The sequence below is a fragment of the Thamnophis sirtalis genome, unplaced genomic scaffold (genome assembly GCF_051295495.1).
Source record: "Thamnophis sirtalis isolate CommonGarterSnake01/CBP01778 unplaced genomic scaffold, rThaSir2_p1.2 scaffold_1, whole genome shotgun sequence".
Taxonomy (NCBI): domain Eukaryota; kingdom Metazoa; phylum Chordata; class Lepidosauria; order Squamata; family Natricidae; genus Thamnophis; species Thamnophis sirtalis.
In genome coordinates, this window is record NW_028261381.1 from 26,614,513 (window position 1) to 26,758,691 (window position 144,179).

Here is a 144,179-nt window from a genome sequence, read left to right on the forward strand (position 1 = left end):
CCTTGTCTTTCTTCTTTCCTTCCTTCCTTCCTGCCTTCCTTCCTTCCTTCCTTTCCTTCCTTGTCTTTCTTCTTTCCTTCCTTCCTTCCTGCCTTCCTTCCTTCCTTCCTTTCCTTCCTTGTCTTTCTTCTTTCCTTCCTTCCTTCCTTCCTTCCTTCCTTCCTTCCTTTCCTTCCTTGTCTTTCTTCTTTCCTTCCTTCCTTCCTTTCCTTCCTTGTCTTTCTTCTTTCCTTCCTTCCTTCCTTCCTTCCTTCCTTCCTTCCTTCCTGCCTTCCTACCTGCCTGCCTGCCTGCCTTCCTCCCCTCCCCTCTTCAAAATTTCCCCTTAAAAATGTTTTGCTTATTTTATAAAAAGCCAAACAGAGTTTTGTTACATCTAGTCATGTGTCATTTAATCCAACTGATGAACTGCAAACAGTGTGCAAACCTTCTCGGCTCATTGACTATTATGGTGCTTTGGGGCTCATTAACTGTAGCTAAAAGGAATGGAGGAGATGCTCTGTTTTCCATGTTCTTGAATTCTACAGAGGAGGAATTCTGCACTACAGGCTACTGTAGATGGGTGTTGGTGTGTGCTTGCACATGCATGGTGATGGGGCAGGGAAGGAAATAATGTGGTTTGTTGCCATCCCACTTTTTAAGAAAGAGGATACGGAGTGCCTGACAACTTGCTTTACGTGGTAAAAGCCTAAACACTGGTGGGTTTCAAACTTTTGGTGGGCGTGGCTAGATGGGGGGCATGTGTCTGAGTCAGCGTGGTCAACTTGACATCAATCACACACAGTCACATGACCCCCTCACCAAGCCATGCCCACCGAAACGTTGGTGAAAAGTTTTGATTCCGGGGGGGGGGGGGCTCCAACCTCACCAGAGCTAAGGGAGCGCCTGCAAACTACCCAGTAAGAAAAAAAGTTTTTGTCCTCCTTGGTTCCAAGGAACGCTCTGCAGGCTTCAGCAGGGCTGAGGGAAGGGGAAAATGTCTCAGTTTTTTTATGAAAAATGGGCAGAAAACGGTCTATTTTTCTCAAAAACAGAGACATTTTTCCCTTCCCTCAGTCCTGCTCCTCTCTGGGACCTCTCTGGGACTAGCATGCACACACTATTAAAAAGGGGGGAAATTTACATTTTTTTCAATGAAGATTGTTCTGCGCATGTGCAGAACAGAAAATAAAGATGGCGGCGCCCAGGATAGAACCGGTAGGTCACGTGTCCGGCCGAGTTACTATCTATTCAGCCGAACCGGTCTGAACTGGAAGGAACCCACCTCTGAGCCTAAACCCTAAGCAAAATCACCACTGAAATTTATTATATGATTGTTTCTGTTCTTTGAGAAGAAAATGAGACTTTAGATGATTATATGGACACCTTCTTAGGACTGAGACAGAGTGGCTGACTCAAAGCCACCCAGCTGTCTTCACGTCCAAGGAGATCTAGAAATCAGCTTGTCCCAATGGTGCTTTCTTTCGAAAGGCAACTGGACTTTGTTTTTTCTTGAAGACATTTTGCTTCTCATCCAAGAAGATTTTTCAGTTCTGACTCAAAGGCACCTTTGGGACAACCATGATCTGGATGACTGAGAATCTCCATAGACATTTAGAAATCAGGTTTCATTGTTCCTAGTCCAGTGCCTTGAATTATACACCAAACTGGTTCTCTCCCACTGGAAAAGTGAAGGAAGGGCTTAAGGTGTCCAAGAGGAAATACCTTCATGGCATGGGATATTCTCATGGTCAGCCCATGAACTATACATGGATGAAGAACTATTTATTTCCATTCAGACAGACAACCTTTCCACCGTTTTTACAACAAGAGTTCATTAGTAGAAAGGTAATAAATGTGTGCAGAATTGGAGATGATATAGATAAAAATTAGCTATAGGTATAGATAATAGGTAGATGATGATAGATAGATAGATAGATAGATAGATAGATAGATAGATAGATAGATAGATAGATAGATAGATAGATAGATAGATAGATAATAGATGGATGGATGGATGGATGGAGACAGACAGACAGACAGAGACAAAAACAGAAACAGAAAGGTGCATATTTATAGCCAACTATCTCTATATCTCCAGTTCTGTATCATTGTCTTTCTCTTTATACTGTGTATATTGTCTGTTCTGAGAGGCAAGAGATTTTGTACTTTTTTCCCCTGTCGATCAATCAGATACAATCATTCCTTTGTTATTGCTTTCAGAACCCAGCTGTAGTCAAGTTGCCATGGTCCAATGTTAGTTAAGGAACTTTGATATTTTATAAAAGTTTAGTATACAGAGTGATATGCATTTGGAGGATGATTTAAGTCATTAGTTAACAATTTCCTCCTCTGTGTGTGTGTGCCACAAATGTGTGGAGGGCCAGCTTTCCTCAATTTCCCTATTGTTGCAGCAGAAATTATGTATACTGTAATTTCTTATTGTAAAGCGGATCTTAGTTAACTTTGCCCAGCAAGATGCCTGATGAGTGAGGATTCCCTTGCTGTTCATCAAATCCAAATATGAGCCAAACAGGATCTGCTTGCTTTGTGTCCGTGATCTGCCTCCTAGAGACACTGAATTATTGAATCTGTTCAAGATGCAGGCATTTTCTTCAGAGGACAGACTGTGAGGCAAAAATACAGCTTGACCAGAGGTGGGATTCAGCAGGTTCTGACCAGTTTTAGAGAACCGGTAGTGGAAATTTTGAGTAGTTCAGGAAACCGGTAAAATACCACTTCTGACTGTCCCTGTCCCCATCTATTCTCTGCCTCCCGAGTCCCAGCTGATTGGGAGGAAATGGGGATTTTACAGTATCCTTCCCCTGCAATGCCTACCAAGCCACTCCCACTAAGCCATGCCCACCAAGCATGCCAGCCCCCCCAAGCCACACCCACATAGCCAGTAGTAACAAATTTTGAATCCCACCACTGAGCTAGGCTAGTGGTGGTGAATCTTTTCGTCAACTAGTGCCAAAAAAGGAGCGCGCACACACACTCCTCTGGGCCACAAGCAGCTGGCCCAGGAGGCATGTGTGTGCTGAAAAATGAAGTTCTGGTTTCTGGCATGCACAAGCGCCCCCCAGCAAGTCTTCCAGTTACTGCCACACATGCACACATGCTGTTCAGTTGGGCAGTGCACATGTTCACGCTGGAAAATGGAAGACCGGTTCTTCCAGTTTATGGCACTACTGCATGTACGAAGGCCAGCTGATAGTTGTCTGCACATGCATGCCAGAAACCCGGAAGAGGAATGGGCAATGCCACATTTGCCAGTTGGCATGGCTCCTTGTGCCACTTCAGGCAAGCGTGCCATAGGTTCACCATCACAGAGCTAGACTATCAGAAGTCTGCTTTCAACTGGGCTTTATCCAAATACTGGATAAAGACATCACTGTGTTTAAATGAAATACTGGAAAGTTGAATTTTTCCCTGAACTGAGACTGAAAGGTTCTTATGAGCAAGAAACAGAAATATAAAGAAACCAAAGAAATTTGTAGTGGGAAGTGCAAGTGTCAAATTCTGCAGATGGATTTGTTTTAGAATGAAAAAGGGCTTAGTTCTTTTCTTGGCTGGCTTTCCTGCCTTTCTGCGGCTACCGAGCACCAAACACCAAAATTCTTTACTAACAACTTTTAAGACTGAAGATGTTCAATTGTCTGTGTGCCTGCCCTTGAAACTCTTCCCACTACTTTTTCCATTCAAGCAAGCAATTCCCATACTGTGTAATCACCTGCAAATGGCGATATTGAGTCTGTGTGTGTGTGTGTGTGTGTGTGTTTGTGTGTGTTTGTGTGTGTGTGTCTCTGTCTCTCTGTCACTCTCTGCCTCTATCTCTGCCTCTGTGTGTGTGTGTGTGTGTGTGTGTGTGTGTGTGTGTGTGTGTGTGTGTGTGTGTGTCTGCACCCACTCACCCTCCTAGAGAATGAAATATTTTGAGGAATAGTAAAAAGCAGAATAGAATATTTCCCCTAAAGAAGAAATGGAAAAAAATCTTAAGGGAGCACCAGTCTCCTTGCCCCAAGCAGAAATTGAGGAGGCCAGCTTTTAGAAATGCAGATTTGGCAATCCATTCAGAAACATTGAAATTCCAGATAAGCAATTAGGTTGACAAGATTAACTCAGACAAACACCTAGGATTTGTATTTCCCCTTCTGCCTATAGAATATTAAAGGACATGTTCTTACATAGCAACAGGAAGCTCAAATACAAAGCCCAAAGGTATAAAAAAAAAACCATCCACTCTCAACTCCATTTTGTCAGCTGTCCCAGAACTGCATCTGTTCATCAATCAAGTTTCTTTCCAATCAGCCTCCATTTTGTTTCCAGCGCCTTTCTCCTGACTTGGATCTGGATGAGGATCAGAGGTGGGTTGCTCCTGGTTTGGCTCGGATCAGGAGAACTGGTAGTAGCGGTTGCGGGAGGCTCCGCCCACCCACCCGGATGCTTCTGCGCATACACAGAAGCATCGCGCGCACAAGCGAGCGCGCAAGTGCAAGCACGCACACACGCACAAGCGAACTGGTAGTAAAAAAATGGGAACCCACCACTGATGATGATAACTCTTCCAAAATTGTGTGTGTGTGTGTGTGTGTGTGTGTGTGTGTGTGTGTGTGTGTGTGCGTTTTAGTGACTGCCTGTTCCCAGACTGTAAGATTAAATTGGAGACAGAAAGGTCACTAATGGGAGTTATAATGCTGGATGTTGTGATCATCTGGAACTGCGGAGGAAATAAGCAAAATTTCTCCAGTCCATGCCTGAGGTGGGGAAGGAAGATTGGCAGGGTGAATGCAAAGTTAATACTAAACACGGGGTTTTTTTTGCAAAGGGTTTGCCTTCTAATCATCAGTATATGATATTTATGCACAAATTATGTATGGTTCAGTGGTTTAATTATAAAGCAATTATAAATCTGACATTCAGCCATGATTATTCATCAGGACGACACATTCACTATGACTCTAAGCCCTTACATGTGCAATAGATTTGACCATAGCACTTGACTTGATTTCCAAACAGCCTCTAAGATAGGTACAGTATTGCATATGAAGTTGTTCCAGCAAAATTCGCAATCCATATTTCGAACAACATGTGCAAATAAACTTGAATCTCTTTCTTATATTAAGGCTCAGTAGAAATCCTAACATATAGTGCTCTAATTGCCATGATCTATTCCTAGTTTTATAATAGGGATTTATACTCAATTATATTATAAAGATGTGATATTTGGACGTGACATTTATTTTAATTCATTCTCAAATTTTATATAACCTTAACGTCTGGAAAGAAAAATACATTGAATGAGCATTGATTAGACCTAAATCTAAATCACAATGTTAGATTTTAAAGGTAAAGGTTCCCCTCGCACATATGTGCTAGTCGTTCCCGACTCTAGGGGGCGGTGCTCATCTCCATTTCAAAACCGAAGAGCCAGCAGTGTCTGAAGACGTCTCTGTGGTTATGTGGCTGACATAATTAAATGCCAATGGTGGTTCCTATTTTTTCTACTTGCATTTTACACGCTTTCGAACTGCTAGGTTGGCAGAAGCTGGGACAAGTAATGGGAGCTCATTCTGTTATGCAGCTCTAGGGATTCGAACTGCCGACCTTTCTGATCAACAAGCTCAGCATCTTAGCCATTGAGCCACCGCACCCCTATGTTAGACTTAGGAACATTTATAATGTGGTGTTACATCCTGTAACATTAACAGGAAACTTACTTTTTAACCATGGTGGCACAGTGGTTCGAGTGCAGTACTGCAGGCTACTTCTGCTGACTGTCAGCTGCCTGCAATTTGGCAGTTCGAATCTCACCAGGTTCAAGGTTGACTCAGCCTTCCATCCTTCCGAGGTCAAGAAAAGGAAGACCAGATTGTTGGGGGGGCAATAGGCTGACTCTGTAAACTGCTTAGAGAGGGCTGTAAAGCACTGTGAAGTGGTATATAAGTCAAAGTGCTATTGCTTTTGCTATAATTTCTAACTTTTGATAAGAATTGTTCTAGTTTTCATTTTCATGTTAATATGTACAAATAAAGTATATGTCCTTTGTTTAAAGATTAGCTATTCAGTGTAATTTTTGGCAGGGGCAGTTCCCATATGCTCCATTCATTGGCTGCAATCTTATGCACACTTTTTCTTGCCTAAAACCTTTCTGAACGTAGGGTGACTTTCCAGCGTAGTTCAAGTACCCAATAATCAAGGTGTTGGGGTTTTTTTCCTCATAATTTCCTGGGGACAAATTAATTAGTGTTTTAACCCTCTGGTATTAATCAAAATAAGTAGGTAAATGGAGCTTCACTTGTCAAATCTATCTAAATTGTTCCCACAGCTGTTAGATTAATGATAGAAATAAGAGAAACAGAAAAGAGAAGGGAAATAGCTTTTCATTGGAAGGCCTCAAGGACGGTATTTCTCACCTGTTCGGTGGTTTTGTATTTGTTCGGGTTTTTTACACTGTAGCACAGCTTTTAAAAATGGATAAATGCTTGCTTGATATACTTTCTCCTCCTGGCTACATCTCTAGAGATGACATGAACATTTTATATGACATGCCGGAATTCTTTTATTAGTGGCCTAATAAAGGATTGGCATTCTTTGGGCCATTGCCAAAATCTATGCTCAGCAAGTTTGTAGACCCCCTTTGCCCTTGATTCTGCTTTCCTGGCTGTAGATTCTTTTTTTTCACCTGCCTGCCTGGCTGAGGAAGAAAGAAGAAAGAGGGAGAGACCTTATATTTTACATGCCTTGCTTAATCTCCAACTGAGAATCAGCATTGGCTGGGCTGGCAGGGAAAAGGCAGTCGGACCAATTTGTAGAGACTTGCTTGCCTGAAACATTTTTCTTAAGGACCTAACTTGCAACCGGTGTTGGTTTTCAAGATGCCGCTCAATATTGCTTGTACTTTCAAGGGTTGTTTTTTCAGTCGCAACAGCAGCCAGTGTGTTTCCCAATTTAACAAAGATTAGATTAAGAATAGATTAACAAAGTTGAGAGGGGCCTTGTAGGTCATCTAGTACAACCCCCTGCCCAAGCAGGAGACCCTATGCCATTTCTCACAAATGGCAGTCCAATCTCTTTTGAAAGCCTCCAATGAGGAAGCTCCACAACTTCCGAAGGCAAGCTTTTCCATTGGTTGATTATTCTCACTGTCAGAAAATTTCTCCTTATTTCTAGGTTGAATCTCTCCTTGATCAGTTTCCATCCATTATTCCTTGTCTGGCCTTCAGGTGCTTTGGAAAACAGCTTGATCCCTTCCTCTCTGTGGCAGCCCCTCAAATATTGGAACACTGCTATCATGTCTTCCTTGGTCCTTCTCTTCACTGGACTAGCCATGCCCAGTTCCTGCAACTGTTCATCGTTTTAGCCTCCAGTCTTCTTATCATCTTGGTTGCACTCTTCTTTGCACTCTTTCTAGAGTCTCAACATCTTTTTTATAGTGTGGTGACCAAGATTGGATGGAGTATTCTAGGTGTGGTCTTACTAGGGCTTTATAGAGTGGTATTAGTGCCTCACTTGATCTTGATTGCATCCCTCTATTTAGGATTGCATTGGCTTTTTTGGCTGCGGCTGCACACTGCTATTTAACTGGTTATCCACTAAGACTCCAAGATCCCTCTCACAGTTACTGCTATTAAGCCTGGTTTTACCCAGTCTATATGTGTACTTTTGGTTTTTCAACCAAGTGTAAGGCTTTACTTTTCTCTACATTGAATTTTATTTTGTTAGATAGATGCACAGGACCGTTTTCTCATTGTAAAGGATAATAAGCGAAGGGTTATTTGTTACCCAACCCTTTCATTCTGTGAAATATTTAATTCTCTCAGTCTAATTCCACATTTCAGACTGTGTTTTGATATTGTTCAATATTTACCATTGATATCTTTGTCCTGCCATGGAGTCTAAGCTGAATTTCAGCCAAGTTTAAAATCTAGGCTGCATCTCACCCTGACTCTGAAAAGTCTTTTCATTTCACTTTTCAGAAATGGACTACCGTGATCAGTCTTGGCTTTCTAAAATTGGAACTGTAACGCAAAGCCTTCTCTGACTCATTCTACGGGATATGATTGCATTTTTCCAGCATCTCAACCCTATGCTATTTTATACACACAATTTTCTTATGAATACATGCTTGATTTCGTTGTTCATTTTACACAGCATTATTTCAGTATCATATGTAGGGAAGGACACATTGTGGTCTCAAGTTTAGTTTTAAAACATTACTTTCATGGTATTTCTTTTCATATTTTTCCAAGTAACTTTTCTATCCAGTATGGGCTTCCATAAAGGAACATGATAATAACTGATCTCCATGTGCTCATAGCCACTTCTATGTCCCTGAAAAGAGGAATGAATGGATTCCTGTTAGTGTAAGCCCTTTTTTTTCCTTGGGACCTCACCATACAAGTTTTCCTACTTCTAACCCTAATGCTATTGCATACCAGCTATTTACTGCATTCCACAAATTTATCTGGATCTATCTATAATCTTTCCATGATTAATTAGAGCTTCTAATAATAATTGAAATGTGTTTCTGAAATTTCACTTCCTTTCAACAAATCATGTCAAACAAGATTAGGACATACCAGAATGAAAAAGCTTTTTAAAAAAGGAATGCAGAATATAAGAAAGGATTAGATTAGATTAGATTATTTAAATCCTAATTTTAAAAGCAGATTCAATTATATTTTCATCTATATAGATCAGCCTAATGTAAGTGGCAGAAGAATTACATACTTCTATTACAAAGAGATATGGAAAATGAGTAGCACTTAGTAACTCTCACCATACTAAACAGGTGCTCCAGTTCTAAGGTAGGCACCTTACACCAAGACATTAATCCCCAATTAGCATTCGGCATACCATGTATGCAAAACTGACACATTGCTTTGCTTAATAGAAGAGGACAAAAATGCATGCATTATTCATACTCATGGAGAGTAAACTAGAGCCTGTGCACTTGCTTATTTAACTTTCTTTTATCTTCTCATTTTCATTTATTAGGACAACTGTGTCAGGCAGTGTGCTAGGTAATATATTTCCAGAAATCCATTAAGCTGAACATGTATAATGGGCTTATCTTACCACTCTTCGTTTCTTTTGGCCAATGTTCCTCCCTTGTGCCTCTGCTGTGGTGGTGTGCGGTGCTTATTGCACGAAAGCTGGAAATGGGAAGACTTGCATCTCACCGATTCATTTACCTAAGCAAGAGCCGGCAGAAAGTCATACACTTAAGAGCAGCTAAAAGACACCAAATCTCCTACGGCTTTGACTTGCAAATCTATTATTTAAGAAGGCCTGGAGCAAAGAGGCATGCTGGTTGCCATACCTCTGCACGAATGTGCTCACCTTACACGTAACAGTGGTAAAAGCTGGAGGTAACAGCTTTTGTTTCAAAAGTCTGCAGGGGAGGGAACAAAGCACAGGTTTTAAGAGAGGCTGAGCATTTACACACACACACACACACACACACACCTCCATGCATATACTGTAGGTCACATATCAGGTTGCAAGATGGACCATGCCTTGGGATTCCTCTTCTCTTCCTGTACCTGGGGATGAGATAATTAAGAATTTCAACTGCGTTCCAACTCAGCACTATTTTGCCATTATTTGAAGTACCCACTGGTATACAGAAACCTGCCAGTAAAAGCCTACTATTGAAGATTAACTATAGTCGGTTTTTTTTTCCAGTGAGACTGGTCTATCAGACCAATCTGGTCTACTCAAATATGGGAGGGAGCATACTGCTTCCACTTTCGCCTTTCAGCCCCAATCCAGGAACCTTCACAGGCAGTCGCTTCCATGACAAACTCTTTTTGTGTTAGATTTAATTTACTGACAAAGAAATAAAGGGAGACTTGCAGGGGTGGGATCCTACCAGTTTAACAACCGGTTCACTGAAAGAGTGCTTGCTTCACATAATGGTCTTAGGGTCCTCCTGCAGCCAATGTTTTTGCACTGTCCCAGACAAAACCGATGCACACTTCGGAAATTCTCTTGGACTCACAGTTCCTGTTCAAATAGCAGGTGGATCGCCGTTGCTGGCAGGGTTTTTTGCATAGCTTTGTGTTGTTCATCAATTGTGCCCTTAGACACAATTGTACATAGTCACTCACACTTTAATCATTTGCCACATAGATTACTGTTGTGGCTCGGCAGGAGCCTTTGGAGCTGCTATCAGACTCTGACAGCAGGGGCCCTATGAGTCAGGCCTGGAGGAGGTGGAGGGCCCTGGACAGGGTTCTTACTCCGAGCAGGGCTCAGAGAGATTAGTTGGTCCCCAGGTAATGACTGAGCCTTGGATCAGTGAGAGAGGCTGACACAGAAACCTCCTGTGAGTTGTTTCGGGATGCACGCAGGAGAAGGGCTGACCAATATAAAGAACAATTGAGGACTCACAGGAGATGATAACGAGCAGCTGTTTCTCGTTAGGATGTCCTCCTGCGGATAAAAGACTGATGGTGCCACGCCCTGGTTGCAGAAGTCAACGTTCCGTTTCTGTTCTAGTCAACGTTCTCCATTCGTGTGCAACCATCGAGAAAAGCACTTGGATAAGTGACTTGATTTATATAATCCTGTTTTGTAGCAGTTTATGAGTTAGGATTTTTGCCAGAGCATTTATCTGTGTTTATTTTGGGCTCGCAGCCAGCAAGAGCCGGGACTGATAAAAACATTCCTTTGAACGTTCTGTTTGCTTTCGTTTCTGAACGGACAAGGTAGGGGTCAGAACAGATTACTACACTGTACTCTACATGGGGCTGCTCTTATAAACTATACAGAGCATACAGTTAATCAGAGGTGGATTGCAAATCCCAGCGCTACCAGTTCACTCATGCATGCGAGCTCACGCACATGATGCTTCTGCACATACACAGAAGCGTCCAGGCTTGTGGGCAGATCCTCCCGCTGCAGCACCTACCAGTTCGTCTGATCTGGGCCAAACCTGGAGCAACCCACCTCTGCGGTTAATCCAGAATGTGATAATATGAACGATTATGGGATACATCTATATTATGGTTTGAAAAGTTTGAAAGCTCGGTTCTTTTCCCAAGTTCTGAGGTCAAGAAAGTAATTTAATCCATGATGCTTATACAGTATACTATGTTTGAGAGAGCCAGCTTGTGTTTTTAGTACCATTATATGCATTTTTTCTACTGTATTTTAAAACCTGTGTTAGGCTGCCAGTGTTGCATTACTGATATGGGTGGCCACATCGATCGATAGAAATAAATAAATAAATGTGATTAAGTGCATTTGCCCTACTAAGAATTAATACAAGCCATCATGGAGATAAATAGTGATTTGGCCACATCTCTTTGGCTTGTTTTGCTACTAATAATTATGGAACTGTAAAATTTATTCACTTAAAATATTTATTGATCAACAAGCACTGCATCAAAAAAAAAACCTGAAACAGGTAAGTCACAAACTGTGAGCCTTTTTCCAGCTGTGACCCATCTCTGAAGTAGCAGCACGAACATCCCTTTTGCCTATCTCTGCTTTGCTTCTGCTGCCTCTGTTTTATGGCACCTGACTCTTCTCAAATTTTATGCACCTTGAGGCTGCTTTCAAACAGTATCGGAGATGAGGACAGGTTTAATGGGATTTTCTGAAGAAAGCTTTCCAAGGTTATAACTTTTTTGCTAATTATTGCCCCTGGGGATATATGAAATATATATTGAAAACCAAATTGAAGAGGAAATTATAGATATTTTCTATCCGCTACTAAGGTTGAATTTCTGTTGGGTAAACAACATCACTACATTAGTGAGAAGTGCTTCTATCCAGAATCCTGTTGAGGACAAGTGTTTTAGGGAACGCTATTCCCCCAAACAATAAGTCTTTTCAGACAGGAAAGTATATGATAAATGATCTTTAAGTTGCCTGGGAAAGCATTAGCAACTTGAACACACTCCATAAAAAAAGATGAGGATGCTTGGAAGCAAGCAACTACACCCAGGGAGAATTTTAAAAGAGGGTGTGGGGTCTAGAGGGAAATATTGCATTTTCATTCAAATGCTAGGCTTGTAAAGTGTCTCTCAAACGGTTACTCTCTTTTTCATTTTGTCTAGCACAATTCAGTGTTGCCCAGACCTGGAACTTTGGAGGATAAGCAAGGACAGCAGGCCATGCCAGGATCCTACGCTCCCAGATACAAGCCGAGATATGAGACCCACCACAGCAATGGTGTCCCTACCACTTTCTTTTTATTTATTAGATGTATATCCTGCCTTTTGCTTGGATGCTCAAAGAGGCAAGCATGGTGCCCTCTTTTTCTCTTTCTCACCAGAATCCTGTGCTTCGCGCTCAACCTTTGTGACTCTCATTATGCTGCAGCTCCCAAGCTCTTTTTTAGTGTTCACCAGCCTTTTCATGATGCCTTCATATTCTTTTCTCTGCCTAAGAGATGTGGTAGCGCAGTAATTAAAAGTGCAGTACTGCAGGCTACTTCTGCTGACTGGCGGCTGCCTGCAATTTGGCAGTTCAAGTCTCACCAGGCTCAAGGTTGACTCAGCCTTCCATCCTTCCAAGGTGGGAAAAATGAGGATTGCCCCAGATTGTTGGGGGCAAGATGCTGACTCTGTAAACCACTTAGAGAGGGCTGGGAAGCGGTATATAAGTCTAAGTGCTATTGCTATTGCTAATTGTTCTTCTGCACCCCTGTACTGACCACCAATTTTCTACTGTATTTTTTTCTTCCATTGCATACCACCGATCTTCATTGTGGTGTTCATCCCTGCTCCCTCTCTTTTGCTTCTTCTTGCTGTGCTGAAGAAGAGCCTGTTTATCAATGTTCCCTTTGTCATACACTTTAATCAAAAGTTTTTGAAGTAGCCACTTGTATCTCCCTGACCCATTTTTTTGCCACTGAAATGAGTCTCTGAGTGCCTTTGTGTTAATGAGGTAGCATTCCATCTAATGGTGTTTTGTAACAAATGAATACACTGCCATTCGTTGTCCCACACCCCCACACTCCATCTTAAAATGCTAAATGCAACTTTCGAAGCACAAACGGCTTAGTGCTATAAACAGTAGCACTTAAAATGCTTTAAAGGACCGGTCAATTTTTTTACAAGCTTGTGATTTCCATAAATTTTGTCTTTTCTTGCAAATGTGTCAGTAATTACAGTTTGAGAAACAGGTAGTAGTTTCTTTTCCTTGTGTTGGGTATGTTTTGATGAACAAACAGTAGACTGGAAAAGTTAAATGAATCTGTAAATATGTGATGGGAAATGTTTTATCTTCAATTCACAAAAATCTCCATTTAAAGATTCTATTTGTATTATTACTAGTAGTGAGTTGCTCTTGGGTTGGTTATAAATTTACTTGATAATTATGAAGGTTTGTAACTCTATTCAGAAAAGCGCCCCTAAACTCATAATAGGTTATGTACTTATGATTCTATGTGATCTCTGGGAATTATCATTATGTATCCTAAACCCTTTTCACAACCACTATCATAGTGAATAGCTGTTCATAAATTCAGTGCACTATAATTACAAATATGTACTGTAGGTAGGAGACAGAGTTTGTTTATTACATTTTTAAATTTGCACTTTCCCAGGTTCTCAGTTCTTTTCATGAAATTATATTGTGTAACCATCTAGGGTGATCCAGTGCCAGGAGGTGTTCTGTCAAGTTAATTCCTCAAGAACATTTTCTTCTGAGAGAAGGCATGTCTTGACTTTGTAATGACACGACATGCAATCTTGGGGCTCCAGGATTGCTGACGATATCTCTGTTTCTGGATGGTGCATTTGGACCTAAACTGTTCTGAAGGCACAGTGATAGAGAAGAGCATGTCCTGCTGATCTCAGAGGCATTGCAAAGCACCTGATTGAAAAGAGATTTGAAATTATAGATCAAAATACAAAAAGTATTGGGACAGCAATGAAGTTTGAGGATAGAGCTGAAAAAATAACAGAGACATATGAAAGTGATAAGAAAATTGTTGACATTGACAGCAAACTGGGAGTGGAGGGAAATGACAAGTGTGAAATGCGGAAAGGAGAAATTGATGAACCGGATCGTCATTTCAGATGTCAGAAAATAGATAAAGAAAGGAGAGAAAATTTGGCAGAAATAATGAGAGTAATCTCAGCAAAAGCACTAATGATAACAAAAGTGAAGCTGATAAACAGAGCAGATAAAGGGTTTTGAATTCTTATAATGAACAACAAGTTCTTAAGAGAAGTCCACATAAGACTTATCAAGAAAACATTTAGAATACAGACTTTACAAATGGCAAGAGATATTGGACTACACTATCTCTGGAAGGATACAGGATGATAAAATGAAATGTTACAATAAATTTTAGTTAAATGTAGTTAAATTTTGAGTGCTATGTACAATGTAATAATAACTATAGTCAAATAAATGATTAATAATGATAACAAAGCATTTATATATACTGTATTGATAATATGAAATTTTATACAATACTGTAAGTGAGGATATGGAAATGATGTTGAAAAGTCTTTTTATAAGAGTTAAACAATTTTATATAGAATAGAATATAAAGATGTAATATCATTGGATGATTTCAGGGTGATGTAATAAAAAGTCATTATATAAATCTACTTTAAATTTAATATGCTTTAAGTTGAAAGGATGTAATAATAGCTAGGCTTAATGGATGTTTAATAATTATATAAATTTGTATACAAGTATATTAGATTGAAGATACTAATAATGGGAAAAAACATGGAATTGGAAACTATCAGAGAATATTATCAATGCTAAAATGATTGAATGACTTAGAAGAGGAGGAAGCATAATAACAATGTATACAAAGATATCTTGATTGTCAATATGTGAATTTTGATAAAATTCAAGTGAGGACTTGACACAGAAAGACTTTGTAACCAATTGACACACTGTGTGTAATTGAAGAGGCTTTTATGTAATAAGTGTTGTGTGTTTGTGTTTGTCTGAAAATAAAAATTTTATTTTAAAAAAGAACATTTTCTTCTGATCATTTATCCATGCATTAATTTACTAAATTTATATCTTACAGTTCCTCAAACCAATGCAGCATCCCTCTGGCTTATCCTTCAAGAGCTGTATTCTGTCAAGGGGATTGCCATAATTATTGATTTAATAACTACATTTATACATTGCTAGTCATTAAGGAGTTCAAGGAGAAATTCATGGGATTGCTTCTCATTTCATTTTCCAAACAACTCTATGTGGTAAATTCTTGGAGAGAGAAAATGATTTTCCCAAAGTCACACTTGAATCTGGATTTTCCTGATTCCATTAGAACTTTGAATACTACACATATCATCTCTCATATGCTTCATGCTGGTATTGGACAAGTTGAAGAGTTCAGAGTTACTCCTTTCTTTTTTGGTAGATCTTTCTGTCTCTCACAACCTTCCTTCCTTCTTTCTAAATCCAAGTCATCTACAACATACAGTGTAAAGGCTTAACAGCCACTGTGTAGGCCAGATAGGCAGAAGACTAACAGAGTGCATCCATACACAACAACTAAAGAATTTTCATAAATTCCTTAATCTCATGGCACTTGGACAGACTCAACCTAGTTTCAGCTGGGAACAATGTGTCTCCTAAACCAAGCTAAATCCCAAAATGCTAGGGAATTCATGGAAGCTTGGTACTGTATTCAGGCAAAGTAGCCATCAATAGAAATAGAAATAATAGCAACAGCAATAGTACTTAGACTTAAGTACAGCTTCATAGTGCTTTCCCACAAAACTATCAAACTATCTAAAAAGGTCCATCATTGTTCTCATTTCCCATTACCTATTTTCTTATCTTACAATTATAATTTTGTTGCTTATCACTATTGTATGTACATTGAGAGCTTACACACCGGACACAAATTCCTTGTGTGTCTAATCACACTTGGCCAATAAAGAATTCTGTTCTATTCTATTCTATTCTATTCTATTCTATTCTATTCTATTCTATTCTACTCTACTCTACTCTACTCTACTCTACTCTACTCTACTCTACTCTACTCTACTCTACTCTTTACAACCCTCCTAAAGTGGTTTACAGCCTCTTGACTCCAACAATCTGTGTCCTCATTTTACTGACCTCAGAAAGATGGAAGGCCCAGTCAATGTTAAGCCGGTCAGAATCAAACTCCTGGCACTGAGCAAAGTGAGTCTGTAATACTGTGTTCTAACCACTGCACCACCATGGCTCTAGAAATTACATTTCTCCTTGCAGTCTCCTTTTGTTTACAAAGAGACTACAAGACAGCAATGATGGGAAACTGGGAAATGGCAAATTCACCATAAATGTTTCAACTGAAAAGAGAGCTCTTTGGAGGACCCAGGTCCATGTACTTTCCTTGTTAACTGTTTTGGGAAATTACCTATTAACTGCTTCAAAAAAATTGGATGCCTGCAAATTGACAAAGCCAGTGAGTGTTTTCAACCCTCAGTATAAAAATATGAACATTTATTTTTTTATAATTGTGAAGAATTCAAAATCAACTGCAAAAATCAACATGAGGTTTAGGTAACCAAACATTTTAAGGGCTCAGAAAACATTGGAATTTTAGACTTCATTATTAAAGAATAAATATATGCTTCCGGGGAAAAATTGTTTTTTTGTTAGGAGACATAATAAGACAAGTAGCTTAAAATAGCATTTAGAGATACCTTTGAGGAACTGTATTGAGACTTGTGTCATGAGTTTGATTCAATTATGTCACCCCTGTAGCATTTTATTAAGCAATAGTCTGTTCCCAGATCTCCCAAAGTTCTTTTCCCAGCGTGTAATAGCTTTCTACTGGATTCCCCTCTGTCCTGCCTTCTCTGATCTCCCTAATTTTGGCCCTTAATCCTGCAGTTGTCTATTTTTAGAAGTTTTTCCCCTCTCCTCCCCCCTTTCATAGGAGTCACAAAAAAAATTGCCACATGGCTTGGGGGTGGTGGTCATGTGATTGAGTGTGCATGAGTGATATCAAGTTGTCCATACCTGCCCAGTCACATGACTGCCAAGCCACACCCACAAATAGACCACACCCACAGAATAGGTTCTAAAACAATTTGAAACCCACCACTGCTTGCTCAACGTCAGAAGAGTATAAAACTGAATAAAATATCTCTAAGTGTAATGTTTATAGATAAACATAAATCAACCCTTAATTTCAGTGTTTTGTCTTCCGTACAAATGCTTTCTACTTAGCTTTTAATTTTGCTATTTTTATTGCTGTCAAAATGGTGATGCTATTCGAAAGCAAGAAAAACTTTCAAGGCTTGACAAATGAATGGCTCAGGGGGTTGAAAATAAAAATAATTGAATGTGAGGGAAAAACACGATTACATTTTTAAAATAAATGCATCATAAACATTTATATTTGATTTATGGATTGATTGATTGATGGGGCTCACTGATTGATTATATGCCATCAAGTTGGTGCGTGACCCGACAAAAGCGCGCCCACAACACCACATTGCTAAAACCACGATGTCATCACCGCGACAGAAGGGTGCTTTACAACAGCACGGCGACAGAAAGCCGATCTAAGTTAAGGTAAGGGTTAGGTTTAGGATTAGGGTTAGGTTTAGGGTTAGGTTTAGGGTTAGGTTTAGGGGGTTAGGGTTAGCTTTTGAATGCTAGTAAAAGCATTTTGCTGAGGGCTTCGGAAGGCGCGGATTCGCCCTCCGCGGTTATGTCGGCGCGCTAGGGTAACATTTTGCTTAGCGCTTCAGACGGTGCAGATTTGCCCTCCGCGGTTATGTCGGCATGGAAAAGGGCTTCGCGGTTTTGTGGTGAACCAAGTTGGTGACTCTTAGTGACCACATAGATCAATTTTCCACAGATAACTGGTCCCTAACCTGACCCTTCAGATCTTCCAACAGTGCACCCAACTGAATCCATGAATTTTGTCGCTGCTCATCCTCTTCTTCACTTTTCTTCCACTTTTCCTAATATTCCCCTGAATCTTGTATATGTTGTACTTAATCAAGATTCACCAGTGCATTTGCATTCAAAAGACAAAAGCCACTCTATTGAAGACAGCAAAGTTCACATTTTGGACAGAGAGGACCGTTGGTTTGAAAGAGGAATCAAAGAGGGAGGCCATCAATGTCCAAATTGAGCAGGCCTGTCTCAACAGAGAGGGAGGGATATAACATCCTCTATCTCCAGTCTACAACAAAGTCCTTTCAGCAGTTCCAAGAAGGCTCCACACTCATTTGCACCATTCAGGTGATCTGAGGACACAGATAAACCTCCAAGTAGCCTCAATGACTCTCGGAAAGAGTGCAAATGACCAGCTATCTGCAAGGGAAATAATTCCTTCCGTTCCCCACCATCCAGTCAGAGCCGAAGAAGCTTCTTGGATGAGAAGTAAAACGTCTTCAAAAAAAACCCCAAGAAAATCCAGTTGCTTCTCGAAAAAGCACCTTTGCGACAATGATAACCTGGAAGCCTGAGAATCTTCATAGACATCAACATGCGTCCTAACATGTTTCTTCAAAGTTCAACTTTTGCTTCTATAGAAAATCACAGGAAAACCCACTGTTTGCACAGTTCTGATCTTTGTGAGTATAAAACTTTCAAGCAAGTGAAGATTTTTTCCCCAAGATCTTCCTGGCTACTCTACTAAGTGCTGGTCTGCAGCTTATTTCTTGACTGTTGCTTTCTTTGCAATTATTGATAGCCAGTCCTAAAAAGTAAAAGCTATTTGCCATTTCGATATCTTTACTGTCAGATGTATGTGCCAGGGTAAAAAATCAATGTAATCAATGAAGGAATTACTTCCTGATAACTTTTATCAATACTTTACTAAAGCTCTTAATAAAAATAATTATAAAGTAGAAAAGATGCATTAACAAATATGAACTACTTCAAAGTTGTAAAGAATTAGGATGTCTTTACTAAAACTGAGAGTTGTATAATAAAACTGATTGGCAGATAATCCCAGGAACACAGGAAAAATGACAAATTGGAGCATAAGTATTGGTGATGTGTTGACATTCTAATTCTCAGTGATTAATAAGCATTAGCAAGGATCATATTCATACAGAAGTCAGAAAGTGGCGCAGTGGTTAGGGTGCAGTACTGCAGGCCACTTCAGCTGACTGTTATCTGCAGTTCAGCGGTTCAAATCTCACTGGCTCAGGGTTGACTCATCCTTCCATCCTTCCGAGGTGGGTGAAATGAGGACCCAGACTGTGGGGGCGATATGCTGACTCTGTAAACTGCTTAGAGAGGGCTGAAAGCCCTATGAAGTGGTATATAAGTCTAACTGCTATTGCTATTGCTATTTTTCTAAAAGAAAAAAGAAAGAAAAGAAAGTAACACAAGCCTATTAGCCTCTGTAGTTAAAAATTGAAAACCTGCCACTGCAGCACTGAACTCTTGAAGAAAAAAAAGATCTAGGAGGATTTCATGAAATTTTGCTAGCTAATCTCTGATGGAACACATTGTTAAATTATTAATCATAAAGAAGATGTCTTGCTGAAGAAGAATCAATGTGCAGCTTCTGCATATCTTATGAGCAAATTTCATTTCATAACTTTGGAATTTTCTTTTAGCAGTACCTGACTTAGAATGCTGAATTTTTTTAAAAAAAAGAATTGTCAAGGGATCCAAAGAGAACTCTAGAAAATCAGCAATGGGCTAGTAAAATGGCAAATGCCAAAGTAAGTATAAAGGCAAGCAAATTGGAATCTCAAAGCAGAAAGTAAGCTAAACTAATTTCACATATATATTGATGGAGTCTAAGATGACCAAGTTTGGCCATGAAGCTGAATTGAGATAATGACCCTCTCATGCGTTTACATGATACCCTTCCCCACTTTTCTTGTGAAGCTCCTACAGCCTCTGCTGACAAGGAAAAAAAGTGATTAAAAGAAAAGAAGTATTCATTTGTTTATTTCTAATAAATTCATACACTGCCCAACTCACTATCCAAAGCAACTTACAATATAATAATTTGTAACTTTAAGTAATCACACATAAAATATTCAATGGCAAAGAAGATTAAAAGATGTAGGGGTCTGAAACACAGATTGCATCTGAAAAGAAGCAGAAAAATATATAAGACAATATAAAAATGTGAGCCAATCACTAGATCTGCTACTAACAAAGAAGCAATTCCGTAGAGATACTAACTTGCATAAAATGTGTGACTGTACCTTTTTGAAGGTAATAATCATCAAAGACCAGGGACGTGCAATCAGGGGAGGCAGGGGAGGCAGAGCCTCACCACTGTCATCATGAAAAGAAAAAAAATGTAAAAGGAAAAAGGCTGAGCTAGTTTCTGCCAGAGTCACAGTGGATGACTGCTTAGTGCTTAACTGTTTAAAAAAGCTTCTAAAAAGTGCCCTCTACAGGAGGAGGCAGGAGAATGAAATGTCTCATCTAGTCTGACTTTATGATCACTCGAGCAGAGCTAAGCAAGGGTTAAAAGCCTAAAAATTCCTGACGTAATGAGGCACGTCGTTCTCCTGCCTCCTGTAGAGGGCGTTTTTTTAGAGGCTTTTTTAAACAGTTAAGCACTAAGCAGAGTCACCTGGCAGCAACTAGCTCAGCCTGATCTCAGCTCTTGCCTGTTTCCTTTTACATTTTTTTTCTTTTCATGATAGTAGGCAACAGCAGAGTTTAAATCCTCTCTGAAACAGCTGGAAAAGGTATGTGTGGGTCGGAGGGAGGGGGAGGAATTCAAAAAGTTTGATTGCATGCAGAGCCACATTGCCTTTTCAAATACACACACAAACATAGAGAGAGAGGGGGGAGGGAGGGAGGGAGGGAGAGAGGGAGAGGCTGCTCCGGCCCTCTGGAATGATCTCCCCATGGAGATCCAGACCCTCACTACCCTCCTGGCCTTCCGCAAATCAGTTAAGACCTGGTTGTTCTGGCAGGCCTGGGGCTGTTGAGCTATCCAGCCCCACTTGAGGTTATGGCTGTTGTAGTATTTTAAACTGTTGTTTTTTATTTTATTTTTTGTATCCCCTCCCTTTTTATTGTTAGCCGCCCTGAGTCCCTCGGGAATAGGGAGGCATACAAACTTAATAAATTGAATTGAATTGAATTGAGAGGGAGAGGGAGAGGGAGAGCTGGATAAAAGTATATAAGCCCAGCTTCACTGATTACAAGTTTGAAAAGGCAACGTGGCTCCACCTGCAATCAAAGGGTCAGATCGGAAGGCAGGAGGGGAATTGGGGGGGGGGGTGGGATTATGGCAGAGGAGCTGCTTTCAAGCCATTGGAAAATATATCCAATCCAACTTCTGTGTTTGTGTTTGTGTTTGTTTGAGATTGAGTGAGTGAGAGAGGGATCCAATTTCTCTGTGTGCGTGTGTCTGTTTGGGAGAGGGGGGAGGGAGGGAGAGAGGGAGGAAGGGGGGAGGGAGAAGAAAAAGAATGAAGGGAAACTTTTTCACAAAGGAGAAAAACAAATGGTGTCGCTTTAAATCAGAACTGAGCATGCCTGCTGTGGAATTCTGGGAGTTGAAGTCCACAAGTCTAAAAAAAATTGAAACCCCTGTGTCAGTGCCTCACCAGCCATAAACCTCACCGCACGTCACTGTCAAAGACAATACTTTAGATTTAAACAAATTTAAAATATGCAATATTTCTAGCTCTTTTACATATCAGCATTTTTTCCTGAACTAAATTTATCTTCATCTCAGTTCTTCCTTGATTTTCCTTCAGCTTCCTGAGCCTTCTAGGCAATTAATTCTGAGATAGCCAGATATACTTGTTTATTTATTAAACAAACATATACAGCCTGCCATCTATTTGAAAGAGCTCAAACATTCAAGAAATGTTTTTGCATTAAAACATGAAGATGGTTCTGTGTGTAGAACAAAACAGGAACTGTTAGAAATAATTGGAAAATTTTATTCAGAGCTCTACAAAAATCAAAATCACTCAAAAGTAACAATAGCCATAAAGGAGGAAATGCCAGATATATCCTAATGGAGGTAGTATCAAGTGCCATAAAATCAATGAAAAATTGCAAAGTTTCAGGAAATGACTGTGTCACAATTGAAATGCTAAAAGCTGGTGGACACAGTTTATACAAGATACTAGCAAAACTATACTCGAGATGCCTCAAAGAAGAAAAAATACCTGATGCATAGAAAAATACTCAAGTGATTCTAATACACAAGAAAGAGCCCAAGATGATATAAAGAACAATAAGCTGTATTTCTTTCAGTCATCTACAACGTTTTCACCAAGATAATAACAAAAAAAAATGAGAACATTAAATGATGCACAGCCAAAGGAGCAGGCAGGTTTCAGAAATGGCTACAGCACAATGGATCACATCCAGGTTATTCAGCAAATCATTAAAAGGCAGTAGTACATCATGTCTCTGGGCATGACTTTCATTGACTATGAAAAGGCATTTGACTCAGTATTTCAGCAAGCAATACTTAATACATTTCTCAACCAAAGTGTAGACACTGCTTACATAAACTCAATTCAGTGGTGGGTTGCAGACGGTACGCCTTGGTACAAGCGTATTGGTGCCTGCCAGGAGCACCGGGTACCATTCTAGTACGGTGCCCTGGAGGGCCCACCCACCCTCCTTACCTGCATTTGAGCTCTTTGGAGCTTCTGCACACATGCACGGAGCATACGACGCCTGCACGACACTCCACTGAGCAGCTGGAGAGTCACGGAGGCATCGCAGGAGGTAAGGACACATGCGCACACACCACGCGTTCATGTGGTGGACTCCAGACCCCGGTTGCAATGGGATCCGGAACCCACCACTGAATCAATACACGAAAAAACAATGGCAACAATTTGCTATAATGATCTAAAAGTGGAAATCAACGTAGAATGAGGTGTATGACCAGGCAATACAATAATCACCTATTCTTTTCTCTCCCTGCCTCAAAGAAGTATTTCGCAAACTAGAATGGGTAAAAAATGGAATAAAAATCAATGGCGCCTAAGGATTAGAGAAGACATGATAGCAGTATTCCAATATCTCAAGGGATGCCACAAAGAAGAGGGAGTCAAGCTATTCTCCAAAGGACCTGAGGGCAGGACAAGAAGCAATGGGTGGAAACTAATCAAGGAGAGAAGCAACTTAGAACTAAGGAGAAATTTCCTGACAGTTAGAACAATTAATCAGTGGAACAGCTTGCCTCCAGAAATTGTGGATGCCCCAACACTGGAAGTTTTCAAGAAGATGTTGGATAATCATTTGATTGAAGTGGTGTAGGGTTTCCTGCCTGAGCAGGGAGTTGGACTAGAAGACCTCCAAGGTCCCTTCCAACTCTGTTATTCTATTTTCTATTTACATCACTTACAATTTGCAGATGATGTCATCTTCTCACAAGACCCAGAAGAACTACAAAGACATATATAAGAGCTGCAGAAAGCAGGAGAACTGTTTGGGTTAAAAATAAAGCTGAAAAAGTACCAGATTATGTTTAAAAATAAACCTGCAATACTGCATTCTAACCAATGTGCCACCATGACTCCTATGGAATTATGGAGTTCCAAAATATTAAAACCAGTGTGTTCTTCAGGCTAATGAATTAAACCAGAGTTTTTCAAATTTGGCAACTTTAAGATGTTTGGACTTCAACTCCCAGAGTTCCTCTCCTCACATCTTAAAATTGCCAAGTTTGAAAAACACTGAGTTAAAATATGCCTGGAGAAATCCAGGTTCAAATGGGTTGCTGTAGGAAACATATTTATGACTTTTTAAAATATGTTATTTACAATATTTCCTTGTTTTTTTACATTCCATCTCATAGACATACCTGAATTTGCACAGAATACTGAATATTATTAACCTCATCAGAATGTAACCTTCATATAAATCAGCAGTCATAAAAGTTCCTCTTAATCTTCAAACGTAGCATTTGCCTTTCCATCATTTATTAAATATTCTTACTCTTTTTTTAAAACATACTTACAGATGGTTGTTCACCTGTGAGATGTAAGTCTTTGAAGGAATGCTTAATATAGCTGTGTTATTTCTTTCATTGCCAATTTACTTAAAGGTATTAGTATTTTATTTTGGAAGAGCATAAGGCTTTTAGCAATTAAGAATAAAAACAGTGATACTCTTTTTCTTAAACTCTTATTTTCAAACCAAAAGTAAAATGAACATGGAAAAAATTCAAAACTACTCAAAAAGGACTGTCTGATTGTAACACAGGTTTCTTAACAATGGTAACTTTGAGTAAGGTGACCAGACATCCTGCTTTTGGCGGGACAGCCCCGATTATTAATAATTTGTCCCGCGTCCCATGCCGTTTCAAAAAGTCCCGATTTTTCGGGCGGCTGTGGACATGGCAAGAAAACAACTGCCACGCAGTGATTTCTACTGTCAGTGGCTCCGGAAGTGGGGGAGGTCATTTGCAGGCAGCTAGAATTGGTCGCCCGCAAAGGATCTCCCCGGACTTGTTTTGATGCGCGCGGGGTGACTGACGGTAATTTGCACTGGCCATGCCCACTCAAACTATCGTCAGTCGCTCCGTGTTCAGGAAAGCAAGCCCGGGGAGGTCCTTTATTATATACCGAATTGGGGAGCATATTGCACTGTTATTTTATGGTTTTCCTATTGCTGTTGCGGCTGCTGTCTCTAGTAGTTTCTGCAAGCCCCGCGGGAAAGGAATCATCTCATCTGAACCGATGTTACTCTAATTGTAAGCGTTGAAGCTTTTTTATTTTATTTTAAGGAAATAAACTGGGTGAATAGAACTTACTTCCGAGTAAGCATGGATAACCGTGTTTCACATCAAATACCTCCTGAAGATATTTGACCTTGCTTCAATTCACCCCGCCACTCACCCACCCCGCTTTTCACCCGCTCTCCTCTTTTCAAAGCGCACATAAAGTAATTAGCAGAGGGCACAGGACATTTTTCCCTGTTGCACAGCAGAACGGAGAGGCAGACAGATGCTTTTAAAGGGCGGAAGCCATGTTTCTGGAGTGAGAGTGGTGGCAGCTCCGGCGGCAAATTTAGTAGGAAGATTCTCGCCATGGATGACCAAGGTTGCCCCCGGTGCAAGACCACCAAATACAGAAACCCTTCCCTCAAGCTGATGGTCAACGTTTGTGGGCACATTCTGTAAGTGTCTCTGGCTTGCAGAGAAGCGGTGAGAGAAAGGCAGGAGGCTCCGCTGTTAGGGCTTGGAGTCTCCACAGAAACTGAGGATGGGAAAGCCTGTTTCAAAAGCTAACTTAGCTCTGGAACAGAGGTCTTCAACCTTGGCAACTTTAAGACTTGTGGACTTCAACTCCCAGAATTCTCCAGCCTGGTTGGAGAATTCTGGGAGTTGAAGTCCACAAGTTTTGAAGTTGCCAAGTTTGGGGACCCCTGCTCTAGAAGTTACACACTGAGCATCTCCTTTATTATCCAAAGATGATGGAGATAGGCTACAGTGAGAGAAATGCAATTTTGTAGATGTTTAAAGGTGCCCTTGTTTACATGCTAGGAGACCAGGTCATAAGCCCTAGAGGGGTTTTAAACAATACAGAGGATTTCAGAGGATCTCTACAATAAAAACATTGAAAGGTGAAGCTGTCAAGCTCCCGCCGGCACCCCCACCCATGGCAGCGGCACCTTCCCCTCCACTCGGAGCACCTGCATTACTCCTGCCCCCTCCTCCTCCGCTGTGCTTTTGAAGAGCCATGAGGCCACAGGAGCCACTAGGAAGGCGGGAGCAGGAAAAAAAAGGCCCCATGGCTTCTCAAAAGCACAGCGGAGGAGGAGGCAGAGGCAGAAGGGATAACGTGGTGCCCAGCTCAGGTCCTCTGAGCGGAGGGGGAGGCAGCGGCACTGCTGCCATGGGCGGGGGCACCAGCAGGAGCTTTGGCGGCTTCACCTCAGCGCAGAGCCGGGCGGCAAAATTTTTAATCAAGAACACCACACACCGGTCCCGCTTTACCAATTTTAAAATCTGGTCACTTTAACTTTAAGCTATGTGGACTTCAGCATGCTGGCTGCGGGATTCTGCTGAAGTCCATACAACTTAAATTAGCTAAGGTTGAGAAACATTGCAGTTGTAGTACACTAATCTGGGGCAACCATGTTCCAAGGAATGTACAACATAATGAAACAACAATCTAATCCAGAGGTAAATAATAAAACTCAATTTCATTGAGGGCTGTGGTTGATCTCGGGGGGGAGGGTGTAGCCAACTGAGTAAGTGTGGCCAACTGGGTGGGCATAGCCAGCTTGATATCACTCACTAGGCATGGCTGACTGGGGGGGACGGGACATGGCTGACTGGAGGAGTATGGCTGACTGGGGTGTGTGGCCAGCTTGACACAACTTCCCAAACTGCTGGCCTGTTTCCTCTTCCCATTGGGTAGACCTGGCCGAAACCACCCTGGCCTAATGTTTCCTCTTCACCCTGGGTAGACCAGGCTGGCCCCTTATATTTTCCAGGATGCCCCTGCGGGCTGGATCTGACCACATCTGGCCTTCTGTTTGACACGCCTGATCTAATCCAAATGTATCCAGGAAATAAGCTGCCTTATTGGAAAAAGAACAACAACTTCATAATTGAAGGAGAGTGCTACTTTTTAATCTTTTTTAGATATATTTGTATACATTGTTGCTATCAGGATCCATCAATATATATTTATTTTTGCCTTATATGTTTTAGTATCATGCATTTAGATACAAGTGTAGCAGTAGCAATAGCTACCGTATTTTTCGGACTATAAGACACACCTGAGTATAAAACGCACCATGATTTTGAAGAGGTAATTTTTTAAATAACGTGTTTGCACTCTGAAGGCCTCCCAAACCCTCTGCATGCCTCATTTTTTGCACAAAAAAGGGGGGAGGGCAGGCAGAGCTTTGGGAGGCTTGTAGAGTGCTCCTGTTTTTGCTCATTTTTGCCCTCCCCAGCCCCCAGGAGCACTTTGCAAGCCTCCCAAACCCTCTGCATGTCCATTTTTGCAAAGGGAGACAGGTTTCAGTAGCCCAAAAATATTATTTAGTGTATAAGATGCACCCAGATTTTCACCCTCTTTTTTAGGAGAAAAAGGTGCATCTTATACTCTGAAAAATAAGTATTTCAAATACTGAAACACTTGAGTAAGCCTTTGGAATTGGATCATAGAATCATACAGTTGGCAGGAACTCTGGAGATCTTCTAATCCAAGCACAGTAATCCTCATACCATCCAGACAAATGGTTGTCCAGTCTTTTCTTGGAAACCTACAGTGATGGGACACCCACAACTTCAGGAGCCCTATCTGTTCCATTGCTTAATAGCTCACACAATCAGGGAATTCCTTCTTAATTCAAGTTTGGATCCCTCATAGTAAAACTTCCATAGATTGGTTTTTATCTCACTCTTAGGTAGTATGGAGTCTTCCTTCTTCAAGAATAGGAAGACTACTATCATGTCTCCCTTTAGCCTTCTCTTCTTTAAGTTAAGTTAAGTTAAACATACAAGGTTCCTTTAACTGTTACTCATAGGATATAGCCTCCAAGTCTCTGCACTCTTTTCAATTCTTCAGTATCCTGGATAATTCATATAAATCCAGAATGCAGAGCATTTTTTAATCAGCAAAGCTTCATCAGCAAATGAAATATTAAATGAAAGGTGATTTTGAAAGGCACCATAACATGAATATTATTTGTAATGGCTCACATTGCTGTTCTCATTCTCTCCTTTTTATTCGGACTTCAAAAACAATCATCCACATTCTTGTCTCTACCAAGAATGAATTTGTCTGAAGGAAACAGCTGAGAGCTAGGGAAGGAATTTCATTTAATGCATGTTGTTATAACAGTTTACTAATATCTGACAATTTCTTCATCAGTTTGGGGGGAAATGAGATAAAACATTCAAGTGTGAAAAATAAAACACGGATTCATTTCTCTAGGTGGTGAGATTTGGGGGTATAGTGTCCTCAAATTTAAGCTTTAGTCCCTTTATAGGCATTCATTATTTAAGAGAGTTTATGGCTGCTGTAATTTTTTTCCTTAAAGACCCCTCATATTTAACAATACAATTAACTGCTCCGGTTAACAGTCCTGTATGGGTTGAAAAGAATTATGCAGTGTGTGAATTTGGGGGATTTTGTGAAATGCTACAACATTTAGGGATGAGGAAATTTCATAAATATGTGCAGATTATTAAGAAATATCTTAGCTAAACTTTATGCAGTACAAGATAATGGTTAATAATGGCATTTGCTGATGAGCATTTATGCCATCTTCATAAAAACATAATTTTCTTGATTATATCAACTTTTTAGAGATGAGAACATGATGATCTCTCTGATGAGAACAATACAATGCTTTTTTAAAGACAGGGTACAACGGTGGATGGGATATTCTGCTTTTGAAAAAGCTAATTCAATGACCCAAATTGTTAATGAAATTAGCTTGATTACATCTGGATAATGTAATGTCCCTCTGTATTCTAGGTCCATAGTTCTTTCTAGGGCATCTACCCTAGTCTTGTGTGTACATGCCTTCAATACTCTTGGCAACTGTCTGGGCAAATCTCTGCAATTTTCTTGGCAAGATTACAGAAGTGGTTGGTCCTTGTCTCCTTCCTAGGGGTGAGAGAAATTGACTAACCTAAGATCATTTCTGCCTAAAGTGGGAATAGACCTCACAGACTTCCAGTTTCTAGTCTGCTGCCTTAACCGTTACATCAAACTGGTTCTCCATCTGTTTCTCTATCTTTGCATGTGCCCCGAGTCACTGAGAGTGAGTTGTGGAGCAATATAAATGTTCTAAATAAATAAATATAAGTCAACAGTGCCTTTCTAGCTGAAGTTCTTCACCTTTACTCTAAGATGAAATAATAAACCTTCAATTTATCAGACTGCAAGTGAAGTGGATAACAAGTGTTCACATTTTTAATGCTTTGATAAAAGCCCATTCATCTCTTAATGGGTACAGTAACATGATAAGCATCCCTCCCCATTATTCCATTAAATCAAAGTTTAGTGTAATGCTTTAGAAATAGTATTATAATCTGTGATGTAAGGTATTCTTTGCAATAAGCAAGTTTTCTTTGATCCGTTCTTCCCCTTGAATGTTACAACTTATAAATCCTTACAAAATAGAAGAAAATAAAAATAAAAATGCAAGAGTGAAGATAATAGCTTTTACTTGATATACTTAAAATGACCTGTGGATTTGGCAACATCATAGAATTTTTCATATTTGCAGTATTGAGTGAACAGTTTTAGAGATTTTCTTCTTCCTATGGCAGTTAGTGAAAAATAATGTCAACACACAAAAGCACTGGAATATGACAGTTAACCAGTTTAGGTGGATGACAATTACGTGTGTGTGTGTGTGTGTGTGTGTGTGTGTGTGTGTGTGTGTAAAAGTAGTCTTTTATCAATATTGCTAACCAGCTATTTATTCTACAATCTCTGTAAATACCAAATCAAAATCAAGCTTAAGATCTACCAAAGCTGTGTAAAGTGGACTTTTAAATCCATAAATATATATTTTTACTTAGTTTTGTAGTATGATCACCTGCTGTATAGCATCTAAATCCTAATTGTCCTTTGAATAGGACGCTTTGTCTTCTATCCAATCATAACATGTATTGAATAAATGTTTAGCATAATTTTTTATTTCTTACATAAATTATTCTGTGTTGCTTTTTGAATCCTCCTTTACTGTTGCATTTATGAACTATGAGGGATCTTATGTAAGTCTGAGGCTGTAATAAAGTTGCCTTGCTTGCTTGCTAATTATTGAATCTAACTTAATAATTATTTTTCATTTCAAAAGAGCAGAGAGAAACATTAAGAGAAAGAAAATATAATTGTTTGACCAGGGTGATAATTTGTAACTGACACGTCCCTTAAGTGAGTAATTTACAGAACAAATAATATTTGGATAATTAGTTTGGGAAATATATGGTTTGAAAGCAATCCAATGAGCTTACATTAAGGATACTATTTTCATTTCATGATAAATACGTTCAAGAAAGAAACAATCTATCATACTAGCACCAATATTAGTCTTGTGCAAATCATGATTTAGCCTTTATCCTCTATCTCTATTCACTTACTATCTTAGTTTCTCACATTCATCAAGTCACACAGAGATGAGCAATAGTGAGCATTCAACTACTTTTAGTTTAGGGGTTCTGTAAATTTGAGGTAGCTTCTTATAGGAAGCCACCAAACTAATAGTATATCCATCAATGTAGCTGTATAGCAGGTGTATCAAACTTGATTACATTGGGGACCGCATCAGGGTTGTGTTTGACTTCAGGGGGGTTGGGGTGGGTATGGCCAGGGTAAGCATGGCCATTGACATCAGTCATATTGGGGAGACTTGTGGTGGCCTGATCACTCTGCCAGCTGTGATGACCTCCTGCAACCCTCTGCCAGCAAAAACAGAGTTCGGCAGACCCTTGTGAGTTCCATTTTCAGCTGCGATGGTCTCCTGCAACCCTCTGTTGCTTCCTGCAGCCCTTTGCCAGTGAAAACAAAACTCCGTTTTCACTGACAGAGCCACCATGGGCCAGTCCTTTACTGTTTCCAGTGAAGGGCCAGATCTAAACACCTCATGGGCCGGATCCAGCCCACAGGTCTGCTCTATAGCCCAGCTTCTGTAACAAGAGAAAAGGATTATATAAGGCAATGGAATCTGCTTTCTCCAGCCCTAACCAAGACTACCTATTCCTTCCCAATATAATCATGTCCAAAATAGGGTCCAAAGTAGCTTGTTTCAGATTGTTGACCCAGGTAATTGCTTTGGAATAGGGCTACCTCTGTTGTTCATTTATGAGGTGGCCATGATACAAGAGATGAACTGATTGCATTTATTAAGATCAACTTAGAATGCCTATGGAGATTCTCAATCATCCAGGTCATGGTTGTCTTGGATGAGAAGCAAAACATTTTCAAAGGGGGAAAAAAACTAAAAAAAAAAAAAAGTCCAGTTGCCTTTTGCAAAAACAATTTTGGGGTGATCAGCTTGGAACCAGCTCTGATTCAGAAGCAAAAGGAATTTAATATATTATGAAGAAAGATTTCATTTACCTCCCACAATATGAGTAGGCTCATCTTTTGGTAAGTACCAAGAATGGTGGCCAAGAGATCTTGCTGCTTTTGTCAGAATGCAGACAGTACTGTCACAATATCATATAACCAGCTCCACCCATTTTGGGGTATGCATGCAATGTATCTAGAAAAGAGGCAAGGCCTTATGCCAGGAGATTGTGATGCCACTTACGTCAGTCTGACCCACCTTGTCTTCCCCCTCCCAAGCACTATTTCCTCACACCAGCCAACTTGCTCATTTGCACAGCTCGCATGCTCAAACGAAAGGCAAAATCCAGAGAGCTCACATATTTATGACCCCAAGCTTTCAAGAATTCGCTGCATTTTCCTGCACTGATAACCTAGGCTATAAATCCTACAATAAGAGGTTTGTTGTCTATATAATGTGCAAAAATGTATAAAACACCCTTCTGGGGTTGTTGTATCTATCATGTATATCAATTATACATTACTTAGGGCTGAATTTTCTATTGTGGCTGGGTCATTATTTGAGCTGAATAGCTGAATCCTCATTTAGAGATGTGGAGTGAAAGCACTGAACAGAAACACGCCTGGCCTGGATCTGATATTTGGAAAAGTCAGCATGCAATAAGAAAAACAATCTATTGCCTTGTTTTGCCTGGAAAGGGTATAAGGTTAATCCAGGGCAGGGGTATCAAACTTGATTTCATTGGGAGCCGCATCAGATATGTGTTTGATCTCGGGGGTAGGGGGCATGACTAGGGTGGACGTGCCCAGCTTGACATTACTCATGCCAGGAGCGCCTATGGTAGCCCAAGTGCTCTCCCAGTGAAAGAGGAGCTGGTAAGGGGCGTGCACGGCCCTTCTGATCTCTGTTTTCACTGGTAGAGAGTTGCAGGAAGCTGTTGTAGCCAAAAACAGAGCTCGGAAGGCCCTTTCACTTGCAGAGGCACCGTGGGTTGTTCTTTGGTGTTTCCAGGGGAGCCTTTCCAGGCAAAACAAGGCAATAGATTGTTTTTCTTATTGAATGCTGACTTTTCCAAATATCAGATCCAGTCCAGGCGTGTTTCTGTTCAGTGCTTTCACTCCACATCTCTAAATGAGGATTCAGCTATTCAGCTCAAATAATGACCCAGCCACAATAGAAAATTCAGCCCTAAGTAATGTATAATTGATATGCATGATGGATACAACAGATCTAAGCACCCTGTGGGTCAGATCCGGCCCCAGGGCCTTGAGTTTGACACCCCTGATGCAGGGTCACCAGACTTGAAAAAATTGCACTCCAATACTGTATATGTAATAGCTAGTAAATGGGTACTATATACATTAAAGTTTGCAAATTACTTTCAATTGGTTTTACTTCTCATTAATTAATGTTCACATGAGACAGACAACAGTGGCAAAGAGGCATATTTTTCAATTTGATTTGACATCTTTGATCGCAATATTGTTGCAATTCATGGGGATGAAAATAAATAACCCAAATAAAACTGGGAAGTAGCTTTACTTATCTGTATGATATAAGGTAGCCAGGGAGCTGTCATTGTCCAAAGACCCCCTTTTAAAAAAAAAAAAAAATGGCTGTTTTTTCCCGAATTGTTTTTTCCCTGGAAGTTTGGTTGGGGTTGTCATGGCAATCATCCCTTGCAACATCACGGTTGTGAGAGTTCCATGGTATTTTTGACCCAGCCTCTGACCCCATCCCTAGAAAATGCAGCAGAGAGTTGCAGAAGCCTGAGGGAGTCAGGCATCTACGACAAGTTTTGTGAAAGGTAAGGAAAAAATATTGTGGTTACCTAGCATAAATTAATTTAGTTAATTTAGTTTAGTTAGGTTACCTAAACTAAATTAATCTACATTATTTCATTGACTCCAGAATTAAGCAGAAAAATAAACAGGGAAATAACCCAAAGGAAATGGAAGGGAAAGAATAGAAACATGGGAATTGAGGAGATAGTCAAAGGGGAAATAATTAAGCAATCCAAAAAAAAGACAATACATGAAGATATTTTATCGTATAGTACTGAGAGGCGATTATGACTGAAGGTCATAATCTTATAACATGAAAGTATCACAGAATCACAGTGGTGATGTCTTACTTTCCAAGGGCAACATTTATTAGAATCAAAACCAATGACCTGGAACAAGACTATTGGTCTCAATATTGAACAAGCTCTCCCTTCACCAGCAACCTCTTTCAGATTTCCCTATGGGCACAAGAAGCAACATTCATTTGGGGGAAGGTGTGTAAATGAGTAAAGTGTGCACCTAACATCATATATCAGTGATGGCAAACCTTTTCGGTACCGAGTGCCGAAACTGGAATATGTGTGTGCATGTGCTCATGTGCGCCGGAGTGCCAGAAATCTGAAGACCAGCTGGTCTTTGGGTTTCCGGGACTCCAAAGCGCGTGAAGACCAGCTGGCACACTGGAAGTCAGAAGAGCAGCTGGCAATGGTGCGCATGCCCACAGAGAGGGCTCTGCATGCCATCTCTGGCACATGTGCCATAGGTTCGCCATCGTGATTATATATGGTCCATAAGACCCACAAGCTCAACAAAAGCTGCCTGAACATGAAACAGAAGAGGAGAAGGAGGAACTATGAAGAAAGCACAGCACATTGACTAGTAGATAGCCACCATATTTTTAGTGTCACACCAGCAAAGCAACTTATATAGATAGCCCTCAACATCCGACCAGAATTGAGCCCAAACTTTTTCTTTCTGAGACGGATGTTAAGTGAATTTTGGCTCATCTTACAATCTTTCCAACTACAGTTGTTAATGGAATCACTGCAGTTGTTAAGTGAATATGATTTCCTCATTGACTTGTCAGAAGATTGCAGAAGGAATCACGTGACCCTGAGTCACTGCAGCCGTCATAAATGTGAGTCAGTGTCCAAGCATCTGAATTTTGATCCCATGACCATGGGGGTGCTGCTACAGTGGTGGTGAAAAACTATCACAAGTCCCGTTTTTCACTGCCATTGTAACTTTAAACGGTCACTAAATGAACTGTTGTAAATTGAGGACTACTTGTACAGTTATTAAATCTAAAGCTTTTAAAAAAACATATTGCTGACACACAAAACTTGCCAATATATAATTAGCCTCTTGGAATTTGCCACTTCATGTGAGGAGAACCCTTTTATCATTTTGTTCCCCCAAATAAGGCGAGAAATCCTTCAACAATTTCCCTTTGGTGGGCTGGCTCACGTTTGTCATCCTTTCATAAGGCCCCGTCATTATTGTGAGGGGCAGTGAAGGCAAAAAAAAAAAAGCAGAGAAATTCTGAAACTTGCACAGAGGTGAGCAGTTGAGGGGGAAAAAACAACTCAAAAATCTAAAAAGAAAATGTCTTCAGAGACATTTCAGCTGGCGTCTATTGTATGTCATCCTTATTACCGCTGTCAAGGTATGCTCATTAACTGTTATGTAGGGTTGGGTTTGCGGGCCTTAATTCTGTGACCTATATTCTCACTTAGAGCCAGAGCACAATTTTGTTTTATTAATATGGCTATACTTCATGTTTTTCTGGGTGCAATAATGGGTCTTAGTTGCTTCTTTTGAAGTCAGCTGAGGACTGCGAATAAATTTTTGAAAAAGTTCTTCTGAAGAAATTCTCTGGATCAAACCGCTGCTCTTTTTTTCAGAAAGTAATTGTCACTTTGCATCGCGATGTCCTTTTATCCTCTCTCAAACATGTTCCTTCAATACATGGTTTTTAATCAAAGTGCAACCGAGAAGATTTCTAGGGATACAGGAAATATTCCTCCATACTAGCCAAATTGTGGATAAAATGTAGGGGTTTGTGGAAAAATCCAGCCTCTTCATGGTATCCATTAAGCACAGTTGGGATTATAAAATTAAAATCTGAATCCCATTTTACTTCTCCCAACTGGGAGAACAAGGCTGAAGGCTATAAAAAAACTCCACTTGATTTGAAAGTGATAAGTATATTATGAAATAAAAAGAAATTAACCTATTAATCAAAAAGCTAAAAGTAGATTTTTTTAATTACATAAGAAAAAGTTACCCATGAGAAATCCTCTTGAAAACAGAGTTTTAATTCAAATTTAATTTAATTCAGCCCAAAATGGCCTTGTCCATCAGGAAGCAGTGGAATTACATAATATACGGCAACTCCAGGAATCTGATATGAGCCTAAAGAGAGATTAAGATTCTCATTATAAAGGAAGGTCCAAATGGATTGGACAAATGTTCAGGAATTATTTTAGTCTAGACAATATTTACTCAAAAGCTCTTCCACTATCATGGATAAGAATAGTCAGAAGTGTGAGAATTTCATTTAATGAAAAGATTATCTCTTATGATTTCTAAAGTGGACATTGTCAACTTTTAAATCATAAAAATGCTCCACATCATCAACAAACTATTCCCACACTGGATTCAAATATTATTACTGTTTTAATTTATGAATGATCATTCCCTCACATTTGTATATGAGCATGAGGTTTTTTGGGGGTGGGGGGAGAACTCCTAAAATAATATTCATAGCATCTCCTGAATGTGTCATTTAAATCAGCCAAAACAAAGCAGTCATTCATATAACTCTACATGCCTAGTGTTAGAAAGCCAATTCCTGACTTTAATAAACTTGTAAACATATCTATCTATCTATCTATCTATCTATCTATCTATCTATCTATCTATCTATCTATCTATCTATCTATCTATCTATCATCTATCATCTATCTATCTATCTATCTATCTATCTATCTATCTATCTATCTATCTATCTATCTATCTATCTATCTATCTACGGCTGTGTGTATGTGTGTGTGTGTTCCAGCATAACTCTAGAATGCCTCAAGCAATTTCAACCAACTTGGTACACAGATGGCTTACACTTTGGAAACAAATACTGTGGGGGTCACACACCCCTAACATCCCTCAGGATGTATGTTTTGTTAAAATACAGCCTGTTGTCTCTTAAAATCTATCTATCTATCTATCATCTATCTATCTATCTATCTATCTATCTATCTATCTATCTATCTATCTTTCTATATCATCTATCATCTGTATTATTTTTACAAATAACTCACGGTGGTGAACGTAGCTAATACTCCTTCCTTCTCTTATTTTCCCCACAACAACAATCTATGAGGTGAATAGGGGTGAGGGAGAGTGACAGGCCCAAGATAACCCAGCCGGCTTTTATATCTAAGGCAGGAGTAAGTCATCCTAGTTTTTAGCCTGGTGCCTTAACCACTAGATCAGGAGTGTCAAACCCGAATCATTGAGGGCCATTTCAAGGTTATATTTGACCTCGAGGGCCAGGGTGACTCATGTCTGGCACACAGGTGGTGGTCTCAGTGCTCTGCCAGCGAAAATGGGCTCCCGAGCTCCATTTTCAGCTGTGATAGCCTCCTGCAACCTTCTGCTAGCGAAAACAGACCTCAGGAGGACTGTACAAGACACTCCCGAGCTCTGTTTTCACTGACAGAGGCACCACGGGCCAGTCCTTCACTGTTTCCAGAGCAGCCCCGTGGGCCAGTTCTAAGCACTCCTTGGGCTGAATCAGGCCCCTGGGCCTTGAGTTTTATACCCCTGCACTAGACCAAGAGTACCAGTGGTCGGTTTCAAAAAATTTTAGAACCTTTTGGTGTGGACTGCTTTGTGGGAGTGGTTTGCTGGCCATGTGACCGGGTGGAAGTAACTTGCCAGCCATGTGACCGGGTGGAAGTAACTTGCCAGCCATGTGACCGGGTGGAAGTAACTTGCCAGCCATGTGACCGGGTGGGCATGGCCAACTTGTAAAATGTGGTGAAACTCACTTTACAACGCCGAGGTGGCACAGTGGGAGCCGAGGTGGCGCAGTGGTTAAATGCAGCACTGCAGGCTACTTCAGCTGACTGCAGTTCTGCAGTTCGGCTGTTCAAATCTCACCAGCTCAGGGTTGACTCAGCCTTCCATCCTTCCGAGGTGGGTAAAATGAGGACCCGGATTGTTGTTGGGGGCAATATGCTGACTCTGTAAACCGCTTAGAGAGGGCTGAAAGCCCTATGAAGCGGTATATAAGTCTAACGGCTATTGCTATTGCTATTGCTATTGCTATTTTTGCTTAGCAACCAAAATGTTGGCTCAGAAACTCTCGCATTTGAAGCACACAAGTCTTAAAGCTGTCAAGTTACAAAATCCTTGCACCACAAACCCTTTAGAAAAAAAAACCCTCAGGGGTGTTCAAATTTGACAGCTTTAAGACTTGTGGACTTCAACTCCCAGAATTCCTCCTCTCGCTCTTCATCTTGATGATGTGCGGACAGGCAGGGGGAGGGAGCTGGAACCGGTTCTAAACGGCACTGTAGATTTGTGGAGCCTCTTCTATAGAAGAGGTTAGAACTGGCAGGAAGCCACCCCTGAAGAGTATCTAACCAAAATCAGGATTATTATTATTTTTTGTAATTTTCCAGTTACTCTGTACTTAGGGAATGCAGGAAGGACTTCTGAGGTTGAGTGCCACGAAACTGTCTGTTCAACACAGCAGCTTGCAACCCATTCCTGCTTGATTCACAGCAGGAGTCAATCTTTGACAGCACTGGCAATAGGGGAAATTTGCAAACAATGGAAATGTAAAATATGGCTTCATTGCTCATAAATCTTGTTTTTATGAGTCAGGTACTCTTGCCTTGGATCTCCTACTGTACTCTATTGATAATTAATAACCAAATGTGTTCCAAGTTCTTGTCCCCTTCCATGTTTGCAGAGTCAGCAGTCCATGTAAGAGGCCATCAACTGTACCATGCTCAGAATAATGATGAAAGCATTGGGTCTTGAAGAGGAACTATTTTTGCTTGAAAACTGCAGTTTAGAAGGCCCAATTGTGTCCAATGCCTATCTTTAAAACATAAAATTAAAGTACCCACCCCCTTCTCTCCTGCTTCTATCCCATATCCATATTGTCAGGCATCAAGCTGCTTTTCAGGGTGGGGGAGTCACTAGCTGCCATCTTGAAATTGACATCTGTTTGCAGAATTCCTGACTTTTCCTCCTTCACCTCCTAGCAGCCAATTCTGGACAGATTGTTGGGATTAGTAGATGCAATAAACAGAAATCTTACAATGCTGTTATACATTAATGTCCTGCCCTCGATTCATTCATTCAAACCTTATGAACTAATTTTGAGAGTTTAGCTATATGCGTATGTACAATCATGAATCCTCTAAGTAAAAACTGAATGATAAATAAATGTGGCCAAATATTCTTAGAATCAGAAGTGCAGGAAAGATCTAGTGAATGATCTCATTTAATGCAATGAGAAGTTAATTCTGCAGAATTCCACAGCTGAAATTAAGTGATTTGCTTCACTGAAAGAGCCCATGGTTCTCGATGGGTGTATTTACATTCTTGTACAAAAAGAAAAAAAACTGTTTCTAATTCAGTTATATACATTGAGTTGCCACATTAGCAGGTCTACTGAGGCAATGTGTAATGATTTATTATTAAGGCTGGTCACAGAGTCAAACAGATGTTTAGATTGGATTTTTAAGTCTCAAGGATTTGTCTCAAGTCTCACCTAAGGACCTTGGATAGATAGGTGTTGCTATCAAACTGTCTTTTGCAATTGACTGGTGGTGATTTTGTCAATCCCAATAATGTTAAAGTGATGCTTTTGATGTTTTGGGATTGTACTCAATTTGACTATTGTTATTGGTACTATCTTCGCTTTCTTTTGGCACAGTTCAGGGGTGGGTTTCAACCGGTTCGCGGCGGTCCCTGCGAACCGGTTGGTCGGCGAACCCGGAAGTAAGTAACTTCCGGGAACGGCGAAGGGCGCACCCGCCCGCCCGCCCGCCGGTGCTCCTTACCCGGTTTTGATGAATTCTGCGCTTCCACGCATGCGCAGGGCGCATACAGCGCCTACACGATCCTCCAGGAGCAGCTGGAGCATCGCACAGATGCTAGTACGCATGCGTGCACCGCGCACGTGCACGAGGATGCCGCCGGCCCCGTTCCAATCGAACCAGTTGGAACGGGGCGAGAAACCCACCCCTGGCACAGTTGGTCTACTTCTATTTGCAGGTTTCTCTATTTTGTGATTTTCTCCAGTTCTTTCTCTGCAGTTCTGCTGCCTCCAGGTACTACTATGTCAGACTTTTTTGAATAGTTCTCTGGCTTAGCTCTCAACTTCCTCAGAGCACACAAGCCCTATAATCATGTCGAGGTACTATCTCAAGGGGAGATGTTGATGATAAGGAGGAGGAGGAGGAGGAGAGGGGAGTAAGAAAGTGCTATTTGTGACAATCAGGAGATAGCTCCAAATTCCCTTCAAAGGGCTAACATGAAACTGAAGGGGTTTCAATACAGTTGTGCTCTGGATTAACCTACCAATAGATACCAAACTCAACAGGTTGCATTGGTCAAATTATGGCCACCAAATTAGAGAATGTTAGAAAGGGAACGGAGTCGTGGGCTTCCATTAGGGCAATTTGCTACTCTTACTGCTGGCCTTCTAAGAGTGATTTGCTTTTGATCTGAGCATCTAATGGATGGCCTTAGAACTTTTGCATCTACCGAAGATATTCTATTTGCTATCACACGCATAACCTAAGAGAGGCATTCAAGATACAAGTATTACGAATTATGGAATTGCCTTACAATCCATATTTCCTTCAAAGTGCTAACCATGAAACTGAAGTGGTTATATTTATAGATTTGAATTCCTGAATATGTACTTTGTGATGTTACATTTTAAAATTATATACAGCTTTCTTATATTGCTTTATCATATTTTCCTTGGAATTGCTATGAACAGCAGTAGGCATAGAATTATTGTAAATAAACAAATTCCTAAGTAAAGGCTTCATAACTGTTGCAGACCTTTTCAGATCTTTGCTGAACAATTTTCGTTCTATAGAGACGGTTAAAGTAGAACTAGCTTCGTATTCAGTTAAGGGCAAAAGGGCAACCTGGAAATATTAGAAGTACAATTTAGGACATGAAAGAGGCAACTTTAAAAGGTTAAAGGTGTAGATTAATTTAACTAAAGCAAGGGCTATAACTGAGGGCCTGTGGTCCAAAGGACAAGAGAAACATAAATGCCTGGTGGGACAAGAAATTCGCCTCTGCCAAACTTATCTGGGGGGGTCGGACAATGCGGAAGAAACAGATGGCTGGGTATTCCTAAATAGTGAGGAGGGGAAGAATTAAAATAATCAAATCAGACAGCTGAGACTTTTTGCCACTTATATTCAATCATTGTAGGTAATGATAAAGGTTCCCCTCACACACATGTGCTAGTTATTCCCGACTCTAGGGGGCGGTGCTTATCTCTGTTTCAAAGCTGAAGAGCCAGCACTGTCCGAAGACATATCTGTGGTCATGTGGCCGGCATGACTAAACGCAGAAGGCGCATGGAATACTGTTACCTTCCCACCAAGGTGGTTCCTATTTTTCTACTTGCATTTTTACATGCTTTCGAACTGCTAGGTTGGCAGAAGATGGGACAAGTAACGGGAGCTCACTCTGTTATGCGGTGCTAGGGATTTGAACCGCTGAACTGCTGACCTTTCTGATCGACAAGCTCAGTGTCTTAGCCACTGAGCCACCATGTCCCTAATCAATCATTGTACTAGATACTAATTATGAGCTCATTAAATGGCTCGTATGAGGTGCTTCCGCTGGGGCTGGGGGCGGGGTGATTTTAGTATATTAATTTATTATATGGCTTCTTTTATTAGTTTTATTGTTTTTATATGGGGTTTTATATTCTGTAAGCCGCATTGAGTCATCAGGTGCGAACAGGCGGCAAAATAAATTCCCTAAATAAATAAATAAGGTGCTCTGGCCACAGCATTTTCCTGGTTTATCCTTATGCGAATTTTTTCATTTCATCCCCAGTCCATAACTGAGCGAGATAGAAATTGTCCTTAGCTGTATTGATGTTAAAGAAATATTCTCTTCTTTATACTGACCTCATCCCAAGCAGCCCCAAGCTATGTAAAATCTCTTGGGCTTTATCACCTATTATCTTGGAAGGAAGCCAGGGAGCGGCAAGAGCTTGAAATGGTGATAAGAAAAGTAGTCTAGGGATGGGGAGGGAGCAAATCCCAGGGCCATCCAGTTTGCCAACTCTTCAAATATGGGCTGACAGCTTTTCAACTGAGCAGCAAGCAAAGGGAAAAAAAAGATGGAGAAGGAGTGATGGAGCAGAACATTATTTAAAAGAAAGCAGTAGAGTTAATAGCAGGAAGAAGCTGGCTGCTTTAAGCATTACAAATGAGGCCAGAAAAAGCATTTCTCCCTACTACTGAAGCCATATTGCCTTCGTTGATGCTCAGTTAACATCCAGTGTTTACTCTAAAAGCGATCCAATATAGAGCTTTTAATGTTTGGATTTAAACACATTTTTACAATTTAAAAAAAACAACTTGGAATTTTAACTAAATATGGAGAACTTGGTGAAATGCACACTAGATTTAAAAACCGAGTATAGTACCAAGGCAAGCAGAAGGGGTCCAGGGTACTGTTTTAAAGTAGTATTGGAAGCAGGATTAAAGCTGACTATGAATTATAAGTGTTTGGAGTTCATTGTGTTATCAGCATATTAATTGGTTCAGTAGACCGTATTATTGGAAATGTGTGAGTGGTAGCTGATCATCAATATCATACCATAAATGCTTGGAAGACACTTTCAAAATTAGGACATGATTCAAGTTGATAGAAATCCTCTCGTCCAGCATCCAATTATTTTGCAAATGAATGATGACATCTACGAGCAGTAGGACAGCTTATTGTAAGACTGTGTTACAGCTAGGTTAATCATACTTTTATGATTGTAACACTGCCGAGTCACTTAAAAAGCACAAATTTTGATTTCGTAGAGCAGATTTGATTTCATGGGACACTGCTTGTCCATTAAAGTAAAGCTGATGATAGCAGTCACTTCAAGCCCTCAGTGCAAACTTAACGGCGTTTAATCAGGCACTAGCTGTCATAAAACAAATATTACACCACTCTATTCATCCTTAGCCAAATAGTCTCAGAAATGAGAGGCTATTGTACCCCTTACATATTTGTAGATATATATACACATGCATGTTTATGATCTGTGTGTACAATCATACACAGAGATATATAGGCATACATGCACACATACATATGTATGTGGGTGGCTGCTCTTATTTTCCCCATGAAGGATCCATATGCCGGCAACTGCTGGTTGATGATGATTAGAATAATTGGCAGAATATGACAAAAATAACAGAAAGATGATTTTTTTAATGGATACGAAACCCACAAATGTCAGCCAAATTATGATGCTTATTATTGTCAGGTGTGAATAATCAGGATCGTTTGTTGGATTCAAAGCACAGAAGAGTTCACTGTTGTGGCCTATATGCAAGAATCTAGCAGTCATTGGGAATTCTTGCCTGAGTTTCTTAGGACAGCATAGACCTTGTTTCTTCTTTCAATTCTAATGATCTTACGATGTTTTGAGTATTTCTGCTAAGGGAGAAAGGATCACACTCGATCAATCTTGTGTGTGGTCTAACATTGCAATGAGAGCTGGTTTGGTATAGAGATACAAGCAGAGGTGGTAAAATGAGGACCCGGATTGTTGTTGGGGCAATATGCTGACTCTGTAAACCGCTTAGAGAGGGCTGAAAGCCCTATGAAGTGGTATATAAGTCTAACTGCTATTGCTATTGCCAGTTCACACCAGTTTGGGTGAACTGGTAGTGGCGGCGGCGCAAGGCTCCACCCACCCACCCAGACATCATCACGGGTGACGCATGCCCAGATAATAGAATACCATTACTGGATACAAGGTTGGAGCTGACTTCTCCAGCATGGCACATAAGGGAACATATGCATCTGTCATTCAAGGATGCATAGAGATGTTATTTTTGGTGGATTTTAACACTTCCCACTTGAATGTGCCTTCCCTTCTCCCACCTCCTTGCACAGGGGTGTCAAACTCGATTTCATTGAGGGCCGCATCGGGGTTGTTTGACCTCGGGAACTGGCATGGGCATGGCCAGGGTGGGTGTAGCCAGTTTGATGTCACTCATATCAGGGGGGGGGCTGTGGTGGCCTGAGGGCTCTGCCAGTGAAAACAGGCTCCCAAGCTCCCGATTATGCAGCCCTCCTGAGCTCTGTTTCACTGGCAGAGGGTTGTAGGAGGCCATCTCAGCCAAAAACGGAGCTGATGAGCCTGTTTTTGCTGTCAGGGGCACTGCGGGCCAGTCCTTCTCTGATTCCAGGGGCCTTGCGGGCCAGATCTAAGCACCCCATGGGCTGGATCTGGCCCATGGGCCTTGAGTTTGACAACCCTGTCCTAGCAGGAACTCGATCATCAGTTGGGGTTTGGGAGGTGTTTATGTTGGCTTGTCTGCATCCCTCTGCAACCTCCACTCACCCATCAACCCCTTCACAGTGTGGGTATGTAGCAATGGCTACAGGGACATCTAAATAAGCCTTAAGGCAGTAGGCTAGAAATGAGAGACTGGGTTCTAGTCCTTCCTTAGGCACAAAGCCAGCTAGGTGACTTTGGACCAGTCACTCTCTCTCTCTCTCTCAGCTCTAAGAAGGACCAATCAAGGACAAACCACTTCTAAAAACATTGCCAAGTAAACTGTAAGGACTTGTCCAGGCAGACATCAGGAGTTAACACTGCTTCAAAGGCACAGAAACACACTAATGGCCCTCTTAGCAGAGATTACTCCATACTTTTCACTTTGCTTGATGCTTTCTCAGCTGCATTAACTTTTTGTTGCATATATTTAACCATGTTTTCAGACTCTGCTTTGTAGGTACATTACTATCACAGAACTATTTGTATTGAATCATTCTTCTTAGCTTCGTTCTTGTTAATTTTTTTGCAGCCCTCAGTGATTACAGTGTCCAGGTAGCTGTCAAGACACAAAGAGGCTACTCAGATAATAATGTTTTAGTAGGAGGGATTTCTCTACATTCTGCAGAAATTCTCTCCAAGGTGTTTAACACATATATTGTATCCTCTTTTTTCATCATAACACAATGCAGAACATCTTCCCCTTTGTAGAAAACAATTTATGGTACATTGCACTCTCTCAAGTAGTAATTCTTCAAGGTCTTTTGACTGATCGATTATTCTGTGCCATTAAGTCGATATCGACTCTTAGCAACCACATAAATACAAGAGCCCACTCCCTTCGATATAATGCTAAGCTCATTATGTCTGTAGCCTTGCATATCACTGTTATTTATAATTATCCATTAGATTTCTTCAGGGAACATGATCTAGGACCGTGATGGTGAGCCTAAGGCACACATGCCGGAAGTGCCACACAGAGCCATCTCTCTGGGGAGGGTAAGGAGGAGGAGAAGAGAGGAGGGGGGAAAGAGAGAGGAAGAAGAAGGGAAGATGGAGAGGAGGAAAGAAGAAGGCAGAGAAAGGAGGTTGAGAAAATAGAAGGAGCAAGGTTCTTGCAGATGGAGGCATGGGGTGGCAAGAAAGTGACCCAAACCGTATTCTATATATTTGTAAGAAAATAACGATAAAGATGAATGATGAATAGATAAATGTTAATTAGCAGTTATAAGAATATATATTTGTGAATTAATTTGACAGAGAAAAATAACAAACTTCATTAAAAAAAGAGCCTTCTCTCTGGGCATGCCAGTCGTTGCCTTGTTGCTCTTCGTTGCCAGAGCCGAGGTGGCGCAGTGGTTAAATGCAGCACTGCAGGCTACTGCTAGATCAGCAGTTCAGCGGTTCAAATCTCACCGGCTCAGGGTTGACTCAGCCTTCCATCCTTCCGAGGTGGGTAAAATGAGGACCCAGATTGTTGGGGGCAATATGCTGACTCTCTGTAAACCGCTTAGAGAGGGCTGAAAGCCCTATGAAGCGGTATATAAGTCTACTGCTATTGCTATTGCTATTCTGTGCAGGTTCTGGCACCAGAAAGCAGGTCTTCATGCATGCAGGAGCATGTGTGCCAGGCAGCTGGTCTTCACACACGCATGTGCACCAGAAACTGGAAGACCAGGTGACCTGCGCACATGAATACACAAGAAGCTTCCCAGCATGCGCATGTGTGTCAGGAAACTGTTGTTCCAGTTTCTGGTGCTCCTGCATGTGTGGGCCGGGGAGCTACTCTTCTGGTTTCTGGTGCTACCTCGCTTGCACATGTATGCGATCATTTCAGCACTCGATGCCGAAAAGGTTCGCCAACACTGATCTAGGATATATAGTGCTTCCTCATCTGTTTTTTTCCCCTCTGCATCAACCATTCAAGGTATGTTGACTGAAAGAGAATCACCGCAATAATGTCATCCAATAAACCTCCATGGCCATGGGTGATCCTGAACCTGAGTGCCCTTGGTCCTGTTCCAATATCTCAATCCTTATACTATGCTGGAAAATATGCAGAACTTGTGTGCTGGGGAATTGTGGGAATGTCAGCTCAGACGTAGATCATAAATATAGGAAACTGACCAAGCAAATGAAGGCAACCTACTGAAGTTTAAAATTGATTCACAAAAGGTCCAGAACAGAATCTGCGCAATTGCCCCCCTCCCATGAAAACATCAGCACAGGAAGCCATTCTCAGGGTGCATCTTTGTAAAAGAGGATGTGCACTTCAAAAGCCAATTTGGGCTGGAAAAGAGGAAAGCAATGACCTACCAATAGTCCTCATTTGGTGATCATATTTTGGATCTGCAACTCCATCCTTTTTTTAAAAACAGTTTATTTATATATTTTCACATTACATGCATAAGTGCTTGGTGAACATCATATTGTCTGGATCCATTTATTTTTATACAATGATACTTTTCCAACTTCTAATGTCTACCTCTACTGTCCAACCATTTATAAAACAAGTTCCATGTTCGAAAGTGCTTTGTATCTTCCTTTTCTTTTACTATTAATGTCAATATATCCATTTCTGCACAAGCTTAAAAATTTTAATTACGTCATCCTCTGTGGGCGTTTCCAAATTTTTCCAGTACTGTGCATATACAATTCTTACTGCTGTCAAGACATGTAATATTAAATATAAATTCCCTTTATCATTCTTTTCAAGTATTATGTCTAGCAAGAATATTTCTGGTTTTTAAGCTATATGTTGTTTTGCCATTTTCTCCAATCATATATGTATTTTTGTCCAATATTTCTTTGCTTTTACACATGTCCACCACATATGATAATAAGCCTGGTTACATTCCAACATTCTGACATATCTTTAAACTTCCATGTTAATCTTGTCAGTGGTAAATGCCACCTATAGAACATTTTATATACATTTCCCTTATATGCACTTGCCATTGTCAACATACAATTTCTTTCCCAAAACTTTTGCCATTTGTCTAAATCTATAGTATATCCAAAGTTCTTTGCCCATATTATCACTGTTTGCAACTCCATCCTTAAGCAGTAATCATCACTAGTTGAAAACTCACATGATCACAATGGGTTTACAACCTCACTTCCCCTTTGGAAGTTAAGCCAATCTCTGCAGTTGTTAAGCAAAACCTCAATTTTACATCCATGTTTCTCCTTGTCGCAATCAGATAGAGAGCACAAAATATCCGTTCCCTGACCACAGGATGCTGCAATGGTTGTAAATGCGAGGATTGGTCTCAAAGCTGGTTCTTATTTTTTTTAAACCATCCTAACTTGAATAGTTACTAAGCAAAGCAGTTGGAAAACGAGGACAGCCTGTGCAGTATATTGTCCCCAACTGAAGCTATCAGCCAATCTTTACTGGTAAGAAATTTGGGTTTGAAATTATAGATTCAACATCAAGGGTGGGCTTCAAAAATTTCAGCAATGGGTTCTCTGTCCGGTTGCTGGGTGACCATGGCCATGGTGGGCGTAGCTTAGTTAGCCTCCTGCACCATGGCGGGGGGAGGCCATTTTTGCCTTCCCCAGGCTCCGGACACTTTCCTTGCGCCTCTGGGAGAGCGAAAACTGCCTCCCCCCTGGGCTCCGGAGGCCATCCGGACCTTCTGGAATGCCCATTTCCCCCCCCTCCTCAAGCCTCCACGCAAACCCCTGCACATCCCAAATGGGCCGTGTGGAGATTCCTGGGAGGGGTGAGAAGTGTGGGAGAGGCAAGCAGGGTGGGAGGGGCCAGTCAGGTGTGGGATTTGGAGGCTCTCTGAACCAGCCATAATATTAGCTACGGGCTCTCCTGAACCCAGGCAAACCTGTGGCAGCCCATCCCTGTTCAACATACAAATGCAACAAAGAAAAAAGTTGAATATGTCACACACCCCAGCACAAACTGGCCATTGCTAATATGAAGCTGACAGAAACAATGGGATAAATACATTTATTTATTAAATAAAATAAATGAATAATAAATGCATCCTTACTGCATTTTTTGCATCCAACTTTTTTTTCATTTCTCTCTGGACTGATCTGTTCCTTGGAACCCTGGATATCTACCCATTAAGGGGCAAATAATCCTTTTATCCTGTTTACTCGTGCAAAAGGGTTGTCTAGTGTTACTTCACATCTAGATTCCACACTGAGCAAAACCAGAAAGCGTTTCTGCTTGAAGGATTGCAAATAGAACCAAAAGCACAGGTCTCCTTGTTCTGTGGATGCAAAGGTCAAACACAAGTTCTCAAGTTCTCTTTGTACTTAAAAGAAACCCTGGCAAAAGCCTGATTAATTTTCCAACAGAAGGAAGGGAGTTTGTAATTTTCCGGAACAAACTCACACCAGTAACAGTTGCTCTTTGCTTAACTACATATAGTTTTCCCTACATCTAATCAAAATGGTATAACAGGAAAACAGATTTGCTTGTTTACATGCTCAAAATAAATAGCGTATTAAAACTGGGGCGGGGGGAGGAGAAAAAAACATTTGTTTTATCCAAGTGACTTTTAAAAAGACCAACTGACAATATATGAGCTGTTGAAACAGATTTCTGGCGAAGTGGGAGAGTGGGGAATCAGAAGTGTTTAGTAAGTGTGAAGACTGTCACTTTCATCCGAAACTAATCTACCATTTTAAAGCATAACTCAGAGAAATCAATGCCACGAAAGATTGCCTATTGGGTTATTGGTTATGAGATTTGTGTATTATTCATTTAAGATCATAAAGACTGGGAAATTTCAGGTGGTAGCGATTTTGCCCAAATATACTTCTAATATCAGTGCAAACAGAATTAATTGCTTCTTTGTTTTATGGAAAACTTTTGAAAACAAAAGAACCTAAGAAGGAGGAAATAAGTGCCAGAAAATAAATCTTCCTATTATTTTCTGATCTCTAACATTCCTTAACATGCAGAAGAAATTTGAAGATTAGGTTTTTATTTATTTATTTATTTATTACATTTCTACACCTTCCATCTACCTAAGTGACTCTAGGGAGTTTACAACAATATAATACTATATATATATACATACATGACTACAATTATTATCATATTGAATTATTCAGCGTAAAAGTATTATACTGAATAAGAAATTGCAGAGAAATCCTGGGGGAAAATATATTCTCCTTGATCCAAGCTAGTGTAGGAGATGACCAGGATGAGCCTGTCAGAGGGAGTCAAACACCTCATCAGTCATAAGTCCCTGCGTGCCCACAAGAAATTTAAGTCCACCTTGAATTCCTCTTTATTCTTAATCCCTGCTAATTTCCTTTAACCATTAGTAGCTCAGATTCTTGTAGAGATCTTAAGCTTGCAATAAATCTTTCTACTCATTTGAACTGCCTGAATCTCCTCATTTCCCGAGTGCTTGACAGCTAGGCCTCTTTTAGTGGCTGAGCATTGTGGTAACATAATGACAACTTAAAGACAATAAAGGATAAAGACAGGGATTACAAACTGGGCCAAGTTATCAAGGAAGAGTATGGACAGGAAGTGCCTTCAAGAAAGTGAAATCTCAGAATGAGCTGAGGTTAGCAAATAATATATTTAGGTCTTCAACATCAACATCAACTTCTGCTCTACATCTGAATCCACATAAATAAGACAATGGTTGTCTTGCTTCTAATTGAACAATCCCATGAAAGGGACCCACCAACCTCTCCCGATAATTGATTCCACTATCAAACGTCCCATCCCCACCAACATTCAGGTGGGGACATTGTGGCTCAGTTGCTAAGATCCTGAGCTTGTCGATCAGAATGATCAGCAGTTTGGTGGTTCGAATCCCTAGTGTTGCCTAACAGAGTGAGCTCCCATTACTTTTCCACCTTCTGTCAACCTAGCAGTTCGAAAAATGCAAGTAGAAAAATAGGAACCACCTTTGGTGAGAAGGTAGCAGCGTTCTGTGCACCTTCGACATTTAATCATGCTGACCACACGGGCAGGAAGACGTCTTCGGACAGTGCTGGCTCTTCGGCTTTGAAATGGAGATGAGCACCGCCCCCTAGAGTCAGGAATGACTAGCACATATGTGCGAGGGGAACCTTTACCTTTACCTTAACATTTGGACAACATTTGCTTTCCTTTAATTTATTCAGAATTCTACATTCTGGAAAAAAGAGATAACAGGTTCTGGAATTTCTTCTGTGTGATGTCCTTTCAGGTATTTGAAAAGTGTTATCACTATTTCCATCCCTCAAATTAAAGTTCCCCAAAATTATTGCAGAAGGGATTTTTCGTTCCAGAAGGAGGATTGTGACAATATATTCAGAAGAGAGAGTTTGGTCTGAGAGCTTTACCACAATATCCTTCACATATTTACTCAGAAATAATCCCCACTGTGCTCAGTTGGATTTACTAGTCGAATATGTGTTTTGCAGCCTAAAAGCAACATTATTTAAAGGATAAAGCTATAGAGAAAATAGCTATTAATGACCAAAAAATGTGTGGCTGTAAAAATCCCCAGCATGTTTTGTATTGTTTTGTATTTAGCCAGTCCATTTTTTCATGCTTCCTGTGGCAATAAACAGTGCCAGCAACCAGGGAACTGTTCCCTCTCTAACCACTGAATCAGAAGTGGCATTCAGCAGGTTCTGACCAGTTCTGGAGAACCAGTAATGGAAATTTTGAATAGTTCAGAGAACTGGTAAATACCACCTCTGACTGGCCGCGCCCCCATCTATTCTCTGCCTCCTAAGACCCAGCTGACCAGGAAGAAATGGAAATTTTGCAGAATCCTCACCCTGGAATAGGGTGGGAATGGAAAGTTTACAATATCCTTCCCCTACCACGACCACCAAGCCAGGCCCACCAAGCCATGCCATGCCCACCAAGCCACGCCCACAGAACCAGTAATAAAAAATAATTTGAGTCCCATCACTGCACTGAATGTGATTCCTTTCTGTCATCTGTCCTCCCCGTTTCACAGGCTGGAAACCAGGCAGGAAATAGGAGTTCTCACCATCTACTTGCCCTTCCTCAAGAACATCAATTTTACACATTTCCTATAACTGTACAAATTAGATTCATTTCATCTACACTTCCAACTCATCGCCTCCTTCCTGATGTGGAGACATACACGCCCCGAGGAAGCCTCTCTTGGTACCGGTTACCTAACCTACACAAAGTTGGAGTATGAAGCCATCTTTTCTCTTTCTCGCTCTCTGAAATCACTTTGAACGTTCCCATTTCTGCTCCATTTCTTGCAAATCAGGGGGAAAAAAAAACCTCATCATTTCTGCTGCATTACGAAGTTCATTCCAAGAGCGTGCAGTTCTGAAAAGTAAGAAACCTCCCTGCAGGGAACATCTTGTAAAGTAGATTTCCTGCAGAGCAGCTCCCTTCTTTTTTCTGCAATGGCAGCAGAACTCTTTAAGTTGTAGATAAGGCATGGGGTTTTGTGAGTGTGTGCGCAAGGGGTCTCCAAATGTCAGCCCCTTTGGAGATAAGAAATGCACCAAGCTGCTATGACCTCATTAAAGGCCCTGCTTCAATCTGCTATGCTCTACAGGAACCGCAATTCTGAAGTCACCCCACCGCCTTTTTACATTTGGCACCTCTGAACCTGGAAAGGCCTCTTTGTAGAATTGAATCAGCTGGTCAGGCAGCCAAAAGTTCCCTACTGGAGGACAGCCTTGCTTAAAGTGTCTTAAAATACCTAATTGTGGGAAGACCTCCCCATCCCCACCACCTCAAAATTGTTGACTGTTTTCATAAGAATGAAATACTCTGAAGCATGAATTTAAATTGTTATTTGACTGTCATGGTAAAGAAAACCATCTGGAGATGTCCCGTCATGCCCCCCTCCCCGACTGCATCGTCACTTTTACATCCACTTGCATTTTAAGTCTACGAGAACACTGAGCCTTCATACGTTGTCTCCAACTGGAACCTATGTATTTAGTGAGGAGAACACTACTGCTTCTTAAAACTGGATTCATACAGAATCATAGGGCAGGAAGGGACCATGGAGATCTTCCAGTCCTGCTCCCTGCTTAAGGCAGGAGTCCTTATACCGTCATACCCATAGAGGCTTAGAGGTTAATAAACCTACCTAATATGCAAGTAGAGAAAGTTCAAATCCCAGAAAGGTATGGCTAGCTGATGAGAGCTAAATAGCTTGAAATAGATATAGACTAGCCTCCCCCTTTTTTTTGTCGGTAAAACATAAAATTTAACACAAAAATAGTTTGTCAGGAAAGTGACTGCCTTTGAAGGCTCCTGGATTGGAGCTGAAAGGCGAAAACGGAAGCAGTGTGCTCTGTCCCATAATTAAGTAGACCAGGTTGCCCTGACAAACAACAACAACAACAACAACAACAACAACAACAAGCAGTTCCATTCATTAACCATCCTGAAATTCCTCCTTAATTCCAGGGTGAATCTCCCTCTGACAAGTTTCCACCCATTGCTTCTTGTCTTGTCATTATGTGGGAGATAGCTGGCTCCATAAATTTGACAAATTAACAACTAATCAAACAAATAAATAGTATAGACTCTTTTTTTCTTTCTTTCTCTTTCTTTTTCCTCCTTTCTGGTTCATCACCCATCTCACAATTATGTAAAGTGAAAAACCACAATTTACCAAACAAAATCATAATGTCCAAGGTCACCAAAAAAACAAGAACCAGAAACAATGTTGTAAGAAGGCAACATTAATCAACAGAGCTCATCTAACCATTTAACTCAGATGCCTTGTAGTGACATTTATTCCTCTTTCTTTAATCTTTCCAGCAATACCATCCCAGAAAAAAATAGAAATTTTTTTTTAGAAAGAACAGCAAAAAAAAAAAAAACCTTCTGCAGAGGTCAGTGCACACAAGAGACCTTGTATAGAAATGAAGGATACTACTTCCTAGACAAGAAATAAGAAAAACTTCTCTGAAATAAAGAAAAGGGCTTCTTGCAACTTTCCTCAAGATTGGTGATGAAAAAGAGAGTGAAGAAAAGTTAGATAGATAGATCAGGGGTGAAATGTTATCAATTCGGACCAGTTCACCCGAACCGGTAATAAAATAAATGAAACCAGTTTGGGAGAACTGGTTTTTCCAATGATCAGCTGTGATGTGTGATTTATATTAGCTAGAAAGAAGGATTTCCTGCTTTCCAGCTAATATAAATCATGCAGCACAGCAGATTTCTCGCCCTTGCTGTTTGCTTACCTTACCTTTTTGACTGTCTGCGCATGCGCAGGAGGTACTGTGTGCACTCACATTGCTACCAAACCAGAAGCAATGATAAGTGGATTTCACCCCTCGGATAGATGCCTAAACCTTCCTTAAGCTCACCCATCCTCATTTATCCAGGCCTAAAATGTGCTTCATTTATTACTTTTAATCACAATGCCTCCAAACGTGAGCATGTGTCAAGACTATAAATTTATGTCAAGACTATACATTAAAGATTCACTAACCAACTTAGCTATGGATTTCATAGAAAGAGTCTGTGATGTAGAGTAGGATTGTGTTTTTAAAATGTGTATGTGTAATATGTTGAGTAGCATATTCTGAAATTCTTCCGTTTCTGCATTTTTGACTTATTAGAGAATTTTGTATAAATGTAAGGAAAGATGTCAATGTTGTGGGCCTTCAGTCTACTGGACACGTCCTTGTTGGTTATTGTGTCAATTAGAGTTTGCGACCCCAGCTGCATTTAGGTGTTAATGTGTTTGATTGAAAGTACAGCTTCAAAAAGTGGGGATGAAGTTGGTGACAGATACCAGCTTTTCAAATCTGATTTATTTGGAATTTTATCTAACCACGGAGTACAGGTACTTATTGTAGGATTGGAATAAAAAAAAACCTATCCATGTTGTAGAGACAATAAAATATTTTATAGAAAGAGATTAATTTTATACAGAAAGACAATTTTAGGGAGATATGAGTTTATTATTGATGTAGCTCCTTAAGGACTTATAATGAGCTGGAACTAACACTTGTATAGCTAAGTTTCCCAATCCTTAAGGACACCCCTGCCATTTATTTTCATTAGCAGCACAGTGGAGAGAATGTGAAATCTAGGTTTCACTTCATCTTCTGTAAGAAAGAAAGTTTCCCGAGGATTTCCATTCAGTTAAACACATTTCTCCAGAATCTTAGCAGGATCAGACCCAGTTAGTACTTGAATAAGAGTGTACCAGACAATATCACAGCTTGTCAAGAAGACAGTGACAAATGACTTCCATACTGCTGCTAAAATAATTACATGGGTATGAACTTAAAGTCATCAGATGCCAAGCTTGACTTGAAGGAGACTGTACTTCTTACAATGTCTCCCAAGTGCAGGCAAATGTAGAACGACAAATGCAAGACAAATAAGAACGCTAATAATTTTGCAAGGACGTATTTTAAAACATCACTTGAAATGTGCAGCTTGTGATGATGTTCACAGGAAAAGAACATATATTTTTGAACACTGCAATATTATTCTTTGTGTAAATTCTCCTTGATTTATATGAAATCAGTAGTCTGGAAAATGTAGAACTCTTGATGAAGACAAACTTTTATGAAGATCTTCAGAGAAAAGTATTGAATGAAAGTGTTTAATAGAGAGAAACAAAGGTAGCTCCATCGCTATATGATAAATGAAGGAGGCTAGTACGAAATATGCAATGTCGACAGATATGTCTGTGAAATTTCAAATGTCCAAGTTCTTTTGAAAATTAAAAATCTGATTTATGCATATCTTTCAACTATTCCTTAGCACATTCCTTTCTGAAGACAACACTGCAGGAATCAGGGACATTAAAGAAGTTTAGGACCTGGTAGTAAAAATGTGATAGCAATAGCACTTAAACTTATATACTGCTCCATAGTGCTTTATAGCAGTGGTCCCCAACCTTTTTATCGCCGCGGACCAGTCAGCCTTTGATAATTTTACCGTGGCCCGCTGAGCGCGTGCAGGGGTAGGGGGGCGTTGTTTGCGACGACACATTGATTGTTTATATATCAGATTGTTTTGATTAAACAACTTTTATTTTATTGTATTTAAACATGCCTTACAAAATAAAATACAATTACATAAATATAAAGTGCAAGGCTACGCTACTAGCGCTGTCTACGCTAGCCCTACGTAGCTGCGCAGGCACTCTTAGGTTTTTTTCAGGAATCGGCCAGCGCTGAAGCGCTGAAAAAGAATGAGAAGGGCGGCGCTGGACACAGGGGGGTGGTGGGCCGCTGGTGACGTCAGAGTGCCACCAGCGGTCCAGTAACACCCCTTGTGCCAGTTAGCCCTAATTTGCATACAGAAAGAAACTATGGCCCCCGGCCGCTGCAGCGATCATGGCCCCCGGCCGCTGCAGCGATCATGGCCCCCGGCCGCTGCGCGGCCCGGTGCCAGGTACTCCACGGCCCGGCACCGGTCCGCGGACCGGGGGTTGGGGATCACTGCTTTATAGCACTCTCTGCAGTTTGCAGAGTCAGCATATTAGCCCCAACAATTTGGATCCCCATTTTACTGACCTTGGAAGGATGGAAGGCTAAGTCAACCTGGAGCCGGTCAGGATCGAACTGCAGATTGTGGGCAGAGTTTGCCTGCAACACTGCATTCTAAGGGCTCTAAAAATTAAAAAAAACCATAAAACACATGTTTCTTAGAGCAAAGAACAGTTGAAAGATATGCATGTCACATTTTTAATTGTCAAAAGAATTTGGACTATTGAAATTGTGATTTTCAGGTTACATCCGTCCCCTTTTTAATTAATTTCAGACACTGTTCTATGTGAACCTGAGGTGATTGGAAGTGAAGCATCATCTATAATCTGATCCCATTTTCCAAAGAAAAGGGAATACCCAGGGGTGCTTGGAGACACAAGCAGCCAGGAAGAGCACCAGGTACACAGCAATTTTGATTACACTCTCTTCCTAATGGTAAAAATAAGAATAGCAGCTTGTTATTGGACCAAAAGGAATCCCACTATAATTAGGATAACCATATAATTCTGTTCTGTGGGGAGTCGTGTAGCCCATCATTAATCTGTCCACTTGCTGGTAGGAAACCAACGGTAGAAGAAATTAAATAGTGCTGTGTCTCTGCAAGAGAATACTAATCAAATGCATTTTTAATAAAGCTATAAACTAATAATAATCACCCTTTAGTTGTCCTTCCTAAGCCACTAGAAAGTACTTCTGTACTTGGTTTTGGCTAGAGTTGCTTTATGCACGCACAAGATACCTTATGTACAAAACAAAGAATGGTGATAAACTCTTAGGTTTCACACACACACACACACACACACACACACACACACACACACACACACACACACACACGCCTCCTTTCCACAGGAGATTGTGGCCCAGGCTGCCTTAGTGCGTTTCCATTTTCCTCAGAAATGAAATAAAACAGCCACTCTGAGCAAGCTGAGAAATAACTTTAGAAGCACAAATCCCTTTAGAGAGTCAATTCTACTTCACTGCTAAATAGCTGTTGAAAACAGAAGTCATGTGTGCACCTATAATCATAGGGATAATTGTCTCCAGGGCTTCTTTTTTTCCCCTTCATCTTCAACTCAGAAATTTCTCACTCTAATAATCGAAAGGTAATGGTGGTGGGAACAGAACAAAAAAAAAACCTATAAGTCCATGAGGAAGGATCTGGGGTTTGAATTTTTATCAAGAAACATTCAGAGGTGATTGCTTGGTTTGCTTTTTGTTGTTGTTCATTTATTTACACTGCTAGGTGCACCACCTCCTCCTCCTCATTCTAGTCAATAAAATTAGGGAGCAGGTTTAGCTTTCTGTCATTTAAAAGTTCAGCCACAAACTGAGGAAACCCATAGCATGAACTATGCTTGGAAGCCATTCTCCTAACATTTTCAAGGGATTCCTCCCCACCATAGTTTTAATCAGCTGGAGCCATAATTACTCCCCCATGTAAAACAAATTTTACACAGTAAGCCCTATTCTTTTTTAGAAATATTAACTTTATTTCAAATGTTTTATTCATTTTCATTTTCAATTTTGTACATTCACTTATATACTGAATATTTGCAATAATAATAATATAATAAAAAAAAACAACCTAAACACAACTCATCATAAACCCAACCTGTCGCTTTCATACACCCCTTCTTCTCCCCCTCCAACTTTCCTTTCTCCCTCCAACAATCACCCCTCCTACTTCCCTTTCCCCTCCTATCTTCCTTTCTCGCCTTCCTCACCCTCCTTCCCCTCTCATCCTCCTTACATTCCCCTCTTCCTCCCTCCTTACTTCTCCCTCTTCTTTTCCTCTACTTCTCACTTTGGTGCATTTCTCTATTCATTAATCTATTCAGTTACTAAAAATTGCGCTAAAAAGAAAAGAGAAGGGGAAAAAAAGAAAAAAAAGAGAAAAATAAAAAGAAAAGATAAGGAACAACAGTATACAAGTGTATTCTTCTTATTCTATATATTGAGACTATATCTCCACCCACCCACCCACCCCCAATGAACCCCCCTCCCTAATCCCCTCCAACTTCCCAGGTCCCACACCCGGCACAGTTCACTACCATTCACCTTCTAGAATATCTTATAATCAAATAGATTAACAATAATAATGAAAATAAAATAAAAAGAACACTCCGAAAAATAAAATAAAAATAAAAAAATAAAAAAAATAAAAATCTTTTGCATTATGCTCAGCCTCCCATCATTCTTAAAATTTAAACAGTATAGATCATTCCATTTATATTTTGTCTTCGTCCCTTGCTTCTTTGATATTTACCCCCATCTTCCTGTAGACTCTCCAAATAGCCTTTCTTAACCTTATATTCAGATAATAGTTTATACAAAAATCAATTTACCTTCAAATACAGAGCAGTCTAATCATACTTTCGCTACTCTTCTTCCTACCCCTCGTTTCTCATCTCCATTCCTCCCAAGCCTAAATTCCATAAGATTAGGATCTCGCTCTTCACTTTAAAATCCTGAGCTTTTTATGTTATACTTCAAGCATGTAAATCCGTAGAATGTGTGCCCCAAATCCATACCACTTCATTCAGTCCCAAGATCCCTTCATCGATATCCCGCTCCACCTTCCCTTCTGCCCCACTCCTCCCGACTCCATTCATCCCAAACCGCAATTCAAATAAATCTTGGTCTCCGCTTTCCTCACACCAGAAAACAATTCATGCGCAGTTTGGATTAAAATTCAAATAAGTCTTATAAAGATCCCATACAATATCTGTCCAAAATAAGCGATGCTTCTTTCCGTTCCTCATCGGTACACAGCTTTACCATTTCATACCAAACAGGAATCCTAAAATTTTAATCAATCCAAGAGTTTAAAAAGTATTTTAAAGACATCGCTGGATCTTTATTCTTTACTCTTCTGCCCTTCCGGAAAGAGAAGGCAACCCTCTGCCTTATAACCACGTGTCCCGCTGCTTTGAAGATATGGCTAAATCCTCAGTTTCCGCTCTTCTGCCTCTCCGGTAGGGGGAGAACAACTCCCTCCGTCTTGTAACCAAGTGAATTGCTGCTTGTCTTTCCTTCACCTTGTCTTTCCGCATTTCCGAGTGAGTCAGGAAGCCCCGCCTTCAGAGTTTTATAATAAAAGTCCCGAGCTTCCGAAACAGAATTGAGACGAAATCTTTGATTCTCGAATGTAACTGTGATTCCAACTGGAGCTTCCCATTTATACTGTATTTGATGGTTTCTAAGCTCTTGGGTTAAAAAAGTATAGTCTCTCCTTGCTTGCAGCATCTGGAGTGGTATTTCTTTAAAGACAAACAAATCCTTCCCCTCGATTCACAGCCTGTTGTTGTAAAACTTTTGGATGATCACATTTCTGGATTCTCTTGTGAAAAAGTATATAATTATGTCTCTTGGAAGCTGTCGCTGTTCTGCTACACACGAATTCTGGAGATAGATTTTTCGAATATTCCAATCAAAATTGAATCCCGGACTTCCCACCGCTTGACTGAAAGCCTCTACAAACGTCTGTTTCAAGTTCTCTCCTTTCTTTTCGGGAAGTCCTCTGACTCTTATTGCAAACGCCTTTCTGTTGTAATTTATCATTATAAGTTGTGTTTGAGTATCTCTAATCTCTTGTTGTAATGCTTGAATGTTGGAAGTCAAATTAGAATTAGCCTCCTCCAAAGTTTCCAGTTTAGTCTCCATTTCTTCGATATAATCTGTCAAAGTAGACATAGCTTCAAACATATCCATCTTTATTTGGGCAATCTTGGTCTGTATTTTGTCGCATAAATCCAGCACAAATTCTTTGATTTCTTGTTTAAAATCATTGAGTATTTGAAAAAGAAGCTCCTGTGTTAAGGAATCTCCAGTAGGGGGTGTAGGAGGCAAGGGCAGCGATTTTCTAACAAGTTCTTTAAGCACATGCGAAGGGGAGCGTTTTGCCTGCTTAGACCTGGGAGGCATTATAGATAAAAGCTGAGAATAAACAGATAAACAGTATCTTCACCTGCTCAGTTCTCAATAAGTTATTTGTAGATTTTGCTTGTTAATGAGGAGCAGTCTCCGGGGAGATAGAGCCGGTTAATTACGTCATCAATCACCAACACAGTAAAAACGCCATTTTGTAGCACGATTGAACAAAGAAGCTTCAAAGGAAAACGAGGCTGGTGTTTAGATAGTTATAAAAAAAGGAACATCTCAGGAGTAAAACCCGCTCGTGTTAGTCTAAGTTGCTTTAAGCAGTTTATCATTGTCCTGAGGGGGGGGGGATCGCCTGTCTAGGGCTGCAAAAAAAAAGCAGCTGAGAAGAACTGGCTGGAGATAAGAGCTCAGTTACGCTGGATCTTTTCTCCGTTCGCAGCCCCCCAAAAAAGGAAAGGGGCTGTGAACTACGAATAAATCCTAGCACCTGAGCTTCTGCCTGCCCCTTTCTGCCAAAAAGGGGTGATATCTATTGATCTTAATTAGATATACAGACCAGAACTCTGAGAGGAGCTCCGTTGAGTCTCAGGTGCATAAGCTCTCAGTGCACCTACAAATAACAAGTCATAGATCATATAAATAATAAGACACATGTAGGCTGATACCAATGATAGCAGCCCCCATTATCTGCAGGAAGGGGTATCAGGCAAGGCAAGTTGTTGGCTGTTGCAGTGCAAAAAAGACCTGTTTTTTAACATGTGTGTTGAAATTATAATACCCGGCATACAATCCTAAAAAAAGAGAGTTTCTATCATACTGTTTCAACCACTATCTTGCCTTTTGAATCCTCCCCTAACTCCCGATCCAGTGGATGCCACAGCAGGATCTGCAATGATGGAGAAGGGTCTTCAGGAAATTGTTCAGGAAATTGTCTACTGCACATACTGCCCTTAGAATAAGCATTATGAGCATTACGTGTATCTTTCAGACATTATTATGTCTTTATTGGGTAAAGACAGACTCTTCAGGTCCCCCACAGAAGGAAACATACAAGGAAGCAGGGATTATCCAGATTTTTAAAAAGGTGTTTATTACTAAATTTATTAAGGCATGATGAAAAAAATCTTTTTTTTCTCATGTGAATATGCAAACTAAACTAAGCTGCTGTTTACTAGCAAAACCCACTTGATCTCTTGGTTATTTACATTCACTTTTTGTTACGTTTGCAGCCTCTCCACCACCTCTCCCCATGTTACACTTTCAGAATTCCTTAAATAATGAAGGAGCGTTGTAATTCTTGTCACTTAAACAATAAACTTGAAAGAACACAAGAAACCAAAACTGGTATTAATGAAGACATATGGAACATATGTAATCTTTGCAAGCTGATAATTCTGGGATAAACTCACTTGGCTTTCCATCTTGGACTTCTTTTCAGAGAAATGGTGCATTTTGCCAAAATGGAATTCAGTACATCACAAATGAGCCTGTAAATTAGCCAAGCTTCAACTCTAGATATCTAAAAAAAAATACAAAAAAGTGTATATTTAACAAGACAAGTGCTATGGAAAATGGAGTGGGGGAGGTGTCACAGGTATGCAGACTACATTACAAATTCTTGTAATGTAGGTGACTACCAATAAATTATCTACTTGAATCTGTTCATGGGTGGTTCTGGTTGCTTGCATCTGACATTAATCTCACCAGACTCTGCCTTCTCTTGGTAAATGGTAGATCTAGGCCTAAGGGTTTGATCTAGACATTTCTTCCCCTGAATTGACTCTAAGCTAGAAGGGTCTACAACAACTTGCTGCAGGCAATTTACCATAGCCTACTTGCTGTGGCCAACTTGCTGTGGCCAACTCATCACGGGATAACTCGCCGTGGGTCAAGAGTTACACTACTATCAAAAAAAATAGTGGAATACAATCATTAAAGAAAGGAGGCCAAGAGAGGGACAAAATGAAATGTCAATGAGAAAATTTAAAATATGTTCTAATTATTTTAAATAATTAAATTGAATTGTTGAATTGTCTCACAGCAAGTTGTCGTGTGTTGAGTTGGCTGCAGGAAATTGGCCTTGGTGAGTTGACTGTGGTGAGATGGCTGCAGTGAGTTGTCCCCATTCAGAAGCTGGAATATTTCTTTGCTCCCCCTAGAGAGGGCCCCTCCTTCAGCCAGTGATTCCATCATAAATAGAGTAATGTTGGTTGGAAATGTAGGAATGTACATTTTTTTATATATATAAATAGTACCAGTTGTTGGCTGAATTCCTGAATGATCTTCAGTGAATGTGAGAAAAGCAATCTCTATCTCACAGACGAACAAGGAGACCATGAACAATAAAAAGCATATTTATTTAAGATACAATTGCATAAGCTTTTTCAAAAGGATTCTCAATCATTAAAGATAGAAAGAGAATGTCTGACAGATCTGGATACAAGATTTAAATACAATTTCAGGGTGATAGTTCACCTACTTACATGTCCATATTACACAATTTCATATTATACAATATCTTGGCAATTTGTGGAACAATTTGCAGCCCAAAAATCCCCTTCTCGGAAGGTCCCTCGACCTCTTCCCACCATATTAGGAAATAATAAGATCATAACAGGACAATCAATCCCCTTACATCAGCCTCTTGACACTGACTCCATCAGTTTCCAGTAAGGCCCAAGTTGACCTGCCCTGATTTTCTTCAATTAACTTTAGAGCTGTTATTCCTCTAAATGTTCCTTCATATAAGATCTTAGCTTAATGTGTTAAAGGTGCTGCTTGAGTTTGTAAAGTGTAAAAATGGAGTCGCTCAGGTTCTTCTCTTTTACAAGAATAAACCCTTTTCTTTCAGTGAATGTTAGACAATCTTTCTTTCTTTCTTTCTTTCTTTCTTTCCTGGTGTGTTTCTTTGTTTGTTTATTATGCTGCCCATCTCACTATCCAAAGCAAATGGGCATTGTGAATGTGGGTGGTGGCACACACAAATAAAAACACATGCCAAACAATCAACTTAATTAAAACAAACCCATTAAAATATAGTTAGAAATGATAGTAACAAAAAGGCAGAGAAGAGTGCATGCTAAGATTGCACACACTGAAGCCATATAATGAGCTCCACGAGATCCCCAGCCTGGTGGGAGAAGTAAGTTTTAAGAGCCTTTAAGAAGGCCAATGTGGTTGAGGCTTATCTCATCTTGTAAAGATATTTCAGAGGGTGGGTGCCACAGCTTAAAAGCCTCTCCTTCTGGTGCCTGCCAAATAAAGCTTCTTGGCTCATGGGACTTTGGCTCATGCCCTCCCTGCTAGATGTGATGGGATGAGTAGAGTTGCCTGGACAAGATAGGTAGCAGAGAAGTGCATTAAATACATACTGTAAAATAAATAAATAACCAGGGAAAGCCAGTCAACCTGGTCCCCAAACAACCTGGTCCCATGTCATTTAATCCTTTAAAAGTGGGAACTAGCATCTTGAGTTAGTCCTAGAAGCAAACTGGCAAACAAGGCGGCTCACCAAGCAGAGATGCAACATGTGCAGTTCTGAAGCACACATAATTGCCCCTACTGTCACAGGCACATTTTGCACTAGCTGAAAGTTTCGGAAATCTTTCTGAAATTTGCAAAGAGTGATTGCAAGTTGTGGGCACAATGTTGCAAATGTGTGTTCAAAGAAGTAGAACAGGCTTTGTATACAAAAGAGCTTCTACCCACTTTGTGACTGCATATAGCATGAAAAACTTGAGTATCTCAGGAGAAGCCTAAAGTTAAGTTGAAAGTGGTGGAAATGGGGAAGTGAAAAATTGGGTATGGTAAAACAAGAAAAAAGAGGGTACAGAATGAATGAAAGTCAAATAGATATGGATTAAAATAAAAAGTGGGTGTGACCGGTGTGAAAGAAATTGAGGTGGTTTAGTTAGAGAGAGAAAAGCATATGAGGGGCACAGAAGAAGTGTATGAGGGAAGAATGAATGGGCTGAGATGATTGTATGGAGTTGATGAGATCCTTGCACAAGCTTCAATTTACATAAATCCAGTGTAATCTCATCATACTTCATTGACAGTGGGAAGATAAAGTAGCTAACACAAATACTTCCAAGTTTTGTTACGGCTGAGGCTGGCCATATTCTGAAAATAATGACAAATGGAATTTCTTTTCACTTCCTTTTTCAAGCACATGTTCTAGGATAAGAATAACTGTTATGAACCAGTTCAGGTAAAGAGACATGATTTATTAACCTCAATATTAAATAAGTTGCTTTGCAAATCTCAAGATATCATGCCGTAAAGTAATGGGCCATGCCCCTGCTCCAGTAAAAGTGGCTAAAAGCATGAACGATAAATGATTCATCAACATTAATGATGAGATAAAAGATTCTTCTGTAATGATGAAGCAAAGGTTTAAGAAGAAATAAAAGTCCACGAAGAAAAGTGCCAAACCCTCAAATTTAAGGGAGAGGCATGACACTAGAAATTACCTCAGATGTATTCTTTTGATGAATATTCTGCTTTGAGGAAATTATCCGCATGCAATTGCCAGTCTTACACAAAAGGATAATTTGCAAAATGATGACAACATGACAAATCAAGTCTATTAAATTTAGATTCCTATGTTAAACATTTTTATTCAGTTATAAAATATTGCAAAATACAAAATAAATAGAAAAGCAGTGGTGAGGGGGTAATGCGGAAGAAAAGTGAAGAAAGAGGAAAAAAATATAGTATAAAAACTAATTTGGATTATCCCATGACACACTTGAGCCTATAGATAAATTCCCCATATTTCTTGAAAAAATAAATATATTTGATAACATATACAGTGAAGGAATCTATCTTCCTGACTTCTTTGTTTCTGTTTTGTTTCCTGTATAAATTTGCTTTTAAAAAAAGTCTGCAGGAATATGTATGAATGTATGTATGTATTTTTGTATCACAACCCTTGGTATGCCCAAATATGGGAGGAAGCATACTGCTTCCTTTCTCTGTCTATCGGCTCATCACAAGAGACCACAAGAGCCGATAGACAGAGAAAGGAAGCAGTATGCTTCCTCCCATATTTGGGCATACCAGGGGTTGTGACATAAAAATACATACCTATCTCCCTGGCTCAGCTCATAAAGGAGGAGAACCTGTGGCTTAGTGGCTAACACAACTGCCTAATATGTAATACAGCACAGGTTCAAATCCCAGTAAGGGTATGGCTAGCTGATGAGAGCTAAATAGCTTGAAATAGATCTATACTAGTCTCCTTTTATTTATTTATCAGCACAAATGCAACACAACACACACACACACACACACACACACACACACACACACACACAGATATATATATATATATATATATATATATATATATATATATATATATATATATATATATATATATATATATATATATATATATATATATATATATATATACATTTTCCAATATATATTTGCAATAACCATACATTACCCTATTCTGCCTTAGACATGGATCTCTTTTACAAGTATTTATCTTAGCTTAATTTAAACTTAATTTAACTACACATTTTTGGATTTGGGATTTTGCTGTTCTGAAAACTGTAACCAAATGCTGAGAAATGCAGACACAAAAATAATAGCAATTGAATATAGTAATGCTCATTTAGCAATTTGTCTGTACCTGAACTGCACAATATTATGTCCCACCACTATTTTACATTGGCATCAAAACTCTCTGAATGAAAAATAGGACTTCCTAAGTAACCCCGCAGGGGCTGTTTATGGAAGTCACCTCTTTGATTCCCTCAATATAGTGATTGATGCATGTCATGTTTGCCTTCATTTTTAACACAAGGAAGGAGGGGAAGATGAGTCCTGTTAAATCAAGGCAAACATCTACTTAATGTAATATCCTCAGGCACCCAGTACTTGACCCAAATAAAGCCTTGAAGCTCACAAGCAGTACATGAGAAAAGTAAGTGTTTAAAAATGCTGCTTTTCATTCTAGAAATCATTGATAGCTGTGTGCTCATGTGAGACTCGGGTGAAATTGACAATTGTGGCCATAACTTAAAAGTGAGCCAAGCACATACACCAAGAGGACAAAAGCCAAGAGTCTTGTCAAAAACATCCATCAAAAAATAAACAAGAAGGAAACCAAGTCATTAAGAGCCAAAAGATATATAAACGAAATGTCACCAGAAATCAGAAAAGGAGATGCTGGGCACAGCAGAGTTGAAGGAATCCCTAATCCATCAATGGCGACCAGGTTTGCAGATCATTGAGGTAAGGACTGTGGGATATAAAAAAGGTGACTTGAAGCCCTGAATTGTTCTGGGTCTGGACTTGGCTTGTTACTATCAACTGTCCAGGTTAGTTCAGCTGGATCAGGTAAATGGAGATAATTGTATGAGTCAGTGAGAGCAGGAGAGCAACTAGGCCAGTGATGGCGAACCTTTTGTGGATTGCGTGCCATAAGTGAGGGGAGCGCAGGGGGGGTCGTGCGCAGGCGTGCCACACCCAAAATGCAATGCGCAACCACCCAGTGAACATGCGGCATGGCAGCCCCCACGATTTTTTGCATGCTTTTTTCGCCCTCCCCAGGCTCCAGAGGCTTTATAGGAGCCTGGGGAGGGTGAAAACAGTCTCCCTTCCCCCCCCCCCCCCGAGGCCCTCCGGAGGCTTCACTGAAGGCTCCGGAGGGCAAAAAATGATCCTCCGGGCAAACCAAAAGTGACCCCGTTTTGCTCGTAGGGCCATTTTTAGTCCCCCTGAAGCCTCCAGAGGACTAAAAATGTTGCTATGAGCATTTCCGGTTTGCTCGTAGGGTCATTTTTAGTCCCCCAGAACCTTCAGGGAAGCCTCCTGAAGGTCCCTGAAACCTCCGGCGGGCTTAAACTGATCCCACGAGCAAACCGGAAGTCCATTCCCAAACTTCCGGTTTGCCCATGGGGCTGGTTTTTTGTGCTCTGGGGGTTTCAGGGAAGCTCCTGAAGCCTCAGGGGGGCAGTTTCACCCTCCCCAGGCTCCTATAAAGCCTCTGGAGCATGGGGAGGGCAAAAAACTGCTTTAAAAAAGGCTGAATTCAGCTGGCCGGCCCGTGCATGCGCGCTAGCCAGCTGACAGGGCAACGCCTCAGGTGCCCTGACAAATGGCTCCACGTGCCACCTGTGCCATAGGTTCGCCATCCCGGAACTAGGCTGTTGGTTTGAGAGCAACTTCATGCTTGAATCACTAAAGCTTTGCTGTGGCTTTAAATTGGAAAGGTCTCCGTGTATTCAGTTTATATTTATTTGTTTGTTTATTTAATAACCAATCTTTATTATTTTTATCAACAACATCAAGTGGTGAACACATCTAATACTTCTGACCAGAGGTGGAATTCAACAGATTCTGACAAGTTCTGGAAAATTGTCTGGGCCAAAGTCACCAGCTGGGCCTCGTGCCTAAGATGGGGCTAGAACTCAGCATCTCCTGGTTTCTATCTTGGGCCTTGGGCCTTTACCATTAGACCAAACTGGCTCTCATTTAGAATCTTAAGCGCCTCAGTGTTCCACTCAAAGTGATTTGTGAGTGTATCTAGTTATTTCCCTTCTTCAACTAGAGTTGTGTGTTCTGAACCCCTCAATCCACAAGCCTCAATAAGCTGTGAATTTCAAACGAACAATAGTAAGTCCAACACATTACGAATATAGGTCGAACTGAAATCTATAGCTTTACTGTGTTGCGTAAGGTTGGTTCTCCTCATACATATGTGGTAGTCGTTCCCGACTCTAGGAGGTGGTGCTCATCTCCAGTTCAAAGCTGAAGAGCCAGTGCTGTCCGAAGATGTCTTTGTGATCATGTGGCTGGCATGATTAAACATCAAAGGCGCACGGAATACTGTTATCAAAGGTGGTTTCTATTTTTCTACTTGGATTTTACGTGTTTTTGAACTGCTCGGTTGGCAGAAGCTGGGACAAATAATGGGAGCTCACTCATTATGTGGCGCTAGAGACACAAACCGACGAACTACCGACCTTTTTGATTGACAAGCTCATCATCTTAGCCTCTGCGCCACTGTATTGTGTATTGTACCCTATTGTGTATTGTGTAAAGAAATGACTGGAGCAGAGGCTGAATCTCCTGCTTTTTGTTCCATGGATGAGAGCAGGTTCTAGCATCATCCATGAAAGAGAAAAAAATATTTCCTGGTACTTTCTAATAGGTCCTTCAAGCTTCAAAAATTAACATATTTTCTTGTATAGAAGAGACTAGCGTTCTTTTCTTATTTGCTTTCCTCTCTGCACCTTTTCAGTACTTACCACAAACCAGGGCTATTCATTACATTTGTCACAAAGTGAAAGCTAAAGCAACAAATCAATAGATGAATGATCCTCCATTCATTTGTGACTCTTTTCCTTCGTTCATTATCATTTTCCTTTGGTAGCAAAAATAACCACTGAAGTTAAATGACTGAGGCAGTGACAGAAGAAAGCCTTGCTTTTGTTTCTGGTTTTGTTTTCTGATTTTTTTATTTGTTTAGCAAGCTCTGGGCATCAATTGTTTTTGGAGGTTTTTTTAGTTCAGGTCCTGGACATCATTTGCTTTTCACGTGGAACAAAGAGCTATGGAAGAAATAAGGAGATTACTTTGAAAGGTTCAGGAGGGACTTTTTGATTGATGTTCTTAAACCTTCAGAGAAATAATCTAATGCAGAGGTGTCAAACTCAAGACCCGCAGGCTAGATCTGGCCCACAGTGTCCTTAGATCTGGCCTATGGGGTCCTTAGATTTGGCCCATAGGACCGCCCTGGAAACAATGATGGACTGGCCCGCAATCCCTCTGCCAGTGAAAACAGACCTTGGGAGGGGCACAGAAGGCTGTCACAGCCGAAAATCTGGGCCACCAGACACCCCCAACATGAGTGATGTTGAGGGCCATGCCCTCCCCCGGCCACGCCCAAACAGAACCCTGATGCGGCCCTCAATGAAATCAAGTTTGACACCCCTGATCTAAGGAGACCCAGATTACAGAACTCAGACCTTGCTCTTCAAGATTTTTATTTTGACTATCTGAATTGATAAAGGAAACAGAGAAAACACATGAGACTCCCGCCTTCTTACCTTTGAATAGGAACTTACACCGGTTAGACTAAGGACTTTTTATTTAACTAAGATCTGATAATAAAGTTATAGTCCTCTATGCTATCTTAGTTTATGGGGAGATTTTTGAGGGGAATACAGCTTCCTTCCTGATAATTTAAAGTTTAAGTAGAAATCCTGTTAACACCTAAGGCACCTGGTAGGAAATTATTTGGGGCAATCCTTTCAGAAAGACGTACATTTAAAATTTCATCCCAATGGAATAACAAAAAGCAAGAAGTTACAGGAAGCAGAAAAACTGCTGAGTTCCCTTTTGAAAATAGTGCAAGAATATTTAACTAGTAAAACAACAGCAAATGAACTCCTGACACAAATGTGATTTGAATGAATAATTAAACAAACAAGGTTTATAATAAGGAACCTGAATGGTAAGCAAAAGGGTACTGCATTTCTGTTTATGAAAATCTCTATTCTCTAAAAAGGTAACAAATAACAGGGCAATGAAACTTATTTGTTTATTAGATTCCTACCCATTTTTCTTTTATTCAACACTCAGGTCGTATGCCAACTGAAAGACAAACGGTAACCTAAGGCTACATTAATACATCTGTATCTATTGCCTTCAAGTCAGTCTTGCCACCAGAAAATAAAAAGCCAAATCTCTGCCAAGTGTTATTGATAGGATTTTCAAGAACATCCTTGAATTGTTGTTCTTGTCTCCTTCCTTGTTCCAAGAGAGAGTGATTGGCCTAAAGTCACCCACCTGCCTTCATGCCTAAGGCAGAACTAGAAGTACCATCTTCTGGTCTCTAGCCTAATGCTTTAACTACTGCACCATGCTGGCTGTCAAACACATTTAACATCAGAATTAAAATTAAACATTGATATAAAGAATGTAAAAGCTTGGCTGAAAAGATATCATATTGGCACATAACGTGAAAACCAGTTCTGAAGGACCCCTTGTTTTTCACTTAATTAAAAGTAAACGTTTTCCCCCAACTCCAAACAATCAGTCACATGGGCCCAATCAATGCAGCTGGTCTGGTGACATCACTCCTCCTTCCTCCAGGTGTGACAACATCCTTGGTTCCCAAGAAAAAGTATTTTATTTTGACTACACATCCCCAGATATCTCTAATCTAATCCCCCTCTCCTATCCCTCCCTCCAGTATGGCAACACTGAAGCTCTAAGTTGGTGCTCTCTGAGTTTGCTTGTTTTCTTACAGATGGTGCCTTACCCAAACTAGGTAACATCATAGCATTAGCACTGAAGATGTTACCTAAGGATGATGCCAAAAACATCTTCCTAGGGAGTGTGTTCCCTCTAAGCCACACAGGAGGAGGCCTCTCCATACATATCAGATAGTTGGGCTTTTAGCCGTAGAGGTGTGTGTGTGTGTGTGTGTGTGTGTGTTTGTGTGTGTGTGTGTGTAAGAAAGGATCTCTTCTGCAGTCTAAATAGTCCAGGTTGGTAGTAGGCCACTCTGCAGACAAACAAAGTCCACGCCATTAAAGGCCTTAAAGATCAATACCAACATCTTGAGATGCGCCCAGAAGACAATTGGTAAATATTGTAGATGTTTTGGTACAAGCAGCATATGATCCTTGTACTTGCACCGGTCCATGGTTGAGCCACCACATTCTGCACCAGTTGTGGTTTCCAGCCACTTTTCATGGATGGCCATGTATATAAATTCAGTCCCTGATAATACAGATGGACAACACTCCCATTCTATGAATACTATTTCTCACAAACTTTGTTTTCAATCAGTTGAACAGTAAAAATTAAATTAAAATCCCTAGACACAATGATAAGGGTCACCTGTTAATGAAAAAAAGACATGCAAAACAATTATGCAAAGTATCCTCATTATTTCTGATCAGGCCATAAAAATTATAAGAGCCATCTTACTATCATTATAGCTAACAACCAAAGTTACACAATAACCATCGGTATCTAGTTTTTTTTGTTCAGAATAAGATTCAAATACTTCTGAATTAGCACAGTTACTGATTTGTCAAATTATTTGTCCAATTTACTTTTTTGAATATTTTTGAATTTTCACTGACATCACCTCCTTTGTGTGTGTGAAAGTGTGTGTGTGTGTATGGTATGTATATATGTACGTATCAAGGGTGGGTTCCTGCAGGCACTACTGCCAGTTTGCTCATGTGCATGTCCTGCGACAGTGCTTGATGAGCACTGTACACGCATGTGCAGTACAATAAAAAATGTTCTGCACATGCACAGAAGCAAAAAACAAGATGGCGGCATCTACAGCACTGCCCAGCAAACTGGTTTGGGGGCATGGCAGGCCTGGGTCTCTGCCAGTTCCAGCAACCCAAGCCACCAAACCATTACCAGTTTGGCGGTGGGAACCACCACTGGTGTGTGTGTGTGTGTGTGTGTGTGTGTGTGTGTGTGTGTGTGTGTGTAAGAAAATGTTTGAAATATAAAAGTATAAAAAGTAGCAATCCATCTTTTTATTTCAGTCACTAATCAGGAAAACAAAACAGTCACATTTAACTTGCTGAATGTCAATACAGCCTATATAGCACACAAATTGACAAGAGTAAAACAAGCTACAAAAATAATATACAAGTAAAATTGTATGTTTAAGAATCCCAGTCAAAAGGGATATGGGAAAAAGGTGCATTCTAGCTCCTCTCCTTTTTTCATATTTTAATCAATCCCCTCATAAACAAATTGAACTATCTATCTCTTCACCAACCTAAATTGGGAAAGGGGCACATCTCAGTTCGCAGACGACACTGTGCTGTTCTCTCAGAGGCAGATTGGCCCGAAGCTGACACTTTATATACTTGCTGAGCACTGTCAAGAAGAATCAGCAACTCACAAACCAAGGGATTTGCCAAATGCCCCAAGACGCATGTCTGGCTTCTAAACAACCATCTAACAGAACAAATTAAGACCTTCAAATACCAAGCGAGTCTTTCCCATGCCATGGGCAACAGCAAATCCCATACTGTGGCATTTTAAAGGCACCATAAACAGCTTCAGCTCTACGATTCATCTATATCCCCAAAGAAGATTGGCACATAACTGAAGCCTTCAATGTCTTCTCAGCCAAGATCTGAGCTCAGTTTTTCTTTCCAGTCTAGCTGGCCCATTACAGGTTATTTCTCCCCCTCAAAAGTGTTCAATTTAAGTTTCTGAGATCTACCTGCCAAGTACTCAAACATGGTGAAGCCAGCCTACTTAAACTTCTGCCTGGATTTATGTCCTTCCATATTGGCTTAAGCTTCTTTTTTTCCTTTCATGCTGCTTTAATTATGAGTGACAGCTTCCAGTGTCCCAGTCTCGAGCAATACATAGAAAATTAAAATCCTATGGCTTCTGATGGGCAGTCATCATTCTGATGGGCTACAAAGGTGCAATAGCCAGTCTTAAAGAACTTAAACTTATAGACTTAGTACAATCAGATTTGTCTCTCCTGCCTACCTTCTGAGCCCTTTCACATGTTCATCCAGTTGCATACTTTAGCTGCATAACAATTCCTAAATTTAGAAGGACTTTGTCTTTGGCTAGATCCAATGCCCTTCTAACAGCAGTAATGGAAGGGAGATAACCAGAAGATCCCTTTTGAATGGAAATTGTTTTCATTTAATAGAGAAGCAATTGAAACACTGGAATATGTTATTTGGTATTGCTCCCTCTGTACTGGCTGTTACCAGGTATAACTACGTATTCGCACCTATCACCAAATACCTTGGTTGCACTGATTCCTGTAATCTCAGATTGTTACTGTCAGATAAATCTGATTTTAATTTATGATGGCAGCCAAATATGTTTCGTAGCTTGTATAATATGCCCTTTTTTTTGTTCAAACATCTAAATGTTTTCCATTTGGAAACTTCTGAAATGCAGCTGTCCATTTAATCATTATTTTACATCAATGTATTATGTCCTTGCTGTCAATTGATTCTTATTTCTGTCTTATCCATTATTAGCTGCTGGAGTCATTTTAGCAATAGATAAATCATCGGATGCTAACTTTTAATTTTCAAACCACTAATTACAGAAAAATCTATAATGATGTAAAATGGAAAAGTAGAACAAAAACTTCAAGACTATAAGAAAAAATATTCATATTTTATAGGTAGTGATTTTAAACATACTTCTAATAGAGACATGCCTAGAATATATACTTACTTTTCCAAAGAATATCTTCATGATTGTTATTATCATCTATCTCAGAATTGGATATGAGGAAGGATCTTCTTAACAGATATATATTTTGCTGTGAACATTACTGTGTTGTATTTTGAACATTTAGGTCTTGGGCCTTAGTTTTAGATAATTTGCAAGAATTTCAGGATTTATACCATTTCTTTACTTTGCTATCGTAGGATAAACAAAAAGTTGCAGAAAAGTTCTTTTGTTATTCTGCAATTGTTTTGTAATATTTTATTATCTTGTCAAACACAAATATGATTGAATTCTTTGTGTCTTTTAACAACCCTAGAAGGAATGTCGGGAAAGACCATTAACTCTTTGCTGGAATATTTCAATGTAATTGCTTGCTCTGGAAATCTGCAAGATACATCTTGTGCAAATCTCCAAAATATCCCATTACAACCAGATTCAAACTGCAATAAGAATTAAATCTGGATTGAATTTCATATGCAGCATCCAGTAATTATCTGGATTTAAATAGTTCCTCCAAACATCCCTTCATGAAGGCCACTAGTAGTTTCTTATCATTGTTTACATAAGCAAAGTTTAAGATTCTAAGAGAATTGGGATTAATCCAATGGAGGGGGGGGGAATCCTAGTGCTGCCTTCAATCAGAGAGCGAACCTGTTCTCTGTTTGTTTGTTTTTTAAAGCAGGTCCACCTACTTACCTTTATTCCAACTTCTAAAGCCCATCTGATCGGGGGCGGCAGATTTAAATGCTGCTCCTCACCTGCTTTCCTTTTTTTCTGAGTAATTTTCATTCAATTGCGTATGCATGCGCATCGCTCAGCACATGCTCAGCGAACCAATAGTAAACTGATTAGGAGCCCAGCACTGGATTTTTTTTGAATTTTTTTTATTTTAATTGAACGAAAACACACACAAAAAAAATCATCCTTCATTACATCTTGTAGAAAGCGTGTCGATAGGTTACAGATAACTTTCGTGCGTTTCTTCCACAGTCATTATTTATAGTTCATATTAGATTATACACTTTAAGGCAAAAATCTTTGTATATCTTACTATCAATGTACCACAATTCTCATTTGACTACAATTATTTGAACATGCTTTTACCTCAAATCATTCCTACTTAAAGACACAACCACATGGCATTCATTAGCTATTTCAAAAAATCCTCCAATAACATTACACCTTTATAGCATCTTTTAAGTAAAAGTCAATTAATAAAGTTTCTAAGCCTTTCCCCCCCCCTTTTTTTTCCAACTGATTAAAATTTATATCAAGTTACTTTTGCCAATACCATAGTATGTATATATTGTTCAACAATGGCCATTAACATTTTCTTGTTATTAATATGATTGGCTAAAAATTGTTTACTATTTATGTCCCATCTCCTCTCATCAGATCCCCCCCAAAAGAAAAAACCTTATGTTTTTATAACAATATCTAAATAAAAATTTGTTAATAAAATTTTATAGGTCTTTTTCCCAAGTCACAATTTGCAATTTATATCCATTTTTTTTGCTAGATTACTATACATGTATATATCATTACGCCATATCCATTATCATTTCATTATTATTATTGTTATTGTTGTTGTTGTTGTTGTTGTTGTTAATTAATAAACATTTGATAACATTCTAAAACAATCCAATAGTTACAAAATTCCTACTTATTAGTCACCAAAATCAACTGATTTTTTATTATCAACTTTCATTATCAACCTATATCTTTCCAGTAACAAAATATCTTATCTCTCTTGCCAATAGTGGTGTAAGTCTTCTTTTTATCTCCTTTATAAGGTTTTTATAGACTTCTCTCCATACATTGAACTCACTGTTTAGGATTTATATCCAAGTTACTTTTGCCAATACCATAGCATGTACAGTGTATATTGTTAAACAATGCCCATTAACACTTCCTTGTTGTTATTATAATTTGCTAAAAATCATTTACTATTTATGCCCCATCTCCTCTCATCAGCCGCCCCCTCAAAAAGAAAACCTTACACCTTTATAACAAGATCTAAATGGAAATTTGTTAATAAAATTTATAGGTTTTTTTCCCGTCACAATTTACAATTTATATCCAAATTTCTTTTACTAAATTGTCAATACATGTATATATCATTACGCTGTATCCATTATCATTTCATTATTATTATTATGGTTAATTAATTGTTAGCAAGTAAACATTTAATAACAATCTAAAACAATCTAGGAGTTACAAAATTCCTACTTATTAATCACCAATAATAAAAAAACTAATTTTTTATTACCAACTTTCATTGTCAACCTGTATCTTTCCAGTAACAAAGCAGTCTTATCTCTCTTGCCAATTGTGGAGTCAGTCTTCTTTTTATCTCCTTTATAGGGTTTTTATAGGCTTCTCTCCGCACTTTGTTGCTTGAAGGGTCTCTCAGATAATCTCCTTGCCCACCAGTTGCTACTAAAATTAAGTTGTCTTTGGTTGTCAATCTTGCTTCTGAAAAATTTTCTCCTCTTATGTAATCATCATTAGTATTTTTTTTCTTCTGTGTCCTGGAATCTGGGGTAGAGCTCCAATTTGTCGAATTCCCTTTTCCATATTCCCTTCTTTCCATTTTCACCCACATTTGCTCCATTAATAAATTCATCTATTGTCTTATCTTTATCTTCTATATCTTCATTCTTTCATTTAATTTTGGGGGCTCCAACCCCATCATCTTTTGCTGTGAGGAAGACTAGTCTTTCCAACTTCTTCTCAATTCTCCCATATCCTTCCAATAGACTTGAATTCCAGCCAAGATATTTTGGAATTTTAAGGTTTCCTCAACTAAGTATTGATCCAGGTTTCCAAAACAGAAGAGAGAAAGAAAAAGAAAAAAACTAATAATGACTGCCACTCTAGACTTCCAGGCCTCTCTTACTTTTATTTTAAATTGACTTGAACACAAGTTCTTTTATGCTCTTCAAAAGGGAAGGGTTCTGTCCCCCACCCTTTCTTTCTTTCTTTCTTTCTTTCTATCTTTCTTTCTTTCTTTCTTTCCCTGCCAAAATAATTCTCAGAGGCACCTGTGAAACAGTTCGTGTCCTTGGTTCTTTATCAGTTTCTGTAAACAAGTTGCAAACCCTTCAGCTGCAAAGTTAGGGAAGTCAAATAGGAAGAGGGAACGTTGTTTCAAAAACTCCGAGTGGCAGTTAATTTTCACCTTTTGTAGGAAACAAAGTTCTTTAGATTTCTTTTAGTGCGATTTAATAACAAGTAGTAAGAAGAATTGTTAAAATAAAAGGGAAGGTTTTAATCCAGAAATCAAAAAATAAAGCAACAAGAAGCAGAAGAAAAAAAATCAATCTGTTCACTTTAAGAGGAGAGATGAAGAACGTTACGAGCATTTCAATCCACAAAAAATAGTTACAAAGACAAAGGAAAAAAAACTTTCCACAGCAATCCCATTAGGATTATTTTTGCCGCTCAGTTCTTTTGTTTAAGGATCTAATTTGGCTTTGAAGAAACATTTCTTTGGGCAGTCTTTAGCAAAATAGAAAAAATACTTCACCAGATGGACTCACTTTCTCTTTTCACTTCCTTCCTTCTGGAGCATCACGATTTCATCAGCCTAAGGGCTGCCTGTTTACCGCAGGCTTGAAGCACTTCCCTTGGGTATATCAGGGATTTTGGTATATCCCTGAGGCCAGCAAGGCTTTGCCTTCCCGATCACCATCTCTATGGAACGGTTTAGGTCTCAATGGACCCCCCAGTGGCAAAAGTGTCAACGGCAGTCTCAGAGTATCGAGACAGCATGTTGTAACATCACAACGTGGCTCCTCCTAACCTCAACCTTCAAATTTTCATTCAAGTGCATATGCACGCGCAGCACTTAGCACATGCGCAGCAAGCCAATAGTAAACTGGTTAGGAACCCAGCACTGGATTGATTTGACCTTGAACAACAGCCAGTTATCCTTCACAGGCTACCAACTCTTTTATTTTTTTCTGGGCTGTGTCTTTCTTCTCCCCAAGACTAAGGTAAGATTCAAGCGCTAATCCAGCACCGTCTCCATTGTTTGGGATAATAAAATATTGGGTCAATCCTGCCAGCAATAATAGACACTCTAATAGGCCTTCTGAATTAGGTTTCTTCATGTCATCGTGCTTTCTTGCATTTGAATAGATCTGGCATTTATACAAAAGGCAATGCTGATGGCAATGCTCCAAATAAAGGATCCAACTACCCTGGAAGAAATCCAATTTTGAGAGCTGAGCAATGTGAAAATTCAGAAAACCAAATTAATTTCATTTCAGGGTTGAAAAAAATGATAGCTACTCTTTTTTCAAGGCCCCTGGAAATAAGTTAGAATGGAAGCTTTCCCAGCAAATAAAAATAAAAAATAAAATAGCGGGATCTGTTTCTGAGGAAATCGGAGATGGCTACAAAATGGACAGCTGAGCCTCTAAGATGAATTTGTCTCATCACATTGATTTGCCACAGGAATAATGATGGTCAAAGAGCTTTTTAAATGTCCTGTCTTCCACCTTGCCACTTAATCAGAAACTATTTCACTGTCCTCCTTGTTGCAAGGCCAGTCATGCTGAAATAATATAAGCTGATTCAACAAAATAAATTTCCCTTTAGATTTGAGATAAATCTAAATTTATCTTAAATAAACAACATGCGTGCTAGTTGTTCCCGACTCTAGGGGGCAGTGTGCAGGGAGTTTTTGCACTGCTATGAAAACCACTCTTAAGGAAAAGCATAAACAGAGTGTAAGTTTTCCATGGGTCAACTGCTTATGCATTCCTCCACGTAAGTTAGGACTAATGGGGGTACAGCAAAGGGAATGCAAATCCAGTATTTACCCTGATAAGCAACATTAAACCGTAAAGATTTAGTCAGGAATGGCTTCTGCCATTATGTATTTATAGTCAGACTTAGATGGCATGGAGAATTCAGCTAGTATTGCTGCCAGAAAGATTATAGTAAGAGTAACCTTTTCCAGTTCAGGTCAGAGTTCTAGTTATATAGGACCAGATGTTGGTCACCCTAGTGTTTTAAAGCATCTGATCTTCACTAAATGGAGGATTTGATGTCACTTTTGGCATCTACATGGATGGTGCTACCATGCAGGTGAAAGTAAGGCAGATATCACAGGACGCCTTGGTGATCCAGCAAAAGAAGGTTCTCATTTGTACTCTCATTATCATATTTTAAGCAGAATATTTGGTGACTAGTCTCAAAAGTAACTTGAAGAGAAAGTATGAACCGTGTTGAGTTTGTGCGCCCCTTATAGATGAAGGCTGTAATTTAACGTACTTTCATCTGCATATAACTCTTGTTGATAACATATCTAAATAGATGTTTAGAGTTTAGTAACGTATCTAAATAGATGTTTAGAGGGGTAGCATAACAATACAACAAAGTCATGTTGGCATGTTGAAGCACTAAGAAAACACAACTATTCTGAAGGATATTGGTTAAGAAGATAAATTGTACTTTTCTATGGAAACTTGAGCCTGACTCAGAAGTCAACTCATTCAAAAAACACATTTTTGAATGAGTTAAAAAAGTGTCTTCCTTCACAAAAAATAACAGCCAACCCTTGATTACCTGACAAGTACAATATTCAGACCAAAAGCTGAAGCATTTAAAAAAAGGCTTGTAGGTTGAATTAATTGAGAAAAATGCTGGACTATTTTGAAATGATTATATAAATATTTGGTGGAGTGTTTTGTTTGCAAATGTAACTTGTAATAGAAGAAAAAAGCTAAGGTTTTTGGATATTAAGATATAGAAAGGATTTAAATCACAGAGACAGCAACTTTATTATTCAATTCATTTTAAGAGGATATATCTTTAAAAGTGTATTAACTGATTTAAATAATTACTAATGATAGAGATACATTTATTTATTATACAATGAATGAAGGGATTGTATGTGTTCATGTATATCTCTTTCTTTATGCCTTGCATGTAATATACATCCACATGTATATAAAATATAACTCAATAGAAATCTTTATATGTGTGTTCCTGCTAGCGTAAAAATAAAGATAGAGTTAAACTTATTTAATATATTGTCCTGTTCTGCCAAGTGTTACATAGCTCCATTAAAAATATTTTTGACATCTCCAGTTGGACTACCCTAGGAAATGACAACATGATGCTGGCCTTCTAACTAAAACTAGGATAAAGTAGAAAATAAATTAGATGCTAAAAATGTATGAAATCACAAGATAGAGTTTTGTATTCATACAATCCAGTCATCAGTCTTGTTAGAATTTCAAGGTTAGTATTTTCACCCCAGCTCAGCTCCACTGTGCATGTGCACGTGCCTCCTGCCACCCATCTGATTTTTGAGTCTTTGGCACACATGCAGGGGGGGGGCATGCCCCATTTTTCATCTCAGGAGGCTTCAGGGTGGCCTGCTAGGCCTAAAATGGGTTGCAGGAGGATTGTGCGCATGCACAGGGGGGGTCATGGGGGGTTTGCACACACATTGCATTATGGGTGTGGGCATGCACATGCATGCTGTCATGGACGTGCACATGCTTTTGGCACATGACAGCAAAAAGGTTAGCCACAACTGTGCTAGAACATTAGTTTTTCGCTGCCACTATCAAACTATTTAAAGGCAGCCTAAAGGGACCTCTACCAAGAAGAATGAATTCAGAGAACTGGCTGGTATATAAGCTGCCAAGTATTAGAGAGTTCCTTTGGTACATGATAATTTGGGTCTCTAAGGCACCGTTTCGACTTTTTTTTCAGCTGCAAACGTTAACACAATGAATAACTGATGTTGCATTTTCACTAGAGAGAAATAGGTTGAAGTCCCCACTCCCTTGTAAATTCTGTGGTGACCTTGAGCTATGCCATAACTGTGGATTAGAATAATAAAGATTGCAAGGAAATGGGGGAGAGGAGCAAGACAGAAGCTGTGAAACCTTGAATGCCTTTCATAAAGTACTATAATAAATCATCATACACTGAAATCACTCTCTGACTTTTTGGTGTTGCCCATAATGCATATCTCCAGGGGAGAGGCAACGCACAAACCCTACTTAAATTTCAAGAAGCAGAGTGTTTTAAAAGCATTTTGGATATGCACCTCTACAAACACACCATGGCAATACCTTGATGGGATTGCTGATATTTACTAGATGCGATAGTGAAGTGGTAATTAAAGACTTTATGTACGATTCTGCTTCCAACAGGGCCATGTTATTGGGGTAATATGTGTATATGTATTTTTCTTTCTTTTTCAAATTACCTTTGAGGGTTTGTATTTCAAAAGGCTAGCCTGCAGTTCTCTAAATTTTAGTAATTTCTCTTCCCTTTTTAAGATTAGTTTGTTTCAATTTAGGCTGTTTTATAATGACAGTTTCTTTGTTTGAGGCACAGTTCATTGTTTGGTTTCTAAGTGTATCTGTTAAACAAAATTGCTTTGCTCAACATGTAAATGTTCATTTGTAACCAAATAACCTGGTCACGGAGAACTCGCTATAAGTATATGGCATGGCTCCACAATTAAGGAATCACACAGCCATAAATCCAGAGTGAGAGAAGATAGGTGGTTAAGAGACAAGGAACCACAACAAAGGGACATTTATGTCACCTTGCAATTCCAGGCTAATACACTCCGTGGATATAACCTGCTGTCAGCCCTGGAGGCCATCTTTTTCGTTGGAGCTTCAGGGTTGCCGCATTTAGTACCTGGGAAAACGGGTGGGGGGAATTACACTGAGTGGTGGAAGATTAGCCATAACAACATTCCTTTCTCTGGGCAGTCAAGGTGAATTGATTGGACCATGTGATGGACTTGTGGGTGCAAAGGATGGATCTTTGACTTTCTTTTGGGTGGGGAAAACCCAGAACTCTTATATTCGGGTTTTCCCAGATGTGCCAACATGACCTGTTATTAAAATGGAACTTTGAGGAACTTCAAGCCTTGGAGTCTTCTTTCTGCATGCGCAGAAGTGTCAAGCGTGCACGCATATGTGCGCGCACGCACGAGCAAACTGGTAGTAAAAAAAATGGAAACCCACTACTGGTGGTATTCACTTACCTTCCCTACTGGTTTGCAAATGTGAGTGCGCTCTGTCCATGCATGCACTCAGCCTTTTGTGCATGCACTTGGGCCAAAGAAACTGCCTAAATGCGACAGCATAGAGCCAGAGCGGGTGGACGGGGCCATGCGCGATTTCCACTACCAGTTCGGGCAAACCAGACCGAACTGACAGAATGCCACCTCTGCTTCTCCAGCACCATAGTACAAAGGCCTCAATTCTTTAGCGCTCAGCCTTCCTTATGGTCCAAGGGGGTGTTACTTGGAACCCTGACACCTGCCTTACCTATCCTACTGCCACAAAGTCAGAGTGAAATAGGACATTGCAAAATGCAAAAGCTACTGCAAGATTTTAAAACGGGTCCTCACCCTGAGGCCACAGACCTCAAAGTCCCCTAAATGTTACCACTAACTTGTAAAACAAATTAGGTGACAGAAGGGGATAACTTTGAAACTACTTTTTTAAAATCCTGGCCCCATTGACATTTATTAGTCCATCTCTAAGGCCCATCCTGTATAAAGGCCTCCAGTAATAACCTAGACTTGACTGTGCTATTATAAATAAAAAGCGTTTTGGGAATAGTCTATCTGTAGCATGCCAGCATCCAAAGCTGTCCCTTGTTATGTATCGTTTGCACTACTGGGTTGAGTTTAGTGAAGCTTGATTGGTCTTTAAACTGACCTATCTCCTTTCTCTCCTTCCATGGGTCTCTCTCTTTATAAGCTAATAAGTGCTTAATTCCTCACTCTTTCCTTTACAGTCAAATGTCCCACAGGTTGCTGTCTCCTCTTCTCATATAGAATAGTGCTAGCAAAGGCACATAGCCTTATATACCACTTCAAAGTGATTTACAGTCCTTTCTGAACAGTTTACAGAATCAGCATATTGCCCCTAACAATCTGGGCCCTCATTTTACCGACCTCAGAAGAATGGGAGGTTGAGTCAACCTTGAGTTGGTCAGAATTGAACTGCTGGCAGTCGACAGAATTAGCCTGAAATACAGCATTCTAACCACTGTGCCGCCACGGCTCTTACTAACTGCTTGCCTGCTGAAATCCAACACAAACATAAGCACAACAGAGCAGGAAACACATCATATCAGGTTTTTAGCATCCTGTGGTACTGAAGTAGTGAAAGTAGGTGCATGCACAATGGCTGATCAGATCATCTTGGTGGTAAATCACCCATTCAGCCTTCCATTTTGGTTTAGTGTGTGGATGTGTGGGTGTGGCAGTGGTGGATTCCAACTAGTATGCCCCAGTACGGGCATACTAGTGGCAGCTGGAAGCAGTGGCCACCATACTGGAATGATGTTTTGGTGGCCCACCCGCCCGCCTGTGTTCCTTACCTGCTTTTAAGGCAACCGGGCCTTTTGCGCATGCACACGCAGTGTACAGCACCTGCACAACCTCCACCGAGCAACTGGAGCGTTGCAGGGTGGTGGGTGCGCATATGTGTGCATGCATGCACAGCGCACGTGCCCAAGTGGACACCTGGTTCCGTCGCAGCGTACCGCGATGGGATCCGGAACCCACCACTGGGGTGTGGGTGTGAAGGTGTGGTGCTGGGGGCAATTTGAAGTTAACAAATCATTTTGCTTACTTTGTAAGCCACTTGTACATGAAAGATCAAAGATCAGATATGACCTTCTACCTAAAAAACAGTTACATACCTTGGGTTAGAAGAACTAATGTGATGGAAATATTAAGAGCCAATGCTGAAGGATAGGAACATGACATAACATTGGGACTAGATTGCTGCCTAACGCTTTACAGTATAACTACTCCATGTATTTTAAGCATCCAATTTAATCTTCCATTCAGTGAGAAATGCATTGTTTTTTTTAAAAAAAAACAGTAAACATGAAATTATTCATTAATTAATTATTAATTATTATTTTGACTTATCCACCTTAAATGAGCCACAGATATTGTTTCTCAAGCCTTTAGTGGCCACTGTTTTCATTTTATAAGGAGGTGACCTAAGTGACAGGCAACAGGTGTCTATCTTGCTGCGGGGGAAATCCCATTAAGGACAGTGTTTATGATTCAGTAGCCAAGACCATCTGGAGTGGCTGTTTAATAGGGCTCCGTAAAGCTTGAAGAGTTGATTCCCTTCAGTGAAGTCATATACAAAGTGTCCCTTTGAAACTACCTGTAAAAATCAAAGCAGCCACATTGCTTGACTTCAAGACCCTGTTCTGATAGCTGGAATGAACTTCTGCGCATTTACTGGAAGTGCCAAATAAAGTTTTTGAGCCCATTCCAACTGCCTTGACACAGCAAGTTGTCTTTCTTCTATGGCATCAAGTACTTCAAAAAGGAAGAACAGCTGCTTCTCCCACCTGTAACTCATTGGCCAATTTTTCTGCAAAAACTCAGAATTAATGGCCTTAATCTGATATATATTCCTCTTTGAAATAAGCATCACTGAATTTGCACCCCAACTCACTTGCTCAAGAATAAACTCACTGCCATAATTATTTGATTCATGGCCATCATTAGATGCTAACATGCTTGCAGTAGACTTTTAAAAAAAAAGTTTTCTGGTTGATTCAGAAAACTTTTCTGGAAAGTATGTTCTGTAACTCCAAACTTGTGTCACCACTCCATTAAAAAGTCTGGAAATTGTGGTTCCAGTGTATGTGGAAGATATTTGTTTATTTATTTATTATTTATTTTATTTCATTAAGCATGTATTAGAAAACATATATATGTATAAACATGATTTTGCATACATGAAATGGTTATGAATAAAAAAAACATTAGGACAGGGGCAGTAGGCATATTGGTGTGCTTATGCACGCCCCTTACAGACCTCTTACGAATGGGGTGAGGTCGACAGTAGGCAATGTAAGGTTAAAGTTTTGGGGGCTTGGGGAAGAAATCACAGAGTCAGGTAGTGCATTCCAGGCATTGACCACTCTGTTGCAGAAGTCATATTTTCTGCAGTTGCGTTTAGAGCAGTTTATCTTAAGTTTGTTTCTATTGTGTGCTCATGTATTGTTGTGGTTGAAGTTGAAGTAGTCATTGACAGGTAGGACATTGTAGCAGATAATCTTATGTCAGACCGAAGGTGGCATAGTTCTAAATTGTCTAAGCCCAAAATTTAAAGTCTGGTGGTATAAGGTATTCTGTTGTGAGCAGAGGAACGAAAGACTCTTCTTGTGAAGTATCTCTGGACTCCCTTGATTGTATTAATGTCCGATATGCAGTGCAGGTTCCAGACAAATGAGCTGTATTCAAGAATTGGTCTAGCAAATGTTTTGTATGCTCTGGTTAGCAATACTATATTACCTACACAAGATTAGGTTAACAACTCTTAATGCCTTTTTGGCAATGTTATTTCAGTGAGCTCTGGCACTTAGATAATTTGAGCTGAGTACTCCAAGGTCCTTGACAGAGTAAGGGTCGTCTACAAGGTCATCTCCACCCAGCTTGTATTTTGTGTTCTGATTTTTTTGCAAATGTGTAACACAGAGCATTTGTTGGTTGAGATTTGAAGTTGCCAATTGTTTGACCATTCTGACACATAGTCCAGGCCTTTTTGTAGGTTAGCAGCATTGTCGGTGGCGTTAAATAGTTTTACATCATCAGCTAAGAGAAGGCAGTTGCTTATAATATGATCACAAAGGTCATTTATGTAAAGTATAAAGAGTGTGAGTCCTAAAACGCTGCCTTGGGGGACACTGCAGTTAACAGGTGCAGGATTTGATAGGGCGCTCCCTATTTTGACTGTTTGACAGGAACACAGCTGTCCAATCATGTAGGGGTCCGGAGATGCCATAAGATTTTAGTTTTAGAAGTAATTTTGCATGTACCACTGAATCAAAAGCTTTACCGAAGTCTAGTAAATTGCGTCTATTGTTTTGCCTTGATCGAGTTGTTTAGTCCATATGTTTTTGCAGTGTAGGAGTTGTAGATTACAGGATAAGTTTTTCCTGAAACCAAGTTACATTGCAGAAGATTCCATCTCCCCTAGTCATACATTATTTCTTAATACTTACTGAAGAGAAGGACTAGTTGAGATATTGGATCCCCCTTGCAAAGTAGGCTTAACTCAGTAGAGTGGAGTTACTCCCAAATAAGAATAATGAACTATGGACACTTACCTAGAGAGGTGACCTTACAAATATACTATACAGATAATCTTTGACTTACAACCATCCATTTAGTGACTGGTTGACGTTACAATGGCCCTGAAAAAGTGACTTATGACTGTTTTTCACACTTTTGATCGCTGCAGCATCCCCATGGTGACTTGATCAATATTCAGACTCTTGACAACTGGTTCATATTTATGACGGTTGCAGTGTCTCTGGGATCAAGTGATCCCCTTTTGCAATCTTCTGACAAGCAAAGTCAATGGGGAAGCCAGATTCACCATGTTACTAATTTAACAACTTTGGTGATTCACTTAATGGCTGTAGCAAGAAACATTGTAAAATGGGGCAAAGGTCACTTAACAACTGTCTCATTTAGCAACAGAAATTTTGGCTCAGTTTAAATATACACTTTGTTTATCCAATTTTTCTGGTACGTTACCTAATTTTTTTAAAAAAAATCAGGTTTAAGATCTACTTAAATGTATTAACAACAGCGAGGATTGTATTTGCGCAGCATTAGAAAAATGAAGAAATAGCACTAGATCGGGGGTGTCAAACTCAAGGCCCATGGGCCACATTCCAGCCCACAGGGTGCTTAAATCTGGCCCGCATGGCTGGCCTGGAAATATCAAAGGACCACCCCAGGATGCCTCTGCCGGCCAAAATGGACCGTGGCAAGGTTACTTATGTTATTTATGCTATTGTATTTTTATTATTAGTTGAATAATAAAAATACAATAGCATAAATGACTTTTCTACCTGGAAAAGCAATTTACTATTAAACAATGGAGTATAAATTTAGAAATAAAAAATTTAGTAGAGTATGAAGAATAAGTAATAAATGCCCATAATAAGGAAATGGTTATAGTAAAGAACTGTGGAAAGAAAAGAAAGAAGAGGGGAAAACATGCATCTTGAACCTTTGTCAAATGCCCATGCTGGCCACGACCACCCCAGTCCCCCAAGGTCAAACACAACCCTGATGCGGCTCTCATGGAATCAAGTTTGACACCCCTGCACTAGATGAAGAGATAATTAAAAAGATACTGGGCTGTGAAGAAATGGACAGACTTACACTGGAAATGAAATAGAAAGAAGATACAGAATACTACCAAACATGGAATTTATTTTATTGATGGCTGGAATAAAAGGGGCAAAGATTAGGAATATAATTTGTATTGTTCAGCAAAGAAATTTTGGACTCAGTTGTGGTTGTAAGTCAAGGACTACCTATATAGGTATGAACAGACATAGGATAAGGCTCCTCCTATTTACCCGCATCTAGATATGTGTAAAGTGGAACAAAGTGCACACCAATATTGAAATGTAGTGATCAAAACCAGCCTCCTGCTTCAATATAACACTTTTGTCGTTTTTTTCTTTTCTCATTATGTGAAGCCCAGCTGAATCCTGAAATCCTGAAATGACTTGAGAATGAGATACATGATTTGCATTTGCTTGCAATGAAGCTTCGTTATTAAAATGAATGTGCCCTTTAATAAGACATTGCAGTTTATTCTCCTGTTGTTCTTTCAAATTTCCCTGTATAAGCCATGGAGACACAATTTCTTAAAAAGCAACAGGGATCGTCAGAGCCTATTTAACATTTATATGTACAGACTTGCATGGTGATGTTAGAAACAGCAATGTATGTGAGGGCTAAACACGATAATTATTCCAGTGTCAGTCTCAGCATAAGAAGCAAAATGCTTGGATTTCCTCTAAAGAGAGTTTGAGAACAAATGCAACCATTAGGTCTCTTGTACTCAGTTGGACAGAACTGAAATACAAGAGAGATTGTGTTTCATGCCAGGCATTTTAATATAAATAGGCTGCTTCAGTTCTGCTATTCTTCATGAAACTCACGAAGGTCTCCATGAGCAACCTCTTAATTTCTCCATAAAACACCCCTACGGGTACATTTACTTTGAAAAATAGCAGGCTGTCGAAACTATCAGGTGGTATTAATAGATGTGGAAAGATCTGAACCCAAATCTCAAATCAAGCTTTAAAAATACCCATTATAGTCATGTCTATACCTGAACAGTTTTTGCAAAACCTAGCTAACTCTCTAGCGCGGCTCAGTGGCTAAGAAGCTGGGCTTGTCGATCAGAAAGGTCGGCAGGTTGGCGGTTTGAATCCCTAGTGCTGCGTAACAGAGTGAGCTCCTGTTACTTGTCCCAGCTTCTGCAAACCTAGCAGTTCAAAAGCATGTAAAAATGCAAGTAGAAAAATAGGGACTACCTTTGGTGTAAAGGTAACAGTGTTCCGTGAGCCTTCGGTGTTTGGTCCTGCCGGCCACATGACCACGGAGACGTCTTCGGACAGCGCTGGCTCTTCAGCTTTGAAACAGGTATGAGCACTGCCCCCTAGAGTCAGGAACGACTAGCACTTACAGTATGTGCGAGGGGAACCTTTACCTTTAGCTAGCTCTTTGGAGAAGACTCTATTACTGAAACAGGTGAAAAGAAAAAAACGGGATGACTAGCAGCAACATGGATGGACTCCATTACAATGGCAATGGGTGCTCCATTAGAAGTCCTGAAAAATCAGGTTAGGGACAGGTCATGGAAGAAATCCATCTATGTCAGGGATGTCAAACTCATGGCCTGTAGGCCAGATGTGTCACGTGCTGGCCACACCCATCCCCATTTTAGCGAAGTGGGGAAGTCACATGACCTGCTGCGAGTTTGACACTCTAGATCTATGTGATTTCTAAAACCACAAATTTGATTCTTCATAATCAATCCATTGATTAGAAATTGTAGGCTATTACCTTAAAGTCTTATTATATGTTTGTGTATTTATTTAAAACTTTATATTGACCTCTGGAAGGTCCCAATAACAAGCAGTGATGTCCTAGTTCAGAGCAAAAGGAAATAGAGATTACCTGGTCATACATGCAAATTCCTCAGGAGGGTATGCTGAACAAGATAAAGCCAATAGCAATTTATCATGTACAAGGAGCTGTAGTGGCACAGTGGTTAGAAGGCAGTATTGCAGGCTAATTCAACTCACTGCAAGGAGTTTGATCCTCACTGTCTCAAAAGAGATATTGATGCGACTCACATCAATATCTCTGTCTTGTGGCTCCATCTGAAAGAAAAAAGACAGACACACAGACACACACCAAACATATGCTACGATGGAAAGTATATGGGTTCCCAATACACCACCTGGAATTAATATTTCCACATCCAAACAAAACTGGACCCCTGATGGTGCAGTGGTTAGAAGGCAGTATTGCAAGCTAACTCTGCTCACAGTCTGAAGTTCGATCATGACTGGCTCAAGCTTGACTCAGCCTTCCATCCTTCCGAGGTGGGTAAAATGAGGACTCAGATGATTGGAGGCAATAGGCTGACTCTGTAAACCGCTTAGAGAGGGCTGTAAAGTACTAAAGCGGTATATAAGTCTAAATGTTATTGTTATTGCTAATAAAAGGAAGCCATTAGATTTCTTCAAATTAATATGTGTGACCATAATGTTTAAATAATCCAATATGGATTCATCACTGAGACATCACAGTGCAATTGGGACTTCTGAAGTTAAGAACACAAAAGAAATTTGCCACAGATTTCTATGGGAGAAGCTTTGCGAGAGCTGTGAAATCAAATCTACCACGGCATTAAGAAACAGCTTCTTAATATTTGTTTGGGAGGGATGTGTTTAAAAATAACAGAGTAAAATCAAGACATTTACATTTTCATAGAATGACATCAAGATCATGAGTATTAAAGCTTTTGCAAGGGTACAAAATCTGAGAAATTTCACAACAAAAGCTCCGTGTTCCAGAAAGCAAACATTAATGTGGATTTTCAATGGTTTTGAAAATATTTGTTTTTTTTTTTGGCATATCCGTTAAAGAAAACAGAACACCCCCAATGCTTAATCAGACACAAGACGGATTAGATTTATACTGATCTACATCTCTATTTGAAGTTTATACTTCTGTTTCTTTTATAGCATGACCTTTCCCTAAAAATAAATTTGCTTTACAAGAATCCTACCTATAAATCTTATCTATAATCCTACCTATAAAAGACAGTAACTGAAAAGAAAGGGATGCAAACTCAAATGCCTCAGGCGTAATAGGCCATTTAACTGCCACAAAAGAAAATACTTTTTTTTTTTAAATCTGTTATGAAAAAGTAATTTCTTTTCCAACTTCCTGTTGTTGGGTGGAAGGCACCTCCTCTAATCTATGTGGCACCAGCTATCCTAGGATTGCTATTATAAATAGATTCACTTGTAAACATCAGTTGAGAAGGACTAAGCCCACATAACAAATAAATCCAAAACACATGTCTTGAGTTCCAAATTTATTTAGAGACCTGTTTTTGCCGTCAATATATTACTCTTTAAAAATACCCAGACTGTTGAATCACCGCAATAGACGACACACAAAACCTTGTGAATGACTTCTCAACTGAGTCTTAAATCTTGATGGGAAATTACACTAGTCAACATTTTGAGCACTTGTCAGTAAGACTATAGTGCACAACCTGTGTTATAACCTGTCATATATTCTTCTGCCACCCCCCTTTTTTTTTAAGAAATATAAACCAAATTGATAAATGACTCTTAACATCATTTTATCCAAAGTAAGTTCTGTGCTGTACTATGAAATTTTTAAGGAATGGGCCATTTGCTTGTTTATTTTACAGGGAAAAAAGTGGAATTTCCGATCTATTATACCTTACAGATAAAAATGTATCTAGGTAAAAGATTTTATATCACTTACAATGCAATAATATAATAGCAGAGTTGGAGGGGACCTTGGAGATCTTCTAGTCCAACCCCCTGCCTAGGCAGGAAACCCTATACCATTTCAGACAAATGGCTATCGAACATCTTCTTAAAGACTTCCAGTGTTGGGGCATTCACAACTTTTGGTGGCAAGCTGTTCCACTGATTAATTGTTCTAACTGTCAGGAAATTTCTCCTCAGTTCTAAGTTTCTTCTCTCCTTGATTCCACCCATTGCTTCTTGTTCTACCCTCAGATGCTTTTGGAGAATAGCTTGACCCCCTCTTCTTTTTGGCAACCCCTGAGATATTGGAACACTGCTCTTATGTCTCCCTTAGTCCTTCTTTTCATTAAACAAGACATATCCAATTGGTATGACAAAATATCCATCACATTGTGTCTGAATGTCCATCAAGAGCTTACATCGGCCCAATTAGAAGTGGGCTGCTCTCAATTCTGCCCAGTTCGGCCAAACCGGTAGTAGTATTTTAGCCTGGGCCGCAGAACCAGCAGCAACCCAGGCTGGCCACACCCCCAGTCACTGCTGCCATTGCCGGCATATTGTTTAGTAGTGTGTGTGTGCATACGCAGTTCACTGTAAAATTTTTTACACATGCACAAATATGAAGTGCACATGAAGTGAACGCAAAGTGAACCGGTAGTAAAACTGGGAGCAACCCACCTCTAGATCCAATGTCTGATTTTTTTCAATATAAACCACCCTGACTTTGAATGGCTGGCTGGACTGCATATTAACATTTGAACTACTATAACTCCATGTATTTGCCATACGCTAAATTTAAAAAAAATGGCTGGAAAATGATGGAATGCCAGAGGACTGCTTTTTTATTATTTATTTCTCACTTAGTTAATAATTCTTTATGTTCAGCTCTGTCCTTGATAGTTGAGAAAAATAATACCCATTACCTGTGCTTTTTAAAAAAAAATGACTTTTCAAGGGGCAGAGCTATCAAGAGCATTGGTGTGACGCCAGCTGAAGGGCCTTCGTCAACAGAGATAGAGCTTTGCTAACAGAATGATATGTTGACAGAACATTCAGGCCGTGCAGACAGAGAACCCCTCCATCTATTTGCACAGTTATCTGCGACAACCTCCAGTGTGAATGTAGGATTATTCAAGCCACGATAAAGGTGTGAGTGCTGATTTGAATGAAATGAAAATTTTGATTAAAATGGATAGTTCTCGACTTCCAACAGTTTGTTTAATGACCAATCAAAGTTGCAATGGCACTCCATGGCATCTCCACAATCACATGATCAAATTTTGGCTGCTGGTGTGTAGGTATGATGGTTGCAGTGTCCCGGGGTCATGTAATCACTTTTTGCGACCGTCTGACAAGTGAAGTCAATGGGGAAGCCAAATTCACTTCACAACCAGGTTAATGAACTTAACAACTGCAATGGCTCACTTAACAACCGTGGCAAGAAAAATTGCAAAATGGGGCAAAACTCACTTAACAAACGTCTCACTTAGCAACATTAATTTTGTGCTCAATTGTGGTTGTAAGTCAAGGACTATCTGTAGTCCTCAGTTAATGAGGGTAATTGGCAGGGAGCGGTTCACCGACAATTGTGCGATACACATATATGTGATGACAAAACCGTGATGACAAACCCACGATGTCAAAATCGGGCCCACAAAAGCGCACCGACAAATGCGCACCGACAAAATCGCATCATCAACAAACTACATAGTAGGATGCATATACGTACATTATAACCCTAACCCTAACCCTAACCCTAATTGTGCTTGTCATTGCGCTTTTGTCGGTGTGCTTTTGTGGGCGCGATTTTGACATCGCGGTTTTGTCGACGTGCATATGTGTATCGTGCAATTGTTGGGTCACGCAGGGAGCTGCTTTGTCTTTAAGGCATGTTTCTCCTTTTCTCATCCATGGAAATATAATATTCTGCCTTTTTAATATTTCCTAGAATATTTCATTCTTCTAGGAGAGGGGTGGGTACTAACTTCCTACATTATAAATTGAATACATGAATAAATAAATGTAAGCCAATTCCTGTTCAGACGGCTTCAAGATTCAAGGGATGAGGAAGAGCAGGAGTAGGAGAAAGGTACAGGAAGAAGGAAGGGAAAGGAGGGCAGGAAGGAAGAAAGTAGAGAAGGGAGGAAGGGAGAAAAGAAAGGGAAAACAAGGTGGTGTCATAACAGGAGGAAGGGATGGTAAACAAAGCAACCCAAACCGTATATTATACCTATTAAATGAAATAATAAATGTATAAGAATGATAAATGTTAAAACACCTGTAACCAAATGACATGCTATATGATATATATATATATATATATATATATATATATATATATATATATATATATATATATATATATATATATATATATATATATATATATATATATATATATATATATATATATATATATATGGTTTTTTTCTGTTTTGTTTTTTGTTCTTTATTGTTTTGTTTTTTTCTCACTGTTGTGGGTATGTGTTGTTTATGTAACAAAAAAATAAAATAATTTTAAAAAAAGATTAAGTTTAACCAAAGATTCGTCCCAAAGAGGGAACATCAAACTATATGCAGCTGTTTGGACAAATAATTAACAATGGAGGTTTTTTTTTCCTGGAATAAAACAGAAATTTGGGAGCTGGTATAATTAAATTGTACACTTCATGTTTGGTATGACTGCACCTGTTTCCAAATAAAGTACAGAAAACTTTTGGGGAATGGCCTAATATTATCCACGGCCTGTTATTCTCACAAAGAGGAAAGGAGTCTTCTGCAGAGCTGAACCAGAATTAACCATGTGAATTAACCATCATTTAATATAATAAATTGTAAATATAATAATGCATATTTCCAGTGTACACAAATGGACAAAATCAACTGGTTGGATTTTGTCACATTCTACTGCTCTTCTTCCTAAAAAATATTGGTCTTAGCCTAATGTGAGTCATGACTGAGCAAAGAAAATTAATCCCTGAATTAAGAACTCACCCAATGACGACTCACACAGTGACTATGCATTGGCCTGGTCCTCATAACAAAAGAAATCTTATATACATTCTACCAAATTATGTGTGATTTTGCAAACTTAAATGTAAGCCAACATCCAGTGAAATAAGTCGCTTCTGGGCTAGGTTCTAAAAATATTTTTCTGAGAGCCTATCAACAATACCATAAATGAATTAATAAATCCAAGGGGCATCCCTCTCAAAGACACCCTTAATTTTAAAAATATATGTTATACATGCCCAAAGGTAGCCAATTTTCACTAAAGAAAAGGAACAGGGAATTAAAGCAATGTTTCTTGGAGTGATTTCTCTCAAGCACTGCATATTTCACTCTGTTCCCAATTGATTCCTGGCTCTGTGAAATCACTGAAGGGGCAAGAGCTTTCAATTGAAATGAAACTAGTCACATCAGTATCTCTGTCTTGAGGCTCCATCTGAAAGAAAAAAGACAGACACACAGACCAGTGGTGGGTTGCCAATATTGTTACTACCGGTTTGGGCGCGCTCCCATGTGATACTCCTCCGCATGCACAGAAGTGTCCAGATGGGTGGGCGGAGCCTCCCACTGCTGCTACTACCGATTCAGCTGATACAGGCCGAACCAGCAACAACCCACCTCTGATACAGACACAGACAAAACATATGATACAATGGAAAGTATATGGGTTCCCAATATACCACCTGGAATCCCGATACACTGCCTCAAATCATGTTTCCAGTTCCAAGCAAAACTAGAGCCCTGGTGGTACAGTGATTAGAAGGCAGTATTGCAGGCTAAATCTGTTCACAGCCTGAAGTTTGATCTTGACTGGCTCAAGGTTGAATCAGCCTTCCAGCCTTCGGAGGTCGGTAAAATGAGGACCCAGATAGTTGGGGCAAATAATGGTTTGATATTATAACAACCCAGAGAGCGTTATAAAGCGCTATGGGATGGTGTATAAGGGGGGAATATATAAGCTTAAATGCTATAAATGCTATTGCTTACTGTAATCTATTGAAAAGAGCATCTCTCTTTGGCCAGCTTCTTTTTTCTATAACCATTGCAGTCAAGCCCAGATCTACCATAAGCAGAGCAAGGAGGTGAGATGCTTGCCCGAAGTACCGGATGCTGGTAGTTATAGTTGTGTTTCAGGTTAAGGACTTGCGTTCTCTAACCCAAGGGTCTCCAACCTTGGCAACTTTAAGACGTGTGGACTGAGGAACTCTGGGAGTTGAAGTCCAAAAGTCTTAAAGTTGCCAAGGTTGGAGACCCCTGCTCTAACCTACTATGGGGCACCCAGCCTTCTTATCTATGAAAACATTAAAATAAGGTCCCAGAGCAGTTGGTTTCTAGCTGGAGAATGGGGAGCAGCTGTTATGTCCAAAGTCAGTCTTCAGAGCAGGCAGCACCCCCCAAATAAGTACTCATCAGCTCCCAAAATATAGGGAAGGTCAATTCATGACTCCTCTGTACTGTAGAAGGACAGGTAACCCTCAGCTTACACCGTTGGTTTAGTGACTGTTGACATGAAAAAAGTGAATTATCACTAGTCCTCACACTTATGACTTGTAGCATCCCCATGATGACATGAGCAAAATCTAAGCACTTAGCAAGTGACATGTGTACTGCAGTATTCCAGGGCCATATGATCATCATGATCATCATGTATTACCTTCCTAGCCAGCTTTTGACAAGCAAAGTCAATGGGGGGAAACTGTATTTGCTTCACGATGGCATCAGTCACTCATCAATTTCAGTGGTTCACTTTTACAACTGTGGGACAGAATGTCATAAAATCAGGCACAACTCACGTAACAAATCCCTTGTCTAGTAATAGAAATTGTGGTCCCAACTGTGGTCATAAGCCAACAACTACTTGTACAAGGCTAGGATGTGTTGCTCTACAAAAACATACCAACAATGAAACCTTAGTTGCTGTCTATGTAACTGATGATGTAAAGCAATAGCAATAGCACTTAGACTTATATACCACTTCACAGTGCTTTGCAGCCCTCTCTAAGCAGTTTACAGAGTCAGCATATTGGCCCCAACAAACTGGGTCCTCATTTTACCCACCTCGGAAGGATGGAAGGCTGTGTCAACCTTGAGCTGGTCAGGATCGAATTCCAGGCTGTGAGCAGACTTAGCCTGCAATACTGCCTTCTAACCACTGTGCCACCAACCTTGCAAGGTTCACCAACTTCACTGAGCTGTACATCATACTGCTAAGTATATTTAGAAATAAGTTTCATCAAATAAGTTTGATCCCCAATGTCTAACTCCAACTCAGTGCCAAGGAAGTGCAATGAAAATTGCAATATTATCTTCGTTTTTCAATTTCCCTCTCTCTCTGTGTTAAAGCAACATACAGATCGGTAGGTTTTCTAAAGCTTTTAGCTTGCATGACCAGTGAGTGACAGTTACAGGCAATCAATAAGCCGAGCACCAAATGAGCTGCTTCATGGAAAAATTGGCAAGCAGAGGAGCTCTAAAAGAGTCATGTAGTTTGGCCTTCCTTTTTTTCCACATCGTTTTCTTTTTAGTGAGATCTCTGCCAAGTTATCTGAGCAGCAACTCAGCAAGATGCTTTGAAACGAATCCTCGGGAGCTCATTTAACATTTCTTCTCGAGCAGGAGCCCTGAGTAAAAGATTCATCCTTGGGTTAGAAGAAGGTCACCTCTCCAGTTTGAATGGGGAACTTGAAAGGAGTTTCCTGAGAAGCACCAACAAAATAATGTAGCAGGAGAAATCTTAGAAATGTTTCACACACTATGTTAAGAATGCAATTATATGACCTGAGAGATAAATCAGATCCCCCATCCTAATATACCGAGATTGGAGATCTGGTCACTCTTCTTATGGGATCCTTAACAGCCCTCTGAGAAAGATTGAAAAAGAAGCATTGGGCAGAAGATTGATGGAGGCAGAAAAGAAAGATCCTCAGAACTTAACTTTCTAATGCTCCCAAACTGGTGAACTAGACTCATGGTCACCAGAAAGGAGATAGGTAATTGTAAGAATCCCCTGAAGTATTAATACCACTTTATAATGCCTTGGTAAGGCCACACCTGGAACACTGCATTCAGCTTTGGTCACCACGATATAAAAAAGATGTTGAGACTCTAGAAAGAGTGCAGAGAAGAGAAACAAAAAGGACTGGAGGCTAATACATATGAAGAACGGTTTCTGGAATTGGGCATGTCTAGTCTGATGAAAAGAAGAACTGGGGGAGACATGATAGCAGTGTTCCAATATCTCAGGGGCTGCCACAAAGAAGAGGGAGTCAACCTATTCTCCAAGGCACCTGAGGGTAGAACAAGAAGTAATGGGTGGAAACTAATCAAGGAGAGAAGCCACCTAGAATTGAGAAGAAATTGAGTTAGATCAATTAATCAGTGGAACAGCTTGCCACCAGAAGTTGTGAATGCCCCAACACTGGAAGTTTTTAAGAAGAGATTGGATAACCACTTGTCTGAAGTGGTGCAGGGTTTCCTGCCTAAGCAGGAGGTTGGACTAGAAGACCTCCAAGGTTCCTTCCAACTCTGTTATTTTGTTATAGAGTATTCAGAAGCTATAAATATAAGGATGTCTTTTGGTTTTCTGATACCTTTTGGTCACACATGAGGAGGAGAATTTTTCACAAAGCAACATTTGTGTGTGTTACAGGAGGGAGGATGTTTTTGAGTTTTTGACTCCTGGAGATCACCTAGAGTAAGCCATGCATTTTTCTTGGCAAGATTTCAAAGTGGTTTGCCTTTGCCTGCCCTTCCTAGGTTGGAGAGAGAGTGACTGGCCCAAGGTCACCCAACTGGCTTTATGCCCAAACCGGACACGAATTCAGTGTCTCCTGGTTTTTAGCCTGATGCTTAGCCTTAACTATTAATAGTAATAGTTATTAGTTATGAATATAATAGTTATCATTATTATATAATAACAGCTGTACTATTAATCATAAATGTATAATAGGAATTAATATAATAATTAGTAGTAATTAATAGTAATTGCCTCAACTATTACACCAAACTGGATGGCTATCTTTCTCTAAGGTCTAAAACCTTTCCTTGCATCTCCAAACAGAAACATCCCAAAAGAGAGTCCACTTTCACAACTAGGAACATCCACACTAAGAGAGGAGGGAAAAAAAACTGGTCTCCTTTGTGTCCCTTTCCCTGTCATCTCACTCTTTAGACAGTATGTGAGTGTTGTGCTAGAGATCTTGTCTGATCTCTAGCATTAAATGATGGAACAATGAGAAACTGCAGTCACTGTGGAGCAGGGGTAGGTTGCTACTGGCGTTACTGCTGGTTTGCTGCACAGCATGCCCAGTTGCTTGCAAATTCTTCTGCGCATGTGCAGAAAATTAAAAATGGAGTAAAAAACATGCCGGCAATAGTGTGGGCAACCAGGGAACCGGTTTGGGAACATGGCCAGCCTGCCGTCCTACCGATTCAGCAACCCAGTCCCAGTTTCAACTACCGGTTTGCCCGAACCAGTAGCAACTCACCTCTGCTGTGGAGCCTTCAGGCTGAAAGAGCTTCCATTCAACCAGGGAGTCTCCAGTTTCACAAGGGTTATGAATGTGGAACAAAATCTGGCCTCCTGATTCAGAAAGTTAAGAATTTAGTGGCGGGAGAGAGACATTTGCATTCATCTAGTCTAGTGGTGTCAAACTGGTGGCCGGCAGGCCGGATGCATCACATGCAGGCCTCGCCCACCCCAGCTCGGTGAATGGGAAAAACATCATGAAACATCATGTGATGGTGACATGACACTGTGAGTTTGACACCCGTGATCTAGTCCCTTGGCAATGGTGCAGAAGACTGCTGGACGATGAACCCAAAGTACAGTTCTTGCATAACAAGTTGATTAGTCGCTGTCCAAAGCTACAATGGACATCCTCAGAGCTACTTACAACTTGTTTTTGAAATTCTGATGCCTCCCCGCATACATAAAATCACATTTTGAGGGCTTGGCAACTGGCTCACATTTGCAGATGTTTGCCACATGGTTGTGTGATTGAAATTTTCAGCATTTACATTCAGTTTTGGGCCAAACGGACAAAACAAACAACTTAATGACCGTGTCATTTGTTTAACAACCACCATAGAAAAGGTTGTAAAATCAGGGGCATTCACATGATGATGAACTTAACATCATTATGACTTATGGCTGTAATTCTGGGCTCAATTACGTCCTGAGTCAAGGACAAACTGTGTTACAGAAGCACATCATTAAAAAGCAACTTTATCAAAATATGAGTTGTAAGTGCACTGGAGCAGCAATAGACTCCCAGGAAGGATGAGCGCATACGCAGATGGGGGTCACATTTGCAAACCAGTAGGGAAGGTAAGTGAATACCACCCCTGGCTGTGATCCTCAAAATATCATCAGAGAGACCTTTCCATCTCACTGAATTCCCCCATTTAAAATGGGCAATCTTAACTATAACATGAAGTGTGATTGCATTGTAATCACACAGCTCTTGAAGAAAAGGAAGGAGAAGATACCATCAAAACTACCCAGTTCAGTCATGGAGAGAGTCATTAGGCATTTCTCTTACATATCAAACCAGAAAAAGTGGGGGGGGGATCTTGGTTGGATATTTCTTCCTGTCATTTTCTTTTCTTCAGTGATCCAGGGACATTTGAGAACTGGTGAAATCATCACAACATAAACTTGCATCCCTTAATCTTGCTGAAAGTATAAAGAGGCCTAACGTTCATCTTTGCAACCTTGAAGGAAAATATGCATAAGCAAAATATGTTGTTAGCAGTCATAAGAGGAGCAATGACCTTGGTTCATAGATAGAAAAATAAACCTGGGAAAAGTTAAGCAGTAAAGATGAGGCCATCTGGGTTCGCATCCAAGTAATTCTTTCCTTATTTAAAGGATATAGGAAAATAGAAGATGGCTCTGCATGGACACAAGATGAATTAATATGAGCTATTGAAACAGACACCTCATACATTATAAAATATTGTTTACATTTGCGGACATAGTTATCGCCAGGCATGATCCTACAGAACCATATATCATAACACTGGGCAGATGGTTGTGCAAAATTCTCTATAATGAAATGTTTCTTAATGCACAACTAAAATAACCTAAACTACATGTCATAAGTTAAAATCTAAAGAAAGCCTAGGGAGCCAATTTAGTGAAGTAGTGAAGGCACCAAGCTTAAGTTGGTGAGATCTTGAGTTCTGGTCCACCAGAGGCACAAAGAAAGTTGGGTGACTCTGGGCCAGTCAATCCCTCTCAACCTTTAGAAAGAGGCAATGGCAAACCAGCTCTGAAAAACCTAGCCAAGAAAACAGCAGGGATGTATTCAAGTGGTGACCAAGAGTCAACACTGACTCAAAGGGTGCACACACAGAGAGAGAAAGAGACAAAGAAAACAGGGCATATTAAAAAAGAATCTTGCAAACTAATTTTAACCAGAATGTAGCATTCCATTGGGAAACATTAAACAAAATTAACAGAGAGTTGCAGATTAAAGTATGCATGTTCCTACAGGTCTAGATGTTTGGGATTGAATCTCACTGAACAGACTGAGATTATTTAGGAGTAAAGATACAATTGCATTGCGGATGATTGGAACTTTCCACTCTACTTGTTACCCAACAATCATCTGCCTTACTTTCATTTATCAAGAAGCTTAAGGTGGCTTAAGCCTCCTTAGGGACGTGTTGGCTCAGAGGGACACAGTGGCTCAGTGGCTAAGACATTGAGCTTGTCAATTAGAAAGGTCGGCAGGTTGGTGGTTCAAATCCCTAGTGCTGTATAAGGGAGTGAGCTCCTGTTACTTGTCCCAGCTTCTGCCAACCTGGCAGTTCGAAAGCACATAAAAATGCAAGTACAAAAATAGGAACCACCTTTGGTGGAAAGGTAACAACGTCCTGTGTGCCTTTGGCATTGAGTCATGCCGGCAACGTGACCATGGAGACGTCTTCAGACAGTGCTGGCTTTTCGGCTTTGAAATGGAGATGAGCACCACCCGCTAGAGTCGGGAACAACTAGCACATATGTGCGAGAGGAACCTTTATCTTTTACCTAAGGTGTATTAGTGTAATCAGCAAATTGATCAGGTTTTGTAAATGCACTCATATGCAGTATGTAAGTAACAAGGACTACTGCCAATCTATGCAATCCTTATACGAACATCCAGAGATAAAAGGTGGTAGCAACAGAAATTGGACATTGGAGTTGGAGGGTGGCACAATCTGGTATACAGAAAAAAATACACTTTTCTTGCATGCAGCCTTAGTTCCCTGATAATTTTTATGACATTCTTTATACAGGATTTGTATTAACAGTGCACCAAAATATGGCTGCCAACTTTCTGAAGAGTTCCCCCCGCCCCGCAAAAAAATGTTTGTTCTTCAAGATCATTTTTAGGATGAGTTGGAGTTTCTTTCACTCCTTTTTTTAAAAACAAAAACAAAAAAATCTTCTCTTTTTTGGCCCCCTGTGGTGTCTGCTACACCGCTATGTCTATAAAGGACACTTTTGTTGTAAACAAGAAGAAAAAGAAGGGGGGAGGAAACACCTGAACTGTCTCATACATTTTAAAATGAAAATCTTCCTTGCGCCTTTCTATGCCACTATCACCCGTAAACAGCCTGTTGAATTTTTCTTCAAAGGGGGAAAAAAGGCAAATAAGGCAGTAAAATGAATTGGATTTCTATTGATTTATACATCCTTGGGGAACACCAAACCAAGATGGATCAATGGTGCAGATTTTAGCAAAGTTGCTCTTAGGTAAACACGATACGCACATAATACTGTGCTTTTTAAAATTCGAGCAGTGTGTAATTGCAACTTGAAATAATCAATTTGGTCAGTCTCATCCAACGAGGGAGATTATAATTGTTTCTTTCTTATATAGTCCAACTTTCTTCTATGATTGGACTCAAGGTGGCATATTTGGGGTTCCATCTGGCTGCCGCTACAGCCAAAATCTCCTTGGTTTTATTTATTTATACTTGGTTTATATGTAAAGGGAGCCTACAATTTAAAACAATAAAAACAAACCCGAATACTAAAAGAAACTTTTAATAAAGTAAAACATAAATAATAAGAGCTTTGAGTTTTAAAGATCTGGCGAAAGAAATGTGTTTCCGTCCATTTCCTAAAACTGGAGAGAAAATGAAGGGCAAAAATAAGCTCCTGACATCTGCTCTTCAGAATGTGTGTGAGACGCAAGAAATGGGTTTCTCTGGCCTCTGACAGCAGGGAGCATCTTCCAAAAAGCCTTTCTTGCAGATCTAAACACTTAACATGAAAGAGAGGGCATATCCTCATTCCCAATGTTGGCATGAATATACTTCGCTAACAAGGACTTAGGGAGTGGAGAGGTTATGGCAAAATGAAGATGGCTGTGTGAAAGCAGAGCCAACAACTGCAGCAGACCAAAGAACTCATGAGTAGACTGAGGCATTGGAACTTCTCCAGATAAGGAGAAGATGGGAGATCGCCCACATGAGCTCCAAATTGCTGTTCCTTGACAGGAGACCATAGGACGGTGGTTTTCCAGGAGTTTGAGTGCAAGGAGATGACAGAATTGGCCATTTTGCGCACAACATTTTGAAGGACACTATGTTCACTTTCTAATTGCTTATTAGCCATCTGTAAAGCTATTAGAGTCATCCAGTGAGTTTTTTCTGCAACCCTGAACGAAAGAAAAATAAATAACAGAAAAAATAATTTTCTTAAAGAATTTGAAATAAACATCAAAAAGTTAAATAAAACTTTTTGTGGGAATATCCTGGCTATTGTAAGTCATAAGAAAGGTAATATGATTTTAGAAACCAGAAACCACTTAAGATTCTAAGCAGCTACATGTATATAATATATTACATTGTCGGTAATGACATCTGCTTTTATCAATAGACTGTGTCCAAAAGATGCTAATAAAGGGTGAGTAACAGATGTAGAACAAATTTAACTTGTCAGGAAAGTACCAAAAGTGGAGCCACAAATGACAGGTTAAAAAAATGACTTGGAAAAGCATACTTTACTGGATATATAAACGAAATTAGCTAAGGTTTTTTTTAAAAAAAATGAAATACAAATGATAAACCAAGAGAATGACCTGGAAAAACTTTTTTATTAGATCTAGAAAAGAAGGTTGTTAAAACCTTGAAAAAATCTGTGATGGAATAAATAAGAATCAAAGCGAAATCATGACAATATTTGATTGTATTGAAGATTGAGTGTAGATCTAAAAGGTATGAATATTAAGTTTTAATACTAATACCTTGATCAAACCTTTGATCAAGGTTTTTTATGTATATCGTGTGTGTCTGTGTGTCTGTGTGTGTGTGTGTGTGTCTGTCTGTCTGTGTGTGTGTGTGTGTGTGTGTGTGTGTGTGTGTGTGTGTATTTTTCACTAACCATTCTTTAAGGTCATGTGTAAGTGACACAGTCTACCCTTCAGCTCCAGCCCTTTGCCTAGCCAGCAAAATGGATTTCTCTAATTTAATGTGAAGGTAAGTGTCTTCCATGTTCACCATCCATAAGCTTTACTATGTAGTCCATTTATGTCACTTTGACCACAACCATGTTAATGCCTGCCAGGAGCTAAGAACTGCCTAGCTTTTCCTGGCTGCTTTTAGCTGCAAGAGACAGACTCCCCGCCAAGAAAGCTAGGGAAAGCTACCAACTGGGACCTCCATATAATAACCTTGTAGAGCGTTGTGAAAACAAAAGATTTGCCTGTGAAGGTCCTTATTTCTACTACAGGTGTAACAGACTGGTCTCTCTACCAGAGGTGGTATTCAGCAGGTTCTAATCAGTTCTGAAGAACCGGTAGCAGACATTATGAGTAGTTAGGAGAACCGGTAAATACCACCTCTGACTGGCCCCACCCCCAACTATTCTCTGCTTCCCAAGTCATAGCTGATCAGGAGAAAATGGGGATTTTGCAGTAACCTTCCCCTGGAGTGGTGAGCGAATGGAGATTTTATAGTATCCTTCCCCTGCCATACCCACCAAGCATGCCAAGCTCACCAAGCTATGCCCACCAAGCCACGCCACACCCATCTAGCCACCCCCACAGAACCAGTAGTAAAAAGTGTTGAATCCCACCACTGCTCTATATAGAGGTCTATCTGATCCTGTTAGAAGAAAACAATAGACCTCTCTAAAATGGTTCCACCACAAAACCACGTTCGACTAAAGCGCGCTCGACGAAACCGCGTAGATAACGTCATCAACAGGGCGACAACAGCGCGGAGACAGAAGCACGCTGTAAATGCTAAACCTAAAATTAACCCCTAAACCTAAACCTAACCCCCCTAAACCTAATCCTAAACCTAACCCTTAACCTAACCCTAAACCTAACCCTAAACCTAAACCTAACCCTTAACCTAAACCTAAACCTAATCCTAACCCTTAACCTAACCCTAAACCTAACCCTAACCCTTAACCTAACCCTAAACCTAACCCTAACCCTTAACCTTACCCTAAACCTAACCCTAAAGGTAACCCTAAACCTAACCCTTACCTTAAGTTGAATAGGCTTGCTTTCAAAGCGCTATTTAAAGCGCCCTTCTTTCTCCGCGCTCGCTGTTGTCGCCCTGTTGATGACGTCAGCAACGCGGTTTAATCGGGCGCGGCTTAGTCGAGCGCAGTTTTGTCGTGTCACGCTCTAAAATGCCTTGCCTATCATCCTTATATAGAAACAAATCTCTAACAAACAGGTTGCTCTGCAGGGTACTTATATTAAAAGACTATTGTTGTAGTCATTTGTTATCTATCAACAAGGGCATACAGTAGAATCATCCTGTTATTTTGTGTCCAGCTGCCACATTTTAAAATGGCCATAATGTCCAGAGCCCTTTTAAGGACAGTATCATTTGGTATGGACCACAATAGGACTAAGGGATAGATAAATGATTATAAAGTATATAATGTTTTAAATAAATGAATAGGTTTGCATGGATTGGCCCTAGGTTTTTGTTTTTACTTTTTTAGAAAACATTTTATATTTCGATTTAATCTATTTTACAGTCTTTAAAATGATCTTATTGGGAGTCACACAGTGTTGTCTGAAAGATGGATAGCCATATGCATGTTTTAATTAATAGATAACTTGCAAAATCTAACAATGTTAGGTAAGAATAGTTGCAGTTAATATGCAGTTGTATTATAAATCTGCACATGTACCACATGTGGATCCAAATGTCATTGAGGATCAAGAGGCACATGCAGGCTGCAGAGACCCAGTTAAATCCACGCCTTCAGGATATATTTGAGAAATAGGCCTTTGCGTGGGGAGCTGCTGAGGATACAGATGTGATCCCATATCTGGCCACTAGCTGTTGCCTGAAAATAGTTGCAAGTATAGAGAACTCCATTAGGCCCTATATAAAGGCAAAAAAGGTAAGAGATGCAGTGGCTCAGTGGCTAAGACGCTGAGCTTGTCGATCAGAAAGGTCGGCAATTCGGTGGTTCGAATCCTGTAACAGAGTGAGCTCCCATTACTTGTCCAAGCTTCTGCCAACCTAGCAGTTCAAAAGCATGTAAAAATGCAAGTAGAAAAATAGGGACCACTGTGGTGGGAAGATAACAGCATTCCGTGCGCCTTCTGCATTTAGTCATGCCGGCCACATGACCACGGAGACATCTTCAGACAGCGCTAGCTCTTCGACTTTGAAACGGATAATAAGGTAACATGACTTCCTGTTTAGGATATTTTGCATCACAAAAAATGTAAGGGCCATTCCCTCTCTAAAAGGAAAAGCACCATCACTTTTTAGTACAGATTTGAGCAATTGTAAAAATAGCACTGCTTTCTAATGGCATCATACTTGGGGCTACAAAATTCATCTGTTATGTTTTATTCATACATTAAAAATTATACCTTTGCAGATCTTTCCATAAACCTTCTCAATTTTTTTCTGAAATTTACAGCTTCTGACATGAAGATTTTTTTTTAGAGATTCACTGTTGGCTTTTCACTCATAAACCCCCAAATCTATTCAACGCAGATCTGGAGTGTCTGTCTGTCTGTCTGTCTCTCTCTCTCTCTCTCTCTCTCTCTCTCTCCTCTTTTTTGAAAACAGTATTTCTCATTAATTAACACATTTCCAATTGGTCTCCAACTTTCATTCCTTTTCTGTAGACAAAATAATAAACTTGATTTGACTTGGTTTGATTTTTAGACATCGTCTGTCTAAACATTGGTGTTAGTTTTAAGTTTGACCTCAAGCCAAATGAACAGTGATATATAGGCTGGAGGAAAATACAAACACGCTCACACATACTCACATATACAGAGAACAAAATTAACCTTAATATTTTGGCTGGATATCGTTTCCAGTTCTGGCTGGAGTATTTTGGGGGGAGGAGAAGGGGGAATTGATGGTCCAAACTGCATATTTTTAAAAATTGTGGTTAATCTAGCATATTACACTCAAACATATCATAATAGACTCATTTTTATTTGTATGGTTATTATTGCTCATGTGCCAATACCATACTTCTCTGTGGAATTACTTTCAGAAAGACTTACACAAAGTGAATTATCAATATTTCTTGAGAGCAGAAAAATGTACATATCTCATTTATCTCTGGTTTTCTAATAGATTAAACCTGCCATCCTGGACCAACGTTTGGGAAGGCAGGCTCTGCCTGTCACAAACCAGGACAAAGGGAGTGATGGAGGAGTAACACCTCCTTAAAAAAACCTTGGTCCAGCTGGCCTAGCTGGTAGCACCTCGTAAGGGTTACAGGAGAAGACAGTCAATGGTTTTGAAGGCAGAAGAGGGCTTTACACCCCAACGGCAGATAAAGCGGCAGAACCATCTTCCAGAAGAAGGGAAACTCTGACTTCAAACCTCCACTGCCTTGTGGCTATATCCACTACTGGAAAAGGCTTCAGGAGTCAACCTCGAGGCAAAATCTGGAGCCAGAGACCCAGAAGCAGTTCGTCACTGTGTACAACCACATTCTGGTAATTCCTGTAACCAATCATATTGGCTCTGCCATTCCATTGGACTATTTCAGTGACATGGAGAGGGGGGGGATCTGCTGCTTGGGTAATAGTCTATCCTCCATATTAATCTACCCAGGCCTTGTGCTCTGGAGAGGACACTCCAGCTTTGACCTCTTCCCAGAGCACGATACCATAGTCTTTTGAGACCGAAGGATGCCCATGCAATGCTAATAGATTACAACACACAACTCTAGCCAAGGTATTTGACTGCTTCAAATAGGTTGTCACTAATTATGGTGAAGTCCTTCAATCCACCTATATCAACTTATGTTTATTAACAACTAGCTGTTAACCTAGTGTTGCCTTTATCCCAAGCCTGTATTAGACATTCACAATTGTCTGACCCAAATATAATTTTGTAATGTTGGATTTTCCCCCTTATCAGAGGTAGCCCCCTTGTGGAGTACTGTGAAGCCATTACCATGGCAATTCCACTTGCTATACAGTAGAAGCCATTTTAAGACACAACAGGTTGTATTTTAACAAAACATACATCCTGAGGGATGTTAGGGGTGTGTGACCCCCACAGTATTTGTTTCCAAAGTGTAAGCCATCTGTGTACCAAGTTGGTTGAAATTACTTGAGGCATTCTAGAGTTATGCTGGAACACACACACACACAGCCATAGATAGATAGATAGATAGATAGATAGATAGATAGATAGATAGATAGATAGATAGATAGATAGATAGATAGATAGATAGAGATAGAGAGATAGAGAGATAGAGAGATAGAGAGATAGAGAGATAGAGAGATAGAGATAGAGATAGAGATAGAGATAGAGATAGAGATAGAGATAGAGATATATAGATATAGATAGATTCCATAACAGCTTTATTTTTACAGGTTATAGTGTGGATTTTTTTTTCATTTTTCACACAGTTTCTGACTTTTGTATCATCCAGTTCACTTAGGATGGCAAGGAGTATCTGAGGAAGGACTACAGAAGAACATCTTGAAAGTTGATCAGTTACTGTGTTGAAAGTCAGATCTTGAAGTAGCTGGACCCAAGTGATGCTGGAGTCTGAAATGTAGAAGCAGCCCCAAATTGTCCTCCATAGATCAATGCCTCAAAGCTGGTAAACTACAATATGATTCACATAGCATACCAATTGCTGTATATTTAATAGTTCTCAGCTGTCAGAAACAGCCGCATACATTAATTTTGCAATAATCTAACCAGGATATAATGAGAAAGGAAACAACACTGGCTTGGCTTTCTGTGTCACACCATGGAGGTTATTATCGCCTTAAAATCAAAGGCCCAATGTAATAATTTCAATAATAATAATTCCATAGATCAGCTTGAAGGTTTTCTGAAGTTGTGATCTAGGTGGAAGCTATTCTATCAAAGCTTTTTCTTCCCCCTCTTCCTCTTCTCTTTCTCTCTTTTTCTCTCTTCTCTGTTCTTTATCTTTTCTCCTTTCGCCTCCAACTGTGCATGAGATCATAAAAACAAAGAAACAATTATATATTTAACAACTATTCATTGATTGGATTATTCTTCCCCACCTCTCTCTCCTTCCCCTCCTTTTCCTTAAATACTATACCAGTGATAGCTAACCTTTTTCTCCTTGCATGCTAAAATCACATGTGCGTGCACGACAGCACACACACATGTGCCCACATAATGCAATGTGCCACGCACACCTACACATGCATGTGTGACCCTTTCCCCACCCACGATGCATGGATGCTACCCCGCGCTCCACCTGCGCATGCATGAGATGCCCCCCCGCACCCCATTTTGGGTCTAGAAGACCTCCCTAAAGCCTACTGGGACCAAAAACAGGCCATGGGAGGTGCTGCACCCCCCTGTACTCTTCCCACCCGTGTATGCACACACAAACTTGCGCATGTGCACACAAACCCATGCATGTATGCGCCCCTGTCCTCCATGCATGGACGTGCATCTCCAGCATGCGTAGTGGAGACCCGAAAATCAGCTGGCCAGTGGGAGGCGCATGCACATATGTGGTGGAGCTGAGCTGGGTGACAGCTCGTGTGCCCGCAGAGAGGGCTCTATGTGCCACCTGTGGTTCGCCATCACGGTACTATACCTTTTAGTTTCGGAATACAGTCTCGGAATAGAGATAAATAAACAATAAAGAAGCTGTGGGGGAAAAGCCACCTGAGAAAACCAATGTTGGGCAAATTAGTACGGCAGAAGTTCAATTACCAATCTCCCAAGGTGGGTTGGGCTTTAAAGATTAAACGCCTCTCATAATTCTTTTTTGCACAGATCTCAGAATGTTTCCCAAAGAATCCTGGGAATTACAGTTTCCTAAGTATGCAAAAGATCCTCTGGTGAAATCTTTTAATTACCAAGAGCCAGAGTCCCCTAAGGGAAGAAATTACCTATCTGTGCAGCAGCCACATTGAAAGGTTAATTGCATGTACTCTCTCTTCACGTTCAAATTTGGCACTCTGAGGAAACTCTGCAGTTCCCTCATGTGACCATATGTTTATCAATCATCAGCCTCTATTACTGGGGTCCCTGAGCACAAAAAATACACAAACCTGGGTAGCATGGAAGGCTACCATGTGAATCAGCTTTCAGTTCCACCAGAAAATTGCGGGTAATGTATAAAAATTACCTTTTAAATCAGACAGAAGGGCCTCTTAATAGATTGCTGTTCAGAGTAACTCTCATCTATATAAGCTGAGCATATGGTAATAGGAGGTACTAACTATAATTACTAAGGAAACAGAACTGCCAGCTTTCTTTTAAACAGAAGAAATTGGGAGTGGGGGGGAGAACAATATGTCATCCTTAAACTGAACAACCAATCATATTGAAAAGTGTCAGAAAAAGGAGTTCAGTGAATATAAAATATAATTTGTTGCACTTTCCCCAGGGTGCCAGGAAACAACATTAGAAACCTGCAAAATGGTTTCGTTTAAAATGTAGGGGACCCAATTTAAACTGAATTTGATAGAACAGAGAAGTAAATATCAGAGCGCTTATGGGCAAAGCGTCCTTCTAAATCATATTTTAACTGCAAAATTGTAAACAGTTTCCCTCCCAATAATGCTTTCCAAAATGACTGAGCGGGGAAACTGCTTTTCACTCCATCATGCAGTGTCAAATCTAACCATAAAAGTAAGTTTTTTTATTATTTTATAACAGCTAAGTTTTCTTTTGCAAATGCCAGGGGTTCCTTCTTTTCCTCATTTCTCTCCAGTTCTTCTCAATTATTAAAACTATCTGTGCTTTTATTCCAAGCTAGCAACATTAGTGTATGCCGTTTAAATCCATTTCTCATTCACTCTGTATCTCTCTGTTTTTCTGTCTGTACCACCCTTCTGTATGTGAAGCAGCTCCCTTCCCTGCATTAAAAAGAAGGAAAAAGGTGATTGGGTTGCTGGTTTTGTGTAAAAAAAAAAAAAAGAGACAAGGTGTTTTTTTTCCCAAAATGACACAATCGGGGGGGGGGGGGGCTTATCATGGCATAAATGTACACATAATTCCACAAATCTGTTAGTGCCTGTCTGAAAATATTTCTTGATTCAAAAATTATGTGCAAAATGCATATCTCTGGGGTCATTACTACCAAACTAATATGCATTCAGAAACAATCATAGGAGGGGAAATGCATCTTAATACTATGAATGCAGTGGTGAAATTCAAAAATTTTTACTAGCAGTTCTGTGGGCGTGGCTTGCTGGGCATGGCAGCGGAAGGATTCTGCAAAATCTCCATTCCCACCCCACCAGAGGTAGTATTTGCCGGTTCTCCGAACTACTCAAAATCTCTGCTACAGGTTCTACAGAACCTGTCAGAACCTGCTGAATTTCACCTGTGTATGAATGTGTTTTTCAAGAAAGTTGCATATGATAATGCCAGAGGAATAGGTTTTTTAAAAATAAAAGTTTGCAGAGACTTTGAATGCTTGTCATGTATCAGATCAAGACTGAATCCAGAATGCTTGATGATGAGAATTAGGTTTCATACATTTCAATGAGGAGGTTGGTTACAGCAAGTTCTTAACCTTTTCGAGGGTCACAGACCCTTTGAGAATCTGTTGAAAGGTACTGGAAAATATGCCACGGTACACTTGCTTGGAGAGAAGCAGTTTCTTAATATCATAATTTGATATTTTTTAAAAAATATTTGTTTTACAAAGACCATTTTCAAAGAAACAAAGGTCACTTAGACTTGTTTTACAAAGGGCATTTTTAAAGTAACACAAGTGAATTGTGGAGGAAAATATACACATTTTTTTTTCTGACAGTTAATGTATGCCAGAAATTATCCATGGACATTTCAAGCAAAAAAAACCTGCTAGAGGAGAATTCAAGACAACCCTATGGAATTCTCTCTCTCATTAGAGATTATTATTGCCTAGATTTTATTTGTCGGAAATGGTGTAGGGTCTCCTGCTTGGGCGGGGGGGGGGGTGTTGGACTAGATGACCTGCAGTACAAGGTTCGTTCCAACTATGATAATCTAACCTAATTTAATCTAATCAAGTATTTCAGGTAATGCATTTATTCAAAGTATTGTTTACATTACATATTTACATTCTTCCAGTGGCGGGTTCCTACCAGTTTGGCTGAACTAGTAATGGTATGGTAGCCTGGGTTGCTGGAAATGGCAGCGACTCAGGCCTGCCACGCCCCTGAACCGGTTCTCTGTCTCTTCTGCCATTGCCGGCATGTTTCTGTGCATGTGCAGAACAGCAATGTGTGTCCATCGTGCATGTGAGTGAAGCAAGCAGCGGGCGCGCAAAATGTTCTCACAGCAAAACGGTAGTAAACTGATTAAGAACCCACCACTGTATTCCTCCCTTTTTGCCATAATATGTCCCAACTGTGTATTAAATTGTACACTAAAATATGCTATGGTGGAATCTGGTGCAGAGTTGCAAGAGGGAGGGGTCATTCCTAAGGAGCTAAGAAGGAAATCAGGCTTGAATCCTTGATATGCAGGAAGAGGGCCAGAATGAACCATCCCTAACAGTTCACAGGGTATATCTGAGATGCCTGACTCCTGTCCATAGATAAGTATCAATAAAGAGACTACTGTGAGTAATTTCTTGGGTTATTCTTGCCAAAAAACCCTCCCTCCTGAAACTTTGCACCAGATTCTGCCACATATGCCACAGAGATGGTATTCAGCAGGTTCTGACCAGTTCTGGAGAACCGGTAGCAGAAATTTTGAGTAGTTTGGAGAATCGACAAATACCACTTCTGACTGGCCCTGCCCCCATCTATTCTCTGTCTCCTGAATCCCAGCTGATTAGGAGGGAATGGTGATTTTGCGGTAACCTTCCTCTGGAGTGGGAAGGAATTGGGATTTTACAGTATCCTTCCCATGCCACACCCACCAAGCCATGCCATGCCCACCAAACCACGCCCACAGAACCTGTAGTAAAAAAATTGAATCCCACCACTGATATGGCAGTGTAATACTAATGCCAGTTCTACAAAAGAAAAATGTGAACCATCTTTAAATATCACAAACTAGCAAAGCCCCCTTCACTACCATCTACCACTCTTCTAGTGCCCAAAATTTCTGTTGCTTTGTGAGGCCGTTGTTAAGTGAATTTTGCCCTCTTTTATGACCTTTCTTGCCCTATTTGCTAAAGGAATCACTGCAGATGTTTAGTTAGTAACGCAGTTATTAAATGAAACTGGCTTTCCCATGGAATTTGTTAGAAGACTGAAAAAGCCGTCATAAATATGAGTCAGCTGCTAATTGTCTGAATTTTGATCGCATGATCATAGGGATGCTGCAACGGTCAAAAATGTGAAAAACAATCATAAGTCACTTTTTCCAGTGCCGCTGTAACTTTGAACGGTCACTAAATGAACAGTTGTAAGTCAAGGACTGCCTGTACTTTATTCCTCCCTCCTGGCAAGAAAAGATCAGGCAGCCCGTACAGAGCTGGAAGAAAGCTTTTGCCTTAACCACAGCAGCATCCATTAGAGGAGTGATCAGCCACCATATAAGGAACAATGTTAGGGTGAATGGTGGGAGAAATTATTCTCCGAACATCCAGTAGCTAAGAATCAAATCTCTTAAAGGCTTGTTCCTTCCGTTGCAAACAGACAAATAGGCAAGTAAGCCGTTTGGAAAACATTGCTCGCAAAATAACAATACCAAAGGAATTTTCTCTGGCCCAGGCGCTCTCACTTTTAAATGTTACACATAGAGTGCATATATCCATAGTTTGGACAAATAAAAGATAAGCGAGACAGCACTTAGCAATAGCACTTAGACTTATACACCTTTTCACAATGCTTTCCAGCCCTCTCTAAGCAGTTTACAGAATCAGCCTTTTGCCCCCAACAATCTGGGTCCTCATTTTACCCACCTCAGAAGGATGGAAGGCTGAGTCAACCTTGAGCCTGGTGGGATTTGAACTGCTAAATTGCAGGCAAACAATAGTCAACAGAAGTGGCCTGCAGTACAGCACTCTAACCACTGCGCCATCAAGATATCCATGGTCCATCCTGCAGAGCATTCACAAAAATGGCTTCCAACAATCCCAATCCTTCCCAATTTCTCAGTCTCATAGACAAGATCCTTTTTTCTTTGGTTTGGGTTTCTTTTAAATCAAAGAGCCCCCAAATTATATGATGATCCTGGAATTAAAAAAAACCTTAAATGTCTTAAATCTGCAGAGCCAAGTCAGTAGCAATGGAAATGTTGTAGGATGCTTAGTTTTGTGGCGCTTTTAAACATTTTGAACCACACAATGATACAGATTTCATGTCCACCTAAGTCTACATTTGTTGACATCACTTTAAGAAGTTCACTTGACATGAATTTTCAAGATAGAAAAATCCTTGACTTCAAAGTGCAAACACAATACTGTGACATGCTTTAGAAAGAACTCTTCACAGCTTTGTGTAAGGCAATAGCTCATGACATCATTCATCCCTAGATACAGTAATTTTCCATTATCACAGCACAGGAATAGAAATTATAGCCTTGTTTTCTTTCAAGGTTGAACATATTTCTTAGGATTTATTATTTTAAAATAGCAGCAGCAGAATAGGTCATTCTAATAATAATGATTGCAGTGCTAACAGTGACGAAGGAGGTGGTTCGTCCGGTTTAAATTTTTTTCTTTAAATACTTTTAGAAGTGGAATCTTTTTTTTTAAGGACGGTGGAGAGCAAGACTGCAGGTCAAGACCTCTGTCAGCCCTTATTTCAGTTGCTCATCCGCCATCAGCAAACCATGCACATCCCTCTTTCTTTTCAAATCAGCTTTTTCCCTAGCGTTTTGCATCACCATGGTTCAAAGGGTCCATCCATGTCTTGCAGCAAAAGATGTGCTGCAAAACTAGGCCATGCTCCCTACCTGTCTCATATAAATCAATCTAAGGATAACCCAAAGGAGAAGAAGGGGCTTGTAGAACCTTTGATAAGATGGAAATTGCTCTAAAAGCATCACAGAGATTCACAAACTACCTGAGATAACACTCCTCGGGCCAATGGGAACGCAGCTATCCAATATCTATCATGAGATTGTTAATGGAAGCCACTCTTAGGGCTGGAGGACAATTTCTCCATCATTTGACTTGAATGGAAGTGGGAGGCAGGCAGCACAGGGCTTCGAATCAAGATCCATATCTGGAAGAAAATGACATATGCATTCAAGAAAAGCCGTATTTGCAGCTGTAAAGCCAAAGCAAACTGGCAGAAATTGCTTAAAGCCTTCCCCAATATTCATCTCCTCATGGTATTCAAAGTCAGGGAAAGGTAAGAGTGATGGGGAACAGGGACTTGAGGAAGCACAAAAAAAAAAAATTCTACAAAACGGTGTTTCACTTCAAATTAGGCACGGGAAACTAGCTTTTATATCATTTAGCTATACCATTAAGGAGAATAGCAATAGCAATTAAACTTATAAACTGCTTTATAGTGCTTTACAGCCCTCGCTGGGCGGTTTACAACCTTCAGCCGGTGGGACTTGAACTGCTGAACTGCAGCTAGCAGTCAGCTGAAATAGCCTGCAATACTGCACTCTAACCACTGCACCACCTTGGCTCTTATATGTGTTTCACTAGTGGAACTCTTAGGTATGGGTTTCCGTTGTGGTTGCAGGACACACAATGAATCTCAAGAATTGGCTGTAACTTCAATTCATGAAATACACACATTTCTTAGATTTATACCCCATCTTTCCTCTAGTAGGCCACATATATAATACTTCTTCCAAATTTTCACCAGGATATAAGTTGACCCGATAAGCCAAAAGGAAAGATCACAGTGTGAAATCGCCCAATGAGGTTTCCATGACTGATGATGCACTTGGTGGAGTTTGACATATTGGATCAGATCCCTAGCTAGGGTCATCCAATAGGATGACACATTGTGAAAGATGGGTTTCTGTAAGGCAGGGGTGTCAAACCAGCAGCGTCATCACATGACATATCATGACTTTCTTTCCCTTTGCTAAACTGGTGGGGTAGGGACACATGGCCAGCACGTGATTCATCCGGCCCATGGGCTGCAAGTTTGACACGCTTGCTGTAAGGAAACCAAGGGCAAATCTACAAAATTCCAAAACTGGTTCAGGGGCTAGCATCCTGGATACCAAAACTCAAATGGCAAACCATATGACAAAATAGCAGGACAAACATGTGAGGAGAATTTTGTGGAGAATCCAAAGGGAGACATCCCCCAAGAACCGAGTTACATAACAGGACAATGGCATCACCCTCCTCCTTTACATCAAAGGCACCACAGATAAAATCAGCACAATTCTCCACAAGCACAATATCAAGACAGCCTTCAGCACTGACCAAAAAATAGCCAACATCTTAAGAAACCCCAAAGTCAAAATTCAGCAAGAAAACCAAGGAGTCTACGAAATACAATGCAAAATCTGCCCTGCCACATACATTGGACAAACTAATAGGAGAATAAATGCATGCATCGCAGAACACAAGAACGCAGTCAGAAAAAAAGAAAAAACTTCCTCCCTTTCCAGCACCTTAAAGCAACAAGATATGAAATTGATTTTGAAGGAACCAAATTAATCTCCAAAACAGAACACTTCAACAAGAGAATAATTATGGAAGCCATCGAAATAGAGAAACACCCCCACAACATGAATAAACGTGACGATACCTCCCACCTACCAGACATCTGGAAACCAGCCCTAGTCAACAAATGAACCCCACCCACCACCCAGGTCATTACAACACAAAAGAACAACGGACACACAGCCAGCACCTCAGCCACACAGGATGATACAAAACAGCCGGCCAATCTACAAACATCAACTACATCTACCAATCAGGATGCAATTACATAGCCAATCAACCCTCTTACAGCAACAAAGCCAGCACTCCACACACACACACCAAGATTTATAGAAAGACGGCAGCTCCGACCACACTTTACTTGCACAAACATGAAGCCGAAAACACCAGCCTGAAGATGGCGAGTGAGACGTCGCCGAAACATTGCCAAGACAATCTCAATCTTACACAAGAAAAGACCTGAATATAACAAGACCAGCATGCGCGCGTGCACAAATACACACACACACACACACACACACACACACTGTCAGGGCAGCCTCCCTCAGTAACCAAGAAAGAAACCACTCAACTCCATTTTGCAGAATTAAGAGTACTTTTACTGGTTATGAGTAGATAGCAATTAAGCAAAGCAAGATCTGAGGCAAAAGCATGCGTAATCATAGCTATGAATATGTGACTCAACCCCCTTCCCCTGGTAACCCCATTCCATAGTCCAATCCGCACAACCCTCAGGTGTCATGTGGGTTTCATCTTCAAAAAGCAGCATCAGGTTGGTATACCGGACAGTTGGCCTTGGCGGCAAATCCACTATCTGCAGCATGTGTGGTAGATGGTGAGAACAAACTCCCTTTTTACTCCTGTACTGAAAGCTTCCCCTCCCAAATACCATGCCACCCCCTCCCCACACACACGCACATATATAACACATTAATAGACTCTTGCAAGTCTCCCACCTCCCCTTTACAACTCAAGAAACCTTCTGAAACATTTCATACTCCTCTTATCTTATTCTTGCCCTGCCCATGGCTCTCTCTTCCTGTCTCTCAAGGTCATCCTCACATAGCATTACATCATGCTACCAGCAGCCTGAGAAGGTACTACGTTGTGAAATCCCCCATAAGGAGACATTTACTTTCAAGCAAGCATGCCTACAACCCACACATGCCATATGTTTGCCTTTTAATGGATATACTTGAGTAAAACTTGGCGGGATTCTATTTATAAGTTTGCTCAAGACCAAAAGTTAGAACATTTCCATCTACCACTTACAGTTTACAGTGTCTTCATCTGATCTGCTAAGCAATTACTTTTAGTATTTCAAATGCTGAACACGTTACCTAATGAAAATGAAAGCAGCGCAATTCATGCATACAAAATTTTTGTAGTCTAGACCAGGGGTGGGTTGCTACCAGCAGTACTGCAGGTTCAGCACACCTCTACTCCAAACCCTCTGGAATTAGTGCAAGAACAAGGCCTTCTCACATAGCCTCTGAGGCACCTGAAAATCGTACAAGCATTCTAGCAGTTTTTTTAGGTCCCAGAAGCCCCAGGAGAAGAGGACCCTCTTCTGTGACTTCCAGAGGGTCTAGAGAAGAGGCCCAAAGAGGTCACTTTTGACCACAATGGGAGAGCTGAATCAGCAGAATCAAAGTACCATATTTTTCAGATTATAAGATGCACCTGACTATTAGACAGACATAAATTTAGAAGATGAAAACAACGAAAAGGTTTTTGGCTTCCGTGCACCACATTTTCAGCCCCCTGGCTTTTCAGGCCTTTCTCACCTTTTTTAACCCATTTTCAAGGCTTTTTTTGGCCCATTTTTCTTTCCAAAAAACAGGCTGAGAAAAGCTTCAAAAACAGGTCGAAAAAAGCCTCGAAAATGAGCCAAAAATGGTTGAAAATGAGCTGAAAAAAGGGCTGAAAATGGGCTGAAAAAAGGGCTGAAAAAAGACCCAAAAACGGGGCATGCAAGGTTCAAAAAATGGTCAGCTTCAGCAATATTCGGTCTATAAGACACACAGACATTTTCACTCCCTTTTGGGAGACAAAAAGGTCTCTCTTATAGTCTAGAAAATACGGGCAGGCCTTTTCTGAATTAATGAGGGCCCAATCCCAAAAGTTCACCATGACTGCACTAGTATCTGCTTTGCACTGATACAGAGAAATGGGCTATCTGCCCATCCTATCTGCCAAGACTTCAGATGCAAAATCCCTGAAGAAAGAAAAACAGGGAAGATTTGTTACAGAAAGCTCTTCCTGCCATCCAGCAGCTTATTACTACCAAATGACCAGTGGGGACAACCCTGTATTGATTTAACAATAATATTTATTTTACTTATATATTTATAACTAAATATAAACAAATACTAAATATGACTTTGAAGTAGAATGTCTCTTGTTTGTAACCTTGTGAGATTGGCTGCAAGTGGACATTTGAAAAAATTGAGTCTTTGTAAATCATTCACGAGTTGGAAGGTACAGCTTTCTCATTTCTTGTGTTTACTTTTTAGGGAAGCTTGGAAAAGGTCCAAATGTTTAAAATTGGATTTAAACTTGGGTGGAAAAGCACTCTGCTAAGTGAATATGACACATTATATAAACCAGATGCAGCTTGAATCACTTCAGACAAGTTGAGAGCAACTTGTTATCTAAAGAAGTTATCTAAAGAAGAAATCACAGTAAGAATTTGTGAGGATGAGTTAATATAAAAAGAAAGTCCATTGTTAATTTTTCAATGGCAAGAGATGTATTCATGTGTCTCCTATGACTAGACAATAGGTGAAATCAACACAAAGTGTTATTTTGAAGCTGTGTTCAAACCTTGGGCCCTGCAGTATTCCTAGTGCTTCTCCTCCTGCATAAAATGGGTAAAGTTCATTTACAGATGTTATTTAATTGACAGATGTACCAGCCCCAATTGCCTGTCACTGAGGGTGAGCTATAGAAAATGACAGATTAAAAATGAGAAGGTTTCGTTTTAACTCATGGCAAGGATAAATCGACTTTATTTTTCATACTATCCATGCTATATTACTTGTAGAATAAAAGACAGATTGCATTGTTGATAGTGTTTTTTTACTCCACAGTGATCAGAAAAAGCAATCCTTTGATACTATATTAGCTACAGACTTAGCCAAGCTTAGAGTAAATCCTTTGATATCAATTACACTTAACTGAGTGATGATTAAGTTAATACTTAGTTATTTCAGTGCATATTCTAATCATGACCAAGTGATCTGCACTCACCGATCCCTGTAACGGTTGATTAAGCAGTTAGATGCAAGTAGAGTAACAATTCTATATCTTTAAAAGTGGTATAGAAAAGATAATTTACACAACTACAATTTATCACATGAAGATTTGTGGAAGGGAATGAAACGGAAGATTCCACAATGGCTAAAATGCCATCCTTTCCATCTTTTCATACCACCAATCAAGAGTTGAAGAGACACCTCAAGTTAAAACAATATATATTTCATTAGCCTCTGAAGATGCTAAATGGAGACTGCAAAATCTAGATGACAACTCAGAATTAGATTGTAATGAATCTTACATTCAAGGATTGGTCAAAATAAAGGCTAATTCATCCAGAGCTGCAAAAATCTAAGCAAACACTAGCTGGAAGTAGAGAAGTAGATATTTCTATACTTTGCTTTCATTTATTGGTCATTTTGCAGCCCAGATCTGGAAGTCCTAAATGTATTCATTTGTTTGGTTGTTTAATACCCATCTCATTTCAATGGGACTTTGAGAATTCCATACTGAGGATCTGCCTATACTTGCTTTGTACCAGGGGTGTCAAACTCAATTTCATTGAGGGCCACATCAGGGTTGTGTTGGGGGGCAGGGATGGGCATGGCCAACTCGATATCACTTGTGTGAGGGGTGCCTTTGGTGGCCTGAGCGCTCTGCCAGAGAAAAAGGGCTCCCGGGCTCTGTTTTCGCTGGTAGAGGTTTGCAGGAGGCCATCGCAGCCAAAAACGGAACTTGGGAGCCCAATTTCATTGGCAAAGGCACTGCGGGTCAGTCCTTCGCTGTTTCCAGGGCGGCTGTGTGGGCCACATCTAAACACTCCACAGGCCGGATCCGGGCCATGGGCCTTGAGTTTGACACTCCTGGTTTGTGCTGTGTTTCTCCTTGTGGGAAAAGATATTCAAAGTACTGGCTCTTATCATCAGACAGGCATGTTGATCTTCTTGGTATTAAAAAATATCATTGAACTTCTCAATAACAGTCGTAAAACAATGAGTCAAATAGTTGAAAATTATGATAGCTGATTGTCAGTGGATGTCAACCTTCTCAGGTAAACCAGACAGGAAGCACAACTAGATGAACTCCCAAAGATGCTTTTGCCAAAAGACAGCTGGGCTCTCTTTTGTGTTTTTTTTTTCTTTGGAAATGTTTTGCTTCTCATCCAAAAAACTTCTTGGGTGAGAAGCAAAATGTTTTCAAAAGAAAAAAAAACCCAAGAAATTCCAGTTGCCTTTTGGAAAAAGCACCTTTGGGACAACCATAACCTGGATGATTGGGAATCTTGACAGACAGATGAATTAGATGAACTAATTCTACTTTATTGTGAGTCTTGGAAATCTGAAAGTATAAACTTCCTGCAACTGCTTTTAATTGCTTGGTTCATTAGGGTGGGTCTTTCTTAACAGAGGTGGGTTCCTACCAGTTCGCACGTATTCGGTAGAACCGGTTCGTCAAATCTACCGAACCGGTTAGAAGAGGTTCCACCAGTGGACCCGGAAAGCAGGCCACACCTACAGAAGAGGTTCCAAAATTTTTTGAAACCCACCACTGGTCCTTGGATATACTATCATGCTCATATTTATAAAACTCAGTGCCTCTGTGAAAGGTAAGGATGACTACTGCGTTTGTGGTGCAATCAGAACATTGCGTGTGTTGAAGCAAACCAAAGATGCCTTTTAAAAAACAAGTTTACATCATATTCTTATGCATGCCAGTGCTGTGTGTGAGGTGATTTAAGGTGGTTCTGACAAGTGTCGTCGGCATCTTCATATCCGGTCACATGGGTGGCAAGCCACTCCCACCCGGTCACATGGGCAGCAAGCCACTCCCACAAAGGAGGCCACACCCACAGAGTAGGTTCGAACAATTTTTGAAACCCATCACTGTTTCTTAAGTTGTGTTTCTCTGACCATTAAGCTACTGGGGGCTCCTTCCTCTCTTGTTTCACTGTTTCCTAGGCAGGGAATGTCTCTCCTGCTCATTCCCCAAGGAATGGGTTCGTCCATTTCACATATTCCATTACACATTCTGTTAGTGTTGAGTTCTCTCATTCAGGATGAATAGACTGTTGATTTTGTGAGGGTTAACTTGATTGCTTATGTCTCAGTCCATGTAAACCTCATATCATGGCCTAAGGCTACCGATTCATAGAATCCATAACATATTGTTCAGTTTCTGTCTTTAAGGAATATTTTGCATGAAAAAAGAGTCAGTGAGCAGTCTAAAATACTGAGGAAGAACTGAAAAATTTGAAACATTTAAGCATTCAAATAGCAATAGCACTTAGACTTATATACCACTTCACAGTGCTCTATAGCCCTCTCTAAGCACTTCACAGAATCAGCATATTTCTCCCAACAATCTGAATCCTCATTTTACCCACCTCGGAAGAATGGAAGGCTGAGTCAACCTTGTGCATGGTGAGATTTGAACTACCAAATTGCAGGCAGCAGGCAGGCAGCAGAAGTAGCCTGCACTACTGCACTCTAACCACTGTGCCACCACAGCTCCTTCAAACTCTTGATACATTGAGAGATAAGACCCACCCTCTAACCCATTCTCATTCTGCATGTTGACCCAATACCAGGATCAGGGAGAAAGATGGAAGTGCAGAGGGGATCAAGCAGGAAATGTGGGCGGTTTACCTCCAGCTACATTGAGCAATTCCAAACGATGTACCGTGTTTTTCGGAGTATAAGGCACACCGGATTATAAGACCCACCTTAGGTTTTGGGGAGAAAAATAGGGAAAAAAATTCTGCCTACCAGGTATTCATCTGGCTAGCATCCTTAGTCCTCAGCTTCAGCACGTTTGCTGGTTTTGAGTCCCCTGATTGGGGATTAAAAAACAGCTTCTAAAGCACAGCTGATCGTCACGGAAGATCGCTTCACTCGTTAGTGCCTCATTAGGTCTGAAAAACAGTTTCCAAAGCACAGCTGATCATCGGAGGGAGCAGCAATGAGAAAAGCAGGCAAAGCACAGAAAATCGCTTCACTTGTTAGCGCCTCATTAGGGCTGAAAAAAAGCTTCAAAAAAGCTACATTCAGAGTAAAAACTCACCCACATTTCCAGCCTCTTTTAGGAGGGGAGTGCGTCTTATACTCTGAAAAATATGGTATTTGCACATTCCAGTCACCCATACTTCAGACAATTATATTATGCAAACCCAGTCAAGAGACTGGGTCACCTAGTCACTATAGTGTGCCAGCCCAGAAAATTGGGTTCAGTTAATCATTTTAATCATGGGTAAGCAACACTACCAATATAAGCATTCTTCAGCTCGGATTCTTGCAGCCACACGGGGAGGAGGAGATCCACTGCTTGTCCATCAACAGCTGTATCGTAGAGCTGTTGCAGTGTTCCTAATGCCAAATTGCCGTAGAAGCTGCCACAAAGAAGTTTAACATTTCCTTTCATAGTCAAAGCAAGCATTCATTATTATGACAGATCCCCGGCTTTAAGAAATATAACACTGGGGGTGCATTCTATTGTTTCTCTCATGAACCTAATTAAAAGTTATAATTGTAATGTGTCACCTGATATATCTTCTGCTGCTGGCACTTGTACAAAACTATAATAAACGTGATTTGTTGTTGTTTTTTTCCCCTGCTCCACTTGTGGCAACTCAGCTTTTGAGTCTGTGCAATCTATTCTTACTGCTCTAGTAGTCTTGAAAAGGAACGGGGCTGTTTTGTAGCCAAGCACAATATTTCACTTCCCCACCCATGCGACAGGCAACAACTGTGGCAGGGAAGCTTTCTTTCCTTGCCCAAACACTGCAAACAAATATTTCAGCACCTTCATTAAGCACCCATCATATATGTCAATCATCTTACCTTTTATTTTTCCCCCCCTCTGTGGTTTTAATTAGGGTGCCTGCTACACAAATCTGCATTTAGAGATTGTAGGTGAGACAAAATAGTGGGCTTGTACATGCTGTCAGCAAACAAGAAAGATTGCAAGGTATCTTGAGTTTTTTAGAGATTTGTAAGTGTGTGTGTGTTTGTGTGTGTGTGTGTGTGTGTGTTCTCTAAATGTCTTGAATTTCCATCAGGAAGCTTAGAACACAACCTGTTTCTCCTGAAATTAATGACAAAATGTCACTCATGATAAAGCAATAGCTGAAGTGACCTCAGAGCAGGATAATCGGTGAATGACAGACACGTTTCTAGGATGATCAGCAATAATATTTTTTGAGAGAGAACCTCTAAGTAGCAGCTTTCTGTCAGGTGATAAAATATTCAATTCCCCGATCTTCAGAGAAGACAACTGCTACATTACCTTTTCTCATTACTGCACCACAGAAGTGGAAATAAGGCATTTTCTCCTCTCCCATATTTCTCAAGCATTTCCTTAAAATTCTTTACAAGAAGGCTAACAATCCAGAGTTGTCTTGTTCCCACAATCATAAGGACATCAGGCCTTCCTTGCTTCTGACTCATAGATGCAGATCAGAGGCTGGACTTGATAACGTGACTTAGGAGACATTTGGCTGTGTAAAGTTAAATGCATCAAGAAAAATATCTAAAGGTACTATTGTTCCTGACTCTAGGGTGCGGTGCTCATCTCCGTTTCAAAGCCGAAGAGCCAGCACTCTCTGAAGACATCTCCATAGTCATGTGGCTGGCCAAAAGCGCAGGGGAACGCTGTTACCTTCCCATCAAAGTGGTCCCTATTTTTATACTTGCATTTTTAAAATGCTTTCGAACTGCTAGGTTGGCAGAAGCTTCGACAAGTAACGGGAGCTCACTCTGTTATGTGGTCCTAGGGATTCGAACTGCTGAACTGCCAATCTTTCTGACCGACAAGCTAAGCGTCTTAGCCATTGAGCCACCCTAGAGAGTTAGCTAGGGCTTTGCAAAAACTGTTTAGGTATAGACATGACTATAATGGGTATTTTTAAAGCTTGATTTGAGATTTGGGTTCAGATCTTTCCACATCTATTAATACCACCTGACAGTTTCGACAGCCTGCTATTTTTCAGGGTAAATGTACCCGAAGAGGTGTTTTATGGAGAAATTAAGAGGTTGCTCATAAGTGTGAAAAATAGTCATATCGCTTTTTTCGGTGCCATTGTAACTTTGAACAGTCACTAAATGAACTGTTGTAAGTCGGGGACTCCCTATACCAGTGATGGCTAACCTTTTTCTCCTCGTGTGCCAAAAATGCACGCACACGCACAACAACGTGTGTGTGCATGCCCACACCCATAATGCAATGCAGCCCACCTCCCATACATGCACCTACGACCCCCTCAATCCCCAAGCATGTGCGCACACAACCCCATGCATTGTGCACGCATCTCCCGCATGCGCAGCAGGGACCCAAAAATCGGCTGGTCAGTGGGAGGTACGTGCACCTATACATAGTGGAACTGAGCTGGGTGACGGCTCTCATGCCTGCAGAGAGGGCTCCGCGTGCTACCTGTGGCACCATCACATATATTGTGATGGTTCACCATCACAGCCCTATATTCCCCATTGTTTCCAACAGAGACAAAAACATATCTATGCAATGGAAAGGATGCAGAGCAACGTGACCCGTCAAAACCGCGGTCGACAAAAACGCGCTCGACGAAAGCGCGTACCTGACGTCATCAGCAGCGCGACGAAAAAAAATAAAAAATAAATAAAATTAAAATTGAAATAAAATTAAAGCAAGCCGATTCACATAAAGGTAAAGGTTAGGTTTAGGTTTAGGGTTAGGGTTAGGGTTAGGGTTAGGGTTAGGTTAAGGGTTAGGGTTAGGGTTGGGGTTACGTTAAGGGTTAGGGTTAGGTTTAGCGTTAGGTTAAGGGTTACCGTTAGGTTTAGCGTTAGGTTAAGGGTTAGGTTTAGGGTTAGGGTTAGGTTAAGGGTTAGGTTTAGGGTTAGGTTTAGGGTTAGGTTTGGGGGGTTAGGGTAAGGTTTTCGCTTTAATTTTAAATTTACCGCTCACAGCGCGATGTTTTCGTCGCGCAGTGATGACGTCATGCACGCACTTTTGTTGAGCGCGCAATTGTCTACCGCGGTTTTGTGGTGGAACCGCAGAGCAAAAGAGAGGATGTGATTTCATGGAGTAAGTGGAATGAACATGAGTGGAGCTGCATCTATGTTCCACATGGCCACAATGGAATGTCTCTGTCCACAGCATCATTTGTTGTTTGCATGACCTTGTTGCTTGGAGTTAATTCATCCTATTGGCCAAATATTGATTCCCTATTCTTGCTAAAAAGAGAGTGCGTACAATATGAAAAAGTGGGAAATGAATTCAAAGAGTTGCAGAGGAAATGCATCCATTATTATACATTGACAAATCATTACAGTTATTGAAATTATATCAACATCATTCTTTTTTCATTCTTAAATTGGACCATCCTTCAGACAATGGATGCTTTCAAGCAGACCTCTTCAAAGAAACAAACTGCTCACTCTAACACAGAAGGCACGGCACAAGACTCAGTAACTCTGCACGAGGAAATATGTTAATTATACATAAGACACCTGCGGTCCTAAGAAATGCAGCTATTGAAATGAATAGTTGAAGGAAATGAAGAAGCTTCGGTGGTCCTGTTTATTTGCTTGGGAAAAAGCAAGAATCGGGGTCCCGTTTGTATCCTAAAATGTTCCTTTGTAAAGTTCTTTTATGCACATCTGATCTATAAGGCCCCCCTGAGAAATCATTAAACACTAACTCCCCAGCATGCCAAGAAACTTAAGCCATGAAATGACAATAATTAAATAATGAGATGCTCTCATGCCTAGAGGTGTACATAGAAACAAAATCACTACATTTCTCTAAAGCTGCAGGTACCTAACTACATCTTAAATAATAAGGCCCCCATATGTGGCAGTCATTCCAAGATATCCCTCTGCAGTAGCACAACATGATGCTGATGTTCAACTGTGAATGTGAGGTCAATAATACATTTATTTCCTGCCATGTGAAGATAAAAACCAAAGGCAATAAACAAAGTTCAAAGTTTCTTTGCCAATAGCCGTGCAATTCTTCACTGTTTTCTGCATTTTTATTCCCAAGGCTTTTCAGGAAGGGATTGTGACTTCAGCTACAGGTGTAGGTATCTGTATGCAGGCTTGCTGTGGAATGACATAGTTTTTTACAAATGTATCAATGGTAGGTTGCTGCCGGTTCACACTGATTCAGGCAAACCGATATTGGAGATTGCAACTGGGTCGCCAAATCGGTAGGGACAGCAGGCTTGCGAAGCCCCCAAACTAGTTCCCTGGTCACCCATGCTGTTGCCGGTATGTTTTTTAGTCATTTTATAATGTTCTGCACATGAGCAAAACAACTTATAGTCCACTGTGCATGCGCAAGCAACATACGGCCCGTGCGCGAAGCGAACAGGCACTAACACCAGCAGCAACCCACACCTGAAATGTATAGATTTTACACTACACTGGACGGAAGGCTCATCCTCATATCTTGCTGATCATGGAACATAGATGCCCCACTAATTGTTTTTAGAGGACATATCTTCAGGATGTCACTGTAGAAATAGCTTCTGTTTATGTTAAGGTGTTGTGGCGTTTTTCTTGTCTACAAACATTTTTCCATGTCTCATGACTATAGGGTTCAACTGCGAGATGGCGGTAAAAAGTTACAGAAAACTTGACCTTTTATTCCCATCTAGTGATTGTATGGAATCCCGCATGCCAGAAGTGGTGGCCCTCTTTTTACCAGGTTTTCAGTCTAAGTCATGATATTGATTATATCATTATCTGAGGAAGCTCATGAGCACATCTGAGGAAGCCAACATGAGGCATCAACTCTTTTTCAAATGTGGTCTAACAAAAGCTTAAGTGTGTGTGTGTGTGTGTGTATGTGTGTGTGTAATTTGCTCCTGGAAAATTTGGAATGTGGAATAAAAGCTATGGAACAGAACTTTCTTTAGTACAGGAATGAGGAAAAATAACAAATCCGATTGAATTCTCCAATTGCATGCTTTTGTTACAAGCAGTCCCAAACATGTTTCTGCAATACCTTGACTTCTTTAGGGTTAATTAGAATGCCCTCCAATAAATTTATTCTAAATTGCTGCTCATTTTTCTGAAAGCAAATCTGTACTGGTCAACCTTCATGAAGAAGTGTGAATACTCTTGCGAGGGTAGATATTGGGCCCCCCTTGTAGCAAAAGAGAAACATGCTACACTATCCTTAAAGTTAGTGCAAAAATCCAGATGCCACTAGGTAGTATTAAGAGTTAAGGACTGTTTATAGTTCACTGACAGTAGAAAAAGGACTACTGTTATCCTGACTACAAAAATCCAGAAAAACAGTAGATGGAAGCAAGGAGTTAGTTTGCTACATCTCTTTGGTGCCATCTAGTGGTTAACACAAGCCACAGCCCTTTTCAAATAAATATGAAATTGAACAATTTTAGTAGGACTTAATCAAAAAGTAGGCTTTTCTCACTCTTTAGTTCAAATCATGATTCTTTATTTAGAGATTTTAACTTCTGCCACGGGTCCAGTGCTACTATGTCACTGGTGCTATTAAGTGTCATGTATGAAGCATCTTAGCAAGAGTAAATATTACAGTGGGTCATCAAAGGAACATTACTTGGAAATAATACCTTTCAGAAAACAGGACATTTGCTTTCATTTATTTTTCAGTTCCAAAGAAAAAAACCAAGGAGGGGGGCAGAAGTGGAACAATCTCATAAATGAATACCACGTTCCTAAATAATAGCTATGATTCTCATCAGTGTGATGTTTTGCATTCTGAGCGTACAAAGGCATCTTTTTAGGGCCTCCATTAAGACAAAAATGGAAAATATTAAACGCACAGAGAAACATTAATCAAATGCTATTGACTCAGAGTTAAGGAGTACAACCTGTGCTATTCAATATGAGAACAAGGAATGCTTATTTATAAGGGGGGGGAATTCTCCTCTCTTGAAGGATAACAATTATATTAAGCAGCAATTTGACCATCATTCTATTGTTATGGACCAGCAGGTTCTGACCAGTTCTGGAGAACTGGTAGTGGACATTTTCAGTAGTTCAGAGAACTGTAAATATCACCTCTGACTGGCTCCACCCCCATCTATTCTCTGCCTCCCGAGTCCCAGCTGATCAGGAGGAAATGTGGATTTTGCAGTATCTTTCCCCTGGAGTGGGGAGGGAAGGGGGAGATTTTATAGTATCCTCCCTCTACCACACCCACCAAACCAAACCACGCCCACCAAGCCACACCCACAGAACCGATAGTAAAAAAATTAATTTCATCACTGCTTTGGTGGTGCGCTTTTCGCCACCATCTTGCTAGTTCAACTCTCTGTGAACTCCTTTGCCCCCTTAGTGAAAGGTGAATCATCCATATTCACCTTTAGCCATTTTGTCATTAAATATTTTCAAGGGCACCACATATGGCCTGCACCCTCCATGAGAAGTATCTGAATTGTCTTTCTCTCTTCTGAAAAAAAAAATCATGAAGCCAATCCTCTTTTTGTCAATCTGAATGAGAACAAAAACAAAAATGGCATTGAGTTTTGATAGACCAAGGGACCCTGGACAAAATGGCTACGAGAGAGAGAGGGGTGATATGTATATTACTGAGTATTCTGGATTCTCTCCCCCACCCACTATATATATATATATATATATATATATATATATATATATATATGTATGTATGTATGTATGTATGTATGTATGTATGTATGTATGTATGTATATGTATATGTATATGTATATGTATATGTATATGTATATGTATATGTATATGTATATGTATATGTATATGTATATGTATATGTATATGTATATGTATATGTATATGTATATGTATATGTATATGTATATATATTAGATTTCTTTTACAACCCCCGGTATGCCCAAATATGGGAGGAAGGTCACACTTCCACTCTCTGTCCTTCGGCTCGTCACAAGAGACCATCCAGGCAGAAACCCAATATTTTTACTGTTGCCTTTTTGTTACATTTTGTTCTATTTGTGCTGATAAATAAATAAAGGGAGACTAGTATAGATCTATTTCAAGCTATTTAGCTCTCATCAGCTAGCCATACCCTTATTGAACCTGGGCTATATAACATACTAGGCAGACTTCTTAGCCATTAGGCCACAGGCTCTTATCCGTTATCAGCGAAGCCAGGGTGAAAGGTATCTATTAGATTTCTTTTACAACCCCCGGTATGCCCAAATATGGGAGGAAGATCACACTTCCACTCTCTGTCCTTCGGCTCGTCACAAGAGACCATCCAGGCAGAAACCCAATATTTTTACTGTTGCCTTTTTGTTACATTTTGTTCTATTTGTGCTGATAAATAAATAAAGGGAGACTAGTATAGATCTATTTCAAGCTATTTAGCTCTCATCAGCTAGCCATACCCTTATTGAACCTGGGCTATATAACATACTAGGCAGACTTCTTAGCCATTAGGCCACAGGCTCTTATCCGTTATCAGCGAAGCCAGGGTGAAAGGTATCTATTAGATTTCTTTTACAACCCCCGGTATGCCCAAATATGGGAGGAAGATCACACTTCCACTCTCTGTCCTTCGGCTCGTCACAAGAGACCATCCAGGCAGAAACCCAATATTTTTACTGTTGCCTTTTTGTTACATTTTGTTCTATTTGTGCTGATAAATAAATAAAGGGAGACTAGTATAGATCTATTTCAAGCTATTTAGCTCTCATCAGCTAGCCATACCTTTATTGGGATTTGAACCTAGGCTATATAGCATACTAGGCAGACTTCTTAGCCATTAGGCCACAGGCTCTTATCCGTTATCAGCGAAGCCATGGTGAAAGGTATCTATTAGATTTCTTTTACAACCCCCGGTAGGCCCAAATATGAGAGGAAGGTCACACTTCCACTCTCTGTCCTTCGGCTCGTCACAAGAGACCATCCAGGCAGAAACCCAATATTTTTACTGTTGCCTTTTTGTTACATTTTGTTGTATTTCTGCTGATAAATAAATAAATAAATAAATAAAATATATATATTTATTCCCTACCCTTCTTTCTTCCGCCAACTCTTTCCCTCACAGCTTAGCATTATTTTTCCTTTCCCCCACTCTTCCTTTCCAGAATTGCCAAAACCTGAGGGTGCTTATGTGCTCCATTCCTTTCTTCCTTATCAAGAACCAACGTTGTTGTTTTTTAATGTCTGCTGATCTAATTCAATTCGATGAAAGCTGCAATTCCCAGCCAGATTCTGGAGTTCCTGAAGGTGACCTGTAGCTCCCTGGCAAATTATGATTGATGATGTGCCATCATGTCGATGTTGACTCTTAGCATCCACGCAGATAGATTTTCTGCATGAAGATCTATCTCTAACCCGGTCCTTTGCACTTCCAGTGGTGCACTGATTGCTATTGTGTGCGAGTCCATCCGCCTGGATGCTGATCGTCTTCTTTTGCCTTCCAACGTGGCTAAACGACCCCTTAAAAACAAACTCATGTCTTCCACAGCAAGTTCAGCCACTTCCGGAATGTTTTAAAAAATATATTTTGGAGCTTCTCCAAGACCCCAGACTTAATCACATGCAGTACACTCTCTTCAAGAAAAAAAAATATAGCAGAGGATTCTGAAAATGGCAGAAATTGTAAATAAGAACGAATTGGTAAAATTAGCATTCCTGCAAGTCCTTGGGGAAGTTTGGCACATTTCCCTGTACTGCTACATAAACTGAACCAAACAACAACACGTATCTTTAGCGAACAGAAAAAAAAAACACATTTCAGGAGAGGTGGGGAGGGAAATTTAATATAAAGGCCTAAAGTATTTACTGAAAATACATACATACACATATACATACCCCTCTTAATATATGTATTCATATACAGGCAACTAATAAAACTTTTTTTTTAATGCTGCAGTAATCTTTCCTGGAGATACCAGTTGTGGTAGACCAAGTCTGCAGCAAATATGGCTCCATCCCAGCTGAGTGAATACTTTATGGGAAGTGAAGCACAATACATCTGAGAGGCATCAGCTTGGGAAAGACTCCAGCAAACAGAAACACAAAGCTATTAGACATTTATGGTTGGATCTCTGGGTACCTTTTGCTTCATAGAAACGGTTCAGTGCATTGGGGGAGAATTTGGATCCAAGCTTAACAATGGTAGAAGGAGGCATAACCATTTCCCCACTCTGCTACAGCTGTGACTCAACCCAAAGGAGCTGCTATTAGACCACGAGATAGGAAAGCTAGTGCTGTGCTGCTGAAATCTGTATTGAAATTTCTCAAAAATGGTCTTAAAAAGCTTGTTTTTTTCTTTATTCTCAATGCCTTCCTTCTGCTCTCCCACTTTCTTTTCTTTCTTTCTTTCTTTCTTTCTTTCTTTTTTAATTATTTATTTCTTTTTTCTCTTTTTTCTCTTTCTTTTGCTTTTTTCTTTCTTTCTTTTGCTTTTTTCTTTCTTTCTCTTTTTTCTTCCTTTCTCTTTTTCTTCTTTCATTCTTTCTTTCCTCCCAGGAAAAACAGTCATAAGTCACTTTTTTCAGTGCCATTATAATTTTGAACAGTAACTAAATGAACTGTTGTAAGTCAAGGACTACTTGTAGGGGTTCAAAGGCAAAGAAGACATTTTCCATCAGGGCAACTGTTAAAACAGCAGCTGCCATCCACACTCAGAGGGCATTTAGGACATGTAAAGGAAAGGAAAAAGAAAATTAGCCAGTCTATGAACAATTATGGCTATAGACTGGCTAATTGAATGCTGGGCAGCAACAACAGAGACTGAAAGCTCTCTCCACCCTATGGAAATGCAAATGCTCTGTTGGATATCGGGCACTTCTCTTCTTGACGACATCACAAATAACACAATTCGACAGCATTTTGGTGTGGCACCATTTACAGAGAAGATGAGAGAAGGCTCACTGGTATGGACATGTCCAGAGAGCAGCACCTTCCACCATTGCCAAGATAGCCTGCCAACTAGAAGTCAATGGCCAGAGACCTCATGGGTGACTAAAACAGAGATGGCAAGATACCATCCACAAAGACATGCAAGATGGAGAGGGCAGAGCTGTTGTTGTGACGATACGACGTGTGATCTTGGAGCTCCAAGATCGCCATCGATATCTCTGCCGTGGACAGTCGCTTTGGACCTAAACCGTCCCGTAGAGACAGTGATAGAGAAGGGCACAACCTGCTGATCGTAGGAACATCACAAAATCCCTGCATATTCAAATAATTTAACAACCGGTTCTCTGCCCTAATGACTATCTGGGTAGGTGGGGCTCGGTGGTCATGTGACTGGGTGGGCTTGCCCAACTCAAGGTCACTCAAGTCGATGGGCGCTTCACCTTAGCTGTTACAATATAATAAGGGTTAACCAGAGAGGCAGTTTCTGTAAGCAGGTCAATAAAGATTAGGCTAGAAACAACACTAGAATGTTTCCTTCCTGCCTTCCTTACAGGATTAGCCCTGTAAAGTGGGAAAAAACAAAATATTTATTCCAACAATCGGTTCTCTGAACTACTTAGAAAGTTACCAACTGGTTCTCCCGAATAGGTGCGAACTGGCTGAATCCCACCACTGATGTGCTTGCACTTTTGCATGCGCAGAAGCGTCCAGGCAGGTGGGCGGAGCCTCCCTCTGCTGCTACTACTGGTTCGCCCAATCTGGGCCAAACCGGGAGCAACCCACCTCTGGACCACAGGACAGTCTGCTGTTTCCAGGGTGGCCCCATGAGCCAGATCTAAGCATCCTGTGGGCCAGATCTGGCCTGCGGGCCTTGAGTTTGACAGCCCTATGCTAGAGGTTTTATGCCTTGAATGACTAACTCTTCCATGAGGTAATTTAGAGATAGAACTATCTTCCGTCAGGAAGACAGTAACCAAAAGAATTAAGGTGGTACTCCAACTACAGTGACTTCATCCACATATCTTAGAACAGTGGAATTTATAAATCTGAAATCCATGGATGTAACCTCCTTAGGGTTTGGTTGATTATGTGATTTCTCCTTGAGCTTTTGAAAAAGTAGGCTTATTCCCACTATGTCCCTTTTGGGGAGAAAAAATATTTTATTTCCTATCTGTTTACCCGTTCGGAGGTTTAAAAAATATATCAAACTGAAATGATTTTTTAAAGCCATTCGCTACAGAAAGAAGACAAGAATAATCTATGTTGCTGGAATCATAGTTTTGGAGATACTTCCATTGCTGATGTCTTTAAATGATGTCTGGAACTATTATTCAAGAAAATACCCAACACCTGCATTATATTCTTTATCTTAAAGCAACTTTCCTTTGATATGAAGGCCTTACTAGCCGTGACTGTTAAAATTCCTCCTAAACTTTTCTTAAATTCTTTTAAAGTCTTTTTAATCACTTTTTGCTATACCTGAGTTACATTACACATCACCAACTATAACAGGATATGGAGCTGGTTGTGGATTCTGACATGTAGTGGACATCAGTTCTGCCAGACTGGATCAGTACCTGAATCTTGAAGTACCTTACAAGTTTTGTAAGCCCATGCTGATGCCGTCAGAAATATTATTTAGCAACCTATCAGCTTCTTTCTCAATTGCCTTCTATTTTTCCAAGAATAAGGCTTTTTTAATGACTCTTAGTAGGACTACCAGTGCATTTTTTTTTTCTTGTAAAGGAAGGGGGAGGATTTGACAACCCGTGAACCAAAATCCCTTCCTAGCCCATTGGACTAGCCCAATAACAGGGCCAGTCCACTTTGTCACTGGGAAACAAAGATGTTGGATTCAAGGGAAAAGTTGCCAAATGCATTAAAATCTGTGTCTTGTCTTGGGGGAAGCAATCAATGGAACACCAGGACAAAAGCTGGCACTGCCCAACTGAAGCTGCTCACTGAGGAATACAAGACTTGGCAATTATGTTTCATACATTGCATGATGTTGTTATTCTGTTCAAATACAAAGATGAGGATGTATTCATGATTGAGTATTAGTATAGATATGGCTATGACCAAAGGCTGTAATCAAAGGAACACAAGAGGGGAGGAGATATATTGGTCCACGAGCTCATTGATCACATTCTGGACAATGTTGTGATTAGGGAAATTGTAGCCATAGCACAGGACATTGTGGTTCTGGGGCCGATACTAAAGGGGAGCTGTAATCTGGTGGTCCCAGCAATTAATGTAAAAGGGGTCGAGGGCACACTAGCTCTGCTTGTAGCTAAGGCGCAGTCAAGGGCTGGTTTGCTAGCCCAGCATGCCCTGCAAGCTGGCAGAAGACTGGAGGACTCTCTGATGAAGGGTTGGAGGATTTTCCAAGTGACTTTGAGGTAGAGCCGAAATAAGGCATCCTTCACTAATAAGGGTAGCAGTCTGGTTTGACTTCATCTAAAATATTGAATTATTTGTACCACCTGCAATCCAAAGTATTCTCAATTATTTTCTACAGCATCACAATCTAAGGATTGTTCATCTTTTCATGCCCACATGTTGCAACTAGGAAAACCATAGTCTTGACAAAACGCATCTTTCTTGTGCATGTGGCATCTCTGTTCTTTAATGTTTTGTCCAAATTTGGCAAAGTTTTTTTTGTCCCAAGAAGCACATGTTATTTATATTCTGGGGCTACAGTCATTATCCTTGTGAATTCTTTCAGCCTAGAAGGATCAAGCCTGTTACAAATTCAACATCTTTTCCGCCTATTTGCATTTGGTTAGCACTGCTTGTTGACATAATCTTAGTGTTGTGTTTTGTTTAAATATTGAGCAGCAGACCAGCTGCTCTTCTTTCACCTTCAGCAAAAAAAAAAAACCCCTTAGGACTCGGTAAATTGTTCTTTATAAGCCAAGCTTTATCGCTTAGCAGGTTATTGAACTTTACTGTTATAGTTTAGATAACAAACCATGGTTTAAAAACCCAAAGATTAGCATGATATATAAAGTCACAATGAATTTCCATGAATAACAGTAGCAGTGATAAATACCTATTCAATAGATTTTGGATATGAAAGATGAATCCAATACTTGAAATAACTTTTGATAAGGGTTTTGTTTTGCCGAGTTTCTCAGAATTGAGAAAAGCAAAAGGAAATACAATTCTGCATCTCTAGTCTTGGCTGAAAACTTGAGATCTTCCAGTGCAAACTTACAAAGTACCAGGAAAGTTTTAATGGCTATTTCTTTTGTAGAAAGTTAACACCCACCAATCTCCTACAAGAATGAAATATTTTGAGAAATATTTTAAAAAGGCAGAATATTATACTTTCCTGGATGAGAAATGGAGAAGCTTGCTCTTGGAAAGCAGTCTCCACCTTTCTTAATAGCCCTCAGCGGATGTCATCACTTAAGAAATAAAGAGATAACTAGCTCTATTCATAAGCAAATACCCTCACCCAAGATCCAATAAAGGTAGGATTAGCCCTCAGCTACAAAAGGAATCGCCCAAAACCCTTCATTGCATCATCTCAGTTGCACCACCTCTAGCAATTCAAACTTCAACCAAACGTAGCTCAGTCAAACTCCTAGGATATGTACATGGCCCCATGGGAGTCTGACAACAGCCAATAGAACACATGTTCTTGCACGGGAACAGGAAGTTCAAGTGCAAAGCCCAAGAGAAAGTATAAATACCCCCCATTCTCAATTCCATGGGGTCAGCTGCACCAGAACTACAAACATGTGCTTCTGCTTCATGGATAAATGGACCCTCTTTCCAATCAGCCTCCAGCCTCTATTTTGTCTCCAGTGCCTTTCTCCCAGCTTGGAACTGAATCAGATGGATATTTCTACTTGATCTGTTCTCATTAAAGGATTGGTTCACCTTCAGATGCCGTCTGTAATTCCACGACTGTAGTTAATCATCTAACTTCCTGATCCTAAATGGACAGGGTTCATGCTATCATGAGCTTGCACAAAACACAGACACAATTAGTTTGGGAGTACTGGAAACGCATGGCCTTGATATTTCATCATCTCCTCTTCCTCCTTTTTTTTTTTTAAAGGTTCAGCCACAATATACAGGATAAGTGATGCTGTCAATGTTTAGCCAAGTCATTTGCATTTGGTAATCCATATCTGACAGATGTTCACTGCCACTGTCCGTTTTTATATCAGGCTGTCCAGCAAGTTGTCACTGATTTATCACAAAGTGCAGCTTTGAACCCAAATTCTCAATTAGCATAAAATTACTATAATTTAACCACAATCGTCACTGCTGACAGCATCTTATTTCAGGATGGCTGACTGACTGACTGACTGCTAGATTGCAGGCAGCATCGACTAGCTTGCCTAATAGCCTAAAATGGAAATTTCAGTGTGAATATGCCTTTTAACATCAGGCCCCATCAATTAGCCATCTTAGAAGCCTCTCAGTTTCAGCATTCCTGCTACCAGGAACAAGGAGGAGTTGCAAACTGTAAATCCTTTAATGCTGGTGACACATTTACTCCTCCCTAAACCATTATGGAATTACCTGTTCGACCAAAAAAATGCTCTCGCATTCAATATACAAGAAATGGTTGAAAGCTCCCTGTTATTTTTCCTATTGAGGAGGAGTAAGGCACTTGTGTTCTATGAAGGTTTGCAGAACTACAACTCCCAGCATCCCCCTGTTGGAAGAAATGTCCATCTGGGTTCATTTTCAAGTGGAGAAAAAGACACGGGATACAATGGTGGCTGTTTGGAAAGATGGTTTTAATGGTGGACAGGACCACATGGCTTGATGTCCCAGGCAAAAAGCACATGGGTGAGAGAAAGAGAGAGATTTATACCCTCTGTTGGGCTCCACCTTAGAACTTCCTGTTCCTGTGTAAGAAATGTATCCCATTGGCTGTCAGATTCCCAGGGGCAGGGGTCTTAGCTAACTTTGTAGACTGTCTCTGTCCCAGGCTTGGCTGAGCCTTGCTGGATGCTGTATTCTTCCCAGGTGCCATGTGGTGAGATGGGTAGAAGGCTAATCCTATCATGTCCTAAGGGCCATGTCTTAATCCTATCACCCTGGAGCTGAAGGAGGGGGCAAGGAGCTGCTTTGTCTTTAAAACATGTTTCTCCTTTTCTCATCCAGGGAAACATAATATTCTGCCTTTTTAATATTTCCTAGAATATTTTGTGTTTCTAGGAGAGGGGTGGGTGTTAACTTCCTACACCTCATCCTTAGCCTTGCTGGAAGTTGCAGGAATACCACTGGAAGTTGTAGAGTCGCCACTTCTGGCAAACTAATTTCTCTATATTCGTGGAGATGTGAACTTTTACACTGGGGAAAGACCGACATGTCAGTAGAGAGATTAAGGAATAGCCTTGAAGGATAGTGAGAAGATTGGTTGCCAAGGCATCAATCAGAAGTGTGGCTGAAGCCCATTCCAAGAAACTAATTTGAGGAAATGCCTCAAACAGCCCCCCTCCCTAATTCACAGGAAGATAAAGTGAGAGGGAGTGTAACACATTCACCCTTGCAAGATGTTGGTTACTGCAGCTGTTCCAATAAAAGTAGCCTTAGTTTCCTAGTCTGATCTAACTTCAGGGCTTGATGGGATCTTTATCATGTCTGTAAAGAACCTGCAACCCTGTCTTCTCATCACTTCTGTCAACACTTCCTTCTGCTGCTCAGATGATCAACTTACAGCAGGACAGCAGAGAACAGAAAGTTGCTTCCCTGCTGTCAGCAGCAACTAGGGAGTCAATACAGAGTAGAATCACTTAGGAAGCAAGGAAGGCAAAATCCTTTCCTTGTTGCTGATTCCGTCAGCATTGTACACTTGCTCAATGTGTTCTGAAGGATGCATAGATCCATGGGTAAATGTTAGCATCCATGGGAAGTGTAAATATGTGGTTTATTTATGCTATTGTTCTGACCTAGACTTCCTTATCTTCCTTAAAATGCTGCCAGAGACCTAATTGCCAAATGCAGAGCAAGACCAAACTTAGCACAGAGTCAAACAGAACTTTTCAAAGCTTGAAGCGACCAGATGAACTAATTGCTTCCTGGAAAAGGCTCATATCCCATTCGCTTCTCTTTTATGTCTTATTGGAGAGGTCAATCATCTCCAAGCCTTACTCCCAAGTCAACCCTGTTTTCTTAATTGTTCTTGCCTTCTGGCAGCTCTGTGCATGCCCGCACTGGGAATAGGCTCTCACTGCTCTTCTGCTTTGCTGATGTCAGACTCCGGAGGCAGCAAATAACTACCAGATGGCCTTGGCCCCATCTTTGCCTCCAACACAGAGGCCTCCTCTGAGCCTTATTGGTTGCAACGGGATCCAGAACCCACCACTGAATTGAGCCCAAAATGTATGTTCTTAAGTGAGACATTTGTTAAGTGAGTTTAGTCACATTTTACAACCTTTCTTACTATAGTTGTTAAGTGAATCACTGCAGTTGTTAGTGAAATAGTTGTTAAGTGAATCTGGTTTCCCCATTGACTTTGCTTGTCAGAAGATTACAAAAGGGGATCACATGATCCCAAGACACTGCAACCATCATAACTATGAGTCAGTTGGCAAGAACCCGAATGTTGATCACTTGACCACGGAGATGCCAGAATGGTCGTAAAAAAACTGGACATGAATCACTTTTTTTACTGCTATTGTAACTTCAAATCACTAAACAAGCCTTTCCAAGTTGAGGGCTACCTCTGATGCTATTTACGCTGCAATATTTTGTCACATCAAATTAGCAAGAAGAGAAAGGCTTGTTTTCCAGGACTTGTAAATGAACAAGTCCCCTTCAGTACCAGGAGGCTGAGGATTGGAAGGTGTCTGAGGTGCACATGCCGAGAAGCAGAGGTGGTATTCAGCAGGTTCGGACCAGTTCTGGAGAACCAGTAGTGGAAATTTTGAGTAGTTCGGAGAACCAGTAAATACCATCTCTGACTGGCCCTGCCCCCATCTATTCTCTGCCTCCCAAGTCCCAGCTGATCGGGAAGAAATGGGGTTTCTGCAGTATCCTTCCCCTGGAGTGGGGAGGAAATGGGGATTTTGCAGTAACCTTCACCTGCCACGCCCACCAAGCCACGCCCACCAAGCCACACCCACAGAACCAGTAGTAAAAAAATGTGAATCCCACCACTGCCAAGAAAGGATAAAGATCAGTTCTATTAAAGCTTTTACATATCCCACTGAATATTTGCAGAGATGAAGAAGAAAAATGTGGGCGTAGGAGTTCTTGCAAATTCACTTATACTTGTTTAAATTGGAACCCTCACACAATGTCCCCCAAGGGGGACCGGTGGAGGTGTGCCTCCTTGGCAACTAAATAATATTGCCTCCTTGAATCCCTGGTAGAATCTTTAATCTAATATTTTTAGAAACAATATCTTGGTGCCTTTGTCTTGTCAGGGGAATGTTGATTTTCTCTTGCTGATCCGTGACTACGGAAGCAGCTGTGTAACCGCACTGCACACCCACAACAGAGACATGACATGAAGCAAATGAGCTGCCAGGGCATTAATATTCCAGAAGGGTGGCATTCTCATCAAATAGATCAATTACCACCATTAAGAGAGAAATGCTCACATTGGCATAGGAGAAAATTCAATCTCACAATATAAAAACAATGCAGCTTCAGCAGCACGAGTACGAAATTAATGGCGGAAATGTAGACCAATCCATGTTCCCTTGGGAGAAAGTTGATGTGCAAATCTAAAATGGGAATTAAAAAATAGTTGGGTTCTAGTCAGGGGTGAAATTCAGCAGGTTCTGACAGATTCTGGAGAACAGGTAGCGGAAATTTTGAGTAGTTCAGAGAACCGGCACAAACCACCTCTGACTAGCCCCCGAGTGTGGTGGGAATGGGGATTTTGCAATATCCTTCCCCTGGAGTGGGGAGGGAATGGGGATTTTACATTATCCTTCCCCTTCCCCTTCCACGCCCACAAAGCCACGCCCATAGAACCGGTAGTAGATTTGAATTTTACCACTGGGTTCTTGCAGACGACGGGAGTTTTGCACATCCAGTAAGTGTGCATCTGCTAATTAGTACATATGAAATTGCAATTGACTTGGGCAGAGAGGGTGAAAATCTTCACCCACATAACACCTATCCTCCGCGAGCTGCGCTGGCTACCTGTTGATCTCCGGGTGCGCTTCAGGGTGCTACTTACCATCCATAAAGCCCTCCATGGTAGTGGATCTGAATACTTGAGAGACCGCCTTCTGCCGATTACCTCCCTCCGTCCCATCAGATCGCACAGATTGGGCCTCCTCCGAATTCCATCCGCAAGTCAGTGCCGACTGGCGACCACGCGGAGGAGAGCCTTCTCAGTAGCAGCTCCGACCCTTTGGAACGATCTCCCCATGGAGATTCGTACCCTCACCACCGTCCAGACCTTCCGCACAGCCCTTAAGACCTGGCTATCCCGTCAGGCCTGGGGATAAGATTTTAATCCGCCCCGCCCGAATGTTGAATGAATGTTGTGTTTTACTGTTTTGTTTTATTTTATTCACATTTATGTTTTGTCTTGCACTCCCCCCTACGAGTTGTAAGCCGCCCTGAGTCCCCTCAGGGAAAAGGGCGGCCTATAAATGCCAAATAAAACTAAAAACTAAAAAACTTTATTCTGTTACACACATAGTAGAGCAGGGGTGTCAAACTGGCGGCCCATGGCCCGGATGCATCACACAGAGGCCACGCCCAACCCAGCTCTGTGAAAGGGAAAAAGTCACGAAATGCCACATGACGGCAACGAGATGCCCTGAGTTTGACACCTGTGTAGTAGAGGGTTCAATGTCTTTGTGCTGCTGTGAGAGAAAATATAAATGATAACAGAAGATAACAGAATACAGGTAGACCTCAACTTTCCACAGTTGGTTTAGTGACCATTCAAAGTGAAAAGGGCACAGAAAAAAAGTGATTTCATTCTTACAATCATTGCAGCATTCCCATGGTCATGTGATCAAAATTCAGCTGCTTGGCAACCGACTTATATTTATGACAGTTACAGTGCTCCAGCATCGTGTGATCACTTTTTGTGACCTTCTGACAAGCAAAGTCAATGGGGAAGCCAGATTCTCTTAACAACCATGTTAACAATTGCAGTAATTCATTTAACAACAACATCGTAACATGGGGCAACATTCACAACTGTCTCGCTTAGCACATAAATTTTGGGGTCAATTCTGGTAGTAAGTCAAGGATTACTTGTATATTACCAAGATTTAGAGGATTCTACTATTTAGCCTGTATGGTCCAGTAGTTAAGACACTAGGCCAGAAAGCAGGAGGTCGAGTCCTACCTTAGCCATAAAAACCAGCTAGTTGACATTAGCCCAGTCACTTTCTCTCCACTCAACCTACCTGACAGGTTTATTTTTTTAAAAAAAGTTTTATTTTTCTTTCTCATATATACATTCACAAATATACATTCTAATAAGTACTATTAATATTTATATGTTGTCTTTTAATATTTATCACGTTCCATTTAAACATTTAAAAGTATAATCGGGGTCGCTTTCCTGCCACCCCGCACATCCATCTTATTTTACAACAACCCTACTGCTTATTTCATCCTCCCAACCTCCTCTCTGTACCGTCTTCTTTTCTCCTCTCCTTTCTCTTTTCTTCTTCCCCTCCCTCTCCCCCACTCCTCCTCTCTTCTTCTTCTCCTTCCTGCCCGCTCTCCTACTCTTAATACCCCTCCCTTACTTTCTCTCCTTTTCTCTTTCTTCTTTTTCCTCCTCTTTCTCCCTCCTCCCATTGTTGCATTTACTTATTTTCTTCTTCACTCTGATGGATTTTTGGGTGACACTCAACTAAACCCAGTTTCATATTTACATAAAAATAAATTTCCTCTTCCATATTTTATTTTCATTATAATAATTCCACATATGTCATCTTTTAATTGTATATTTGTATATTGATACTTTTCTGTTTTTCCTTTCCTCTCCCCTTAATTTAATTGTGTGTCATCTGGGTTACTTAATCTGTAGTTTCTCACAGGGTTATTTTTGTGGGGGGAAATAGGAGAAAGAAGGTGTGTTGTATATTAAGGTGACCAGATGTCCGATTTCAGCGGGACAGTCACGATTTCTAACAATTTGTCCCGTGTCCCGGGGCATTTTTAAAAAGTCCTGATTTTCTGGCTTCATGTTGAAAGCCCAGTGGATTTGCTTAAGAAATCCTAACCAGGGCAAGACAAAAGACACTCTGTCTAATTAACCTCTCTCTCTGTCTCAGTACTTTCATTGAAGATATAATTAAAACGTTAAAGCAAGAAAACCGACCACCACCACCCCCGCCCTTTTACCTCATTTTATAAGAAAAGATGAGTCAGTACCATAGAGCTCCAGGAAATACTTGGCTAGAGAAGTCGCGAGTGTTACTTCCTGGATTTTCTGTAGGGGAGGGGCACAGAGGTTGGAGGTCGGCTCGTGTGGAAAAAATGGTGGCAAAGTTTCTTTGAAAAATATTTCCCTGACTAATTTCACCATTTTAATTTGCTCAGTTCTTTGTATTAACAACATCATTCTGGATTGACTTGAAGTTCCTGCCTGCTGGTAAGTGAGCTGCATTTTTTCTTTTATTTTTTTTAATGTATTTTAAAATAATATTTTATTTATTGTGCATAGGATTTTTTAAAATAGTTTTATTCTGTGTGGATTCTTTATTTAAATTGTCTTAGACTATTTAAAAAAAGATTCTATCCAAAATACAAAATACCAGCTGCAGTTATTCACTTAAGAACTGTGGCAAGAAAGGTGGTATAATGGGCTTAGTGACCAAAGTTACAATGGCATTGAAAAAAGTGACTGATGATCATTTTTCACACTTAGCGACCGTTGCAGCATCCTCATGGTCACGCGATCAAAATTTTTATGTTTGGCAACAGATTCTTATTTATGATGGTTTCAGTGTTCTGAGGTCATATAATCACCTTTTGACAACGTCAAATGTGGAAACCAGATTCACTTATGTTACTAACTTATCAGCTGCAGTTATTCACTTAAGAACTGTGGCAAGAAAGGTGGTATAGTGACCAAAGTTACAATGGCATTGAAAAAAGTGACTGATTACCATTTTTCATACTTAGCGACCATTTTCACACTTAGCGACCGTTTCAGCATTCTCATGGTCACATGATCAAAATTTTGATGTTTGGCAACAGTTACAATTTATATTTGTAAATTGTAGTTATGTTGAAATAAAAAAAATATTACAATACTATTTTTGCATTGTATGAAAATTTTTGTTGCTCCGTATAAAAATTTTAATCAAGCGCCCCCCCCCCCCCGGTCAAAGGTGTCCCTCTTTATGCAGGGTGTTTTTTCCCCAAAGAATCCATTTCTGATTTGCTCTCAAACATATTTACTGTATCTATTTTAATATTTTCATACAAATATTTTAGCATACACTTAAAAACATAAGGCAACCTAAAGCTGTTAAACTCAGAGAGATGTGGCTGAAGTGGCATATAACAATAACAAAACTTTACAAACTTTATAAAGGTAAAGTCCTTGGAGGAAGCAGACTACCTAGACCCCTTCCAGTCAGGCTTCAGACCCGGTTACAGCACTGAAACCGCCTTGGTCGCATTGATGGATGATCTTTGGAGAGCCAGAGATGAAGGACATCCCTCCATCCTGGTCCTCCTTGACCTCTCAGCGGCTTTCGATACCATCGACCATGGTATCCTTCTGCGAAGACTGCGGGAGGTGGGAGTGGGAGGCACCGTGTTACGGTGGTTCTCCTCCTACCTCTCGGACAGGTCGCAGTCGGTGTTAGTGGGAGGGCAGAGATCGTCCCCAAGGCCCCTGAAATATGGGGTGCCGCAGGGTTCGGTCTTATCCCCCCTACTATTTAACATTTACATGAAACCGCTGGGAGAGATCATCCGTAGGCACGGGATTAGATACCATCAATACGCGGACGATACTCAATTGTATCTGTCCGCCCCGTGCCAAATCAATGAAGCGGTTGACGTAATGGACCGGGGGCTTGAAGCCGTCATGGACTGGATGAGGATTAACAAGCTTGTGCTCAACCCAGAAAAGACCGAGTGGCTGTTGTGTTTCCCTCCCAAAAATTTGGCCACTAATCCAACACTCAGGCTGGGGGGTCAAATTTTACACCCCTCAGAGAGGGTTCGCAACTTGGGAGTCCTCCTGGATCCACAGCTGTCATTCGACCATCATATAGCGGCTGTGACCAGGGGGGCATTCGCCCAGGTACGCCTGGTGCGCCAGTTGCGACCCTACCTGAACCGGGAGGCCCTCACAACAGTCACTCGGGCCCTCGTGATTTCTAGGCTGGAATACTGCAATGTGCTCTACATGGGGCTGCCCTTGAGGTGCATCCGGCGACTTCAGCTAGTGCAGAACGCAGCCGCGCGAGTGATCGCGGGTGCACCCCGATTCACCCGCATTACACCTATCCTCCGCGAGCTGCGCTGGCTACCTGTCGATCTCCGGATGCGCTTCAAGGTGCTACTGATCACCCATAAAGCCCTACATGGCAGTGGATCTGGATACTTGAGAGACCGCCTTCTGCCAATTACCTCCCTACGACCTATAAGATCTCATAGGTTAGGCCTCCTCCGTACTCCATCGGCCAGCCAGTGTCGGCTGGCAACTACAAGGAGGAGGGCCTTCTCAGCAGCGGCCCCGACCCTTTGGAACGAGCTCCCCGTAGAGATTCGTACCCTCTCCACCGTCCAGGCCTTCCGCACAGCCTTGAAGAACTGGCTCGCCCGTCAGGCCTGGGGATAAGGACCATTACCCCGCCCGAATGTTGTATGCATGTTGCTTATTATTTTATTATGTGTTGTCGTCTTAGTGTTGTATTCCCCCCTCCCTGGTTTTCTGTGAGCCGCCCTGAGTCCCCTCAGGGAAAAGGGCGGCCTACAAATAAAATCAATTCTAATTCTAATTCTAATTCTAATTCTAAAAGTTCAGTGAATTGAGGAGAGCAAACCAGAATTCCCACATCAATACTGTGTTAAAGTTAAAGCAGATGAACAAACCCAGCCAATTTCCAAGCTATAATCCTGCAGATATAACTTCCATCTTTAAAGAGATAATCAGGAATCTCTTTGAAGTCCTGAACCTCACTGAAAGGAAACCAGAACTACAGAATGAATTCAGAGAAGTCCTTAAGGATGAAAATAAAAAGAGGCTGCCAAAAACTAAAAATCAGAAGAAAGCAAACTAGGTGGCAGAACAAAAGATGAAAATTGCCAAGAAGAGACAAGAAATCAAAGCCAAGAGAAACAAAAAATTCAGAAGAGGCAGAATTAGAATTAAACTTTAAAAGTATGGAACAAAGTTTAAAGTTGGAAATGAACATGGAAAAACAAGGAAAGTCTTCCAAAAAAATATTCAAGGGGGTTCCAACCTTGAATTGGTGTGCTAAAGGATGACACATGGGCACAGGTGTTTGGCTTTTATGCTGTGAGCAGCCTAGAATTGATTGGACTTCGTCAGTGTCTAATTAAAATAATAAAATAAAATAAATTGACTGATCCAAAGATGTTCAAGCAAAGGTAGAAAGAAATATAGTGAAATTTTGCACAAGTACCCATGTTCAAAATATCTTGGTGGAAGACTACAGGAACTGAATCAAAGAAACATGGCAAGCAACAGAAGAATTAATAAAGATGTAAGCAAACAATGATGCCTGCGAATATGGAGAATGATGTACTGTCAGAGTTTGTTGCATAAATTCAAATCCAGAAAGCACACACAGATAACTGATTCAGTTGGGTTCATTAGCTTCTTTATATACAAAAGAATAGATGAATAAATGTACAATACAAACAGGTGGTTCTTCCAAGTAAACACAAGGCAGGAGAGTTGCAGGCAAACACAAGCAGTTAGTTTCATTTTCACAGACAAGCCCAGGCAGACTGCTTAAGTTTCCTTCTCAGAGCAGCAGACTGCTTTCTTAAGTTTCTGTTTCAATTCTCTGCACAGACTCAGATCTGTTTAAGCTCCCATTGGCTTACTTCGTTGCTATGCCTACTCATTGGCTGACCTTGTTCCCATGTCTCTCCCAGTCATGAATATTTTAACACATACTGCCTAACAGATTGGAAGAGGCCACTCCACACATCAAAACCAAAGTAGCAAAATTATACTCTGGATCATCCGATGCAGATTAGGAACCCCACACGGAAATGAAGATGCCAGATAGTTTTAGAAAAGGCTTAGGAACAAGCGATATTGTTGCTGATATGAAGCATCCAGCCAAATTTTCAGTGCTTTTGCCCCTTTCAGGGATCTGCACCTCTTTTAGGGGAGCAGGAAGGTAAACAAAGAGAATAAATCTCTCCTGCTAGTTCCAAATTTACCCATTCTGAGTTGGCAAATGAAATCCTTCTGCAGCGTTTGAGATCCATCATAAGAAATAGATAATCCATG